Here is a 144,179-nt window from a genome sequence, read left to right as displayed (position 1 = left end):
GTAGATAGTCAATTAGTAAAGGCCTTACAAGGTTTGTTTACAAACCTTTTTGACTCTGGATTTAATAATTCATATATATAAAGCCTAAGCAACCAGCTGACCAGTCAACCATTCGACTGCCTGACCAGTAGCTATGATGTATCCTGACCACCAGTGGACAGACACTCAATTCAGGAACAGAAACACAAGCATGGAAACATGGAAACAGACTGATGAATCTCAGAGGGAAGTGGGGAGGAGTGAGGGTAGGGAGAGATTAATCAAATACATATATTTTTAAAATATATTTTATTGATTTTTACAGAGAGGAAGGGAGAAGGATAGAGAGTTAGAAACATCAATCAAAGGGAAATACCAATCAGCTGTTTCCTGTACACCCCCTACTGGGGATGTGCCTGCAACCAAGGTACATGCCCTTGACTGGAATTGAACCTGGGACCTTTCAATCTGCAGGCTGATGGTCTATCCACTGAGCCAAACCGGTTTCGGTGACCAAAGATCTTATATAGTACATACTAGAGGCCTGCTGCATAGATTCATGCACCAGTGGGGTCTCTTGGCCTGGCCTGAACCCTTTTGAAATCTGGGACACCTAGGGGGATATCTGGGAAATAGTAATTAATAAGTAACTATAGATAGTTAATTTATTCTATGAAGAGAATTAGATTGGCAATAATGAATAAATAATGCTGCATCATGTTACATATAGATACTAAATTTTATATATATATATATATATATATATATATGCTAAAAATAATCCTATGTAATAAAGAGCTAATATGCTAATTAGACTGAACAGCAGATCTTCTGGACAACTTTCCAGATGAAGCCAGGGCTCTGAGGGCCGAGCCCCTTTGCACAAATTTCATGCATTGGGCCTCTAGTGTCCATATAAAGGGCATGAAACTTTAATTACGATAAATGTAGATTAAAGTAGGTCGAGAATGTATTTAATCTTCAAAAAAATTATAAATGGATTTTAAAAAAAATCTTTATTGTTGAAAATATTACATATGTCCACATTTTTCTTCCATTGATTCTTTATTGCCTGCCCCTGTCCCTGCCCATTCCCCAGGCCTCCACCACCCTATTGCCTGTGTTTATCAGTTATGCATATATGCCTACAAGTTCTGTGGTTGATCTCTTCCCACTCAGAGCACAGGACCTCATATAGTACATTCTTGGTGTTCATGTCTCAGGGCCTCCTGTATATAATCTGTGGGACTCTTCATAGCAATGAAAACCCTGATGTGCTACCTTATGACACCATATTCTAGATTTTCAACTATCGAAACTGCTGCTATCTAACGGACAAGTCCAAGGTCATCATCCTCCAGGAAGGCCTACAAAGATGGTGAGTTCTGATGGGATTGGGAGGTCAGGGAGGTGTGTATCATGCAAGATTTTACTGGGTGTTTTATATTTAGTGAAAATAACCCTGAACCTGCCTTACTTTTGCAATTATACCTACTATTTATTTTTGTGAAGAATACTTAGCGATCACAACAAGGAAATTGATATACAAATAAATATAAACTCTATTCACTCTCAGTGGACCATAACAAGTGATGTTGATATTAAGCTAACTCTAAATTATTTTTATATGGAACTATTAAAACTGTAACATATAAATAGCTTTAATTTCAACATTTCTGAATCAAAATTTTATTATCTCTGGCTGGATGACAGAAGGTGAAGTGATTATTTTAAAAGTATTATATAATACATAGATACCAACAGAAGTGTGGTGATAGGGGGAAAGTGGGTGGGGAGAATGGAGGTGGGCAAAGAGACTTTGCTTGGGGTGATGGGAGCACAATGCAATGTGCTGATAATGTTTTGTTGAGTTGTCCACTGAAACCTGCATGATTTTGTGAACCAATGTCACCCTAATAAACTCAATTAAAAGTGAATTTTACTGTATGTAAATCATCATACCTCAACGAACAAAAAATAAATAAATAAATAAATAAATAGTTATGAGATTCCCTTTTCATATTTTAATTCAAACTTCAAGATACTTATATCATTTGGGGGATAGATAAGTAGCAATGGGAAAGGGGAAAATTTTTGTTTTAGAATCCTATGTCTGTTATTGAATTAAGCAGATATTTCCTTCCTTGGCATTGCAATGTTACTTTACTGTCATTAAACCAAAAACTGGTTACTCAGGAATAGTCAATAGTATTTTATAGCACCATTACTCTCCCTGATCAATAGGTACATTTCAGGTCTAGGTGGTAGTTGCTATTTATTGACATCCTGTTAAATTGGAGTATAGATAATGTTGTGTTAGCTCTGTACTGCGTGTGTGTGTGTGTGTGTGTGTGTGTGTGTGTGTGTGTGTGTTTAATTAGAACACCTTAATCAAGGGCACCCTATTTATTTGGTTGCCAAAGGATTGCTAGCATGGGCTTAGCAGTGAAGAATATAATAGGTGGTGTCCCCTCAGCAAACCTCGGAGAGGTGTGGGTCAGTGACTCTCCAATGGCCTCAGCAGACAGCTCTGCAGAGTCTCCAGTGGGCCTGAAGGAAGATGGTGTCCACAAGACCCATGGGGAGAAGAATTTTGTTGTTTTCTGCTCCTTAACACCACGTATGTGTCTTTCATTTGTAGGTAAGGCTTTGTAGGGATGAGGAATGCCTGCCATCATAATTTGGCTCAATATTTCAGGAAAGAACACAGACTAAACGTGTTTGGGAGGAATTTATAAAGGAAAGAAGAACCTTTCAACGTTTCTGAAGTCTCCTTTTGTAGTTTCCTCTGGTCATCCAGTCTCCCTCAGGTTCTACATCCACCCAGATGCTAGTGTCGCATATCCTATAAGCCACATATGTCAAACACAAGGCCCGCGGGCCAAATCCAGCCCGCCAGGCCTTGCAATGTGGCCCGCACCGCGCTGTCATCACTGCACTCCACTGTCAGTTTATGACATTGTCAGTTTATGACTGTTCAGTAAACCATTCGGCCCACGATTTAGGCTGGATTTTAGATTTTGGCCCCTTCTCTGATTGAGTTCGACACCCCTACGAAGCGATCAGTAGGTACACAGCAATATTGATGTAGTGAGTCTAATGTGCAAAATAGCATTGTTTTCACTGCTGAAGAAAGTATTAAAAGAAAAAGAGGGTGTAAGCTCCTTTGCAGAAAGCATATATTATAGTTTGGAAAACAAGAAATTGAGGTATAAAATGCTGTTAAAAGATAATTAAATAATTAGCAGCACATGGTAAAGTGATATTGCAACCTGAGGTAGTAATGAGGTTTAAAGAATTAATTCCCCAAATCAGCATATTTAAGGTGGTATCATTTAAAAAAGAACATAGTATAGTAGAAAGAAGAGAATTCTCAGGCCTGTACAAAGGCAGATAGAATTTTAAAAATGTTGAAGCAGAAGCTTAGTCTTACTTACTATATTTAATTTAATTTATCAAAACATGTATATCTATATATCTATATCTATAGATTAGATGATTTTTAGATACAGATGATATAGGTGATAGAAATAGAGATTGAGATAGAGATTGAGATATTCTAGCACATCTAAATATTGTCATCTCATTCACCCCAAAAAAGGAAACTAAAGCTCACAAAAATCATATCAATTGCCTGAATAAACACTAGTAGTATTCAGTTATGAACCCAAGTTAATCTGAATGAAAAGTTTAGGCTATTTTAGCAAACTCAACAAAGACAATAGAAAAGTTATATTATTTAAACATGGAGACCCTTCCAGAGGGAGAAACATGAAGACTTTTGTGCCCAGGCCTACTGAACTATCAGAATATGGCAGTATCTTCTGAGACAGACAGACAAATGTGGGTTCAATAATTGTGTCATCTATTTGTAGCTCTTAGGCCTTAAATTTTTTTAAGATTAAGTGAGAAAATATTTGTAGGAAATAAGATCTAAATATATTGGTTTTAGATTTTGAAGCATGGAACTGTGGTTCTAGAACTTTACTTCTCATCTGAAATGCTATAACCCTTACATGATGTTGTTTATAGTTCAAACTAAGTGCACCATGTCATTTTGTATGTAAAGGCACGCCCAAAAATCTGAGTCCTTATTTTTTCTACATGCATAGGTCTGTCTGGAGGTATTTGCAATTTATGACCTTTTTGTAAGGATGAAGGCAGCAACTCAAAATTTAGCATTTCCTTTATTCACAGATAATGTTTCCTGGAGAAGAGCAAATGGTTCTCTCTTTATCATACAACTTATAAATTATATTCAAAAATATTCTAGGCATTTTCGCCTGACAAAAATATTTGTGATGGTAAGTAGCATATTATCTGCTATAGTATTCATTTATTCATAGAAGTAAAAAAATATTATAGAATAAATAACCCAGCTGCATATTTTACACAAACGATGGAGTATTATTCACACTGTAGCACACCTTACTTTTTAATTATTTCCAAAGAACTAAGCTCTATTAGGCAAAGAAAGTTAATGTATGTTAATATTCAAAATATTAAAAACATGGAAGATAAGGAAGAGATAAAAAAAGAATATTAAATATAGAACATTATAGAAAATGAATATGACCATTGGGGATAACATGTGGTAGGGAATAATATTTACTTACACATGCCAACTTACTATCTTGAGTGAATTTCCAGGCTACTGCACATGGAGGCAGAAATAAGGCAGAGCCTAGTGGACTCCCACAATTGAAGAGACCAAGCTGTCAATCCAAGGAGAACAAGGTGACTATAGTTCACAGAACAGAATATCAAAGAAGAGAGACCTACACAAAGAGAGAACTCGGGAGATCTTCAGAGGGTCCCCATGATGTATTTAGCAGAGTATGCTCAGTGTGTGTGTGTGTGTGTGTGTGTGTGTGTGTGTGTGTGTGTTTGTGTGTGTGTGTATACTGCTGAATCAGGTTAAATAGCAACCCTAAGGGACTACAGGGAAAAATATGTACCCATACCAAGCCTGGAATAGTGCCTATTGCCACTAGCCAGACTGGAAAAATACCATAATTTGCCTGCAAACTACTCAGAAGGGTCTAAATTAGATTATTAGCTGATTAGATATTGTAAAAATAAAAAATAATAAACTTGAAGAAACTATACAAGATGAAGCACAGCAAACAACAAAAATACCATTGAAAAATAAACAAAGCATCAGTGAACTGTGAGATCAATTGAAAAAGACCTACGATACATTTAAGTTCTAAAGGGAAGGAAGAAAATAATATTTGAAGAAATAGGAACCAAATTTTCTCCAAATGTAATAAAATCTACAAATCTATATATTTAAGAAGAGTAACAAACCTCAAGTATTAAAAATGTAGAATAAATACAACAGACTTATGTTAGTCTAAATTCTCAAAATTATTGGTAAAAAAAAATTGAAGAGTAAAAAAAAAAAATAGAATGAAGAGTGCAGCAGATTAATTATCAGAAATAATTCATGCTAGAAAACAGTAGTTAAAGACAAAAGAAAGTCTTCTGTGGAGAAAAGAGAGCCCTGGGAATGCAGACTGGTACAGCCACTGTTGAAAACAGTATGAAGTTTTCTCAAAAATTAAAAATGAAATTGTGATTTGATCCAATGATCCCAGTTCTAGAAATATATCCTAAGAATCTGGAAACAACAATCAGAAAGAATATATATGCACCCCTATGTTCATGGCAGCACAATTTACAATAGCTAAGATCTGGAAGTCCATCAGCAGATGAGTGGATAAGAAATATGTGATACATTTACACCATGGAATACTGTGTAACAGTGAAAAATAATGATCTCTTTTCATTTGAGACAGCATAGAGGGACCTGGAGAGCATTATGCTAACTGAAATAAGCCAGTCAGAGAAAAACAAGTATTACATGATCTCACTCATATGTGGAATCTAATGAACAATACAAACAGATGAGCAAAATAGATTCAGAAACATAAAAGCATGGAAAGACTGTCAAATCTCAGAGGAAAGGTAGGGGAAGGGAAGAGGGGGAAGATATCAATCAAAGAACTTATATGCATATATGCATAACCCATGGACACAGACAATAATGTGGTGAATGCCTGGGGCAGAGGGCAGTGAGGGTTAGAAGAGGTTAATGAGGGAGAAAGGGGGACATCTGTAATACTTTCAACAATAAATTTTAAAAAGTTATATATTATGAATCCTGAATTAACTACTAAAAGAACAAAATTCGAAATTATAGCTAATAACCTAAAAAGGACACAAAACAAATTATAAAAATACTCAAGTGACAGCAGAAAAACTGAAAAGAGGGGGAAAAAACAAATAACACAAATTTTTAAAGTAGCCAAATTTAAACCTAACCTTATCAATAATCATATTTAATGCAAATTATCTAAATACAACAATCAAATGTTAAGTATTATGAGACTACATTAAAAAAAAAGAGAAAAAAGATAAATATAATCACCCTACATCAAATACACTTATAAATAATGAGAAATAATGAGACAAGTAAGTAAAAAATGCAATAATGGGAAAGTGTATTGTGTTAACATTAATCAACAATAAATTGTAATAGTTTATTAGATTCAAATAAAATAAATTTCATATCAGAGAATATTAACAGAAAAAAATGTGTATAACTATTATGAGATTAATTCAGGGGGAAGGCATAATAATTCTAAACATTTATTCATTTGAAAACAATTACCCTATTTAATAAAAGGGCAATATGCAAATTGACACTAATGGCAGAATAATGGGTAGCTATGATGTGCAATGACCACCAGGGGAAAGACACTCAATGCAGTGCTCAGCCACAAGCCTAGCTGAAGGCTGTGAGTGCAACATCAGTTGAAGGAGCCTCTCTTGCCTTCTCCACAGTGCTAAGGATGTCCAACTTGCAGCTTAGGGTCTAAGGCAGGGGTCTTCAAACTACGGCCTGCGGGCCACATGCGGCCCGCAGAGGAGTCTGATCCTGCCCGCCAGGTTTTTTGGGCAGTGAGCGCAGCCGAGGTGTTACAGTAGGAATTAGTAGTTCATATAGTTCGGCCCTCCAGCTCTCTGAGGGACCGTGATCTGGCCCCCACTTTAAAAAGTTTGAGGACCCCTGGCTAAGGTGTCAGTCTGACATCCCCCAAGGGCTCCTGCACTGCCAGAAGGATACCGTGGGTAATGGGCCTAAGCTGTCAGGTGGACATCCTCAAGGACTCCCAGTCTACCAGAGGGATGTCTGACTGCCAGCTCAGGCTCAATACCCTGGGGAGTGGGCCTACGCCAGCAGGTGGACATCCCCTAAGAGCTCCCAGACTGTGAGATAGCACAGACTGAGCTGAGGGACTTCCCTACCCAAGTGCACACATTTTCATACACTTGGCCTGCAGTAAAATGTAAGAAGCAATAATGGAATGACAAATTCATTTTGGAAAATATCAATAAGCTCTCAAATAACAAATCCTACACCTACCATCTAAGATAAATGAAAGTATAGGATCACATTGCTGTACTTGAATGTGAATATTCATTAACAGCTATATTTTTAATAACTGAAAACTGGAAACAAATTAAATATCCATCAACAGTGGGAAGGACAAATAATTAATGGTGTGTTCATATAGTAGAATAGTACTCAGGTATAAAAAGGAATAAACTATTAATTCATATATCTTCATAGGTGAATTAAAAGAATAAGTATGCTGGAGTAAAAGAGTAAAATAAAAACTATTTTATGATTTTAATTTATATGAAATTCTAAATATAAACTAACCTATAATGACATATAATAGAGGCCCAGTGCACAAAATTAGTGCACGAAGGGTGAGGGGGGGGATGGTGTCCCTCAACCCAGCCTGCACCCTCTTACAATCCAGCACTGCTGGCTCACAACTGCTCACCTGCCTGCCTTCCTGATTGCCCCCAACTGCTTCTGCCTGCTAGCCTGATCACTCCCTAACCACTCCCCTCCCAGCCTGATTGATGCCTAACTGCTCCCTTGCCAGCCCTCTCCTGCAGGCTTGATCACCTCCAATTGGTCTCCCTTGCAAGCCTGGTCCCTCCCAACTGCCCATCCCTGCTGGCCATCTTGTGGAGGCCATCTTGTGACCACTTGGGGACAGTCATCTTTGACCACATGGGGGCAGCCATCTTGTGTTTTGGAGTGATGGTCAGTTTGCATATTTTTCTTTTATTAGATAGGTTTAGAGAGGATAGAGGCCTGTTGACCAGCTGGTTTGCCCTGAAGGATCTCACAGATCAGGGTGGGGGTTCCTTTGGGGCATGCAGTGGCTTGGATGAGAAGCCTGTGGTGGTTTGCATGCCAGCCTCCTCCACCCCCCAGTGACCCAAGTGGAGGCCCTGGTATTTTGGATTTATTTATCTTCTATAATTAAAACTTTGTAGCCTTGAGTGGAGCCAAACCTCCTGCTAACTCTGTGGCCACAGCCATTTTTGTTGGGATTTATTTACCTTCTATAATTAAAACTTTGTAGCCTTGAGTGTAGGCCTATGCTGTCCAGGGTGTGTGAAAAGCTTGGATTCCTCCATACCTGGAGGCAACTCAAGCCTCCTGCTCTTTCCAGTTCTGTGTGTGCCATCTTTTCTGTTGGGATTTATTTATATTCTATCATTGAAACTTTGTAGCATTGAGTGGATGCCTGGGTTGGCAAGGGCAGATGGAAAGCTTGGCTTCCTTCATTGCCGAGGAAACCCAAGCCTCCCTTCTGCTCTCTATGGCCACGGTCATCTTGGTTGGGTTTATTTGCATATTCACTCCTGATTGGCTGGTGGGTGTGGCTTGTAGGTATAGTGGGGGTATGGCCAATTTGCATATTACTCTTTTATTAGATAGGGTATGAAAGCCTAATATGCAAATTGTCCCCTCAGGAGTTTGAATGGGAGACCAGGAGTTCGATTGATCTCTATGACATGCACTGACCACCAGGAGGTAGCATCAAATAAAGGAAGGCCCAAGCTGGCCTTGATCTCTTCCAGGCCTAGGGATCCTATCCATGCATGATATCATTCACCAGGCTTCTAATAGTGTATAAAGCATTCATTACTTGTTTGAAAATGAGGGGCCCTTGGAGAGAAATGTATTATAAAAGGACATGAGAAAACTTTTGAGGGTGATAGACATGTTAATTATGTTAATTGTAGCAATGATTTACCAGTACACCTATATGTCAAAATTTATCAGGTTGTTCATTTTTAAAATGTGCAGGTTACTATATGTCATATAATGATCTTTTTTTTTTTTTTTTTTTTTTTTTTTTTTTTCAAGCGTGGAGATCAGAAATAAAGTTAATGGATATTCCAGGTTAATGGGTGTGTTAATTCACCAGGCTGTCATATCCAAACAAACAAACAAACAAACAAACAAACAAACTTATTTCTCAGAGTTCCAGAGGCTGGAAGACCCAGATCAAGGTTTTGAGAGGATTGGTTTCTTCTGAGGGGACTCTGCTTGGTTTGCAGATTGCCTCCATTTTAATGTATCCTCACATGCCCTTTTATTTGTGCATCCACATTCTTTCTGTCTCTGCCATATCTATCCTCCTCTTATAAAGACAATAGTCATATTGGAATATAAATACCTTCATGGCCTCATTTCAACTTAATTACCACTTGAAAGGTCCTTAAACCAAATGCACTCACATTCTGCAGTCCTGGGGGTTATGGCTTCAACATGTGGAATTGGTGAAAACACTATTTACCCTATAACACTGGGGTCATGGATTTAGTGGAAATTTATTTGATGGTAAATTTGAGGCTGTTACCTAGAGTATTAGGTTATGAGTGTGAATGGGGAGTTGACAGCATAATTAAAGGTTTGATTTATTTTTAGGACAGTTATGATCTTTGACCTCTCTATAAATAACCTGGATTCCCACCGTCCTCATCGGCAAATGCTGTAATTGGTTCTCTCATTCTGCCCAAGGTGAAGAAGGACCCAAAACTTTCTTTTTATTTTTAGGTGCAAAGGTCTTTTGAAGAATCAGGTGTTAAAGCTCAGATGCCTACACTTGAAAGAAAAACTATGACCAGATATTTTTACCTCTTTCCAGACATTTAATATTAGTAAATACCCATAGCTGATGTTAAGAAACCTGAAAATTGACTAAAGTAGATAGATAACAGAATGGTGACAAATTATGCACAAATAAACTATTAGTTCTATATAGCAACCAGTCATTCTTGGTCATTCTGCCATTAGGATCAATTTGCATATTACTCATATGATAATTGTTTTTAAGTGTATAAATGTTCAGAATTGTTATGCCTTTCTCCTGAATTAATCTCATCATAGTTATATACATTTTATTTTGTTAATATTCTCTGAAATGAAATTTATTTTATCTGAATCTAATAAATTATTCCAATTTATTGTTGATTGATTTTAATACAACACACTTTCCCATTATTGCCTTTTTAATCTATTTGTCTCATTATTTATAAAGTGTATTTTATGTAGGGTGATTATATTTATCTTTATTTATGTAGTTTCATAATACTTAACATTTATTTGGTGAATTTAGACCATTTGGATTTAATATGATTACTGATAAAGTTAGGTTTAAATTTTGCTATTTTTAAAATTTGTATTATCTGTTTTTTCCCCCCCTCTTTTCAGTTTTTCTGCTATCACTTGAGTTGAGTATTTTTATAATTTTGTTTTATATCCTTTTTAGATTATTAGCCATAATTTCCAATTTTCTTGTAGTACCGTATTTTCCGGCATATAAGACGACCCCTAATTTTACAGTTAAAACATAGGTGTAGGCCTATATTCGCTGTATAAGACTACCCCCACTTTTGAGGCAATACCAGTTCTTTTTTTAATAGACCACCTCTCTGACTCTGGCCAATCTGAGCAGGCTTTTTACTAGAACACAGTGTACATGTTCTATACCCGAAGCTACACTGTGTTCTAGTAAAAAGCCTGCTCAGATAGGCCAGAGTCAAACCTATGTTTTAACTGTAAAATTAGGGGGTCATCTTATATGCCGGAAAATATGGTAGTTAATTCAGGGTTTATAATATATAACTTTTTAAAATTTATTGATGAAAGTATTACAAATGTCCCCCTTCCTTCCATATTTACCCCTTCTAACTCACGCTGCATCCTGCCCCAGGCATTTACCACATTATTTTCTGCATCAATGGGTTATGCATATCCCATATATTAGTAGACTAATATGCAAATTGACCATCACTCCAACATACAAGATGGATGCCCCCATGTGGTCAAAGATGGCTATCCCCAGGACACAAGATGGCTGCCACAAGATGGCTGGTAGGGGAGGGCAGTTTGTTGGGACCAGACCTACAGGGGAGGATAGTTAGGGACAACATAAGATTCTTTAAAACACAGGAAAATGACATTACATATAGGGGAACAAAAATAAAAATGACCATAAACTTATTTTCAAAAATATTGCAACACAAATACAGTTGAAATAAACTTACAAAGCCAAGAAAAATAAGAGAGCCAGTAAGCCACACTATGGCAAGTAAGTAAATGAAAAGAGAATGCAAAGATAATTTTTCAGGTGCAATAAAAATGGCACCAGAGGAGATTAAAATAAGCAGAATGAGAAGTCCCATACTTTCCAAAGGCTCTTTATTTTCATCAGTTTTTATTTAAAACATAATTATTTAAACAAAAAATATGATCCATTGCATGATTTAGAGCCTATTAAGAATTATTTATTTATTTATTTATTTATTTACTCTATATTGTTAAGGGTATTGCAGATGTCTCTTTTTTTCCTCCCATTGCCCCTGTCCAGCCAGTTCCCACCCTGCCCCAGGCCTTTGCCCCCCTATTGTCTGTATCCATAGTCAATGTATATGTACTGTAATATCTTTGTTTAATCTCTTCCCGCCTCCCCCCTTCCTCTGAGAATCATTAGTCTGTTTCATTTCCATGCCTCTGATTCTATTTTATTTACCAGTTTATTCTGTTCATTGAATCTCCTATGTGTACAAACATTCACATTAAGTAGGTACCAGAAGAAGAGAGAGCAAGATATTAGAAACCTATTTAAAGTAATAATGACAGAAAACTTTCCCCACATAGTGAAAGAAATAGCCTTACAACTCCAGGAAGCACTGAGTCCCAAACAAGAGGAAACCAAAGAGGACCAAATCAAGACAAATCATAATTAATATGCCAAGGGCTAAAGACAGAGAATCTTAAAAACAGCAAGAGAAAAGCAGTTAGTTACCTACAAAGGAGTGCCCATATGACTGTCAGTTGATTTCTCATCAGAAACTATGCAGGCCAGAAGGGAGTGGCAAGAAATATTCAAAGTAATGGATAGCAAGGACCTATAACCAAGATTACCTTCTACTCAGCAAAGTTATCATTTAGAATTGAAGATCCAATAAAGAGCTTCACAGACAAGAAAAAGCTAAAGGTGTTCATCATCACCAAACCCGTATTACATGAAATGTTGAAAGGTATTCTTTAAGAAGAGGAAGAAGAAGATAAAGATAAAAAATATGAATGATGAAAAAACAATAAATGCATATCTATCAACAATTGAATCTAAAAACATATTAAGAATTTAAATTCATGATAGCAATAACACAAGGGATGGGGGAAATGGAAGTATGTTTTTAAAAGCCATTTACCAGTATGTCAAATGTAAGTAAGAACAGTTTTAAGATAGAATGTTATAAATTAAAGATTCCTATTATAAACTCTATATCAATGTCTAAAAATAGTGGTATTACTATTAACAAATTAAATACTAATGAGAAATAATCATCTAATTGAAAAAAAGAAGAAAAAGGAACTGATGAGAAATAGAAAACTACTAGCAAGATGTCAGGTTCAAACTGAACTATATTAAATATAATTTAAATTTGTAATTTAATACAGATAATTATAATTTTTCTATGCACTTTAAGTAAACAACATAGACTTTTAGACTAAATAAAAAAGTAAAACACAGTTCCATCCTATCTAAAATAAACACACTTTACCTATGGCTAGGGGGTGGGATGAAAGTAACTAAAGAACTTAAATGAATACTAGAGGCCCAGTGCAGAAAATTTATTCATGGGGGGCGTGTCCCTCAGTCTGCACCCTCTCCAATCTGGGATCCCTAGAGGAATGTCTGACTGCCTTTTTAGGCCTAATCCTGGTAGTATCAGGCCTAAATGAGCAGTTGGACATCCCTCTCACAATCCAGATCTGCTGGCTCCCAACTCCTCACCTGCCTGCCTTTCTGATTGCCCCCTAACTGCTTCTGCCTGCCAGCCTGATCACCCCCTAACCACTCCCCTGCCAGCCTGATTGATGCTTAACTGTACCCTGGCCAGCCTGTTTGGCCCTAACTGCCCTCTCCTGCAGGCCTGGTCACCCCCCCAACTGTTCTCACCTGCAGGCCTGGGTCCCTCCCAATTGCCCATACAATAATAATAACATACCAACAAAGCAGATAAAGAAGATTAATTTTTAACAAGGGATAAAGAGAAAGAAAAAAACAAAACACTAAAACAGAGACAGGAGAAAGGAAAACAGGATGAAAGAGAGAGATGTGATAAAGAAGAGGGTGGGGGAAAAAAAAAAAAAAAAAACCCTACCTTTGCCAGTTTGGCTCAGTCTATAGAGCATCAGACTATGAACTGAAAGATCCCAGGTTTGATTCTGGTCAAGGGCACATGCCTGGGTTGTGGGCTCAATCCCACAGGGGGAGTGCTGCTCAGCCAGAAGCTGGGATCACGGCTGGCAAGCACAGTGGTTGGAGCCTCTCCCACCTTCGTGGCAGTGCTAAGGATGTCCAACTGATGGCTTAGGCCCCAAGGCCTCCTGGAATGCAAGAGGGTGCAGGCAGGTCTAAGGGAACCCCCCCCCCCCCCCGAATGAACAAATTTTGTGCATAGAGCCTCTAGTATGTAAAATAAAATGACAATAAAAAATAAAAATAGAATGAATAAAAAATGATACAAAAATTAAGATAAAGAAAACAAATTTTAAAATAAAAGATAAAAAACTGAAGTATCATTCGCTTCAGCAAAGTTTTGGCAGGAACCAAGGATAGACTGGACTCTTCAGTCAAGCTCTATACATTAGCAGAACTGCTTGCAGCCAGTCTAAGTTATTATAATAAAAGCCTGCCTTCCCCTTCAGACGGAGCTGACTCCTTTTTATCGGATTCAGCCTGAAATAAAAGTTCTTTTTTTTTTTTTAAATATATTTTATTGATTTTTCACAGAGAGGAAGAGAGAGGGATAGAGAGTTAGAAACAAACATCGATGAGAGAGAATCATCGATCAGCTGCCTCTTGCACACCCCCTACTGGGGATGTGCCCGCAACCAAGGTACATGCCCTTGCCCGGAATCGAACCCGGGACCTTTCAGTCCACAGGCCAACGTTCTATCCACTGAGTCAAACTGGTCCTGGCAAAAGTTCTTTTGATACATTATGGCATCATGTCATAGGTGCATCATCCCAGCCCACTCCGAATCTTTCAGGACTCCTATGCTCCAGCCATTCAGACCCAGCTACTGAATGTAATTGCTCAGAGATAGTGAATTATTACATCTGGATTTTGGGGGGAACATAAAAAAGTTCTAAAGGATCCTTTCATTCCCAATTACAGAAGTAGGTGACTTTCAACCGCGGTATATATCAAATCTGCCTAAAGCCATGTTCACTGGTGCTATTTAATCTTGGGCAAGAGGTCTATTTTCTGAAAGACTCAGTTTCCTCATTTGCAAAGGTGGTGTACACATGCCATGTTCTGTGTTATTGGGTGGGTTAAACAATCTGTTACAGTACCTAAAACAAAAATTAAGCTCTAATAAATTATTAACCTTCTCTTTCCTCCCAGTACTTACACAGAAATTTTCACCCACAGATTCTAGGAGCAAGCATGTCCTACTACCTAAGTGAAATCTTTTCTGTCTGCGCCAGAACCTCGGATTCCCCGTTTTTTCATATAGTACTTTTAGTCTATACCATCATGCAATATTTTCCTGTGCTTGTGCTTTATCACCACCAAATTATTTTAAACTTCTTACAAATAGAGTTTGAGTTCTATCTTACCTATCCTCTGTATCTCCCACCATAGTACAGGATGGAGAGCAAGCAGCCTATCACACTGAGCCTAGAGGTGAATGAACAGCCCTAGAGCTGGGCAAGTCTCTGAACCGCCAATACTTAGTACCCTTCTTTATAAAATATAGGTATATTTTTTCTTAATATATATTCTTAAAAGAAGTGAGGAATAGAAAAAAAACTAATAAGCACTTTATGAAAAAAAATGTAAGGTATGAGGATACTTTCCTTCAAGACTATTGCTAATCATCACTTTCATTATGATTAGGCAACAGTTTTATGAATACTATGATAAATCGTCAAAACAAGTCCAGGCAATAAAAATGATTGAAGTGAGATGCTTCTATAAAGAAAAGGAAATAAGCTTATGTTAACTAATTCAGAAGAGGGAAGTTTACTACAAAATAAAAAAATATATGTGGAATTAGTGTTCTATTAGTGATATATTTACTAAATTTAGTCTAGAATGTCTTTAAGAATAGGTAGATGAAAGATAGATGAAAATTGGGTCTCTCAGAGGTACACATCTAAGAATATCCTGCCTCCTAAGCACATCTGCCTTCTGCACCCACACTACTATCATAATCACAAATCTGAATTGTCGGCAGCAAATCAAATTCCAGTAATCTGACATGGACCTGATCTAACTTTTCCTGTCATTACCTGTCATTTTAAACATTGCATACCATTTAGTCTATCGTTCACTTATTTTATATTTATTATATCTGAATCCAAATTATATTCTGAATCTTTAACCAAACAGAGTGGTAATTCCAATTTTATCTATTATAGGAGCCTCATCCTCTTTATACAGGCTTGAGTGGTCTCCAGAAAGATGAAAAAAGAAAATTATATCTTTTCTATTGAAATATTATAAACATTGACATTTTCATTTCTAAAGCCAGTAATGGACTTGCCTATTTATAAACCCTCTATTTGGCTTCCAGAAAACTGATACTCAGGGATCCAGATACCTACAGTCTTGCTTTCAAGAAATTCAATTTGGCCATTGATTGTGGTCAAGACACCACTTCAGGGTATTGGTTTGTTGTCCTGGCCAGCTGGAAAACTCAAACTCCTTGCCTCTTCACCCAGTCCATGAGAAGGAAACTCTATTATTTGAGGTTAATGTTCTCAGCATATTTTACAGTAATATTCCCATTTTTGTGTGTGTGTGTCCCTTTTGCTTTCTCCAGATCTCAGTGCCTTTCTGGCCATTTCTAATTTCTGTCTTGCCATGACTATTCCCTATGACAGCAAGACACAGAGCCTGCTATAAGCTTGGTTAAGAAGCTAGGTAGGGAAAGTAAACATGCTTTAATAATCAATAGATTAAAATGAACACAATTTTATACTACACATTACTTAAACAGAGGGTCCTTTTCCCAATAATATAGATGCAATAATTTGCCCAAAGCACACAAGGCAAATGTGTGGCCTGCAGGTTAAATGTGATCCACTGGCAGGCTTTGTTTGATCTGCCCAGAGTTTCAAAACAACAGTAACCCAGTTGAAAAAAAGATTAAATGAGAGATCTTTATTGCACACAAATATAAAATAGAATAAACTGAATCATCTTTCTCTTGGGCAAAATCTGTTTGTCTGAGGCACCCTTGCCCTTCAGAGAAGATTAGCCTCCCCAGGTGGGCACACACCTCCCCACTCCAACCTGCCTCAGGGCAGTTGGTAAATTCCTGGGCTTTCATCAGATAAACATGTGGTAACTGGCCCAGAACCCAGGTACATATCAAGTTATTTTCAACATACAAACTATTAGTGAAAAATGTGATTCTCTGGTCATGGTGAAACCAAGGCATAGTTAAGTTCCTTGCCTGAGATCAGCAATTAAAATGTTAATTCAACTAATCTGCCCTCAGAATCTGCATTCTCAGTCTCTTCCGTATAGTATACCCCTAAAATTGAAGAGAAAGAGCCTTATATAAAAATGTCACTTTCATCCCTAAAAGCAAAAATGCTTCGCAGGGACACAGAACATTCATATGGCTGGAAGTGGCCCAGAGCTTGGGCAAATCACATGGAAAGGAGTCAAGAAATTTTAGTTCACCTCATACATATCAGCATGGGCACATTGAAACAAACAAAAAAACAAACAAACAAACAAATAAACCATCTAACAAAAACCCAGAATATGCACAGTTGGTGGTAATGTAAAATGGTGTAGTAGCTATAAAAGTTATAATTCTTCAAAATTAATAAAAATAGAATTACATTATGATCTGGCAATTCCACTTCTGGGTATATGCATCCACAAAATTAAAGCAGAGACTTAAAAAGCGATATTTGTTCACCTATGTTTGCAGCTGTATTACTCATAAGAACCAAAAGATAGAAGCAACTCAAGTGCCCACTAATGAATAAAATATTAACAATATGTGTGTATATGTACACACACACACACACACACACACACACACACCCCACACACACACACACGGCAATATTTTTCATCTTTAAAAAGGGATGGGATTCTGAAACATTCAACAATATGGATAAAACTTTAGGACATCATGTTGAGTAAAATAAGTCAGTAACAAAAAATGCTGCCTGATTTTACTTATATGAGATAGCTAAAGTAGTCAAATTCATAGACAGAAAGTAAAATGGTGGTTGCCAAATGGTAGAGAGGGACATGGGGAGTTATGGTTTAATGGGTATAGTTTCAGTTGCAGATGAAAAGAGTATAGAGGTCATGGTTGCAAAACAATGTATATGTATTTAATGCCACTGGAATGAACACTTAAAATTGGCAAAATTAATTCATTTTACCACAGTTTAAAAAATCTCTTAGTATGTACTTGATTTAGTGGCAAAGCATCCCATACTCTGTTTTGACTTTCCATTTAAACTTCAGTGAGTTGATTATTTTAATTGCATAGATTTAACCCTATATGTGATTTCTCTCTTCTTTTATATCCTCACTAGACACCTGGTGCACACATTCATGCTCAGGCGGGGTCCCTCAGCCTGATCAGTGATCAGGGCTGATTGGGACTGGTTAGGGTGAGGGGGAGGGTGCAGGAGCTCGGCCTCCAGGGGAAGGGGCCACCGGAGGTTCCAATCTGGGTGATCTGGCCAGGGCAAGGGACCATGGAGAGTTGGCCAGCTAGGATGAGGCTGCAGGAGGTTCTGATTGGGGCAATCAGGGCCCACCGGCTAGGGTAAGGGGCTGAGGGAGGTTGGCTGGCTGCAGGAGGTTGGTTGTGGGAGTGTACTGAGCACCAGAGGGTGCTCCTGCATTGAGTGTCTGCTCCCAGGTGGTCAGAGCCCGTCCTAGTGACTAGTCAACTGTTTGTTCTGGTTGTTCTGGTCGTTCAGTCATAATGGTTGCTTAGGCTTTTATGTATATAGATTTATCAGTTCCCAAGGAAGGGTGAAGCAAGGGTCTTATTAGCACAATTCTGCTATAAGCTAAAGTTCAGTGACCTACAAACATCTTGGGAAATGATTGTTATTTATTATTTCCTTCAAATAATTATTCCCTAAACATGAAAAACTTATTAGGAAATAATCTTTATTAACAAATATAGGTAGGTTTAATTAGTATTACTTAATCTCTGCACACACCCTACATATCCACATAAAATGATAGCACCAACTTGCCTGCTGTTTCAACTGCACACCCCAGGCAAGTGTGGGGAGCCGTGGCTGGTGAGCCTTTTCTAATATGAGAGTTCATGGGGAAGACTTAGTTTGGGAAAAGGCTGACTTCCTCATTAGGTTTGGTGAAGGTTTATGTGAGCAACGTAAACCTCAAAGGCTTGTGTGGCCAGAGGGTAGAAGGAGGAAGGGAAGGAGCTCGGACTGCCTTTCACAGTATGTTTGAAATAAACAGTAAAGGCCAGGAAGAATCTGGAATTCTGTTGGCATTTTGCTAGTCTTATCTGAATTTGAAACTGACTCACCTGGGCATGTGATACATATCAGCAGCTATTGTTTCCAAAGGAAACAACCCGCCAGACCTCTTCGGAATTTAAGAAATGGAAGTGCGTCAGAGCAGCATGACCTCTGATTTTCTGGAAGCTAACAGAAGTTCATGGAATCAACTCTCTCATGTTACTCAGTGACCGTATGCAGGTAACGCTAGAATCAGAAAGAATTACATTGAGTAGATGCTGCAAGATTCAAAGATCCTTTCTCAACACTAATGAACTCCATGGAGAGAAAAGTTTGGTTGAATTAGACTGAAATGATTGCTTCCTTGTTGATGAGGGGAGAGGAAAATTGGGCTGTGTTCATTACTTATGGAATCTTTGTTTCAAATAGATCAAATCTTGATTCAGAAGAGGAGGCTGTTTATTCATTCAGTGGGCCACGGTACAAAGTGATCAGCCAGGGGGAGATGAACAAGGTGAGAGATGGAAATGGCATAGTCATGGATAAGGCTCCAGTGTTGACTGACCTTATTTTGGGGAAAGGATGCTGGGCCTGCCAGCAATATATTACAGTACGTCTTAGTGAAGACCATCAACCTGCATTAAAGATCGGGCTACACTAAGATAAGGGCCAATGATTCAACCTAAAGTCCTATTAGTCCCTGTATCTTGAGTCAGGTAGCTGTTATTTTCATTTGTCTTTTCAGTTTAGAATAAACTTCCTATCATCTTAGCCTCAGACCCTATTTCTATGCGGCCTTACTGCATGATCTCTCCTCTCTAGAGAAACAATAACTCTTGTTCTGCCTACAACTTGGCTCTTATCTCATCTTTTTATTGATGTGCTTTTCAAAACATAAAGTGATAGTAGGATTGTCAGGGAGCAAATTGAGTATAAAATTAAGTGTGCATTAAATAATTACATTTGCATTAAATTACACATGAGTTCTGATTTCTAGTCAACTTCTTTGCTTGTTGTTTGGACAGTATTGTCTATTTGCATATACCAGTCTGTGGGTAGTCCCCTGAGGGCTACCTAAGTCTTCCTAAGACCCCAGTTCCAGGTATTGATATCTGAGCTGGCCCATTCTTATAACCCTTTGCTCCCTCCTCAGAGTGAAGATGGCTTCTCTGGTGAATGACCAGCACTAGAAATACCAGCACTTTTCCAAGCCACTTCAGAGGGAGAAGCTGTTAGTTACGGTGGGAAAAACAAAAGTCTGTTTCTATCACAGATGATTAATGTCCCCAGTGGGCATCTATTTTTAATAAATCTCTCACTCCTTTCAAGTTGCGTGTTTCTTATTCGCCTCTTCCCCAACCCAACCAATGATAACCCATTTAACAATGAAGACCATGGATTATTGTAATTTAACTAAGATTGTCCCTCGTCCTCTATTTGGCTTTTGTTCCATTCCCTTACAATGTTATAGACACACCTATAGCTCACTTTAGTTTCTGCTGTGATGAGAAACAAATGAAACCCTCAGTCAGAATCTTCAATAGCATTGACTCTATATTGCACTCATCTTCTTGCTAATTTTTCAGCAACTAGCCAATGTAATAAAAATAAAAAAAAACTTTTTTGCTGGAACAACACTAGAGAAAAATCCATGGGTAGTGTTAGGTCAAGGCAGGGGGGAAGCCCAGAGCCCATGCAAGCATCTGCAAGGTGGATGGTGACAAAGATGGCTGGCTAGCTGGCACCTTCCTAGGGCCTTCCTAGACCCCTGGCCTGAGGCAGGAATTCCACATCTCTCATGCCCTCCACCCTCCCCTCACTGAACAGCTGTATAAAAGAAGCACCTATGCCACTTTTTGGCGCGAACTTCCCTGGCCCACCCCAGACCAGCGAGCTTCGCCCGGTAGCACAGATTAAAACCTCCCCCCTTTTTATCACCTGGACTCCATGTCTTGCTTCTGCGTTGCAAACCTCTCAGCTGGAACCTTACAGATAGCTATTCCATTGCTAGAAACCAAGCTTCCTTAAGAAATGTTCATGAAAGTACTGCTAGTAAATACAGCCTTTCAGACCCAAATGAGCAGGGTGGAACAAGATGTGGCTTGCTACCTGAGGAATGAAGACTTGTGGAATCACCATTGCACCATAGCATGCCATGGCTCTGCACCCTTCAGAGCAGGTAAATGCCATTCATTTTGCCTAACCTGTATTTTCCTTGTGCGTATAGTAATGAATAACGAAGTATTACTGATACTATTGTAATGTAAGCCTGTTATTATGTAACTGGAAAGGAGCAAAGGGAAGGCCACATATTATAGACATGTCATTTGGGCAGCTTTGCCAGGAAGCTACAGTTTAACACTCCCCAGAGACTGGATGAGGGGAAATTGACACATGCCAATTAAAATCTGGGTGACATAGGGGAGCTACTTTCCTGTCAGTTGCACCTGGGAACAGGTCATTGGCCAGAGTAGGCATGGCTACTGTAAGCCTGGGAAGATTTGAGATACTTAAACTCCTAAACAAAGGAGCTTGCTCTCTCCCTCTCTTGGTTCTCTTTGGATTCTTGCTGCAGGGGGTGTACTATTCTGGCTCCCTGCATCTACCCACAAGGCCCACAGCCATGTTGATCATACACAATGGAATAATGGACTGCAACTAGATTAATACTAAGCTGAACCCAATTTCACCATAGAAAGGAAAGTTTGGGACTGGCTTTGCTCCTAGCCTTGCTGAATTAAGCAAATCTGGGCATGTATTCAGATCCACCTTAGCCTCATCCATGTTATTAGATGTGTGGTTATATGTGTAATTAATCTTAGCTACAAATTTTTATCTGTGAGGTGAGTTAATGCTACCAAGTTCACAGTGTAGTAATGATTACATGAGGTGATATACATAGTAAATTAATAGTGCTTTCCACACAGAGAGTACTCAGAAAAGAAGATGGTGATTGATGATAATGGTGGGGATTATCTTAAGGGTCTCAATTTAGATGCTCTTGAAAGCAGAGGCAGAGTTGGGGACTTGCATGGAGGTAGCTTATTTAAAAGCGGTCCTCCAGGAAACAGTGATGAGTGAAGGAGAAAAATTACTCTGCAAAATTGTATTAATTAATTCATTACTCTTTCTAGCAAATAGATTTTAATCTTCCTGGGGATCCTCTAAAATCATGTACAATCTACTTTTCTAGAAGATGGAGAATTGGGGGTACTGGCATTTATCAAATGACTACTGGCCTCCTTTGGTTGAAGCTTGCCCCAGAGCTGGGCCCTTACCCAAGCCTAATTTTCTGGGTGTCCATCCTCACAGCTGAGCAGCCCTCATTACTTTGGTGAACATCCCTGGGAAGAAAAATGAAAAAAGCCTGAGGCACAGTAGCTTGATGTGGGACACTGCCCACATATAGGGACTACTCTCAGGTGGGCTAATGGGCTGTGGAATGTGATGATGATGGTTTTTAAATGTATAGTACACATTAACAGCATACACTGCATTGCTTATTAACTTATTTATGTATTCAATTTCTTTCTTTCTTTTTTAAATCAAGATAATCTTCATGTCACTCCAGTCTCCCTCTACCCTTGAATGAATGTAATTGTTCACTCTTTTTTTTAAAACTGATTGTGGAAATAAGCTTTTTTTTTTTCTTATGAAAATTTTTCTCTTAAGACACTTCTCATATTCTACAAGCATTAAAGATATTTGAAAATTATACTAAAGTAATAATTAACATTCCTGAATGCCTGCTGTTCAAAAGGTGAAACTGATTTTCAAACATTAACTGTAATTCAACAGCTTCTCCAAGGCAGGTAGTTTACAGTAGGGAAATTGACACTTGAGTCGGATACCTATCAGGTGGATAATTATATCAGTGTAAAGTGTTGATAGTATTAAACGGTCGAGACCAAAGTCTGGCCTTTAATCTCCCCAGCAGAGGCCACAAATGTAAACACCCTACAGGTTTGCCAAGAAACATACATAAGTTAATCAGGTTATGTGGGGACTGGAAAAATGGGAGAGTATATAAATGCACGAATGTAGCATTATGGTTTCAGATTCAGATTAATTGTTGTCATATGAAAATTCAGGCAAGAGAGGATTCTCATCCAATATTTTATTTGAAATCTTACAATTTTTAACTTCTGCTAAAGAATGCCAAAAGAAGTTATAGCTGTGAGGCTCAAAGAAAACACATCTTCGTTTATGAGGGAGTCTGTGGGTCACCAATGTTTTACTTCTGTTCTAACCCATATGGTCTCTGCCCTACTACTGTTACATGATAGACCCATGAGTCTGAGATTTCTCCCCAGTCACTTCGATAAGTAGTTCATCTCTCTGCAACTAATCTGCAAAATGAAACCAATAATGCCTATATTTCTTTCCTAGAGCTGCTGGAACAAAATATCACAAACTGGGAGGCTTAAAACAGAAACATATATATTTTTTATAGTTCTAGACTTTGGGAGTCTGAAACAAGCTGTGAGCAGGGCCATGCTCTCTCTGCCAGCTTCTGGTTGTTGCTATCAATCCATGACATTTCTTGATTTATTCTTTGAATAACTCCAATCTCTGCTTTCATGATCATATTGCTGTCTTCCCTATGTATGTCTATGCTTTTATATGTTATTCTTTCTGTCTGTCTCTGTTCTGTCTGTCTCTGTTCATAAGTATATTAGTCATGATGGTTAAGGGGTTCTCTCTATTCCAATGTAGCATAATCTTAACTAATTACATTTGCAAGAACTCTTTTTTCCAAATAAGGGCATATTCTGAGTTACTATGAGTTAGGACTTCAACTTATATACAGGTGTGGGCAAAAGTAGGTTTATATTTGTATGTGAAATACAGTTCTCATAATATTAATGAGTATTATTATAATGTCCTTTTTCCCCATAGAAACAACTATATACCTACTTTTGCCTGTCCCTGTATTTTGTAGAACACAATTTAACTCATAACAATGGCTCACTCCCAGGGGCTGTTATAAAGCTTTTATTCTTTGGATTTACTTTTCTGGGGTGCATTGTTTTTCCTCATTAAGTAGGTTCATATTTTTCTCAGTTCTGAAAAATTTTTCTTCAATATTGTTCTCTCTTTCGTTTTCTCGATTATGACTTTCTGCAATTTTAATCAGATACATATTAGAACTTCTCATTATGTTCTTCATATCTCTAAACCCCTCTTTCAAATCCCCCTGCTCCTCATCTCTGTTTATTGCATTCTAGATAAATTGTTTAAAATATATCTGAGATTGCTTATGTTACCACAAACTTTATATGTCTGACTTTTTAACCTAACCACTATCAATTACAACTGATATACTTCCAACATTAAATTTTTCTGATTACTCCTTACTATAAAGTAATTGTTTATTATGTTCCTTATTTGAACTCCTCGCCCACTGCCATTCTATACCCTTATTTGATTAGTCCTACATTTGCTTATTCTTAGAGACATCAATTTGCAATTTCTTGTTTCTTCTGTATATTCTCATAGTGGCTTGCTTTTTAGTATGTTTATAAACTTCATTCCTTTTGCTTCTCCTGGGAGGTGACAGTCCAAATTCAAGATTTTATCAATCCCTCCTCAAAGATTTGGCAGCAATGTGATGCTAATATCAGCGTTTCTACCTTCAGAGGTCCCATAGGCTGGTATTTTTTATCATAGTGTTGATATAGAAATCTGATGTACAAAGACTATAGCTCTCCTGACTGCCAGTTGGTCTAGACAGGCTCTTTGCTGCTCCCCTCCAGCTCACAACTTCTGAAGTTTCTTCTCTAGTCACCCTAACTCCCAGGAGCTCCTATCACATCTCTTGATCTCAGTATCCTGGCCACCTGGGGCCCAGGTTCCGGTTCATGAAGAATCAGCAGTGCCCCAAAGTGCATGTCTTCATAAATTCACAATGTTATGGTGCACGGATGGTCTCAGACAGCTCCTGGTTATTCCTTACAATAGATTGACACATTCAACAGTGATATTCAATAGAGTATATACATCAAAGATACCTAAGATTAGTATTATGTATTCATAATCCTAAGCCTCACTCTTGGATATTCTGGTTTAATATTTTGGAGTAAGCTCGAATATTAGTACTTTCAAAAGGTTTCACTTGCAGAACCAATGTAGTTTAGATACTTATTCTAGAGTCTAGTTCTCATGACGCATTCAATACAAAATAGCTACTTTAGAGGCACATTCACATGAGTCATCTACTCAAGAAGCTTCCTATCTTACCTGCTAAATTTCTCACTGAGGCTGACTGTTGTAAATCATCATAGTCTGACCCAATCTGTCTCTCAGAACTCACTTCCCACTAATTCCCAACAAACAACCTTTGCCATAAGCATTTAGAAGATCATCCTGGCCTCAGCATTTTGTTTATATTATTTAGTCATTGATTCCAGCCTTGGTGTTTTGTTTACATTATTCTACTTATTGGATTGTTTTCACCTCAAAAGTAACAACTAAAACCACTGACTTAAAAGTATAGAAATCCAATTACACTCTGTATTTATGTCTCTGCTAATGAAAAAGGGACTTATACACTCCAAAGCTTCAATTTTTGATCTTTAAAATCAGGCTTCATTTTTCAGTACTGTTGAGTGGATGAAAAGACCTATCTTAGTACCTACAATACAGGAATATCTCAATAAATTGGTTACCTTCTCTTTCCTCCATCACCAATCCAAACACCAAGCCTCCTGCAGTTAGAGTATGCTATGCCAGCCTGTGTGCCTTCCCTGGCTGGTCAAGGTTATATTTAATTGACTGACTTCTGATATCTCACAGCACTTTCAACTATGCCCTCACTCATTGCCACAATTCTTTTAAATGCTGATATTTTATCTTCATTAATTATCTTCAGTTCAATAAAAAAATATAAATGCATAGTTATATTTTCTGCTTTTATACTCACATTTCTTAAAGTAGTGCCTGGCTGTGGAGTAGCACATGCAGCCAAGTACAGTCATGCATCACTTAACAATGAGATGGTTCTGAGATATGTGTTGTTAGATGATTTTGTCATTTTCTGAAGTTCATAGAGTGTACTCACACATACCATGTAGCTATAGACTCTTGCTACTGATCTATAAACCTGTACAACGTATTACTGTACTAAATACTATAGACAATTGTAACATAATATTAAGTATTTTTGTATCTTAACATAGAATAAGTACAGTAATGGAATAAAAGATATATTAAAATGGTATACTTGTATAAGGCACTTACCATGAATAAAATTTATTGGACTAGAAGTTGCTCTTATGAGTCAGTGAGTGAGTGTTGCAGGGATGTGAGTGTTGCATAGGATGTTGCATAGGACATTACCCTGCACTACTGTGGACTTTATGCACATCGCCTCACAACAGCGTCCAAAATAGAACTTCTAAGCTGTCAGCACTGCTCTATAACAAAAATGTGGACTGGATTGATTGATTGGAAATATCAAGGAGAGAATGGATGGATAAGACATAGATCAGCACGATAGTGACTTCTGGGTTGGGATAAAAGGTGGTCTGAGGATCACTGAGAATAATAGCTCAAGATGAAGAGATAAAAGAACATAGGGATTGTCATGCAATGTGGTTTTGGTTATTGCATCTTAAAGCAGTGGTTAAATTAAGAAACTGTGGTATTCGTTAAAAAAAAAAAGGGATATTTAACATGCAGAGGGTATAGAACAGTGAGGGTTCAATGTTTTGACTTTGGACATTTGTTTTTGGTTCCATTGACCCTATCTTACACAGAGGGCTCACTCTGGCATTGAATTCATCAGGGGGTTGGGGGGTGTGAAGAGCAGAATTTACCTATGGTTTACACCATTGAAACCTGAAATACTTTCAAAATTCAGGGATAGAAAGCTTTTACTAAAGTGGCAGTGGCATTTACTACCTGTTAAGGTAGCTCCTGTGGACCTGTTTCTTTGTATAGGACCTCATGTCCTTAACAAAGAATTTTCACAATGAACTCTGAGGACCATCAGACTAAATCTGGGAGAAATGCAGTACCTTGAATATTTTGCACTAAGGAGTTAGGTCCACCCACAATTCAGGTGCTATCAGTGAGAAGAAGCCAATTGCAAAGCTCCACAGATATGGCTCCTGTCGGAGAAAGAAAAAAAATATATTTTTTCTGGTTAAGGTGGCAGCAGAGCAAATAGAGTACTCAGAACCTCCCACAACCACATCAAAATTATTACTCAACTAAAGTACAACCATCATTCAGAACCACATGAAATCTAACTGAACAGAAGTCTTATAACTAAGGATATACAGAAAAGGCCATGTTGAAACTGGTAGGAGAGACAAACACAGAACAGGCTGGTCTCAAATCCATGTGTGGCTGTTAAAAATTGGGAAGGATAACTCAGCTGCAGACTCCCCACTGAGGAGCCAGAGGTCTGAGTCCCACACCATAATCTAGTGAAGGGAAGATAAGTTCCCATAACTTCTGCCTTAGAAAACCAGGAGGGATTGTGGCTAAATGAGAGAAAGGGCTGCTGGAGCCCACAGCAGTTCCTCTTAAAGAGTCCTCACACTGACTGACTTGATCTCTCACTGCTCAAAGTTCTAGGGCAGGAGATTGAAAGGCACTAAGAACACATGGTTTAAGGATGAGGGCTCAATTATCTGGCTTCAGGATGAGGACTGGAGGGACAACTTTCTACCAGATGGAAGTGCTGGCAGAGACCACTGAACCTTCTCCCCAGAGAGCTGTCAGTCAGTCTCCATATTTGAACCTGCATCAGCCTGGCTAACACTATTCACCGGCCCTGGTAATTTCTTGAGACTCCAGTCCACCCAACTGTGTCCAATGTCTTTTCCATACAAAGGGATTTTCTTGGCTCAGGCTTTGAACTTTCCTAAAATCTCTCAAACCAGAAGCATCTGGTCTCTATGACCCATACATCTTGCCAAATGGCCCCATGCCTGGCACTAGTGGCAGCCAGCCTCAGTTCATGGCTTGGCTTCTCCTGGGCATCTCCTTGTCCAACACAAGTAGCAGTCATTTGCTCATGCCAGGTGGCCCCAAGGCAGGGCATCTGACAGACTTCAGACCACATCAGATTACAACCTAGCCACCTCCACAAGCAATGCACTCAATGGCAGACTTGGGGGGCACAAAAACCTGACTGAAATATGCTCTATGGAGTTGGCACTGTAGCTCCTCCTCTGTATCCCCAGTCAGTTCTCACAGCCAATCAGCCTGGGGTTCAGTCCCCCCAATAATATAACAAAAGCAGTCAAGGCTCAACTACAACTGAACAGTGTACAAAGCCCATGTATGGTGCTTCTGGAATGTTGAGTCTAAGTGTGAAAGGAGATTGTGTCACTGGTCCCTAAAGAACACTTCTACATAAGGCCATTCTAACAAGACAGGGGTAATCAGAGCTCTAGCTAATACATAGAAACGAACACAAGAAAGCAGCCAAGTGAGAAGAGAAAGGAATAGGACCTATGTGACAGAACAGGAGAAATCTTCAGGGGGAAAAAAAAAAGCCAGCCCTAAACGGTTTGGCTCAGTTACGTGGCACATGACTATAACAAACAAGGAGGGGAGCACATTTCTCACCCTCGTTCTTCAATTTTTGATTTCCAAGATTCTGAACCAATTTTTTTTTTAAATCTGGTCTTCTTATTCATAAAATGGAATCAGCATTTATTTAACCAGTTTAACTTGCACAGTTGTCATGACAGGCTATGAAATAAAGCATATGAACAATTGATAAGCACTTTACAAAGCATATTTTGACATTCCTAGCTTCTGAATTATGGCTCATGACTTGAATAGATAGGAAGCACTGTGACATGGTACATAGAAAGGGAGTGGACTGACAATTCTCAGGGGGGAAAGGGTGTGGGGGTGGGAAGAGACTGGACAAAAATTGTACACCTATGGGTGAGGACAGTGGGAGGTAAGGCAAAGGATGTGCTAGGTGTCCTATTCGACCCAGTAGCTCAACCTCCCCAGTTACCTGAGGTGGACACTCTTGGTGCAACCTTTTGTGGGCTGTGTGAACAGTCTGTTGTAGCTAAGCCTTGATTGTTGTTAGTATTACTGGAAGTAATTGACCTCCAGGCCAATTGGCTGTGAGGATCAGCTGTGTCTATACTGGGAGAACTTCTGTGCTAGAGACACCTTTATGAGACAAAACTTGCAAAAGCTTCTGTGCTCAGCTTGGATGGGGCAGTCTCAGGGCAGAATTGTCAGCATTGGTTTCCTGTCAACCCTGCCCTGATAGGCTTCTGTGTCTCAATGTCCCAGGGTAATCGCTGCAAGCACCTCTGAAAGAAAGTCGCCCTCGAATACCACCCTCTGCCAGAATGTCCAGTTTTTTCCCAAATAATCTGGGTCCCAGAGTTTCATCCTGAACTGGAGTTCAGTGAAATTGGGAGCTTTTGTCTCCCTTCCACATAAGAAAGCCAGCAGCATATTCAGTTGCTCGTTCTCTCCGCAAGCACCTCTTACCTCTGCCTTCTGCAGTTCCTCTGTATCTCAGTGTGCTTTTCTCTTTCCTGACAGTCCAGGTTCACTCCTATGACTTTGGGTCCCCAGAGTCTCGCCCTGAACTGGAGTTCACCACAGTCAGGAGCTTTCATCTCCCTCCTGCTTGAGAAAACCAGCTGCACACTCAGTTGCCAGTCTTCTCCATGGTCTCAGTACCTCTGCCTCTTGCAGCTCCTCAGAGTCTCAGTGTGCTTTTCTCTTTCCTTCTAGTTGTAGAATTTCCACTCAGCCAGTCTTCCTGTGGTTCTCAATAATGTCGCTTTTATCTTTTAGTTGTAGTTTTAAAATATTTTTAAAAATATTTTTTATTGATTTTTTACAGAGAGGAAGAGAGAGAGATAGAGAGCCAGAAACACCGATGAGAGAGAATCATCGATCAGCTGCCTCTTGCACACCCCCCACTGGGGATGGGCCCACAACCAAGGTACATGCCCCTGACCGGAATTGAACCCAGGACCTTTCAGTTCACAGACCGATGCTCTATCCACTGAGCCAAACTGGTTTTGGCTGTAGTTTTAAAATTGTTGTGTGAGGCAGCAGTTTAGGTGTTTACCTATGCCACCATCATGGTTTCACCTGACATGAGGATTTTTAAATAAGTAACCTTTCTTTCAAAAATGACTTACACTTGGACTGTTCCATTAATTTATTTTATGATGATTTTATCTATGTAACAGTCTGTGTAACACTTTTCTACATGCATAGCTGAGTTCACCTGTTTATTATTTCTAAAATTTATTTCCATGCTGTCCATCTCACTGTAGGAAATTCCATTTTAGTCACGAAGTTTCAACTGTTTTGTTGAGGATAGTGTATATTCATAAACAAGACAGATAATACTTTCCTATCAGTGTATTATTACAAACATTGATTTCAGGTTTTTTTTTTCAATTTAACATTATGTGGTATAATTTACATAATATAAAATGTACTCCTTTTAAGGACTGCATCTGATTATTCTTTATAAAGGTCCGATATAGAATAACAAAGTGCAGACCAATTACACCACACCAAAATGTTTCTTTATACCCTTTGCACTCATTTTTTCCACACCTCCTCCTCCTCAGGAAACCAGTGACTTGGTTTGTATGTAAACACATTAGATTTTTGCATTCTAGAACTGTATATAATTGGAATCATAAGGTATGTATTCTATTGTATATGGCTTATTTCACTCATAATACAAGCATAGTATTTTCATCAAGACTGTTACATGTATCAATAATTTGCTCCTTTATTTAGTTGCCAAGTGGTATCCAAGTGTATGGATTTAGCACAATTTGTTTAGTCATTCATGCACCTAAAAATAGATATTTGGAATGTTTCCCTTTTTAGCATCTTTGTTTATGAGGAAACAGTGGCCCCTTGCTATGTAGTGACTCTCTACTTAGCTTCCCAGGATCAATACTTATGGTTCTCCATCCCAGCACACTGCCTGGCCATCCTTTCTGTGGCCTAAATGCTACCTCAACATGTTTCAACTTATTTGTGTATGGCCCTGGCTTGTAGAGAAACCCTCATGTGAAATCCTTAAGGCATTTCAGAAATAAATGAATAAATATAAATGTATACGGGAAACAATACACATGCAATTTCTGCTTTCTTCCCTACAACAAGCCTACCTGCGCTAAGGGTCACAAGATTGTGCTGCATACTAGACTGGGTAAGTAGCAAAGTAAAAATAAAAACACACTGAGAAAAGTCTTAGATTAAAATCCACACAGTGGTTTTATTTTAATGAAAAAATAAATTTAACAAGTAGCCTACATCACAGAAAGAAACTGGTGGTCCATGTGTTAAAATGTAAGTTTCCTTCTAATAGTAAAACAGTAGCATTACAGCTAATAATTTAGATATTTCCTGCATTTGCCTGCTCACACTCACACACAAACACACACACACACACACACACACACACACACACACATGCACACACACACACTGAATGTTTAGTAACTCTGGGTTATTATTCTCTTAAGAAACTAAGGTAATATTCCCCTCAGTATTTTTAGTAAATAAATTGATAACTTTGAAAGACTAATAGGCAGTTTGTTATTAGTCTATCTTCCATCAACCATATTTATTTTTAAAAATCTGTTATGTTGAATTTATTTTGGGACAAGCAATTAAACATGTGCTTACAAAAAGCAGTGACTTCTTTAGGCCTTCCTGTGCTCCTCTGTCTTTAGTTTTAACATTTTCCATGTTTCATCAATTGCTTTCATAATTAACTTCTCCTTAGCTCTTACCACACTCTCACACTATCCCAGTTACATGTTGGTTTACGTTTGTCTTCTCGCCTTGAATGCAAAGCCATGAGGCAAAGGACCATTGGGTATATAGACTGAACCCCTGAAAACTAGAGCAGTGTCTAACATGGAGTAGGTCATGCAGATATATATGTTAAGTGAATGAATGAATGAGATGCAGGAGAATTCTCCCAAGAGAGAAATTTAACTAGATAACCTGCAAATAATTAACATTGGCTATTTAATTTAGAAATATTTAAATTAAAAGCAATATCAATAACAAATAATAACACTGTGTGCTGATGATGTGCTATGCAATTTTCACAGTTTCATTCAGTTAATGTTCAAAGACATGTAGGTATATATTATTAGTTATTTTACCAATAGAGGAACCAAAAGCATGGGAAAACCCAATACCTTGCCCAAGAAAGGATGGTTAAAATGATATCAGGCATTCTGAGTCCAGAGTCTGAGCCATTAGTCTCTACAGTATCCCACAAAACAGAATCATCTGAAAAGAAAAGGTGGTAGATAAGAAAATATTTTATTCTGGTGAAAAATGTTTCCACTCCTAAGAGCAGAGCTGCTTCTTAGAAACACATAGCTCTGAGCACACAGCAGATCTGCAGAAAGGGGACCCGGATCACAATGGTTCTACTCCAAATTCTATAGATTGAATGTATGTGTCCCTGCAATACTCAGATGATGCAAACCTTAAGTCAACGGTAACAGCATAAGAAGTTGAGATGTTTAACAATTGAATTGATCTTGAGGGCAAAAGCCTCATGAATGGGATTCACACCTTTAAAACTGAGATTCCAAAGAGCTGTCTCACCCTTTCTGCCATGTGAGGTCAAGGTGAAAAGTCAGCAGTCTGCAACCCAGAAAAGGGCCTTTGTGCCACAATCTATATATGCTGGCACCTCGACTTGTGCTTCCAGATGCAGAACTGTGAGAAATAAAGTCCTCTTGTTGATAAGTCACCCAGTCTGTGGCATTTTGTTACAGTATTGTGCATGGACTAAGACACCAAAGGAGAAGTTACTTTCCAGATCACACTTCCTCATGAATGAGAGATTCATTATTGAGTGAGTTCAAGTGAATGCTTACTTTCTCTTTACTTTCTTATTCTCTAGGCTCCACTCCCTTCCTAGCCCGGCCTCATCCAGTGCTGGTGAAAGAAATTTTCCCAGGATAAACACCCTGAGCTCTCTAAAGTTAAGCAATAGGATTATTACTTCGGAGAATAAATAAAGACATGCATATGATTGAGCAGTTGGTATTTCCTAATATGTATACGCCCTGCTTAAAAGGAAGGTGGAACATGCTTTCGGTTTCAAATTGCACGCCAAGGCTAAGAGAGAAAAGCCATGGAGGCCGGTGAGTTTGGGGTTTTGTTGTGGTTCTTATTGTTCTGTTCTGTTTATTTTTTTTTTACTTTATAAAAGGATATGTCTTAGGGAAAATTTTTTTGAAAGGGACTGGCTTTTGGGAAATCCATAATTAGGTTCTGTGAAAGTTTAGGTGAACAGAACTGAGGGAGAGGGAAGAAAGAGGAGAGGAGAAAGGGAAGTAGAGAAGGGGCCTCAAATGCTCACAGCTTTCAGAAAGGCCAGGCGGGGGCCGGAAAGGAACTGAGCTTTAGTGGTATTTCCTGTCATTTTGCAATCTTAACTGAGTTCTCTGACAAAGGGTGCGGGATGCCCCTGAGATGGGTACCAGCAGCTGCTGTCCACAAGGGAAATAGGTGAAAAATCAGGAGTCAGCCACAGTAAATCTCAGACTTCAGACACTCAGTGAGCACATGGGTAACACAGAGGGAAGAGTGAGAGAGGAGGGTAGTTCAGGATGACTGAACTGCATGGGGAGGGACATTGTATGGACTAAGTCTAAAGGAGGCTCTTCCCTGTTGCTGACTTAAGAGGAAAACGAGGCTGTTTAGTGACTTGAGAAATCCTTGTGTTTTAAACAGACAAAGTCCTGAAGGAGAAGAGGACTGTTTTTATCCAATCCGTGACCCCGGGCATAATAAATGGCTTGTTGGATAACCTGTTAGAAAAAAGAGTGCTGAACCAGGAGGAGATGGAGAAAATAAGAAATGAAAATGCCACATCTATGGATAAGGCCCGAGCTTTGATTGACTCAGTCTATCGGAAAGGGCCCCGGGCTAGCAAAGAGTGTATCACTCTCATTTGTGAAAACGACTCCCACCTTGCAGAGAAGATGGGGCTCCCAGGTAAGGTCTGCAATTGGGAGTAATGTCCACCGAGGCCCCCTGACTTTGAACCACATACAGGGGTCCTCAAACTTTTTAAAGTGGGGGCCAGATCACGGTCCCTCAGAGAGCTGGAGGGCCGGACTATATGAACTACTAATTCCTACTGTAACACCTCGGCTGCGCTCACTGCCCAAAAAACCTGGTGGGCTGGATCAGACTCCTCTGCGGGCCGCATGTGGCCCGAGGGCCGTAGTTTGAAGACCCCTGAATAGGATGTCTTCACTGGTCATGTTTGTTTGCAGACAGCTTCTTTACGTCTGGCAGTATTATATATGCCCTGTCTCCTTACTCTTTATTCCTATTCCTTTAGTCTCAGAGTCCTTCTTTGAATTAAAACTCACCTCCCATCTTGAATATGTGGTAGCTTAGTTGTTGAAATTTATGAGAACAGTCTGATAAATTTCATACCACATTATCTAGTCCTCCTGGCAAGACACTTTATTTATTTACTTACTTACTTATTTATAATTTATTATTTATATAGTTAGTCAGTCAGTCTATGCCTGTCTTACTAACATAGCAAAGTTCATCTCTGGGTAAGTTCTTGTTTTTCTTTTAATACCTTTTTCCCCCACATTACACTCCCCCAAATTAAAGACAATAACTAACAATAAGGGTTCAGCTAGTTACTTAAATCTAGGAATCCCTAGATACTTATATACCATATTTTTCGGACCATAAGACGCACCGGACCATAAGACGCACCAGTTTTTAGAGAAGGGAAATGAAGAAAAAAAGATTCTGAAACAAATAGTGTCCTAAAATATTTTATGTGCATTAAAACCCAACATCACAGTCATAAACACATGTAATCAACCCTGTAAAGTAAACAGCAGCATTTAGAACCATTTTGGAGCCGGGCAAGCACACAGAGACCACACAGAGCCGGGCAAGTAAAAAAACTTTTTTTTTACAGTATATGTGTAGGCTATATTTGGACCATAAGACGCAGGGACTTTTTCCCCTCACTTCTGGGGGAAAAAAGTGCGTCTTATGGTCTGAAAAATACGGTAGTTATCTGACATGAAGACTTCAGATCTGTCATGGAGTAGCTTTTTTTAAAATATATATTTTATTGATATTTTACAGAGAGGAAGGGAGAGAGATAGAGAGCTAGAAATGTCGATGAGAGAGAAACATCGACCAGCTGCCTCTAGCACACCCCCTACCGGAGGTGTGCCCACAACCAATGTACGTGCCCTTGAACGGAATCGAACCTGGGACCATTCAGTCCGCAGACCGATGCTCTACCATTGAACCAAACCAGTTTCGGCCATGGAGTATCTTTTTGATTTCTCTCCAAAAGTTTGCTCTCTAGGAAGAATAAAATATTTCAATGATGGTGAATCACTCAGAGAATAAATTTAATGCTTACAGAAAAGCTAGGATTTTAAATGTGGACTCTTTCACTTAATTGCCCTCTTGCGTTTTCTTTTATGTGATGTTGTCCACTAGCATGGAACTAGGCTGCAGACCATTGTGTAAGGCCCAACCTTGACCTCACATCCTCCTGAGGCCCTGATACAAGACAGACAGGCATCTGACCTGCCCCTTCTCTCCATAGTCCCTAAGTCCCCCCACAACCTAGATGGGAGCTCTGGCAACTCGCAACCGCCGGTCTCTTTTATGCTTCCCAATCCAATCAGAGGGAAAAGTGGTTCTTTGAAAGCAAGACATCTTTTTCTCAGGGACTGAAGGAAGCCTATGCCTGGCTTACTGACATACAAAGTTCATCTCTGGGTAATTTCTTGTTTTCCATTTATTTATTTATTTATTTATTTTCTTTTTTTTTTTCTTTCTTTATTGATTAAGGTTTTACAAATGTGTGGTTATTTCCCCATTGCTCACACCAACTGCCCCAATCCTACCCTCACTCTCACCCTCCATTGTCTGTTTCCATTGGTTATGTTTATAAGCATGCATAAGTCTCTGTTTTCATTTGAATACCTTTTTTCCCCCCGTTTAACACTCCCCCAAAATAAAGATAATCAATAACTACCAATAAGGGTTGGGAGTAATTGTATAGTAGCCAACATTTCTTCTTTCTTGCCCCACTCCTTCCAGGTCATAGTCCTTGAGTTCTAGAGGCATTTGAACAAACCACTAGAATGAAGTTTACAAGTGGAGTCTCCTGGCTGCTGGTCAGCTGATGGATCCTCAGGCACGCTGTCATGCCTTTGTGTCACTCTCATCTACTTGGCAATTGTTTTCTGGGCCACATGATGTGATAATTAGATGACTTATTTGAATGACTCTAATAGGTAGATCTTTCTGAAAAAAAGTTCTTGACATGTACACGCCTGCCACCACAAAGCCCTCTCCAGAGAACGTTTTTGAACTTATTGATGGTTAGTCAGTCCAGCAGTCTAGATGGGAAGGGTGGGACAAGCTACAGTCTGTCCCCTTGGGCTGAGCATTTTGAGGGACAGCCTATGGCTCTCCCTCATTCAGAGCAAGTAAAAGGACCATGTTTTCTATGGGAATATCGTCTTCAATAGTAACTATGGGATGAAAACTTGGGGTATTTCATATATGTTAGCTCACACCAACTCTTAAAAGTTTTTGGGTTAAGCTTCTAAGCTGTGTATTGTTATATTAAGATCCTTATAAAGACTTAAAAAAAAAAAAACCACCTAAGTTGAATTTCTGTCCTTGAAATTGACAAGCATAATGAATGGTGACCTCAGAGGATGCCTTGATAGGCTTGAGTTGTTTTATGCACCCAAACAGTGCAACAGGCTTTTCGGTGTTTGTTTGTTTGTGTTTTTGTCCCTAGGGGTGTGCCACTGAGTAGGGCACGTGCAGAATACAGAGCCTGCAGCCAGAGCCCCTGTCACATACATGAACCCACAATGCCCTTCGTGGGCTGGCAGAGGTTCAGTACACCAGAGCCTAGATTTGTGTTTATACGCTAGCTCTACAGCTTTCCTGCTATGTGGCACTGAGATTAACTTCACCCTGATTGATGGTAGAGAAATGAGTCACCTCATCATCATTTTCTGCTGTGACAGAACTTGGCAGTGTACTTGTCCCAGCCTTTTCTTGGTTTTCTCTAAAATCTAGGTCAGCTCTAAGTTACACAGCCTCACTTTGCATGTACCTGCCAAGCAGTAGTGGGCACCTCAGGAGCCACCTTGAAACACACATATTAAGAGCACTCTTACTTCTGTAGCTGATGGAATCTCATCATATCAATAGAAAGCAGAAATCAAGGGGCAGGTGCAGGCACGCTTCTCTTCTGCCTCCAATGTTAATGCCCAGTAATACATGTGTGGACAGGCTTTTGTTTCTCAATGACGAGTGTGGATGAACAGAGCAAAGCTTGTGGACATTGTTTTCACCAGGGAGTTTCCAACAGAGATAAATGACTCATTTATGGCCTTCATCTTTCCTCAGGTGGGAAATCAGACATTGATCAAAATGCACACGACTCTCAAGCAAGGCTTCTTCCCTTCACAGGTAATGGCATGTTCAAAGCAAGAACATTTTTGAACCCCAACTTTCTTGACATTAACTACAGATTCATGGGATAAAGGTGGGGTGAGGAGGCAATGGGCAGTTCTCCTGGATTGATCCTGTGTCTTTTGCTATTTTCAATCCATTCTGCTTTAGCAGAGGGCATTCCTGCAGTTTCACTTCCATATTTATAGCAACAAATTCTGAATATGTGTCTCAAATTCTGACTACCCACCTGAATGCCACACTTCATTATCCCATAGCCTTCTGAACATAGGCACTGGCATCTCCCACAGCCCCCTTTCCTCTGCTTACCCAGAGTTAAAATTGCCATCTGCCTTCCTTCACACCTTGGTTCTCATTCTCTCTCTTGGTTATGGTGCCTCCATTACCAAGTTATTCAAACCGGAAACCTGAAATTCAATTTTAGCTCTTTCTTCTCCCTCAGTTCCCCCATTCAAACAGTATCTGAGATTTATTGATTCCTCTTTCAAGTCCAGATCTGTCTAGCCACTTCTCTCTGTATTACTATAGTTCAGAGCTCCAATTCCCATAGTTCCCTCTGATTCTCCTGCCATAATCTCATTATATTTTTCTTGTATTTTTAAAAATAAATCCATTATTATTTCCCACTGGGCTTTAAGCTTTATGAGTCCAGCCTCTTATTTGCTAAACTAGAGGTCTGGTGCACAAAATTTGTGCAAGGGGAGAGGGGTTGTCCCTCAGCCCAGCTTTCACCCTCTCCAATCAGGGACCCCTCAAAGGATGACTGACTGCCCTCTCACAATCCAGGACTGCTGGCTCCCAAAGGCTTGTCTGCCTGCCTGCCTGATTGTGCCTAACAAATTCTTCCTGCCAGCCTGATCAGCCCCTGCCCTCCCCTGACAGCCTGATCAATACCTAACTGCTCCCCTGCTGGCCCTATTGCCTCTAACTGCCCTCCCCTACCATCCTGATCTCCCCCCAGCTGCCCTCCCTTGCAGGCCTGGTCCCCACCACAACTTCCCTCCCCTGCAGGCCTGGACTCCCCTTAACTGTCCTTCCCTGAAGGCCTGATCATCCCTAACTGTCTTCCCCTACAGGCCTGATTGCCTGCAAGTGTCCTCCCTTGCATGCTTTGTCCCTCCCAATGCCCTCCCCTGCTTCCTGATCACCCACTATTGCTCTCCCATGCTGGCCATCTTATGGTGGCCATCTTGTGTCCACATGGGGACAGCCATCTTTTACCACATGGAGGTGGCCATCTTGTGTGTTTGAGTAATGGTCAATTTGCATATTACCTCTTTATTATATAAAATAATCAATGTTTTATTTGTCCTGGGACAGTGTTTTGTTCTCAGTTCTTGAAGTATTTCATCTGAAAGTGATTCTTTTCTCTAAATTTTGGGAGATAGTTAGAGGCCACAAATGGAAATAGTTCAACAAATTTATAAATTGCTGTAGTGAATCTATTAAAGGTGGTTATCTAGGAATTTTTCTTAGATATTTCATGGGATGGAGACACTCACTATATAATCAAATGCCTATCCCTTTACTAGAAATTAGTAGCTCTACTGTAATCAAATATTCCTCTTTAATATTTGCCTTGTTCTACAGATACAATGTATGGAGAAATAGAATATTTTTTTCACCTAGTAATGATTTCTATAGTTTTCTTTAATAAATTAATTCTAATTAACTTTTACTTTACCCACAGTAAACACATTTCAGCCTGCCTTGTTTTGCCTAAATAAATGCACAATAATGTCTTCAAATTTTCCTTCAAAATTGAATATAACTCTCTTGTTTGAATAATTCAGCTTTTGATAGATCTTCCAAATATTGAGAAAACAATTATTTTGAAAAAGACATTATGTTATTTCTTTAGCAAGTACATCACACTGCTGGATGGTAAAGGCTTTATTCACATAAATGATTGTTAAAACCCTTCCTCATATATTGATGTAATCAATGTTTAGTGCTATGAATCTAGCTAATATGCATCTTGATTTTAGCATTTATCACTCTATTTCATAGTCATTCTAGTAAATATATTCAGTACTCCTCCTCCTCCTCCCCATACATACACACATTAGAGATATCCTGGAGGACAGAACAAAAGCCCGCCCTCCCTTCCTCCCTCCCTCCCTTCCTTCCTCCCTCCCTTCCTCCCTTTCTTTCTCCCTCCCTCCCTTTCTTCTTTCCTTCCTTCCTTCCTTCCTTCCTTCCTTCCTTCCTTCCTTCCTTCCTTCCTTCCTTTCTTTCTCCTTCCCTTCCCTCTTTCCTTCCTCCCTCCCTTCCTCCCTCCCTCCCTCCCTTCCTTCCTTCCTTCCTTCCTTCCTTCCTTCCTTCCTTCCTTCCTTCCTTCCTTCTTTCCTTCTTTCCTTCCTTCCTCTCTCCCTTCCTTCCTTTCTTTTCTTCCTTTCTCTCTCCCTTCCTTCCTTTCCTCCCTCCCTTCCTCTCTCCCTTTCTCCCTCCTTTCCTTCCTTCTTTCCTTCCTTGTTTCCTTTCTCCCTTCCTTCCTTATTTCTTTCCTTCCTCCCTCCCTTCCTTCCTCCTTTTTATCTCTAATGCATCTTAAGTAAATAAAAAATAAACACATATATTTTAAAAACATTGAAATAGAGTGATTAAACTCTGCCTCAATTAAATTTTATTATCCATTTTAAATCATTTGAAATAAATTCATATTCTAAACATTTTATCTAACATATTGTTTTTGAGAGCTATATCATGCATGGCCTTGAATAAATTCCCTTTTTATTCTTCTAATCTAAAGTGTTTTGTAAAAATGCTGGTCCTCAGAGATAAAGGCTGATTCTTGTATTGCACCCCTAGAAGCCTCCTCTGGTGTGGAATGTGTTCCCACAGCAGTGACTCACTCAGTGGTGCTGGCATCTATCCCAGGGTTTTTCCTCTAAGGACTCACTCCCTCCTCTGTGGCTTCACATGCAGCCCCTGCTGTGAGGAGCACCAGGCAGGACACCCAGGGATGCCATTATTCATGATGCCTCTTGTCTGTTGCAGCTCCCCAGGCAGTGAAAGACAACTCAGCTCAGCTGGTGGTTTCAGGACCAGCAGGGAGCCTCAAGCTCTGCCCACCAGACAAAGTCCAAAGGATATGGAATGAAAAGTCAGCAGAGGTGCTGTGCTCAGAAAACAGGATCCGGGTGAAAGAAACACTGGACTCTTTGAAAGGGCAGTGGGGCTTTCTTAGAGCCACTTTCCTAGAGAAGTTCTAGAAACTCATCGTGGTGCTTCCCTTACATAAAACATTCCTATCTCCTAGAACCCCAGGTTTATGTATTGAGTTCTAAGTTTGATACCTCTCCCCGAGTAAATACTTAAAATAACAACAAAAACATCCCTGGGATGCTTAATATGAATCAGATACTATTCTAAGCAAGTTGCAGAGTTGAGAAAACATATTTGAATAATACCTTGAACTCTAATAATAGCCATGGTATAGATTAGGAAATTGTGCATTGGATGATAAAATATTTTGGCAAAAACAATAAGCATCAAAACATGTTCTCTCAATCCTAACTCAAAAAAAAAAAAAAAAATTAAATCCTAACCAGTTGTCATCTGGGAATTTGTGAGCTCTATTTTAACTCCTCTAGTAAAATTCATTTGACTTTCCTATAACTGTGGTTTATGAAATTTGGTTTCTGGATCAAACTAGAAGGGGAGAAATAGTCATATATCCCCAAGATGAATATTTAAAGGGAACAGGGCCATTTATGCAATTTGCATTTCCAACAGATTTACCCAGTAATGGGAAAGTCCACTCGGACACGTATTGCTCTCATTATCTGCAACACAGAGTTTGATAAGCTTCCCAGGAGAACTGGAGCTGATGCTGATATCAGAGGTATGAAGATGCTGCTGGAAGGTCTAGGATATACTGTGGATGTTAAAGAAAACCTCACTGCTTTGGTAAGGTCTTCCAGAACGTAGGGACAATGATCACACCTTTCATTTGCCTAAATAACTTTTGGTTGGAGCACCAGAAACTTAACTTCTTGATAATCTAAAATTTAAATTTGCCCTTGGAGGTGCTTCTCACCCCTCCTAACTAGAAAAAACTCTAGTGAAACTTTTATTTGAGAATTTCTCTGTAAACAAAAATACCCTTTCCTCTCTACTAGAAATTCCCAAATGACATTCTATAACCCTAGGTCATCTATGTTTGAATTGAAACTTAAATTATCTTTTATACCCCATTGATGTTTATATTATCCAGGAAGTTCTTAAGTGTCTTTTTATTGAATTTCCCAGGTGCCATAGTAATGGATCTCATAGTCCAAAAGTAATGGCATGGTCTCTTCCAGGACATGATTGCAGAGCTGAGGGCCTTCGCTGCCCGCCAGGAGCACAAGAACTCTGACAGCACTTTCCTGGTGTTTATGTCTCACGGTATTCGACAAGGCATTTGTGGGAAGAAACACTCTGAGGAAGTCTCAGATTTATTAGATATCAACACCATCTTTCAAAGTTTGAACACTTATAACTGTCCAAGTTTGAAGGACAAACCCAAAGTGATCATTATCCAGGCCTGCCGTGGTGGTGAGTGCTGTTGCGTTAGAACACAAGATATGCAAGCGTTGACCTCATCATTTCTATACATGTTTTGTGCCTGCTCCTTAAAATCAAAGAATACCTACTGTCACCAAACAAAGCTATAGCTTCTGTGAGTCATATGAATGGTTAGTAGATATTTATTCTACTTTCAACTAAAGAGATATTCCTTTTAGTCTCAAGACTTGGATGTTTCAGTGTCAATATAATTCATTTAGGGTTAGTAGAAATAAAGGTTGTTAAGAAGATAGTTCCTGGGATGTATGTGTGTACACAAATGTGAATGCAAGATAGCCACAAATGAATTAGTAAATATGGTTGAACAGAGGCTTATGGGAGAAAATAAATCTTTTGGCTTTTGAAGTAACAAGATATAAAATCTTGTCTTTCTAGAGAATGAAGGGGTGGTGTGGTTAAAAGACTCAGCAAAAGATTCTGGAAACAGCTTCTCATTGGCTCCAGAAGATTTTGAATATGATGCCATTAAGAAAGCCCATATAGAGAAGGATTTTATTGCTTTCTGCTCGTCAACGCCAGGTAATGGGTGCCTGTGTAGGACACCTTTTTGGGCATTGCCAATACAGAAATTCACACACACACACACACACACACACACACACACACACACACTCTGTAGAGAATGGGTATCTGTTGCACTTTCTATGAGACTTCTGAAGAACAACTAAAGCAGTCCTCCTAGTTTAAATCATCAATTATCCATACCCACAGAGATCACATATACTTTCACTAAATTAGTAATTAGTAAAATCCCATGGTGCAAAAATAGTTTCCTGGAACTGCTTGGGATCAATTGAGAAATATCTATGATGAAGTAAATTAGAAGCTGACTCCACATAGGGAAGGTTTACAATGTTGGGATCAATCAGCAGATCAATTTGCCTGGACATCAGCATGTATTTACAGAAAAGAAGTATTATAAATATAGGGGCAGGGAGAGATAAAAAAGCATAAGAGGCATATTAAACCTCTAAGTTAAATTGTTTTCAACTAGAAATATAGAGTGAATGAGAAAGAAAAAAACAACATAATGACTTCTAAACCTAGGCTATGGATTAAGAATACTGCCAATTATATTCTGACCCTGACATCCATTTAATATTTTGTAAAGTAGTCCTAGTTATTCAGCCTCTCTGGGCTTTCTTTGAATTCCTCATTGATGTAATATATATTATATATATTAGAGGCACAGTGCACGAAATTCCTGTACTGGGTGGTGGGGGGAGTGTCCCTCAGCCCAGCCTGCATCCTCTCCAATCTGGGACCCCTCGAGGGATATTCAATTGCCCATTTATACCCAAACCCACCTGGATTGGGTCTAAATGGACAGTTGGACATCCCTTTCACAATACAGGACTGCTGGCTCTCAATTGCTTGCCTGCCTGCCTTCCTTGCCCATAACCACTTCTGCCTGCCAGCCTTATCATCCCCTAACCACTCCCATGCCATCCTGATTGATGTCTAACTGCTCCCCTGCCAGCTTGTTTGCCCCCAACTTCCCTCTTCTGCTGGCCTGGTGACCCCTAACTGCCCTCCCCTACAGAGTTGATCCCCTCCAACTGCACTCCCTTGCAGACCTGGTCCCTCTCAACTTCCCTCCCTTGCAGGCCTGGTCCCTCCTAACTACCCCCCCTCCCCAGGTGGCCTTCTTGTGGTTGCTATCTTGTGTCCACATAGGGGAAGGATCTTTGACCACATGGGGGCAGACATCTTGTGTGTTGGAATGATGGTCAGTCTGCATATTATTCTTTTATTAGATAGGATAGAGGCCTGGTTCATGGGTGAGGACCAGCTGGTTTGCCCTGAAGGGTGTCCTGTATCAGGGTGAGGTATCTCCTTGGGGTGTGCAGTGGCCTGAGCAAGGGGCCTGTGGTGGTTTGCAGAACGGTCATGCACACTGGCAACCCAAGTAGAGGCCATGGTATCTGGAATTTATTTACCTCTATAATTGAAACTTTGTACCCTAGATCAGAGCCAAGCCTCCTGCTTGCTCCATGGCTGCAGCAATTTCTATTTGGATTTGTTTATCTTCTATAATTAAAATTTTGTATCCTTGAGTGTTGGGAGGCCTAGGCCAACCAGGGTGTGTGGAAAGCTTGGCTTCCTCTATTGCCAGGAAAACCCAAGCCTCTCAACTGCTCTCTGTGGCTGCAGCCATCTTGGTTCGGGTTAATTTGCATACTCTCTCGGATTGGCTGGTGGGTGTGGCTGGTGGGTGTGGCATAGTGACAGTTAATTTACATATTACTCTTTTATTAGGTAGGATACTATATTTTGAAATTTCTTGAAATTCACATTTTTTTTGTGTGTGTCAGTTGACCATGTCATAATGTAGAAATCTATAATATTATCCCAAAAAAATCAAAAACAGTGATGTGAGGCAAAAAGTCTCATACATTTACAAAAGATTTAGCAGATTTTGATATTATTACATATTTTTTCTTTAAAACCCTTTAATCCCAGCATTCCAAAAAGATCTACCTCTGGCTATGTAGTCTTTTGTAGACAGACCCCCCCTGGCTTCTCAACATTCATCTTGCTGAGTTCTTTCTTGTTTTCTTTTACTTTCCTCACCCCTCCATTGCAGTTGACACTTAAAAACTTCAACTCTGGTATTTTCAGTTAGTTATTTGCCAATAGTAAAGTTAGCATCCCTTTCTCTGGTGCTAATTGCAAGCACATTGTAGTTCTCTTCTGAACAAACAGCGCCATTTGCTCCCTTAATTTCACAAAGGACGTGTGGAGATTTTTGCCTCCATCCTCTTTCCATCCTCTTTGTTTAATAGGAACCAGCTCCATAAAACACCTGTGGCTTTAAATATAACTTTAACCTATAACTATTATATGTTTTATTGTCAATATTATTGGCTAAAAAGTTTTGTTCAAGCTTGTGTCCATGATTATATACAGAGCTTTATCACTTTTCTCTTATACATTGTTTTGTAAAATTTTAAAATGGTGCAATGATTTTTATGTGTCTACTATTCATATAATTAATATAATTCTTCAAAATTTCTCTTTCATAAGGCTGTTTTGTCCTCCAGTAGAATATGATATTTCTCTCTTACACCTTATTTAGGTTTGCTCTTCTTTTATATTGGTAGCATTCTCATGTTCAGTTAACATTTCTTTGTACAAATACTTTATGATCAATAGTATTTTATTTTAATTAAATTATTTACATGGTCAATATTTGAAATGTTATTAATATAATTATTCTATATGGACTGGGTATAACACATCCTATATTTCCTAGACACTTATAATCTTTCAATATATTTTTGTGGCAGAAAATTTTACCCTCCCTACACTTTATAATCAAGGCCATTGCATTTCAGAATTTATAGATAACTTAAATTAGAGTCTGTAAACAAATAATCTTGTGATTAACACTCAGGTATTTCTTCCCTAAGGCCCAATCACTTCCATCTACCTCATTCTGCCCTCACTTCCATATTTACCAGATTTATAGATTCGTGTATCCTAAGATGATACCAACTTAATATCTGCCCCATATATGGCAATAACAATCGTCAAGTATCAGTAAAAATATACTCATTACACATTGGATATATCACTGCATGATGGCCAACAGTGTATAGAAAACAGCATGAACTCAACAGGCTTCCTCAGTTGGAGTGAAAATCCTAGCATTCTATCTTTTGGGCCAGACAAGAGTTTTGCATGAGATTTGGAATGTGCTTTATTCACAGATAATGTTTCTTGGAGACATCCCAAACGGGGCTCTCTTTTTATTATTAAACTTATCGAAATTTTGCAAGAACATGCCTGGTCCTGTGACGTGGAGGAAATTTTCCGAAAGGTAAGGCTCTCAATGTTTCCCATACTCTTATTTCCCTGGATACTTGACTATTCCAGATGGAAACCTAGGGAGCACCTCTGGACAGGTTTATCTTTCAGAAACGTTCTTCTTTCCAAATTAGCTTTGAGTTTCTTTGCTGAGTCAGCAAGCCTGAAAGGCAGATCCCATTTGCTATCATCTAGAAATCAACACCTAGAAAATAATAATTGATTTTTAACTCCCATCAAACCCTACGTAGACAAACAACTGGACTTTGATTTCCTCGTGTCCATAGCTTTCAGATCCAGAAACAGAGTTCAACAGTCTGGTCATTCCATGCTTAGATATGTATATTATGATTCTTACAGATGCACAATCTTTTTGCTTTCGTGATTTATTTCACTCTACTTTCTGTAATTTTTCAAGCTTAAGTGAAGGTTCTTCTTGTCAAGAAAAGAAAAATATAGGTTCTCTTTCCCCTTTAGGTTCGATTTTCATTTGAGTCCCCGGATGGCAGGGCACAGATGCCCACTACTGAAAGAGTGACTTTGACAAGATGCTTCTACCTCTTCCCAGGATATTAATATAAGTACGTTGTATCAGTGTCAATGCCCAGATGTGTGTGTGTGTGTGTGTGTGTGTGTGTGTGTGTATGTGTGTGTGTGAGCATGTGTGCGCGCATGCCAACATGGGCCCGCACAGGTGGGAAGGGTGGGTGAGGTTGGGGAAGAAAGCCTCAACTTTATCCTTATCAAGGTCTCAAGGCCTCAGGTAGTAAATGGGAGCTACTAAAGGATGCTTTCTGCTGGTTCGTTGCAGAGCATGCTGCTCTTCTCTCAAAATTCAGCAGTCAGAAGTCCCTTTCTCAGGGTCAGCTGATATAGACTGAGATGTGGCCATGAAATGATGAAAGTTTGGTTTTAGGTGTCTCTCCCTTTCACTCAGTAGGGCAATATTTAGACATAGCATGGTCTCTTCCTTCTGTCCCCATGAGTAGAGTGATCTTTTAACTTGCATTTCTTTTAGCAGAACACTTTTTAAAAATATTTCTGTGTGTGTGTGTGTGTGTGTGTGTGTGTGTGTGTGTGTGTTTTCTTGTAGGAGACCAGGATCCTGTCATTTTTGGAATTATGACTGCAGGAAACACACATTTCTTTCAACATTCTAATAAATCTGAAATTTAAAAAATAAAAAAGTTGTTATGCTGTTTTTCTACTCTGAGAAGATATGGAATGGGATTTGGAGCTTATAATGGATCTGGAGACCTTATACTTGACCCATGATCAATGAACAATCTAATAGCACCATTCTTTTTTTTTCTTTTTTTTTTTCTATAAACCATTCTCTGGGCTTTCAGGTATAGGGATACAGATGCCGATCACAGTAGCTACCTGACTTCAAAGAATCTGCTGCTCAGCAGGAGGGATGCAGAGTATGATAAGTGATGTATCCAAAACCCCAGAGTTTACCACTACCAGAAACTCCATATTTTGATCCTTTCTTAAGGCATTTTAGGCCTGCAAAGTAATTTTGACTCAACTCCAGGCAACTCACAGTTTATAGTGCTATTGGGAACAGAACCCAACAAACACAAAACAATTGGCTGACCATACATAACACCCCATATATTGTATACAAAATAATATTCTTGTGAGGTGCATTGGTAATGAGTTTGAGGTAAAATCCTCCAGTCTACAATGCTAGACTTGGGAAGCACTGAAACGACTACCTTTCACATGCAATTTGAGCCCTTCCTAATCCTAATCCATTAGGAGTTGAGGTGAATTTCTGAACTTTTGAAAACCTTACAAGTTGAATGTCAGATTTTTTTTTCTCCCACTATCTAATCTTTTGTACATTTGTTCTACTGCAGCCTGAGACAGCTTCTCTGATGACTCATTGTTCAGAGAATATGAAAAAAATGGTAGTGAGAAGTCACCTGTTGGAGACAGTGTATAAACTGAACGGTCCTTGCAATCAAAGGGACTAGCAAGGCTAGCCCCCTACCCACACAGTTTTCCCAGGCTTGTTTGGATAGCGGTTATCAGTACAATGAGAGCAACCTTTCAGTGGCTACCTGTAGTCCTCCTGATCCTGCTTTCCTGCCTTTCTTTCTTTTCTCAATTCCCACCTCCCTACCTTAGCCAGGTTCAACCTGTCAGGCTGGCCCTGGCAGTCACCCTCCATGAAGATTAACTATGCAGGCAGGTTTAGGCAGTTACAGAAAAGCATGAAGAGAGTGGAGACACAGATTCCTTCAGACCTTATCCACAAAATCTCAAAATCACAGGGAGACTGGGAGGGGATGATACCAGCACAGTGGAAACAGAAAACAGAAGCTATTTTGCATAATTCTTATCTGAAAATACAAGAAGATCTGTTAGTTTTAACTCCTTCATGAGTTTATGAGTTTTAGGTGAGCAGAGGAGAAATACTGAGGGGTCAGAAAAAGGACAGAGAGAAGGAAGTGTGTGGGAAACAAAGTGAAGGAAGGAAGGGGGGGGGGGGGGAAACAGAGGTGCCAGCCAATAGGAAAATGTTACATCATTTACATTTCTTTTCCCCGAAAGGAAGAAAATTTTCTTCCCAAGGGATTTTCCCGAACAGTCCCGTGAACTCAAAGTTCTAAGCTGCAGTTGCCCAATGTCTGATAAGTTGCCCCACCCCTTGCAATGAGGAAATGCCAGAAGGTTTCATTTTCGAGCTTGTGACTTGCTTCCCAGCAGCAGGAAGGGGCTGAGGCTGGTGGCACCCATGGCTGGTGAGTAGGGGTCTTTTCTGGCTAAGGGTCAGGGGCTTGGGTCTTAGGAAGCTTTCTATTGCTCCTGACAAACAGAAATAACAAAAAGGGAAACGGGAGTCTGTGGTTTGCTTCCCCTTATTAGCTCTGTGTAGCTTGAATCACCCAGGGACATTACCTTAGAAAGATGGAAAGCAAGGTTTCCAGGTATTTTAGAACCAGGAAAAGTTAATTCCTTTCTTTCAGCTCATGGTAATAAAAGGGAGGGAGAAGATAAACCGAGGAAGTTCTTTTTGTGTGAGGCAACTCTTGAACAGTCTTAATGCCTTCTGAAATCTTCTTGCTTCTGGCTGTTTGCAAATGAGTTATCTGGGTGAGAAACTGCTCCCAGGATCCCATAGGCCAACTTTGAACTCCTGCCCCTTTGCCATCTCCTGTCTTGAATTACACACTTGGTCCTTTGAGGTGACTGTTTCCCCCTTTTCTCTCTAGTCCTTGTGCTAAGGACTCCAATGCAGTTTTTCCTAGATCGCTATCACAGGTTTTTAGGGATCGGATCTTCCTCTCTCCAGGTTTTAACCCTCCAATCCATCGTGTTGATAATATACAGAAGCTGAAAAAGCAGGAGATTAGCTATGTATGCAGCTAATAGTCAAACACGTCATAGCACTTTTTTGTTTGTTTGTTTCATTCTCTTAATTTGAAAGAAAGGGGTTCAACTAGGTCATCAGTTTCTAAACTTTATAACAAATCTGAATAATCTATAGTCATGTTTAAAAGTTCATGTGATCCTGCCCCTGAATTTCTCCACCTTAAATAGACAGTAGGCATTTCTAGCCTTATAAAGATTTGCCGATAATTCTTATATAACTGGTCTGACACGTGTTTGTTTGCAGATTAGAATCAATAGGAAAAGTAATTAGTTATCTTTCAGTTCTCACATTCTAGGTATCTCTACATGCAATTTCCTTACTCAGAAACTACATTGAGGCTCCCTGTTGCCTTCTTAAAAATGTCTGAACATTTCAGAAAGGTTTTTCTGCCTTTCAAAATATGTTTATCCATTTTTCCATTACTCTCTCTAAATTATGAAAATATGAATTCAACTTCACAGCAAATATATTTAATGTATGTATCTTCTCTACTATATAATAAGAGAGAAATATACTAAATATCAGTTACACCCTGAGGCATAATGACCGACCTTGTAATGACCAGATCACAGATCTGCAGAAGGGTGGGGTAGCGAATTATAAGTGGGCAGTGGAGACCTACAGGACGGAGCAGGGCAGCAAGCTGTGAGGGGAGGAAAAAAGGGAGTGGGGGAAACTACAGGAGGGTGGCAGTGACCTAGTGGTCCATGGATTCATGTGCAGGGCTACTAATATATATATATTGCTCTTCATGATATAATCTCCCCAGGGTTTATGACTTTATGACTCATCTCATGGCATTTATCTTAAGTTCCTATAATACAAAATTGATTGTATTCTTGTCTTCTTCATGAAGCCTTTGGCTGGAGAGTAGTGGGTAAAACTCACACTCAGGGCTGCGTCTTTGCCTGGGCAGGATGGTCTCACTGATTAATACAGTGGAATCAGGGCATCATTAGACAATAGATGTGAGAAACTGAAAGGCAAGAGACAAAAAAAATAAATGCCCCAGTAAATATAAACAACCAAATTTGGTTAGCCACTATTATACAATTAACAAGGACAAGGAAAAAAATTGCTAGCTTAGTGAGAAACAGGCATCTGGAGCATATACTCTGTCTAGTTTGGGAGCATCATTTCCCGAAGGAAGTGACATCTCATCTGAGATATAAAGAATAAGGGAGCAGTGGGGAAACAGGAAAGAATGTGGGCGTGGGAGACTGTGCACATAGAGCTTCCTAAGTAAGAGCCTTCTAGAAGCAATGTAAGAAGCAAGGTGGTCAACTGACAGAGGATGAGGATGAATGAATGAGAAGACCTACATTAGATTAAGCTCAGAGGTTTCATGATCAAATCTAGATTTTAACACCCTAACACTACTTCATTGTGGAGAACAGATTAGAAGGATCCAAAAGTAAATTTATAAAGCTCCTGAAGTAATGAAGAAAGGAAGGATGTTGGCCTGAAATGTAATAATGTACAATTAAATATGAGAGAAGTGGGCAGATTCTGTAAAATTTAGCAGAGAAAACCAACACAATTTGACATGAGATGGAAAATGAGCATCTCAGAAAACAGGAGAGATTCACTATTACCATGTGATGCCCTTGGTGTTTAGATATAATTCACTACTAAAGGGAACAATGCCCTTGGTGTTTAGATATAATTTACTAGTAAAGGGAATAAAACATATAGGTTTAATTTAGTGATTTTTAAATCATAGAGACTGAAGTATTTAATCACAAGTCCTGGAAAGTCCTCTCTCAGTCCATGTTGAACCATTCACTGATCTACGTATATAAAGATCAACTTTCTGAAGATGATTTTAATAACTTTTGGTATATTGAGAGGAGGTAGATATGTGAGTCTCCATTTTAGTATCCACATCTGGCCTGAATCCATAAATTTAGGAATAATTTCTAATGAAGCCATGAGGATGTAGAGATGATGAGGAGAGTACCTAAGGCCAAACTCCTTGGTTGTATTGTTTACCACATTTCTCCCCATGCCATTCATTCAGGCAACACTATACAACCTTGTTGAGTGCACAGATAAATGAATTGAAGCCCAGAACTCAGGCAGACTAAATCTTCCATACATTAACTGTATGCTGTTTGCAATTCTTCAAACTCTCTGTTCTACCATCTGTATACTATATTGCACCTCCATGTTTTCATTACCTTTTCTAAGAAGCCTTTGTGGTCACACCTGAAGAAATTTACCCAGTCTTCTTTGAATCCCTGAAATACTTTGCATTATTTTAAATAATTCTCCACAAATATCATGTAAGGTAGTTTGCTGATTTAAGAGTGTGTGTATGTGTGTGTGTGTGTGTGTGTGTGTGTGTGTATACAGGTGTGCACGTGTGACGGGGGGACTTTGAACCCCTGAGTTTGATTCCCTTCTCTCCACTTACTATACACACTGTGCACTAAACATAAAATTTGTGTCAATTACTTAACCAATTTCTCTGGATCTCCTTATTTTATATAATAGAATTATTAATATTCTGGTTAGATGGAGTTTTGGTAGAATATAAGAGAGAAGATTCATGCATAACACTTGGCACCAGTGGGGACTTGATAAATATGAATTATTATTACTGAAGCCGTGCTGTAAAAAAAGAATGTGAATCCCAAATTGTATGATTTGGGGCAAATGATTTTTAAATAGAGAAAATAATGGTTATCTCATTAAGTTTTTGAGAGGATATAGCATATTAATGTTTGTATTTAGTACAGAGACATGTAAATAATAATAATAATAATAATAATAATAATAAAGATGCTTTATATTGCTTTATATGTATTTCCTTTTCAATAAATTTAAGTATGCCAAAACCGGTTTGGCTCAGTGGATAGAGTGTCGGACTGCGGACTGAAGGGTCCCAGGTTCAATTCCAGCCAAGGGCATGTACCTTGGTTGTGGGCACATCCCCGGTAGGGAGTGTGCAGAAGGCAGCTGATCAATGTTTCTCTCTCATTGATGTTTCTAACTCTCTATCCCTCTCACTTCCTCTCTGTAAAACCCAATAAAATAAAATATATTTTAAAATAAATAAATAAATAAATAAATAAATAAATTTAAGTGGACAAGAGATGTTAGCTGCGATTGATATAAGGTAACAATTAATTTATGTTTTGTTTCTTTCTCATAATCCCTAATAAATAAACATTTATTGAAATAATTCAAGATGACATGGAAAATGAGGCTAGTGTTTCTGGGCTCACGTTTTTGTTCAATGATCCAGCACATTTTCTTTAGAAAGTGTCATTTTTGTGTCCAGGCTATCCTTATATCTAGATGGACTGAATAATTATCTTAGAATTAATTGAGAATTGATGAGATATCCTGCCTTCCCATATATGTCAAAGTCATATTTGTGCTCTTAAAAAGTCACTTATCACTTTGACTTTTATATTCCTCTATAAAAATTCCAACCATCCCAGGTGGTAATAAATTAACCAATTCTCACATTAATCCACCATATTGAAAAATTAGTCATCAGATTATTTTCAACTCTAAGTTTTGATTGAGATAAGATTTTATAGTATTAGGAACCTAGAGGTATTTATTCACTTATTCATTACTTCATGTTTTCAGCAAGCCTATAAGTACTTTTAAGATTTTAAGCACAAAGATGTAACTAAGAGATGTGGATGCAAATTGTGGATTCAAAAACATAGTGCTTTCACCAAGAAAACTAATTACAGAGAGAATAAATTCTGTGGTATAATGAGACAAGAGCATGGATATTTCTTGGAGTATACATCATTACTATGGGATTAAAAAAATAGAAAGAGAAATATAAGATGAGTGGATAACATTAAGCTCAATGTCAGAAAAAGAAGATAACAAGCTATCCAAAAATCTTAAGTGGCAATGATTCATTAAACAATGCTTAGTATATAATGAAAGAGGTTTGTATTTTATTGGGGAAATGTTGAAATAGTCAGAAGGTACTTCAAGAGTATTTCACATTTTTAGGGAGCTCTCTAGATATAGTGTGAAACTCTTTAGGCTTTGCCCACAGTTGAAGGAGTCTTTGTATTTCTGACAGAAGAACACAACAAAAAACCACTAAAGGCTTTGGAATCTATTGGGAAAGAACTCTTGGATGGAGCTTTGGATGTATTGGTGAAAAAAGATATTCTGAAATTGAAGGAAACTGACAAGAAAAAATTCAATGATGCCAAACATGGAGACAAGGCCCGGGTTTTGGTGAAGGCTGTGCAGCAGAAAAGCCAGGAAGCAGGTCAAGTTCTTGTCCAAACCTTTCTTAACACAAACAAAAATGCCATCAGCAATGAAGGTAAGAATAGAGCTGATATTACAACAAATTTCTCAAACTATCTGGAATCTGTTTATACAAGGTAATATTGTTTTTTTCTTTTAAATGAAAAAAAAAAATCAGGGAGTGCCTTGATTGGTTCATGTAAATAAACATCAAGGTTTGTTCCTGTGCAAAAATCTTGTTAATTAGATCTGTCAACCCTCTCCACTATTGTTTATGAATTCTTACTCCTTCCTCAGAAAGGAGGGGTGCTGGACTTTCCCAGTCTTTTACAAAATTTGTCAAGTATGCCAAGCTGTGATAGATATACTTAAGTTTCTGTAAGGATTGGGTCAGGATGAGTCAGAAACAAACTTCAAAAGGGAGGAGTTCTTCCCTCACATTTTAAAAGTTGAGTTGAAAATTTAGTCTGGTTGATCAGAACTTTGGAGGCAAGGACAGCTAGTGCATGTTAGAATCTCTGAGCAAAATCCTGTCCCTCTAACCCTGGAATCAGTACTCTGGTGGCAAGTTAGCATTTCTCCTTGACATGGCTGGCTCCACAGCTTTGCAAGGAATCTTAGCAGTCCATCTGCTCTGGACAAGTTGAGAATTCAGGCTGAGGTCCCTGAAAAAAAGAATGCCTGGATGGTACTGGATTCAGGATTCTTTTAGTTGCTCGCTGTGGGTCTCTGTCTGTGTCTGTGATGTGTATAAATTAGGAGCAGACTTGTGATGTTATACCATCCTATATAATAAAAGGCTAATATGCAAATTGTCTGTTCCACTGAGAGTTCCACAAGTGGGTGGAGCCCATGGTCCCTCCCCCTCAGCTGGCCAGACCAATTGGCCTTGATCAGGGTGGGCCAGCCAGACCCCACCTGTTCGGGAATTTGTATACCAGGCCTCTAGCCCAAAATGATAACTACCAGCCACATTGTGATTATAGAGTACTGGAATTGTGGCTACTAACACATGTTAAAATGGTAATAGTTTGAATATATTATGTTAAATAAAATATTATTAAAAGTAATTTCATCTGTTTGCTTTTCCTTTTTAATGCAAAATAGTATAAAAATTTTAATTGCACATGTGACTTAATTATGTTTCTAATGAATAGCCCTGTATTAAATATTCATTCAACATACTCTTGCTCAGTGACAAGAAACCATCCACCTAGATGAGTGAGTACTCTAGAGTAAAATATTTCAAGGCTCAAGCTGTTTTAGCTGAATATAAAAATGCTAAGTTTGACCCAAGTCACCATGGAAGATATTTTCCTCATTATAATCATAATCTAGTATTATATTTATGGATGGATCTGCTACTAAGAATATCCCCCTTCTTTCTCAATCACAATACACCTCTTCATATTAGAGGTTACATACAAGGAAAATTCCTACATTTAAAGGTGTTTAAAATTTTTCTCAAGATTTTCCTTCTCTGTCATATGTCTTAGGTTATCATGGGTAACAGATGCAGATATTAAAATTTACATCAGGTGATGCCATGTGATATATCCTGCAGGTCCTCCAGAAACGACTGGGCCAGCTGAGTCAGCAGAAACTACAGATACCCTCAAGCTTTGTCCTCGTGAAGATTTCCTGAAAGTGTGTAAAGAAAAGGCTAAAGAGGTACTGTGTTCTATCCATAAAATGGAGAATGAGAGAGAAACACTTGCTTTCACTAAGTATAGGATTTCCTAAAGCACTGATTGCAGAATGGTAGGGTGGGGACAGCAAAAATCTTTATCATAGCTGCTTTGAGCAAGGAGGAACTCACATAGCCTCACAAAGATTGCAATTTTCTTTCAATCCCATGATAAAACACAGATCTCTCTGTTCATTTATTTGTTCTATCTATTTGACACTTCTTCGAATTAAGCTATAGCTATAGATCAAAATATTTAGTAATTATTTTCAAACTAGTTGAAAAGTCTAGACACAAAACATGACTTAAATATAATTAAAGCTTGAAATCTATTTTATCTTAATGTGTTAAAAATAACACTGAAATAATGAATTTACCAAATGAACTTCATCTATGATGTATTTATTTTTAGTTGGAGTCATTGGAAAATGTCTCCTGCTTTTTATGAAATTTGATCTGAATCTTGAACACCGAGAATGATTTGTCTAGGTGGAGAAGAGAGAGAAAAAGTTATGGTTGGAATGGTTTTAGTCCCTTCAAGATTCTTGCATAAATATCCCAAATATGTTCTAGGTCCACTTTTGGGCTCTTGGAAAATAAATTACATTCTTTTATTTCTTGGTCTATTTTTATTTTTATATAATGCGGAAATGCAAAATCACTTTCAATTCTCACTTCCTCCTTTTGTCAGTTCAATCCATTACAAAGAAAAAACAGGGTCTCTGGTACAAGCGAGGAGACACTGCAGATCTATGAGCCTCTAGAGATTAGTATGTGAAGGTTTAAAAGAGATAAGTAAAACAAACTCACTGCATATCTATTTCCTGCAGATCTATCCAATAAAGGAGAAAACAAGCCGCACTCGCCTGGCTCTCATCATATGCAACAGAGAGTTTGGTCATCTTAAGCCCAGGCAGGGGGCTGAACTTGACATCACAGGGATGGAAGAGTTGCTTGTGGGCCTCGGCTACAGTGTGACTGTGGAAGAGAACCTCACAGCCAAGGTAGGGGCTCCTCACCCACCCCAAACAAGCACATATTCTACACACCCTCCTGCTAACAAATTAACTTTATAAGGATAGCCAGATACTTTACCAACCTTAGGCCACATATCTCTCTGTGTGTGCACATGCATGTGAGTATGTGTGTTTATAAAATGAAATTATTAGAAAGAGGAACTCTCTGTCTCCTTTGAGCTCCAAATATCCCCAATTCCATAAAACTAGACACAAAGTGACTGGCATTCATACCCACATAATTCTTACATCCAAAGTGGGGTGATTAGGATTCAGACCCAATATTCCCAGGAAATTCTAAAGTAATGAATGTTCAAAAGGAATGTACTCACCATGTAAATATTGAGTCCTAACTTGGTCCCAGGGTCTATTTTTGGTGCTGAGGGTAGGTCAGTGAATGAGACCAGATATTCCAAGTTCAAATTGATTTAGGTTACTGGTCAGGGGTCAATCATAGAAAAAGAAAAACAGAAAATTTCAGAGATTTGATGTGTCCTGTGTCTCTCTGTAAGAGTGAAAATAAAGTTAAAAGTGGAAAAAGAAAAGACAACATAAAAGTGCATTGGTGAGTGGGGAGTAATTGCTTTGATGGAACTGTCAGGAAAAACCTTGTCAGGAGACAGTATGGGACCTCACAGATGACTAACAGGAGAGGTCTGGGAACATGTGAATGCAGTACATTCCAATGGGGATGACTATCATGAGAAGTCTGAACTACAAATGGAACTGGCATGTGAAATATACAAAAAGACCAGTGTAAGGAGAGCTTTGAGAGGGTGGCAAGAGGGAGTACACATATGTCAGAAGGTTGATGTTATTCTAAGTACAGTAGCAATGGCTGTTGAAGGGAAATGGTATGATACATTTATGATGCATGCTTCCTATTAAGTAATTAACAGAAGACAGAGATAGAAAGGAACAGTATGTAAGTAAAAATAAACAAATGTAAATGACATCAAGAGGGCAGCTCATATAATGTTAGAAGGAGCAGTTCCTTGAACCCCCAGCTCCACTGTCGGAAGACAAACAAAACTATCATTGAGCACCACTATCTGAAACACAGTGACTGGAACATTGCAGATTCTTATACGCTCAGGACAAATGGGGGATCAGATTGGTGGTAATGCTGGTCCTTTCAGAGTAAGTTTCCGTGGCCTTTTTCAGGAGATGGAGTCAGTGCTGGTGACATTTGCTGCCCGTTCAGAGCACAGCACCTCAGATAGCACATTCCTGGTGTTCATGTCTCATGGCCTCCTGGATAGACTCTGTGGGACTGGGCATAGCGATGAACACCCAGACGTGCTGCCTTATGACACCATCTTTCGGATATTCAACAATCGCAACTGCCCCAGTCTCAAGGACAAGCCTAAGGTCATCATTGTCCAGGCCTGCAGAGGTGGTGAGTTCTGACAGGGAAAATCCAAAGGGCATGAGGGGTTTGCAATGGTTTGTGATGTATGATTTGCTTTTGGGGAAAACAACGCTAGACCACATTCAGTGCAAATGAAGTGAATCGAATTCTTGGGAAACTCCGCAGGGTGTTGGTATCATGAGAAATTGTTTTTTCAGCTAAGAAATATCTAATCAATTTAACCCAAAGTAATGGTGAAGGAGATCTTCAGAATCCCTAAATCAAAGTTGAACACAAATATTTAAACCTTGGAATAAGGTCATGTTAATGACAGCCTTACTGGCCAATGTCTTACAGGCATGTTGACATTCTCTGGCTTGAGAAGAATTCCCTTTGAGAGTGGGGCTGTTCTATAGGAGCAGCACCCTTTCCGCTCGGGTGTTACTGAAAGGGAAGTGAGTAGGGAGATGTGGGCACTTGGCATTGCTGTCAACATTCCCTTTGTTTTTGCTGACTTCCAATGGCCTCAGTATTATGGAGCACTGATAGGAGAAAAAAGAAGAAATAGCCTAGCTAGAAAAAAAAAATGGTAACCAGGCTCTTAAATTATGTAGATACAATTTTAAGTCTTTTGCTCTTCTTAGGAAAGGGGTTTTTCCAGTTGACTGATACTATTACTATTTGCTTAAAAGATGCTGCCACTATTAATTGGCACATTGGGCAAAGACACTAGAGAGAGGCCATGGTATGTATTTGGAGCAAGGGTTTAGTGTGTGAGTGTGTGTGTGTGTGTGTGTGTGTGTGTGTGTGTGTGTGTGAAATTGGTGAGAATAAACATTTCAAAAGATTAAGGTAGACCATGTGACAGCCATACTGAGGGAGGCACACAGTTTGCACAAAGTTAATGTCTCTACAGAAAACCGTGGGGAAACGTGGGTCAGTGACTCTCCAGCAGCCATGATGGACAGCTCTTCACAGTCAACTGAGAGCCTGGAGGGCGATGCCGTTTACAAAACTCACGTGGAGAAGGACTTCATTGCTTTCTGCTCCTCAACCCCACGTAGGTCTTCCAGTTACAGACAAGGGTTTGTGGACTTATGGCCCCCTGGGAATGAGTCTAGAATAATGCAATAGCATCCCTGCAGCAGGGCATAAGACCTATTGTGAGGGCTTTCAAAACCATTTACATTTATCTGATCTATTCTATGGAAACAGAGGGTCTATATTTTCCACTTTTTAAAACTGTACTTTTATTATAAATGGTTCACTTTACAGACAAAGGTATGCCAGATATTAAAACAACCCAATACAAGAATCTGATCCCCATACATCATTTAAAAAACAAATTACATTCCATTTTCTACCAAATCTGTTTAACATTTTGAGTGGCGTTTTAATGGATCCTGAGACTGGCTGCCCTCTGTAAATTACCAACACCAGCTCCTTTTCTCCTTGGTTCTCATTAGATGCTCTTTATGTGAATCATTGGAGGGCTCTGCAGGAGGAAATCCTTGAAAGGAGGTATAAAATTATACCCTAGCAGGCCTAATAATAGGGATCAGTGTTTAGTCATTGACCTCTAGGTAGTTAGTTGTCTTAAGAAGCCCCGTACATTTGAATGTTTTTCTACTTTGCAAATTTTTGTTGTAAGTCTTTTCTTTTTATAACCACTTCATGGGTAGTTTTTATTTTCCCTTACCCAAGGAGTTAGGATATTTTTTCCATTAATTTTGGAGACAGCGGAAAGGACTGGGAGGGGAGGGAAGCGAAGGGAGAGAGAGAGAAACATCCATGTGACTGAGACACATCAATTGGTTGCCTCCCACATGCCCCCTGACCAGGGGCCAGGGATCAGACCTGCAACCCAGGTAGGTGCCCTAGACCAGGAATGGATCCTGAGACTCTCCAGTGTGCAGACCATGCTGTAACTCAGCAACAGGTAGGGCTCATGTAGGTTTCATTGACATACAAACTGCTGTATATATACTCAATGTACATAACCCAGCGAGTTTGCATATAATATAAGCCAGTGAAACCATCACCACAATATATGCCATAATTATATGCCCCTCTCAAGGCTTTCTTTGGATTTGGTCACCTAACTTGTTTATGCTATTGTAAAAGACAGTCTGCTGTATACCCTGTAAACAACCTGGAAGCCAGGGAGCCATTTTTTGTTGCTTACTGTATAAATGTGGGGAAATTCTTTAATCTGCTGAGTGTCTATTATGTCCTCTGTAAAACGGGATACTTTCAGTTATCTCTCAAGCTGCTCTTCAAATCCAAGCGAATGAACATGAAGCACATAGTAAGAGTCAGTTCCAATAAGATAGTGTAATCATTGTGATATCCTGGTGAGTTATTCTTTTAGTTAAACCCCTGCCAGTTTTTTGTTTTCTCCTCTTTTTGGAAAATTAACTAATGCATAGATATGTTTCCCATAGTCCTGCCAAGTTGATTCCAAAACTATGCTTAAAAAAAAAACACAAAAATTGCATAAAACAAATGTGTGATAAAAAAAAAAAATTCAAGGGCACAGCTCAAGGCTGACCACCCCTTATCTTCCTAGATAACATGTCCTGGAGAGACCCTAGTACAGGTTCTCTCTTCATCACAAAGCTAATCAGATGCTTCCAACAGTATTCTTGGCGCCTTCACCTCGAGGAAGTATTTCGGAAGGTAAGCTTTTTTTTTCCTGCCTTTTCTAATCGTGTGTGTGTGTGTGTGTGTGTGTGTGTGTGTGTGCAGAAAGCCTTACTCTTATTCTTATTTCAAGTGACAATGACAGGCTTTGTCAGGCAAACAAAAGTAGAATAGTGCCTGGTTTCCAAGGGTTGACATCTGATTTAGGAAAAGAAGATGTCAATGCAAAATTGCATTAGATCAAAATAGAACAAAATAATGTAACATGTAAGCTTATTTGTTATGGGCTATACATTTTCTTTAAAGTCGAAGAATGGAAAGTATTTTGAGGTGATTTGTATGGCTTACTTTATTGAAAAAATATATTAATATATTGGGTGTTATTGTACTTGGTAATTATTGCTAACTTGTGACATTGATGTAAATGGCATATTGTGTCATAAATTGACTCAAGACCTTTTTGTGAGAGAGAGATGGATACTAAACAAGTAAGCCAGCAAATGCATGAGTCATTACAGATTGTGAGAGCCTCCATAACACAAAAGACCTAGGGCATGTGAAAGAAAAAAAGGGAGAAGATATTCCTTGAATGAAGTGGATCAGAATGGAAGACCAAATTCCTTTCTCAACTCAGGAAATTCCTTATTCCCCCCTTCTCCTAATTTGTTTTCCTCCATGGTTCCAACCACCACTCATTCTTCAAAATATTCTGTTTGCTTTTACCTGTACTTACTCTCTTGAATGCAAGCTTCATAAAGGCAGAAATTTGCTCAACACCTCAACATGCTGGCACATAGGAATTAATATTAGTTCAATAAATCAATGCATGAATATCAATACCTCTCTCCCTTTAGGGTATTAAGAGGATGGGGCAGCCAAAACAGGTTTGACTCAGTGGATAGAGCATCTGCCTGCAGACTAAAAAGTCCCAGGTTCGATTCCAGTCAAGGGCATGTACCTTGGTTGCAGGTAGCTCACCAGTAGGGGGTGTGCAAGAGGCAGCTGATCAATGTTTCTCTCTCATGGTTGTTTCTAGCTTTCTATCCCTCTTTCTTCCTTTCTGTAAAAACTCAATAAAATATATTAAAGAAGAAGAAGAAGAAGATGGGGCAGTAGGTCTGTTTTTTATTTTTATAAAATAAATTTTTATTGATTTTGAACAGGAAGGGAGATGGAGAGAGAAATAGAAATATCAATGATGAGAGAGAATCATTGATTGGCTGCTTCCTGCATGAGCCCCCCCCCCCTCCCCGCCAACTGGGTATTGAGCGTTGCCTGAAATCTAACCCAGTATCCTTAAGGCTACAAAGATTTAATTATACAAGAAAAATAAATCCCAACAAAAATGTCAGCCACCATGGTGCTGGAGAGAGCAGGAGGCATAGGTTACCCCAGTGATGGAGGAAGCCAAGCTTCCTGGCCTGCCTAGGCCTTTGCTCAAGGATACAAGTTCCAATTATAGAAGATAAATAAATCCCATATACCAGGGCTTCTGCTTAGGTCACTGGGGGGCATGGCTGGCCTGAAAACCACCACAGATCCCTGGCCTAGGCCACCCCATGCACAAAGGACCCCCACCCTGATCTGGGACACCCTTCAGGGAAAACCATAGGGCTCCCACCCATGCACCAGGCCTCTAGCCTATCTAATAAAAGAGTAATATGCAAATTGGCCATCACTCCAACACACAAGATGGCTGCCCTCATATGGACACAAAATGACCACCACAAGATAGCCAACAGTGGAGGGACCATATCTGGAAAGAAGGGCAGTGGTGGGCAATCAGGCCAGCAAGGTACGGCAGTTAGGAGTGACCAGGCTGGCAGAGGAAGAAAGTTGAGGGCAACTGGGCCTGCAGGGAAAGGCCTGCAGGGATCCAGGGATCCAGGGATCCCCACAGGGATCCAGGCCTGTCGGGGAGAACAGTTGGGTGGGGTAACCAGGTCTGCAGGTGAAAGGTGAAAACAGTTAGGGTGACCAGGCCTTCAGGGGAGTACACTTAGGGGCAATTAGGCTGGAAGGAGAGTAATTAGGCATCCATCAGGCTGGCAGAGGAGTGGTTAGGGGGTGATAAGGCTGGCAGAGAAAGTGATTGGAGGCAATTAGGAAGGCAGGCAGGCAAGCAGTTGGGAGCCAGCAGTCCTGAATTTTGAGAGGGATGTCCAACTACTCATTTAGGCCTGATTCCTTGAGGAGTGCCATATTGGAAAGGTTGCAGGCTGGGCTGAGGGATACCCTCCATGCACCAATTTTATATACCAGGCCTCTAGTATTATAGAAAGCTTCATTTCTGTGCAGTTGTACCCCTGAGTTTCCAAGGTCCCATTTCCTTTTGTCCTGTCAAGAAAGAAGTACCATTTTGTTTTCAGCAGATCTGAAATCAGAGCCAGTGTCCAGAGTTTCTGTTCAATGTCTCCACAGTCAAATAGAGCCTCAACATAGAGTAATTCTTGTTTCCAGTTGTAGTCCATTACATTTCAGGTCCACATGGCTGTGGGACCTGAGCTATGGAGACAACAGAGGCATGAATGAATCCAGAGGAGCATGACAGCAAAGAAAGCCACACAAGAGAGCTTCTTTATCTGCTGGTTTATGCATTCCCAAAATGTGTGCAGACTTGCAATGGCCGTGTCTAATCTAGCCAAATCCATTGCTCCCCAGGCTTCAATGACAAGCTCTTTCCCTTGTCACACCAACTGTGCATATGTACCTTCATCTTCCATTTGATAGCTCCCTTCCTCCAGTGGTCCATAGGGAATGGGCCTGTGAAATTGCAGTTTCCTGGTGAAGCTGCCTAAATAGCATGCCTAAAGTATCTTGTCTCTCCCCTCTGCTCCTTTTTTATTGTTAATACCTAGCGAATTGCAAAGATATTAATAGAATCTCATTTATATCTCCACGACAAAAACTTCAGAGGTAAGCTTGTTGGATAGGATGTGAAAATTGTTGTGTTCAGGTTTTAGAAACAATATTTAAGTTTGTGCCTTATTGAATTCAAGATTAAACTTGGATGTTGAAGGTAGAGCATTTTTGAAATCCAGTTTTCATGAATTTACTCCAGGACATCAGTTAAGATTTGTAGACCTGAAACCCAAAATAAAAAAGTGAAGTTTGAAAGGCCTTGGGTTAGCATGAGGTGCTTATTTGGAGATAAAGAGTAATTCTGACATGGGGAGCTACTTCTAAATAGTAGGGTTAACAGTGACAGAGAGTTAGAATATCAATTAGCTTGGTCCCATCATTCACAGAATTGTTTTGGCTCATGGTGCAAAATGTTTCCCAAGAGTGGAAGAGTTAAATTTCATCTAGAACCTCTTTTTTTTCCTTTCTTTTAAAGGTACAACAATCATTTGAAAAGCCAGATGTTAGAGCCCAGATGCCCACCATTGAACGAGTATCCATGTCAAGACATTTCTACCTCTTTCCTGGCAATTGAAAATAGTAAGGATTAAAGCTGTTGACATGTATAATAAATAGGAAAGTTATATTGGTGGTGAGGTTCAATGCCTAATGACAGCCAATTGCTTGAGTAGTCAAATTAATGTTGCTTATTGATGTACTTTAGTGACTAGATGTTATTTTTTTGTCTACTTATATGAATATGGATCATCCTCATCTAGATAATCAGTTAATCAGTCTGCCAATCAAGGAAATAAATCATACTAGGACAGGAACTAATAAACAATCAGGTTAGTAGTTAATAAAACAGAAATATACTCATACTTCCATTGTTACTTGATATTTTTCTCTCTCCCACCACACACACACACACACACACACACACACACACACACACACATACACACTGAGTTATCAAATATTGCCTCAGATCCTGAAAAACAAAAATAAATAAATAAATAAATAAACAAAAACAAAATAGATAACGGAAAAGGTAACTGTAAAGGAAGTAGGATATTGGTCCTATAAGTGCAGACATCACATTACTGAGTTTGAGCTCCTATTTTCAAGACAGTATAAAATATACTCTGGAGTGTAATTCTTGTGTTGATGCAGATTCTGACTCCTTGACTATTCTCACAATGTAGATTGCAGAGTGTGCTCTCAGATCCTTAATTTCTGCTCTGAAACCCTTTCAAGCACCCATAGTAACACACATTTATTGTTTTTTGATAAATATATCTTACAGTGGGTCCAAGGAATTTAAATCCAGCTATTATTTCACTCACGCATAAGGGTTTAATATTACACTATAATGTAAGTATATTGTTAATCTCTTTTTCAACAGCATGATTAAAATTATATTTTATAATAAAGTTTATCTCATTACTTTAAATCTTTACCCACAATCTTCCACTACTGGTTTGTGATTCCCAGGTAGAATAATTGCATTGATAGTTCATCAGAATAGCATTTATTGCTTAATTAGTATTAGAGAACCACATTAGGGATTGAGCTAGTTGACTAATATTTATCAAGCACTTACTATATTCCAAGTTTTGTTCTACAATATTGAAATATACAAGTATACAAAATAAATGGAAAGCTTTGCTTCAGAAAGCTCATACAGTGGAGACAGACTCTAAATACACAAACAAGTAAATATATGTGAGAATGATAAAAGCTAAGAAGAAAAATAAATTGATAAAATGATAAAAGAGATGGGTGTTGTACTTGCTATAATAGATGGATTATTTGAGAAAGGCTCCTTTGAAGAGATAAAATAAATCAGAACAGAGAGCAGGGCAGTGAACCTTGTGATTCTCTGCAGAACAGTGTTCTAGCACCCCTGGGACTAGCAAGTACAAATGCCCTGAGGCAGAAATGTGCTTCACATCTTTAAAGACCTGCCAAAAGGCAGTACACTGTGGGGAATGGCAGAGACACATTCAGAAAATGGTGAAAAGTTTGGTCACATGGGCTTGGTGATCACGTGGTAACTGCTCTAAAATTGTCATCCTAAGTGAGATAGGAAAGCCTTTGAGTTCTTGTGAACAGATAAATAAGAATTAATTAGATTTACAAACAACACCCTGTGAACTGTTGGTGAATATACTGTAAGTATATTGTCACAGAAGTAAAGGAAGTGGCAAAAGCACATGGAAGAGGATGAAAGGGGACTGATGGTCAGGGACGACGGATTGAAGGCTTCTGGGAATTACTATCCTCACCTTCTGTATTTTGTGCTTTGTTTTTTGATTTTTTTCCCCCTTCTTTTACAGGGAATTACAGGCAGTCCTGCCCTTCTTTACCAAATTCTCGAAGCACCTTTACCAGTATGGAATACATATTTAAACTTTTGTATTTAAATAAAAAATAAAAACACATAAACTGTGTCTTTGGGTCCTTTAATAGACTAGAATTTCAGTGAAGAATGTGGGTGTGTGGAAATGAAGTGGAGTGAGCTATCTGCATTTTCCAGCTTAGGACTCACGCACTCCCTGCATTTCCCTGAGTGCAGAGAGCTGGCCGTGTCTGTCCCTCAGCAGCTGGGCCTAGGTGGAAGACAAGAACATAAACTGGTCAGCACCTCATCTGTATCCTCATCCAGCCCATGTCCAGTGTGGTTCAGAGAAGTTTTCTGATTTATCATTAAACCAACATCATAGATCCAGAGAATGTTTTTCATCACTAATCCATGAGTTTATAAAATTAGTCCTATGTATCTTTCTATCAGTATATTAACTTTCTTATTTTCTTTCCAGATGCTTGCATATTTCGAAACTTCCAGAAAACTTTATTCTTTAACAAGCTCTTGGATATTGTCTAAAATGATGTCTTATTTGGTTCAATATGGGATGACCTTACTGTATTTGTATAGAAATACAAATATCATCATATAAAAAAAATGGAAAGAGAATGGGGAGTGTCAGCAAAGGGAGAGAGAATATAAAAATTTCTGGAAAGGTGAACATTGGTAGAGGAATTTTCCCACCATGGCTATCAGAGCTACTAAGTAAGGGTATGTACTACTTCTGTTATATACACATAGAATATTGAGTAAATAGTTGAGTACATAGCTGAAATGAATTAAAATAAGATATTCTCAGTTTCAAATATAACAATAATCATTAATATTTATTTAAAATTTTAACAATAATATTTAATATTAATTCTATACTAATTTTAATTTTAATAATTTTGATTACTGTAAAGGATTTTATATTTAAGAAACCCATTTGACCATCACAGCAACCCTGTAATGTAATCACTATCAATATCTCCATTCTACTGATAATAAAACAAAGTAATACAGAGTTTAAATGATTTGCCAAAAGTCACTCAGTTAGTAGATGGATACACCATGATTTGAACTCAATTTGACTTTCTCTAGAATCTGAGTTATTGACCATTGTTGTGTATTATGTCTGCAAAACTATGAAAAACAGAAACTATACGAGTTCTGAATTGTAAGGTTTAATTGACTTTATGAAATGTAATGTTAATTTATACTACAAAGATTCATAATATTTATATTCCTGGACTTGGCTGTCTGTATAGAAACATGAAACACAACACAAAGATCTAAAAACACATATTATGGAGCATTCATTCTTCTATTGTGTGGTAATATTAAAAATCTAATAACATAAAGATTTTCACACATCACTATACAGTTGGAAGAAACACACACACATGCACATATATATTAATATTGCATATATATATTAGCTGCATACACGTGTAAGCATATAAAAACAAGATAAGCATTAGACATGATGACTTAGAAAAATACTGAATGAACCAATAGGAAAATACTAAAATGAAAAGTGATCTTAAAACAAAAATCATTGAGATGTCCTGAAACAAACAAAAAAATTGAACAGATCAAGAAAAGCAAAAGTTGATCTAAAAAAATTCTAATAGCAGACATTCAGTAAATTTGAGTATGAAAAATAAGAATTAGTAGAAACACAATATTTGAGATAAAAATGAACTATAAATACAAATTAACATAATATAGTAAAATTATAAAATTGTCGGCCATACATAATATAGATGAATGTCTAGAAAAGGTAAAGTAACAAAATTAACCCATGAAGAAATAAAAAGACAAATGTATCAATAAACATTAAACAACTTATTTTTTGTATATATCTTTGCAGGCAGAAGCAGTTAGGGGCAATCAGGCAAGTAGGCTGGTGAGCAGTTGGCAGCCAGCAGTTCAGGATAGTGAGAGGGATATCTGACTGCCCATTTAGGCCCAATCCGGATGGGACATCCCTCAAGGAACCCAAGATTGAAGAAGGTACAGGCAGGGTTGAGGGACACACACATAATAATAAATGGCCAAGAGGAGTTACTACCAACACAACCAAAAAACTGGTAATCATGAGAGGTCCTCCATCATAACTGGTGATATGGCTGGTCCATACACTGACAGCCCAGCACCCCAGAGGGAACCCCCACTATAAATAGGAGCGTGATCTGTCTGCAAAACACTGGTGGCCCCTCGCCCAGGCTGGGGTGGGTCTGAGGGCTGGATGTGTGGTGCAATCATTTAAAAATAAAGACAGATCCGCTGGTGCTTGGAGGTGCCTCCCTGCACTGTGCCTGGCCTCCACCCCCAACCCAGGCAGAGCCCCAGCCTTAGCAGCTTGGTGGGTGAGGGCCTTGTGGCCCCAGACCCAGGCACTGTAGGGGTGGAGTGGTTCCCCCTGCAGCCACTGTAGTGATGCCAGTTAACTTTGCTGGGGAGGCCGGCGGGCTCTGGTGTGTTAGAGAAGCCTGGTTATGCCCTGACCAGGGTGTGCGGGCACTCACACGTGGGGGACATGTGCTGGGAGCACGGAACAGGCATCATATGGACATTTGTGCATGAAAAGGTTTGCACACATTTTGGTGTGCATAATAAATACAAATACTTCTTTGAAGCTTACCTGGAAAGGTGCTTTATCTGTATTAGGCAGTTTTCAAAATGGAATCCAGAGCAAGGGATCTGTAGTGAAAACACACACACACACACACAAGAAAAGGTTCTTGATACTAAACACAAAGCTGTAATTGAAGTGTTCATGCCCAAATGTAGTGTTTATCAAACATGGTGATATTTACTGTCCGGTGGGTCTGTACGAAGAGTTTGGTCAATCACTGCTCATTACACAAAAATAAAATGATTTAATTATTTGATTACTAAATATATACTTTTAAGGCAAAGTAGTTTACCTTTTTGTGTATTTTTTGCATGTGTGTAGCACATCAAGACTGTTTACGAAGTATAACTTGGATGATGTGACAATATGGTTGAGGAAGGGGGAGTGACCGGTTGTTTATAAAAAATAGGCACCTCACAATTTTAAGACAAATGTGTTAACCTAAAATCTTCAGAAGGCTGGGTCAGGGGTCTTTTAAGACCTTTGCAGAGGCCCAAGACATAAAAAAGCAGCTACCCTTTTAGGATGTGGCCTAAAGGAAACGTGTTATTTTCAGTTATCACTGTCTTCAAAGTAAAATATCATTTTTGCAGCATTTTTATGTGAGGGTTGTTTTTGTCCATACTTTCGTTACAATATTTGAACTAGGTGCCATCATCTTAAAACAATAGCTTTTTTTTTTTCTCAATATGAGACACTTAAATTTTCACAAACACCCCAAAAATGTTTATTTGAAGTAACTTATGCATCTGGACTCTGGGTGGCCTAATAAGCTCAGTGATTAATTAGACAGGTGTTTTTATAGCCAAGGTCAAAGGCTCTTTCCCCTGATTAGCCCTTGAGGGGGGAGCAGCCAGAGGCTTTCCTGACCAGCATAGGGAAAGGGGGGAGGGGCAGGAAAACCATTAGAGGAAAAGAAGTGGGATTGAAAACTCCCTCCCAATCACTCTTAAGAGAGTTCAAACAATGCCAGTAGTGGAGGGCAGGTAGGCGGGATGGTGGACTACCTTGTTGTTGGCCAAAGAACCAGAATGACTTGTCCAGCAGTAGCTATGATGAGAACTGACCACCAGGGGCAGATGACCAATGCAGAAGCCACCCCCTGTGGTCAGTGTACTCCCACAGCCAACTGCGTGTGGCTTGCCAACCTCCCCCAGTCCCTCTCCATGGTTAGCCAACCTCCCTCAGTCCCTCCACCCCAGCCAGCCAGCTAACCTCGCAGAGTCTTCACCCAGCAAGTCCTTCCCCACAGCCCACCACAGAGATCACCCCAAATGGGGCTGGCCAGCCACCCTCTCACACTTTGTCCTACTGGCCAGTCCCTCTGCCTGGTTGTACCATCCCCCTGGCCAGCCAGCCTCTATCCATGGAGATCAGGACTGGCCAACCTCTTGCAGTCCCTCCCTCCAGTTGGTTCCTCCCCCCAGTTGGCCAGGCAACTTCCCATAGTCTTTCCCCTCAAGCCAGCCCAGCCCCAATCTGATCTGGGCTAGAGGGCCATATCGACCCTTTTCACCTGACAAGCATAAGGACCCCACCCATGCGTGAATTCATGCACCAGGCCTTAAGTCATTAAATAAAATGTAAAAAATAGCTGTATTAAATGTTGCACTAGATTTCCAAGAAAATAAAATTAAAAGTAAAATAAAAATGTTTACAGCACAAGAAAGTATTTACTCTACTGTTGATTCCCAATATTTTTATATGTCCTTCCATTATTCCTGGAAAACATGTATGGATTCACTGAAATATCTCACTTAAAAATTTTTTAAATCATTTTTTTCATTACAGTTGGCATACAGTATTATGTTGGTTTCAGGAGTACACTCCAGTGATTAGACATTCTATAACTTACTAAGTGATAATCCCAATAAATATCACTCCCTTATGATACGATGAATATTATTGAGCCCTGCTGGTGTTCCTCAGTGGATAAAACATTGGCCTGAGCACCAAACAGTCTCAGGGTCAGTTCTGGTCAAGATCACATACATAGCTTGCGTGTTCATCCCTGGCCCTAGTCAGGGAGTATATGGGAAACAACCAATCAATGTGTCTCTCTCACACTGATCTCTCTCTCTCTTTTTCTCTCTCTCTCTCTGTCTTGTCCTCTCCTTCCCACTCTTCTACTCTTTCTAAAAGCAATAGAATAAAACAAAATCTATAGATGAGGACTTAAAATATTTTTAATATAACATTATTAACTATATCCCCTGTGCTGTACTTTACATCCCATGTCCCATGACTTTTCTGTAACAATCAGTTTGTACTTCCTGATCAATTCACCTTTTTCACCCATTCCCAAAACCTCCTCCCATCTACAATAGAAACCATCAAAATGTTCTCTATATCTATAAGTCTGTTTCTAATTCTGCCTTGTTATTTATTCTGTTATTTTAGATTCAATTGTTGATAATTATGTATTTATTGTCATTTTATTGTTCAGATATTTTTATCTTGTTTTCTTCTTCTTTTTTAAAAAACAGCCTTCAGTATTTTGCTTAATACTTACTGGTTTGGTGGTGCTGAACTCCTTTAGCTTTTTCTTATGTGAGAAGCACTGTGTATGTCCTTCTATTCTAAATGATAGTTTTTCTGTATAGAGTAATCTTGGTTATAGTCTTTGGTTTTCATCACTTTGAATATTTTTTGCCCATCCACTCTGGCCTGCAAAGTTTCTATTGAGAAATCATTTGATAATCTTATGGGAGCTCCCTGGTAGGCAATGGATTGCTTTTCTCTTGCAGTTTATAAGATTCTGTCTTTATCTTTAACCTTTGTCGTTTTAATTATGATGTGTCTTGGTGGGCCTTTTGGGTTCATCTTGTTTATGACTCTTTGTACTTCCTGGACTTGTATGTCTATTTCTTTCATCTGGATAGAAAATATTTCTGTCATTCTTTTTCGAAAAGATTTTCAATTTCTTTCTCTCTTCTTTTTCCTTTCTGAAACCCCATGATGTGAATGTTGGTACACTTGAAGTTGTCTGAGATGCTACCTATATTTTATTATATTAATTAATTAATTGATTTTCCTTTTACTGTTCTGATTGGGTGTTTATTTTTCTGTTTTCACATTCCAAATTGACAATTTGATACTCTGCTTCATCTATTTTACAGCTGATTTCCTGTAAATCACGTAATTTCAGTTGGTGTAACATTAATTTCTGCCTGATTTTTTTCATGTTTCCATGTTTTTGGGGTTTTTTGTTTGTTTGTGTGTTTTTTTGTTTGTTTGTTGTTTTTTTTTTTGTGTGTGTGTGTGTGTGTGTGTGTGTGTGTGTTTCATGCTGCTTAAGTTCCTTTTACTCACTAAGTTTCTAGAGCATTGTATTAAATTCTGTATCTGGTAGTTTGCTTGCTTGCATTTATTTAGTTCTTTTCTTGGATATTTCTCCTGTAATTTTACTTGTGATCTGTTCCTTTGTATCCCCATTTTGGCTGCTTCTCTTTATGTTTTAGGCAGAGCTGAAATTAGTAGAGTGGTGTTGTATAGTAGTTGTCATGTAAGGCCCAGTGGCACTGCCTCCACAGTAACCCAAGATAGGTGCTCCAGGTACACACCTCTTCAGTTGAAGTTGAGTCTTAATTACTTTTCGTTGCCCCTTAGAGGACCAGCTGCCACTATAACAGAGGTGTGGATCCTACAGAATAGGAGTTCATTCAGTGAGGCTTTGGTGCCCACTAAGTCTGCTGGTGATTGTGTCCCTTATGGAGTAGAGTGTGTTGTAATCCAGTGTAGTTTGAAGCTGTTCGCAGGGGAAACTGGCTCTAGGGTCTTCCAAGAGATGCAAAATTAGTGATTGGCTCTGCCTTACCTTGGGCCACCCAACACATGCTACAGAATAATCTGCAAATAGTTGTTACTTGTGCTGGGCTTGAAGGTGCTTAAGAGAGGGCACATGTGAACCAGGGCCAGCTATTGCTAGTGCTGGGCCTGGGGCCACATATAAAGTGGTACAGTGTATGCAGAGGCATGATGCTGCTTATTAGAGAGTTGTTAGAAATGTCTGAAGCATGAGACAAGAGTGGACACATTTATGAAAAAGCCACTGGAAACAAATCAACAAATGACAAGTGTTGGTGAGGTTGCGGAGAAAAAGGAACCCTCGTGCACTGCTGGTGGGAATGCAGACTGGTGCAACCACTGTGGAGAACAGTGTGGAGTTTCCTCAAAAAACTGAAAATGGAACTCCCATTTGATCCAATAATCCCACTCCTAGGAATATATCTCAAGCAACTAGAAACACCAATCAGAAAGTATATATGCACCCCTATGTTCATAGCAGCACAATCTGCAATAGCTAGAATTTGGAAACAGCCTCGGTGCCCGACAGCAGAGGATTGGATAAAAAAAAACTATGGTACATCTACACAATGAAATACTATGCTGCCATAAAAAAGAAGGAATTCTCATCATTTGCAGCAACCTGAATAGAATTAGAGAACATCAATGCTGAGTGAAATAAGCCAGTCAATGAAAGAGAAATACCACATGACCTCACTCATTTATGGATATTAAAGAACATTATAAACTGATGATCCAAAAGACAGATAAAAAGACAGTAAAGCAACAAGCAGACTGTCAAATTACAGCTGGGAGGGTAGGGATATCTGGGGGAGATAAGAGATCAACCGAAGGACTTGTATACATGCATATAAGTACAACCAATGGACACAAAACTCTGGGGAGGGAGGGTATGTATGGGAGGGGGGGGCAATGTTAAGATATGTACACAGATAATAATTTAATAAAAATATTTAAAAAAAGAAAAAAAGAAAAGAAAAAGCCTCTGGAAATGACATGGGGGTGGGACGCTGGCAGAAGTTGGGTATGGTGAGATAAAGGGAATAACCAGGGCAGGGCAGACAGTGTGAGGCAGGTTAATGAAGATTCATGTATGGTGCCTGCAGGCTCTGTGGAGGGGGTCTCAGAAAAGAAACAATGTCCTCTGCCAGTGCTTCGTCTGGCAGAAAGCTGCCCACACCTCTCACTCTGATGCCAGACGATTCAGTTCCTTCCTGTATGTCCCTGATGACTTTCAAGCTGTTGTCCCAGTGCTGAAATTCAGAACCAGTGAATCCTGATAGGGTTACTCACAGTCCATTTAAAAGGAACTGCTTAGGACTCCAGAAGCCCTCCATGTCATTCAGCCACAATCTCTACTGGACTTCATAGCCTGAAGTAAGGGGAACGTCTCTTCTTGCCAATGGAATCCTGGGCTGCAGGCCTTGGTATGTCCGCGGGACCCCTTGATTCTCAGAGTGGACCTCTGCAGACAGATATCCTTCCTCATCTGCTCTATGTGGGAATGCGACCAGCCTGTTCTGTGCGGGAATGCAACCAGGCCCGCTCCTACCAATCTTGATGTGGTTTCTTCTTTAAACCCCTAATTTAGGATTTTCCTTCAACTAGATTTCAGGTTGCTCTGAATGATGGTTGTTCTGTAGTTTAGTTGTAATTTTATGTGATTGTGGGAGGATTTGAGAACCACATTTACCTATGTGGCCACCTTGATCAGAATTCCTTATTGAAATCTCTTAGAATTAATAATAAAGTCCCCACATTTGTAAGAATTTTGATAAATATATAACATTAATACCATTTTCTATTCAAAAGACTTACAAGTAGAAATTATTTTTGCTTTTGCAGCCTCTATTTGCAATAGCAATAAACATTACAAAGTACTTAAAGAAATTGTAAACAAATAGTTATAAAGTATATATGGAAAACTACTTTAAGAAATTAGAGTGACATAGGTAAAGATTTAGCTAGCATGAGGGATATGCCACATAATTAAGAAGAAAAGTGTAATGTTTTTAATTTTTTACGCAAACTAATCTATAAACACAACAGAGTGCCAAAGAAAATTTAACCCTTTGTTTTTTTTTTAACTCGACAAATTATCTGTACTCTTTGTTTAGAAGGTTAAGTAGTAACAATATCTAAGAAAAAAAATAATTAAAAAGTGGTTGGGAGAGTGCCCGAAAACAAATCATAAGATCTGCTTGGCACATGGGTAGACATATAGATATATACAAAAGGTTGGAAATGAATAATATAAAACATGTCATGTTGCAGAGATAAAATAATGAGGGACTGAAGATATTATTTTATAGACACCCACACATACAAACACACACACACACACACACACACACACACACACACACTTTGTATCTGAAGCCATACACAAAAGAATATACTAGATGGAGTAAAGACCTAAATATAAATAGCAAATCCTTTAAGTTATCAGAAGAAAAGATATAGAAAAATATCTATACTAATAAAAGCCTACATGGCAAAGTGTTTAGGGACAATCAGGCAGGCAGGCAGGAGAGCTGTTAGGAGTGAGTGGTCCTGGATTGTGAGAGGGATTTCCAAGTTCTGGTTTAGGTCTGATCCCTAAATCCCATAAGGGGTCCCAGATGGAGAGGGTGCAGATAGGGCTAAGGGACATTCCCCCATGTAAGAATTTCAAGCACTTGGCCTCTAGTATTTATGATATTTAGCTAGGGAAATTTTTCAACAAGATTCAGAAAGCACATTACATTAAGAAACAGATGAATTAATTGAATATAAAATTTACAGAACTCTGTACAATGTTAGACTTTGTATTAATGGTACCATGAGTGTAGCTATATTTCTAAACGCATCAAAAATTTTACATTAAATAAATGCAATGTTTTATATATAAAGTAGAGGCTCAGCACATGAAATTCTTAAGCTGGTATGGTCCCAAGGCCTAGCCTTGGACCACTGCCATCCTCCCTGGTACCCGCAGCCAGCCCCGACCCCCACTGTGACCAACCTGCAGTTCCCCATTTGCCATCAGGTAATCAGAGCCTGCTGGCCAGGGGGAGGAACTGAGAGGTGGGCCATTCCACCCCCTCGCCAGCCCCGCCCCAGTCATAGGTTTCCCTCTGTGTGTGAGTTGACTGGTGGGTTCGGGACCTTGGCCTGGTGCCACCCATGTCCCCCACCACAAACCCTGGTTCCCTGTTTGCCATTGGGTGATTGAGGCCTGCTGGCCTAGGTAAGAAACCAAAAGAGTCAGTGTACCTCATAGTGACTGGAGGAGCAGTCATTCTGGTTGTTCCGCCATTAGGATCAACTTGCATATTAGCCTTTTATTATATAGGATAGAGTCCCAGTGCACTGTTGGGGGCCAGCTGGTCCATCCATATGGGTTCCTGGATAGAGGTGGGGGTCCCTGCTGTGCTGAGAGCTGGCCCAGTGAGGGTTTTGAAGGAGGACCATTCTCCCAATCAGGATGGAGGTCCCCCTGGAAAGCTGGGACAGCTGTGGCAAGGGGCCATGGTGGGTTTTCAGGCTGGTCATGCCCCCAATCAAGGTGGGGGTTCCTACGGGGGGGTGAGGGAGGCTCACTGGGGCTGAAATGCTACCTCAGCATATTTCAACTCATCAGTGTATAGCTCTGGCTTGTAGAGAAACCCTCATGTGAAATCCTTAAGGCATTTCAGAAATAAATGAATAAATATAAATGTATACAGGAAGTGAAACACATGCAATTGCTGCTTCCCTACAACAAGCTTCCCTGTGTCCCTGTGCCAAGGGTCACAAGATTGTGCTGCATACTGGATTGGGTAAGTAGCAAAGTAAAAATGAAAACACAGTGATGCAAATCTTAGATTAAAATCTACACAGTGGGTGTTTTTAATGAAAAAAAAAAAAATTTAACAAGTAGCCTAGATCACAGCAAGAAACTGGTGGCCCATGTGTCAAAATGTAAGTTTGCTTCTAATAGTAAAACGGCACTATTGCAGCTAATAACATTTAATTTAGATATGTCCTGCATTTTGCTTTCTCTCTCTCTCTCTCTCTCTCTTTCTCTCTCTCTCTCTCTCACACACACACACACACACACACACACAATGCTGAATGTTTTAGGAACTCTGGGTTATTATTCTCCTAAGAAACTAAAGTAATATTCCCATCGATATTTTTGGTAAATAAATTGATAACTTTGAAAGACTAATAGCCATTTTATTAGTCTATCTTCCATCAACCAGATTTCTAAAATAAATTGGTTATGTTGTGTTAATTTTGAGTCAAGCAATTAAATATGTGCTTACAAAAAGCAGTGACTTCTTTAGGCCTTCCTATGTTCTTCTGTCTTCATCTTTAACATCCTCCATATTTCATCAATTGCTTTCTTAATTAACTTCTCCTTAGCACTTCCTATACTCTCACATTATCCCAGGTATACATCGGTTTCATGTTTGTCTTCTCACCTTGAATGCAAAGTCATGAGGCAAGTTACCATTGGCTGTGTGGACTGAGCCCCTGGAACCTAGAGGAGTGTCTAACATGGAGTAGGTCATCCAGATATATAAGCTAAGTGAATGAATGAATGAGATGCAGGAGGATTCTCCCAAGAGAGAAATTTAACTAGATGCAAATAACTAACCTTGGCTATTTAATTCTATGTAATAAAATAGAAATATGCAAATTAGGCCAGGATATCAGGACCAGCTCAAGAGGCTGCCTCACGACCAGCTCAGAGCTACAGTGAACACACACCACACTCCAGGGCTGGGAGTAGCTCTGAGCAGTCTTGGATCCAGCCCTGGTGCAACCCAGCTCAAAGGCCACTCCTGCTGGAGGTTTTCAGGCAAACACACCACATAGCCTGCGCTGGGAGCCTTCTTGCCCTGGGAACAAGGCCCCTAGCAGAGTGTGGTGCTGCTAAGTCTGAGGCCAGTCTTGCCAGAGAGTGTCGCTCCTAGCCACCTTGGCCAGACTGTGGCTTTGGCCTGCTCCCAGTAGGTTGGAGGCTTAAGCCATCAGTAGGACATCTCCTGAGGGCTCCCAAACTGTGAGAGGGGGCAGGCTGGGCTGAGGGACATCCACCCAGTGCACAATTTGTGTACCAGGCCTCTAGTTTAGAAATATTTCAATTAAAAATAATATTAATAACAAATAATAACATAATATGCTAATTAGGTGCTTTGCAATTTCCACATTTTCATTCACTTAATGTTCAAAGGTGTGTCGGTATGTACTATTAGTCATTTTACCAATGGAGGAACCAAAAGCATGGGAAAATTCAATACCTTGCCCAAGAAAGGATGGTTAAAGTGCTACCAGACTTTCTGAGTCCAGAGTCTGAGCCATTAGTCTCTGCAGTATCCCACAAAACAGAAACATCTGAAAAGAAAAGGTGGTAGATAAGAAAATATTTGATTCTGGTGAAAAATGTTTCCAGTCCTAAGAGCAGAGCTGCTTCTCAGAAACACATAGCTCTGAGGACACAGCAGATCTGCAGAAAGGGGACACGGATCACAATGGTTCTACTTCTCCAAATGCTATAGATTGAATGTATATGTCCCTGCAATACTCAGATGATGCTAAACTAAGGCCCATGGTGACAGTTTTAGGAGTTGAGGTCTTTAGAAGTTGAATTGATCTTGGGGGCAAAAGCCTCATGAATGGGATTGACATCCTTAAAACAGAGATTCCAAAGAGCTGTCTCACCCTTTCTGCCATGTGAGGTCATGGTGAGAAGTCAGAAGTTTGCAAGCCAGAAAAGGGCCTTCACCACAATCCACCAATGCTGGCACCTGGTCTTATGCTTCCAAATGCAGAACTGTGAGAAATAAAGTCTTCTTGTTGATGAGCCACCCAGTCTGTGGCATTTTGTTGCAGTATTGTACATGGACTAAGACACCAAAGGAGAAGTTACTTTCCAGATCACACTTCCTCATGAATGAGAGATTCATCATTGAGTGAGTTCAAGTGAATGCATACTTTTCCCTTACTTTCTTATTCTCTAGGCTCCACTCCCTTCCTAGCCCAGCCTCATCCAGTGCTGGTGAAAGAAATTTTCCCAGGATATAAACACTGATGCAATCCAAAGTTAAGCAATAAGATTATTACTTCAGAGAATAAATAAATGAGCAGTTGGTATTTCCTGATATGTGTACTAGCCTGTTTAAAAGGAGGTGGAACATGCTTTCGGTTTCAAATTGCATTTCAAGGCTAAGAGAGAAAAGCCATGGCCGGTGAGTTGTGAGGGTTTTGTTGTGTTTTTTGTTGTTTTGTTGTTGTTGTTGTTGTTATTTACTAGAAGGATACATCTTGGGGGAAATTTTTGAAAGTGGCTGGCTTTTGGGAAGCCATAATTAGATTCTGTGAACGTTTAGGTTAACTAGGAGAACAAAACAGAGGGAGAAGAAAGAGGAGGGAGGAGAAAGGGAAGTAGAGAAAGGCCCCAAAGACTTAACTGAGTTCTCTGACAAAGGGTGCAGGATGCCCCTGAGATGGGTACCAGCAGCTGTTGTCCCCAAGGGAAATAGCCCCCTACTGTTTCCTTCTTTTATTAATCAGAGGTGAATAAATAGGAGTCACCCACAGTAAATCTCAGACTTCAGACGCTCAGTGAGCACATGGGTAACACAGAGGGAAGAGTGAGAGATGAGGGTAGCTCAGGATGACTGAACTGCATGGGGAGAGGCATTGTATGGACTAAGTCTAAAGGAGGCTCTTCCCTGTTGCTGACTTAAGAAAAAAAATGAGGCTGTTTAGTGACTTGAGGAATTCTTGTGCTTCAAACAGACATAGACCTGAAGAAGAAGAGGAAGGTTTTTGTCGAATCAGTGTCTGAGGCCACGATAAATGTCTTGTTGGATAACTTATTTCATGAAAGAGTGCTGAACCTGGAGGAGATGGAGAAAATAAAAAAGGAAAATGCCACAGTTATGGATAAGGCCCGAGCTTTGATTGATTCAGTCAGTCGGAAAGGGCCCCAGGCAAGCCAAGTGTGTATCACTCTCATTTGTAGAAATGACTCCCACCTTGCAGAGAAGATGGAGCTCCCAGGTAAGGCCTACAACTCGACTAAAGTCCACACAGGCCACGTGTCTTTGACCCACATAGGATGTCTTCATTGGTCATTTTAGTTTGCAGACAGCTTCTTTACCTCTGGCTTCAGGGCCCCATTTCTAAGTCAGTGACATTATTGTATATGCCCTGTCTCCTCACTCTTTATTCCTATTCCTTTAGCCTCAGAGTCTTTCTTTGAATTAAAACTCACATCCCATCCTGAGTATATGGTAACTCAGTTGTTGAAGTTTATAGAATAGTCTGATAAATTTCATACCAGTTCTCTAGTTTTCCTGGCAAGGCACTTTATCTATTTATTTAGTTAGTTAGCTAGTTAGTTAATTGGTCAGCTAATTACTTAAGTCTAGGAATCCCTAGAAAAATATATAATTATCTGAGATGAAGACTTAAGTTCTGTCATTGAGTAGTTTTATAATTTCTCTCCAAATGTTTGCTCTCCAGGAAGAATGAAATATTTCAATGATGGTGAAGCACTCAGAGAATAAATTCAATGTTGAACAGAAAAGCAAGAATTTTAAATGTGGACTCTTTCATTTGATTGCCCTCTTGCATTTTTTTTTTTTTTTTGCATGTGTTGTCCACTAGCAAGGAACTAGGCTGAAAACCATTGTGTAAGGCCCGACCTTGACCTCACATCCTCCTGATACAAGACAGACAGGCATCTCACCTGCCCTTTCTCTCCAAAGTCCCTAAGTCCCCCCACAGCCTAGATGGGAGCTCTGGAAACCCTCAACCACTGGTCTCTTTTATGCTTCCCATATCCAATCAGAGGAAAAGTGGTTCTTTGAAAGCAAGACATCTTTTTCTCTGGGACTAGGGAAAGCCTATGCCTGGCTTATTGACATACAAAAAGTTCATCTCTGGGTAACTCCTTGTTTTCTTTTTTATGTTTTATTTTATTATTATTATTATTAATTAATGTATTACAAATGTGTGGTTATTTCCCCACTTCCCCCTCCCCCCAACACCCTAATCCTACCCTCACTCTCACACTCTGTTGCCTGTGTCCATTGGTTATGCTTATAGGCATGCATGCAAATTTCTGTTTTCCTTTTAATACCTTTTATCCCATATAACACTCCCCCAAATTAAAGATAATCAATAACTAACAATAAGAGTTGGGAGTAATTGTATAGTAGCCAAAGTTTATTCTTCCTTGCCTCACTCCTCTCAGGTCATAGTCCTTGAGTTCTAGAGGCACTTGGACAAACCACTAGAATGAAGCTAACAGGAGGCATCGCCTAGCTGCTGGCCAGCTGATGGCTCCTCAGGCAGACTGTCATGCCTTTGTCTCTCTCTCATCTACTTGGCAATTGTTTTCCAGGCCACATAATGTGGTAATTAGATGACTTATTTGAATGGCTCTAATGGGAGAGATCTTTCTGAAAAAAAGTTCTTGACATGTACACCACAAGGCCCTCTCCAGAAAACGTTTTTGAAATTATTGCTGGTTAGTCAGTCCAGCAGTCTGGATGGGAAGGGCGGGACAAGCTGCTATCTGTCCCCTTGGACTGAGCATTTTGAGGGACAGCCTATGGCTCTCCCTCATTCAGAGCAGGTAAAAGGACCATGTTTTTCTATGGAAATATTGTCTTCAATAGTTACTATGGGATGAAAACTCAGGGTATTTCACATTTGTTAGGTCATGCCAATTTTTAGAATTTCTGGATTAAACTACTAAGGTGTGTATTGTTATACTAAGATCTTTATAAAAACTTTAAGAACCTTTAATTTTTTTTCTCTTGAAATTGACAAGCATAATGAATTGTGACCTCAGAGGATGCATTGATGCAGATATTAAAATTTACATCATATGATGTCATGTGATATGTCCAGCAGGTCATCCAGAAAGAATTGGGCCAGCTGAGTCAGCAGAAACTACAGATACCCTCAAGCTTTGTACTCATGAATATTTCCTGAAAGTGTGTAAAGAAAGGGCTGGAGAGGTACTGTGTTCTATCCATAAAATAGAGAAAAGGGGAGAAAGACTTGCTTTGACTAAGTATATGATTTCCTAAAGCACTAATTACAAAGTGGTACGGTGGGGACAATGCCAACCTTTTTCATAGCTGCTTTGAGCAAGAAGGAACTCAGATAGCCTCACACAGATTGCAATTTTCTTTCAATCCCCTGACAAAATATAGTTTCTCTCTTTCAGACTTTTACAATTAGGCTATAGCTGTAGATCAAAATATTTAGTAATTATTTTCATACTAGTTGAAAAGCCTACACACAAAACATGACTTAAACTAAAATTAAAGCTTTAAACCTATTTTAGTATTATTTTATCTTGATGTGTTAAAAATAATACTAAAATAATGATGTTACAAAGGCAGAGCATCTTTGAGGTGTTTATTTTTAGCTGGAGTCAGTTGAAAATGTCTCCTGATTTTTATGAAATTTGATCTGAACCTTGAATATTGAGAATGATTTGTCAAGGTGGAGAAGAGAGAGGAGAAGGTTATGGTTATAATTGCTCCAGTCTCTTCAAGATTCTTGCATAAAAATCCCAAATATGTTCTAGGTCCACTTCTGGGCTCTTGGAAAATAAATTATATTCTTTTATTTATCGGTCTATTTTTATGTAATCTGAAAGTGCAAAATCACTTTTAATTCTCGCTTCTTATGTCAGTTCAATCAATTACAAAGAAAAAATCAGGTCTCTGGAATAAGAGAGGGGATACTGCAGATCTATGAGCCTATAAAAAAGCAACAGAGATAAGCATATGGAAGTTTAATAGAGATTAAGGTAAATTAAACTCACTGTATATCAATTTCCTGCAGATCTATCCAATAAAGGAGAAAATGAGCCGCACTCGCCTGGCTCTTATCATATGCAATGGAGAGTTTGATCATCTTCAGCCCAGGAAGGGAGCTGAACTTGACATCACAGGGATGGAAGAGTTGCTTGTGGGCCTCGGCTACAGTGTGACTGTGGAAGAGAACCTCACAGCCATGGTACGGGTACCTCAGCCACCCCAAACAAGCACATATTCTACACACCCTCCTGCTAACAAATTAACTTTATAATGATAGCCAGATACTTTACCAACCTTAGGCCACATATCTCTCTGTGTGTGCACATGCATGTGAGTATGTGTGTTTATAAAATGAAATTATTAGAAAGGGGAACTCTCTGTCTCCTTTGAGCTCCAAATATCCTTCATTCCATAAAACTACACAAAGTGACTGGCATTCATACCCACATAATTCTTATATCCAAAGTGGGGTGATTAGGATTAATACCCAATATTCCCAGGAAATTCTACAGTAATGAATGTTCAAAAGGAATGTACTCACTATGTAAATATTGAGTCCTAACTTGGGCCCAGAGCCTATTTTTGATGCTGAGGGTAGGTCTGTGAATGAGACAGGATATTCCAAGTTCAAACTGATTTAGGTTACTGGTCAGGGGTCAATCATATAAAAAGAAAAACAGAAAATTTCAGAGATTTGATGTGTCTTGTGTCTCTCTATAAGAGTGAAATTAAAAGTAAATAGAAAAAGAAAAGACAACATGAAAGTGCATTGGTGAGTGGGGAGTAATTGCTTTGATGGAGCTGTTAGGAAAAGCCTTGTCAGGAGATAGTATGGGACCTCACAGATGACTACCAGTAACAAGAGAGGTCTGGGAACATGTGAATACAGTACATTCCAATAAGGATGACTATCATGAGAAGTCTGAACTACATAAGAAACTGGCACATGAAATCTACAAAAATATCAGGGTAAGGAGAGCCTAGAGAGGGTGGCAGAAGGGAGTACACATATGTCAAAAAGTTGATGTTATCCTAAGTACAGTGGCAAGGGATGTTGAAGGGAAGTGGTATGATACATTTATGATGTATGCCTCCTATTAAGTAATTAGACAGAAGACAGAGATAGAAAGAAAAAAGTATGTGAGTGAAAATAAACAAATGTAAAAGACATCAAGACATCAAATGTATGTGTGTGAGGCAAGGGTTTATTTAGTATCTGTGTGTTTGTGTGTGTGAGCGTGTGTGTGTGTGTGTGTGTGTGTGTGTGTGTGTGTGTGAAATTGGTGAGAAGAAAGAGGGTAGCTCATATAATGTTAGCAGGAGCAGGTCCTTCAGCTCCACTGTCAGAAGACAAACCAAACTATCATTGAGCACCACTATCTGAAGCACAGTGACTGGAACATTTTAGATGACTCTTATACTGCTCAGGACAAATGGGTGATCAGTTTGATGGTAATGCTGGTCCTTTTAGAGCAGTGATTCCCAAAGTGGTCTATATCGACCCCCAGGGGTCTATGACAACCTGCAAGGGGTCTATGTCAGCGAAAAAAAAATTTGGGGGTCCATGAAATGAAAATGGGGGTCCACGATAGTGGATCTCAACATACACTGATAGTACCTATTTACTTACATCATATTATCTTATAATATAAAAACATATAAATTATTTATAAAAGTACCTATGAAGTAAAAAATTTATTATATATGTTTATAACATTGTGTAAGTTGTAGGATAAAAACCTGCACATAACGATATACCAGTATCATCTTGTTACAAGCATACGCGCAGTAAACATTCTTGCCAATTTTTGTCTCAAAGCTTCGCGAACTTGCACCGACTTGTTCAATTCATCACTTTATAAATATGAATGTGAGAAAAATACGTTCATTCGTTTCCTGAATCTTGAATAGGAAAGTGCTGAGAAAATATTTAAAAAAATATAAACTGGTAGTTTATCATACAAATTATAGTGAATCAGTGTTATTTTGTTTGAGAATGCCGGAGAAAAGTAGGTACATTATTTTTTATTAAATTTTAACACTAAACTTCACTACAGTTAGAAATTTACAAAAAAATCAATATCAGGTAAGTAGGGGGTCTACCCAAAACCGAAAAACATTGCAAGGGGTCTATGGCGCAAACAAGTTTGGGAACCTCTGTTTTAGAGTAACATTCTGTGGCCTTTTTCAGGAGATGGAGTCAGTGCTGGTGACATTCGCTTCCCAAAAAGAGCACAGCACCTCAGATAGCACATTCCTGGTGTTCATGTCTCATGGCCTCCTGGATAAACTCTGTGGGACTGGGCATAGCGATGAACACCCAGACGTGCTGCCTTATGACACCATCTTTCGGATATTCAACAATCGCAACTGCCCCAGTCTCAAGGACAAGCCTAAGGTCATCATTGTCCAGGCCTGCAGAGGTGGTGAGTTCTGACAGGGAAAATCTAAAGGGCATGAGGGCTTTGCAGTGCTTTGTGATGTATGATTTGCTTGTGGGGGAAACAAGCCTAGACCACATTCAGGGAAAATGAAGTCAGTCAAATTCTTGGGAAACTCCACAGGGTATTGGTACCATAAGAGATTTTTTTTTTTTCTGCTAAGAAATATCTAATCAATTTAACCCAAAGTAATGGTGAAGGAGATTTTCAAAATCCATAATTCAAAGTTGAACACAAATATTTAAACCTTGGAATAAGGTCATGTTAATGACAGCCCTACTGGCCAATATCTTACAGGCATGTTGACATTCTCTGGCTTGAGAAGAATTCCCTTGGAAAGTGGGGCTGTTCTATAGGAGCATCATTCTATCCCCTCGGGTGTTATTGAAAAGGAAGTGAGTAGGGAAATGTGGGCACTTGGCATTGCTGTCAACATTTCCTTTGTTTTTGCCGACTTCCAGTGGCCTCCTAGCATTTAGGAGTAGTGTTAGGAGGAAAAAGCAGATTTAGCTACCTGAAAAGTGGTAACCAGGCTCTGAAATTATGCAGATACGGTTTTAAGTCCTTTGCTCTTCTTTAGGAAAGGAGTTCTTCCAGTTTTCTGGTACTATCACTATTTGCTGGTAAGATGCTGCCACTATTAATTGGCACATTGTTCAAAGACAGTAGAGAAAGGTCATGGTATATGTATGGGGCAAGGGTTTATTTAGTGTGTTTGTGTTTGTGTGTGTGTGTGAGTGTGTGTGTGTGTGTGTGTGTGTGTGTGTGTGTGAAATTGGTGAGAATAAACATTTCAAAAGAATGAGGTAGACCATGTGACAGCCATACTGAGGGAGGCACACAGTTTGCACAAAGTTAATGTCTCTACAGAAAACCGTGGGGAAACGTGGGTCAGTGACTCTCCAGCAGCCGTGATGGACAGCTCTTCACAGTCAGCTGAGAGCCTGGAGGACGATGCTGTTTACAAAGCTCACGTGGAGAAGGACTTCATTGCTTTCTGCTCCTCAACCCCACGTAGGTCTTCCAGTTATAGACAAGGGTTTGTGGGCCTTATGGCCCCCTGGGAATGAGTCTAGAATAATGCAATAGCATCCCTGCAGCAGGGCATAAGACCTATTGTGAGGGCTTTCGAAACCATTTACATTTATTTGATCTATGGAAACAGAGGGTCTATATTTCCACTTTTTAAAACTGTACTTTTATTATAAGTTGTGCACTTTATGGTCAAAGATATACCAGATATTAGAACATCCCGATACAAGAAATCAGATCCCCATATACCATTTAAAAAACAAATTTGATTCTATTTTATATCAAATCTATTTAACATTTTGAATAGGGATTTAATGGATCCTGGGACTGGCTGCCCTCCTTAAATTACCAACAGCAGCTCCTTTTCTCTTTGGTTCTCATTAGATGCTCTTTAGAGGGAGCCATTGCTTGGCTCTGCAGGAGGAGATCCTTAAAAAGAGGAGGAAAATTATGCTCTGGGCTTAGCAGGCCTAATAATAGGGATCAGTGCTTAGTCCTTGACCTCTAGGTAGTCATCTTAAGAAGCCTCTCACATTTGAATGTTCCTACTTTGCAAATTTTGTTTTAAATCTTTTCTTTTTGAAACCATTTCATGCAGGTTTTTATTTTTTATTTTCTTCCCTCACTCAAGGAGTTAAGATATTTTTTCCATTACTTTTAGAGACAGTGGAAAATAAGGTTAGGGAAGGGAAGGGAGAGAGAGAGAGAGAAACATCCATGTGACAGACACATCAATTGGTTGCCTTCCACAAGCCCCCTGACCAGGGGGCAGGGATCTGACCTGCAACCCAGGTTTGTGTCCTTGCCCAGAAATTGGACTTGAGACTCTTCAGTGTGCAGATCATGCTCTAACTTAGCAATACCAGTCAGGGCTCATGGAGTTTTCACAGACATACAAAATGCTATATATACTCAATGTATATAACACAGTGAGTTTGCATATAATTTATACCACGTCACCACAATTTATGCTATAAAGATATCCCCCTCTTAAAGCTTCCTTTGGATTTGTTCACCTATCTTGCTTATACTATTGTGAAAGAGTCTTCTACGTACTCTGTAAACAACTTGGAAGCCAGGGAGCCATTTTTTTGTTGCTTACTGTATAAGCATGGGGAAATTCTTTTATCCTCTGAGCATCCATTATTTCCTCTGTAAAATAGGATACGTTTAGCTATCTCTCAAGCCTCTTTTTAAAACCTAGTGAATGAGCATGAAGCACCTAGTAAGAGTCAGTTCCAAGAATATAATGCAATCATTATGAAATCCTTGTGAGTTATTCCTTCAGTAAAATCTCTGCCAGTATATATATATATATATATATATATATATATATATATATATATATATATATATATATATATATATATATTTCTTTTTGGAAAATTAGTTGATGTAGACATGTGTTTCCCTTAAATTGTCAAGTTGATTCCAAAACTATGCTTAAAAAGCACAAAAACTACATAAAACAAATGTGTGATAAAAGAAAACATTCAAGGGCACAGCCCAAAGCTAACCACCCCTTATCTTCCTAGATAACGTGTCCTGGAGAGACCCTAGTACAGGTTCTCTCTTCATCTCACAGTTAATCAGATGCTTCCAACAGTATTCTTGGTGCCTTCATCTCGAGGAAGTATTTCGGAAAGTAAGCTTTTTTCTTCTGCCTTTTCGAATTGTGTGTGTGTGTGTGTGTGTGTGTGTGTGTGTGTGTGTGTGTGTGTTCAGAAAGCTTTACTATTATTCTTATTTCAAATAATAATGACAGGCTTTGTCAGGCAAACAAAAGTAGAACAGTGCCTGCCTTCTACTATGCAAGGGTTGACATCCGAATTAGGAAAAGTAAATTTCACCCCATAATTGCATGAGATAGAAATAGAATAAAATATTTGAACATGAAGCTCATTTATTATGGGGTATACATATTTTTAAAGTCCAGGAATGGAAAGTATTTTGAGGTGGTTTCTATGTCTTACTTTATTGGGGGAAAAAACATACTGGGTGTTTTTGTATTTGTTAATTATTTATAACCTGTAACTCTGGCGTAAATGACATATTGTGTCATAAGACTACTCAGGACCATTTTATGAGACAGATGGATACTAAACAAGTAGGCCAGCAAACACATGTGTCTTCACAGATTGTGAGAAGCTCCATAACAAAAGACTGAGAGCATGTGAAAGAGAGAAAAGGAGAAGGGATTCTTTGAATAGTTTGGTCCAGAGAGGAAGACCAAATTCCTTTATCACCTCAGGCAATTCCTTATTCCCCCCTCCCTCCTAATCTGTTTTCTTCCATCTTTCTGACCACCACTCTTTAGGCATATATTATGTTTGCTTTTACCTGTACTTATTCACTTGAATGCAAGTTTCATGAAGACAGGAATTTGCTCAACACCTCAACATGCTAGTACATAGGAATTAATATTCATTCAATAAATCAATGCATGAGTATAATACATTTTTCCCTTTAGTGTTTTAAGAAGATGGGACACTAGGGCTGTTTTTTTATTTTTTTAAATATATTTTTATTGATTTTGAAGAGGAAGGGAGAGGGGAGAGAGATAGAAGAAAAAATGATGAGAGAGGATGCTTTAGTCCACAGGCCCACACTCTATCTGTTGAGCTAAACCAGCTAGAGCTGTATGGTTGTTTTTAAATAGAAAACTGTAGAGTACAGTATCACTCTGGGCAAAGAGGAACCCGCCTTTAGTAAACAGGACAAGATTGCATTGTAACACTAGTTAGGGTCTCCATGAATGAGAACTTTGGAAATTAAGTCCTGTTGGATGAGAAGGAATTAGACATTGTACTTCCAAAGGCATTGCTAGGAGAAGTCTAGAAATAGTGTGATCAGCAGGGAGACTTCCTCATCCTTACCATTTGCTTGTGGGAATGGGTTTGTTGAAATATCCTCTGTAAAGGAAATTTCTGAGACATACATGGGAAGGTGATATATTATAGGAAGCTTCATTTCTGTGCAGTTATACCCCTGATTTCCCAAGGTCCCATTTCCATTTGTCCTGCCAAGAAAGAAAGTACCATTTTGTTTCCAGCAGTTCTGAAATCAAAGCCAGTGTCCAGAGTTCTGATCCATGTCTCCACAATCAAATATAATAGATCAACAAGATACCTTAATTTGTGTTACCAGTTATAGCCCAATATGTGTGACGTCCACATGGCCGTGGGCCATGCAGCTATGGAGACAACAGGGACAGGAATAAAGCCAAAGGAGCATGAGAACCAAGAGAGCCACACAGTGAAGGAACTTCTTTATCAACTAGTTTATGCATTTCCAAATTTGAGCCAGGTTCAATTGGCCTGCCTAGTCTAGCCAAATCCATTGCTCCCCAGGCTTCACTGAGAGGCTCTTTCCCCTGTAACCCAAACTCCTTGTGTGTGCCTTCATCTCCCATTTGTTAGATCCCTTCCCCCAGGGGTCCACAGGGAATGGGCCCATGAAATTGCAGCTTCCTGGTGAAGCTGCCCAAATAACATGCTTAAAGCGTCTTGTCTCTCCCCTCTGCTCCTGTTCTATTGTTAATAACTAGCCAATTTCAATGGTATTAATAGAATCTCATTTATCTGTCCATGAGAATAAACTTCAGAGGTCAACTTGTTGGTTACGATGTGAAAGTTGTTGTATTCCTGTTTTAGGAACAATATTTGAGTTAGTGCCTTATTGAATTCAGGATTAACCTTGCATGTTGAAGGTAGAACATTTTTGAGATCCAGTTCTCATGAATTGACTCCAGGAGATCAGCTAAGATTTGTGGACCTGAAACCCAAAATAGAAAAGTGAAGTTTGAAAGTCCTGGGGTTAGGCATGAGGTGCTTATTTGGAGATAAAGAGTAATTCCGACATGGGAGCTACTTCTAAACAGTAGGGTAACAGTGACAGAGAGTTAGAATATCCATTGGCTTGGTCCCATTCATTCCCAGAATTGTTTTGGCTCATGGTGCAAAATGTTTTCTGAGTGTGGATAAGATTTAAGTTTCATCTAGAACCTTTTTTTTTTTTTAAGGTACAACTATCATTCGAAAAGCCAGGTATTAGAACCCAGATGCCCACCATTGAAAGACTATCCATGTCAAGATATTTCTATCTTTTTCCTGGAAAATGAAAATAGTAAGGATCAAAGCTGTTGATGTGTATAATAAATGGGAACGTAATACTGGTGATGAGGTTCAACAGCTAATGACAGCCAATTGCTTGGGTAGAAAAATTAATGTTGCTTATTGATGTAGTTCAGAGACTCGTTGTTACTCATAGGTATTTTTTTCCTCTACTTATATGAACCTGAATCCTTCTCATTTGATTAACAGTTAATCAGTCAGCCAATCAAGGAGATAAGCTATACCAAGACAGGGAGTTATAAACAATCAAGGACACATGGTAGTAATTAATAAAACAAAAATGTACTTATGCTTCCACTGTTATTTTATATTTCTCTCTCTCTTAGCTTACACACACACACACACACACACACACACACACACACACACACAATGAGTTACTAAACATTGCCTCAGATCCTGAAAAAGCAAAAACAAAAACATAAAATAGAGATTACTGTGACTGAAGCAGGATATTGTTCCTTTAAGTGCAAATATCACATTACTGACTTTGAGTTCCTAATACCAAAACAATATAAAATACACCCTGGACTGTAATTCTTGTGTTGATGTAGATTCTAATTCTCTGATATTTCTCAAAATGTAGATTGCAGAGTGTGCTCTCTGACCCTTAATTACTGCTCTGAAACCCTTTCTAGCACCCATGGCAATACTAACACACAATTATTGTTTTTGGTAAATATATTTTAGAATGGGTCTGAGGAATTTAGACCCAACTATTACTTTACTCACTTATAACAGCTTAATATCACACGATATTATAAGTATATTGTTAATCTCTCTTTCAACAGCATGATTAAAATTATATTTTATAGTAAAGTTTATCTCACTACTCTAAATGTTGCTTTTGCTTCTGAAAGCTCATTCTCTAGTAAGTGGAAAGAGACTATAAATACACAAACAAGTATATATATATATATATATATATATATATATATATATATATACACCACTCTCTCTCATATATATATATATATATATATATATATATATATATATATATATATGAGAGAGAGAGAGTGGTAAGAGCTAAGTAGAAGAAAAAATGAGGTTAAAATGATGAAAAAAGATGAATCTTGTACTACTAATAATGGATATGTCATTCAAGAAAGACTCCTTAGAAGTGATAAAATAAATCAGAACAGGGCATGAGCAGAGTGGGCTAGTGAACCTTGTGATTCTCTGCAGAACAGTGTTCTAGCACCCCTGGGACTAGCAAGTACAAATGCCCTGAGGCAAAAATGTGCTTCACATCTTTAAAGATCTGCCAAAAGGCAGTGCACTGGGGGCAATGGCAGAGACACATTCAGAAAATGGTGAAAAGTCTGGTCACATGAGCTTGATGATCACCTGTAATCCTGAGTGAGATAGGAAACCCTTTGAGTTCTTGTGAACAGATAAATTAGAACGAATTAGATTTTACAAACATCACCCTGTGAACTTTTCTGAATATACTGTAAGGGTCACTGATGTGCGGTCGAACCCTGGGTTCAAAATAAGACCACCGGAGGCTGATGATTGATTAAAAAAAAAAAAAAGGCAAGGATTTATTGAATTGGCCAGGAGGGCCTCGAGAGCAGCACACACAGGTGGAGTCCACATGACTGGGCTGTTGCAGGTGTAGGCAGTCCTTTTAAAGGTCCAAACCACAAAAATTTTCCTTTGTTCTAAATTCTAAACTCTAAAGGCTGGGAACAGCCCACAGGGTTATTCCCAGCCATGTCCTGCTGGACGTTGGAGTGTGGCCCTATCTTGCGATAGCAGATAGTACAGAAGCAGAGCTCAGCGGTTAATCTGTAAAGGTTATCTACAGTTTCTACTCCTGAAGCTACTGAGTCAGTGGGAATCAATCTCCTGTGGTCCTGGTCCATAGGCACAGGAAAATTGCCTTAGCCTCCAGGTTTCAATCTGGAAGCTGAGGCAACTACCCCACCTTTAAGCAAGTGCAGAAGCCAGAATAGCAGGGTTAAAATTCAAACAACAGTTTATACCCAAGTATGGTTGCTACCATATTTCAGTCACTGGAGTAAAGGAAGTGGCAAAAGCACATGGAAGATGATGAAAGGGGACTGATGGTCAGGGACGGATTGAAGGCTTCTGGGAATTACTATCCTCACCTTCTGTATTTTGTGTTTTGTTTTTTTGATTTTTTCCCTTCTTTTACAGAGAATTACAGGCAGTCCTGCCCTTCTTTACCAAATTCTCAAAGCACCTTTACCAGTATGGAATACATATTTAAACTTTTGTATTTAAATAAAAAATGAAAACACATAAACTGTGTCTTTGGGTCCTTTAATAGACTAGAATTTCAGTGAAGAATGTGGATGTATGGAAATGAAGTGGAGTAAGCTATCTGCATTTTCCAGCTTAGGACTCATACACTCCTTGCATTTCCTGAGTGCAGAGAGCTGGCTGGGACTGTCCCTCAGCAGCTGTGCCTAGGTGGAAGACAAGAACATAAACTGGTCAGCTCCTCAGCTGTATCCTCATCCAGCCCACGTGTAGTGTGGTTCAGAGAAGTTTTCTGATTTATTATTAAACCAACATCATAGATCCAGATAACATTTTCATCAGTAAACTATTATTTTAGCAAATTATTCCCATGTATCTTTTTATCAATTAATTAAATTTCTTGTTATTTTCTTTCCAGATGATTGCATATTTCCAAACTTTATTCTTTAACAAGCTCTTGGATATTGTCTAAAATGATGTGGTATTTGGTCCAATATGGGATGACCTTACTGTATTTGAAATACAAATATCATCTGATAAAATATGGAAAGAGAATGGGGAGTGTCAACAATGGGACAGAGAATATAAAAATTTCTGGAAAGGTGAACATTGGTAGAGGAATTTTCCCACCATGGCTATCAGAGCTACTAAGTCAGTACTACTTCTGTTATATACACATAGAATGTTGAGTAAATATTTTAGTACATAGCTGAAATGAATTAAAAATAAGTTGCTCTCAGTTTCAAATATAAAAATAATCATTAATATTTATTAAAAATAATTTAACAATAATATTTAATATTAATTCTGTATAATTTAAGTCTATATTAACATTATTTTTAATAGTTTTGATTACTGTAAAGGATTTTATATTTAAGAAATCAATTTGACCATCACAGCAACCCTGCAATGTAATTACTATCAATATCTCCATTCTACCTCTACTAAAACAAACTAATACAGAGTTTAAATGACTTGCCAAAAGTCACTCAGTTAGTAGATTGTTACAGAATGATTTCAACTCAATTTGACTTTCTCTAAAATCTGAGTTATTGACCACTGTTGTGCATTGTCTCTGCAGAGCCATGAAAAACATAAACTATAAGAGTTCTGAATTGTAAGGGTTAATTGAATTTTGAATTGTCATGTTAACTTACACTACAAAGATTCACAATGTATTCATATATTCCTGGACTTGGCTGTCTGTGTAAAAACATGAGACACCTCACAAAGATCTAAAAACACATATTATAGAGCATTCATTCTTCTACTGTGTGGTAATATTAAAAATCCAATAACATAAAGATTTTCACACATCACAATACAGTTGGAAAAAATGCACACATATACAAATATATATTAATATCTCATATGCATATACTAGCTGCATACACGTGTTACCATATAAAAACAAGAAATAAAAAAAAAATAAACTAAGCATTAGACTTGATAAGTCATAAAAATAGTGAACTGATGAGGAAATAGAAAAATGGAAATAGAACTTAAACACAAAAAATTACTGAGATGTCCTGAAACAAACAAACAAAAAATATTGAGCATATCAAGAAAAGCAAAATCTGATCTTTAAAAAATACTAATAGCCGACATTCAGTAAGTTTGAGTATGAAAAATAAGAATTAGTAGAAACACAATATTTGAGATAAAAATGAACCATAAATACAAATAAAATAAATATAGTAAAATTATAAAATTGTCGTCATACATAATATAGATGAATTTCTAGAAAAGGTAAAGTAACAAAATTAATCCATGAAGAAATAAAAAGACAAATGTATCAATAAACATTAAACAGCTTATTTTTTTGTGTATATACTTGCAAAAACAGTTAACAGATATAAATAAATAAATAATAATTAAATATATTGTAAAACCTCTAAGAAAGTGCTGAGCATAACTTTATATAAATACTTCCATATAATAAAAATAGAAATAACATCTTTAAATTGTTTTAAGGGGCTAGTACAAAACTGATACAAAACTAGAGAATGGAGGCAAAGTTAGAAAAACATAGGCTGATTCTCAGGAACATTGATGTAAATACTCTAAATAAAGTGTTGACAAAACAAATACAGCCACATGTTTCTAAAAATAATAATTTTTAGACAGTATTTGCTCTGGGAATATAGTTATAGTTGAATAACAGAAATATTTATGGTTGCAATACTCAAATTAAGAGATTAAAGAAAAAATATATTTTAAAATGTTTAAGAAAGCATTTAATAATATTCAAAATTCTTTAGTGATTTAAAATTAAACTTTAGATATGTAGGAAGAAAAGCAATACCTAAAATTAACAGGATGAACATAATAAAAGCTTAATAGTAAAATAAGAATAGAGAAAAAAACAATATGAGAAAATAGGGGTCCCTCAAAAATGTATATTAACATCTGGTAGCTCAATTTTGAAAATGAAATATATTTTAATAAGCATCACCTGTATAATTATTCAAAGTATGTGTACACATTTTGGGAAACCCTATATATATATCCTTCTTGTGCAGAAATATTACAGAATTATCCTATCTAATAAAATAGTAATATATAAATTGACAGTCATTCCAACACGCAAGATGGCCACCCCCATGTGGTCAAAGATGGCTGCTCCTCCTGTGGACACAAGATGGCCACCACAACAAGATGGCCTGCAAAGGGAGGGCAGTTGTGGATGGTCAGGCGAGCAAGGGAAGGCAGTTAGGGGCCACTGGGGTGGCAGAGAAAGGCAGTTGTGGGAAATGAAGCCTACAAGGGAGGACAGTTCGGCGGTACACAGGCCAGCAGGGGAGGGAAGTTGTGGGCAATCAGGCCAGTAGGGGAGGGCAGTTGGGAGGGATCCGGCCTAAAAGGGAGAGCAGTTAGGGGTGACAAGGCCAGCAGAAGATGGCAGTTGGGAGAGATCAGGCCTGCAGGGCAGGACATTTGGAAGGGACCCAGGCCTGCAGGGGAGGGCAGTTGAGGGTAACCAGGTCTATAGGGGAGGGCAGTTAGGGGTTACTAGGCTGGCAGAGGAGGGCAGTTGGGGAAAACCATGCCTGCAGGGGAGAACAGTTGTGGGAGACCTATGGGAGGGCAGATAGGGATGACTGGGCCAGCATGGGAGGGCTGTTGGGGGGGACCAGGCCTACAGGGGAGAACAGTTAAAAGTGACCAGGCCAGCAGGGAAGGGTAGTTAGGGGTGACCAGGCCAGAAGGGGAGGGCAGTTGTGGGGGACCAAGCCGGCAGGGGAAAGCGATTGGGGGAGACCAGATCAACAGGGGAGGAAAGTTAGGAGTGTCCAGACCTGCAGGACGCAGGACAGGGCAGTTAGGGGCAACTAGGCCAGAAGTGAAGGGTAGTTGAGAGTGACCAGGCCTGCACGCGAGGACTGTTAGAAGCAACCAAGCTGGAAGGGGAGGACAGTTAGGGGTGACCAAGTCAGCAGGGGAGGGCAGTTAGGGCCAATCAGGCAGGCAGCAGGTGAGCAGTTGGGAGCCAGCAGTCCAGGATTGTGAGAGGAATGTCCTACTGCCTGTTTAGGCCCGAACCCAGTGGGACACCCCTCAAGGGGTCCCAGTCTGAAGAGAGTACAGGCTGGGCTGAGGGACACACACACATAATAATAAAAGGCCAAGAGGCATCCCTACTGAAACAACCAAACAACCAGCAACCATTGGGGACCTCTGTCACAATCAGGGCTATGGCCTGTTGGTAAACCGAGAGCAGCCCCTCACCTGGGCCAGCCCAGCACCCCAGAGGGGAACCAGCCATAAACAAGAGCGTGACCTGTCTGCAAAGCACTGGCGGCCCCTCACCAAGGCAGAGTTGGCGCTGAGGGCTGGGCGTGTAGTGCAGTCTTTTAATAATAAAGACAGACCCATTGGTGCTAGAAGGTGCCTCCCTGCACTGGCTGCCCGGCCTTCACCCCAACCCTATGAGGAGCCCTAGGCAGAGCCCCAGCCTGAACAGCTTGGTGGGGGAGGCCCTGGAGGGGTGGAGAGGTTCCTGCTACAGTCAGTGTAGTGATGCCCGTTACCTTTGCTGGGGAGGCCACCGGGGCTCTGGAGTGTTCAGAGCAGCCTGTTCATGCCGGGCACAGCGTGTGCGGACACACATACGTGGGCGGTGCAGGCATCAGATGGACATTTGTGCATGAAAAGGTGTGCACACATCTTTGTGTGCATAAGTACATATGTTTCTTAAAAGCATACCTGGAAAGGTGCGTTATCTGTAATAGGCAGTTTTCAAAATGTAATCCAGAGCAAGGGATCTGTAGTGAAAACACACACACATGAGAAAACGTTTTGGTATTAAAATCACAGAGCTGTAATTCAAGTGTTCATGCCCAAATGTACATATGTTTGATTCACAGTACAAATGAATTAGTAAATATGGTTGAACAGAGGCTTAAGGGAGAAAATAAATCTTTTGACTTTTGGTAGTAACAAGATATAAAAGCTTGTCTTTCTAGAGGATGAAGGGGTGGTGTGGTTAAAAGATTCAGCCAAAGATTCTGGAAACAGCTTCTCATTGGCTCCAGAAGATTTTGAATATGATGCCATTAAGAAAGCCCATAGAGAAAAGGATTTTATTGCTTTCTGTTCTTCAGCACCAGGTAATGGGTGCCTGTGTAGGACACCTTTCTGGGCATTGCCAATAAAGAAATTCACACACACACACACACACACACACACACACACACATTGCAGAGAATGGGTGTCTGTTGAACTTTCTATGACACTTCTGAAGAACAACTAAAGCAGTCCTCCTAGTTTAAATCATCAATTATCTGTACCCACAGAGATCGCATATACTTTCATTAAATTAATAATTAGTAAATTCCCATGGTGCAAAAATAGTTTCCTGGAACTGCTTGGGATCAAATGAGAAATATCTGTGCTGAAGTAAATTAGAAGCTGACTCCACATAGGGAAGGTTTACAATGTTGAGATCAATCAGCAATTCAATTTGCCTAGACATCAGCATGTATTGATAGAATAGTAAATATAGGGACAGGGAGAGATCCCAGTGTCAATGGACAGTTGTGTGTGTGTGTGTGTGTGTGTGTGTGTGTGCATGTGCAAAGGGTGGGCAAGGTTGGGGAAGAAAGCCTCAACTTCATCCTTATCAAGGTCTCAAGGCCTCAGGTAGTAAATGGGAGCTACTAAAGGATGCTTTCTGCTGGTTCGTTGCAGAGCATGCTGCTCTTCTCTCAAAGTTCAGCAGTCAGATGTCCCTTTCTCAGGGTCAGCTGATATAGACTGAGATGTGGCCATGAAATGATGAAAGTTTGGTTTTAGATGTCTCTCCCTTTCACACAGTAGGGCAATATTTAGACATAGCATGGTCTCTTCCTTCTGTCCCCATGAGTAGAGTGATCTTTTAACTTGCATTTCTTTTAGCAGAACACTTTTTTTTAAAATGTGTGTGTGTGTGTGTCTGTGTGTGTGTGTGTGTGTGTGTGTTTTCTTGTAGGAAACCAGGATCCTGTCATTTTTGAAATTATGTCTGCAGGAAACACACATTTCTTTCAACTTTTTAATAAATCTGAAATTTAAAAAAAGTTGTTATCCTGTTTTTCTACTCTGAGAAGATATGGAGTAGGATTTGGAGCTTATAATGGATCTGGAGACCTTATATTTGATCCACAATCAATGAAAAACCTAATAGCACCATTCATTTTTTCTAGAAACCATTCTCTGGGCTTTCAGGTATAGGGATACAGATGCCAAAATCAGTAGCTACCTGACTTCAAAGAATCTGCTGCTCACCAGGAGGGATGCAGAGTATAATAAGCGATGTATCCAAAATGCTAGAGTTTACCACTGCCAGAAACTCCATATTTTGATCCTTTCTTAAGATATTTAAGGCCTGCAAAGTAATTTTGACTCAACTCACAGTGTACAGAGCTATTGGGAACAGAATCCAACAAACACAAAACAACTGGCTTACCATACATGACACAACATGTATTGTATACAAAATAATATTCTTGTGAGGAGCATTGGTAATGAGTTTAAGTTAAAATCCTCCAGTCTACAATGCTAGACTTGGGAAGGACTGAAAATACTACCTTTCACATGCAATTTGAGCCCTTCCTAATCCTAATCCATTAGGAGTTGAGGTGGCTTTCTGAACTTTTGAAAACCTGACAAGTTGAATGTCAGGTTTTTTTCTCCCACTAACTAATCTTCTGTACATACCTTTTCTGTACTACCATGCATTTGTTCTTCTGCAGCCTGAGACAGCTTCTCTGATGACTCATTATTCAGAGAATATTAAAGAAAATGGTAGTGAGAAATCCTCCTCAGTGAAAATTAATCATGCAGGCAGGTTTAGGCAGTTACAGAAAAGCATGAGGCCAGTGGAGATGCAGATTCCTTCAGACCTTATCCACAAAATCTCAAAATCACGTGGAGACTGGGAGGGGATGATACCAGCACAGTGGAAACAGAAAACAGAAGCTATTTTGGATAATTCTTATCTGGAAATACAAGAAGATCTGTTAGTTTTAACTCCTTCATGAGTTTATGAGTTTTAGGTGAGCAGAGGAGAAATACTGAGGGGTCAGAAAAAGGACAGAGAGAAGGAGGTGCGGGGGCAATGAAGTGAGAGAAGGAAAAGGGAAAACAACAGTCAGGAGTGCCAGCCAATAGGAAAATGTTTCATCATTTACATTTATTTTCCCAAAAAAAGGAAGAAAATTTTCTTCCCAAGGGATTTTTCTGAACTGACTTGTAAACTCAAAGTTTTAAGCACTGTTTCCAGGTATTTTAGACCCAGGAAAAGTTTATTCCTTTCTTTCAGCTCATGGTAATAAAGGGGAGGGAGAAGACAATCAGAGTAAGTTTATTTTTGTGTGAGGGAACTCTTGAACAGTCTACATGCCCTCTGAAATCTTCTGGCTACTAGCTGTTTCCAAAGTAGTCATCTAGGTAACAAACTATTCCCGTGATCCCATAGGCCAACAGTTATCCAATGTCTGATAAGTTGCCCCACCCCCTGCAATGAGGAGATGCCAGAAAGTTTCATTTTCGAGCTTGTGACTTGCTTCCCAGCAGCAGGAAGGGGCTGAGGCTGGTGGCAACCATGGCTGGTGGGTAGGGGTCTTTTCTGGCTAAAGGTCAGGGGCTTGGGTCTTAGGAATCTTTCTATTGCTCCTGACAAACAGAAATAACAAAAAGGGAAACGGGAGTCTGTGGTTTGCTTCCCCTTATTAGCTCTGTGTGACTTGAATCACCCAGGGACATTACCTTAGAAAGATGGAGAGCAAGGTTTCCAGGTATTTTAGAACCAGGAAAAATTAATTCCTTTCAGCTCATGGTAATAAAGGGGAGGCAGAAGACAAAGAGAGTAAGTTATTTTTGTGTGAGGCAACTCTTAAACAGTCTAAATGCCCTCTGAAATATTTAGCTTCTAGCTCTTTCCAAATTAGTCATCTGGATGACAAACTGCTCCCAGGATTCCATAGGCCAACTTTGAACTCCTGCTCCTTTGCCATCTCCTGTCTTGAATTACACACTTGGTCTTTTGAGGTGACTGCTTTGCCCCCTTTCTTTCTAGTCCTGGTGCAGTTTTTCCTAGATTTCTACCACAGTTCTTTAAGGGATCGGATCTTCTTCTCTCCAGGTCTTAACCCTCCAATGCATCATGTTGCTGATACACAGAAGCTGAAAAACCATGAGATGAACTATGTTTGCAGCTAGTAGTCAAACACATCATAGCCTTTTTCATTTTCCTCATCGGAAAGGAAGGGGTTCAACTCGGTCATCAGTTTCTAAACTTCATAACAAATCTGAATTATCTATAGCATTTTTAAATGTTCATGTGATCCTGCCCTTGAATTTCTGGAACTTAAATAGACAGTTAGGAAGAGTAATTAGTTGTCTCTCAGTTCTCATATCTCTACATGCAATTTCCTTACTCAAAACTACATTGAGGCTCCCTATTGCCTTTTTAAAAATGTCTGAACATTTCAGAAAAGTTTTTCCACCTTTTAACATATGTTTATCCATTTTTCCACTACTCTCTCTAAAATACAAAACTATGAATTCAACTTCACAAGCAAATTTTATATTTACTGTATTTAACCTCTCTCCTATATAAGAAGAGAGGAATATACTAATTATCTGTTACACAGTGAGGTGTAATGACTGAATTGTATTATAGATCTGCAGGAGGGTGGGGCAATGAACTACAAGCTGGATGAGGAGAGGACAGGAGGGGGCAGGGTAGCGAGCTATGAGGGTGGATAGGAGAAGAGGTGGGGACTAGGGAGGTACAGAAGGGTGGCAGGGACTACTAGAGCATGGATTTGTGTGCAGGGCTACTAGTATAAATATCGTGCTCTTCATGGTATAATCTCTCCAGAGTTTATGACTCATCTCTTGGCATTTAACTTAAGTTCCTATAATACAAAATTGATGGATTTCATTTCTTGTCTTCTTCATGAAGCCTTTGGCTGGAGAGTAGTGAGCAAAGCTCACACTCATTGCTAAGACTTTGGCCACGCAGGATGGCCTCAGTGATTATTACATTGGAATCAGAGCAAGCAGTAGGGAGGCTTGAGTTTCCCCCATGATGGAGCAAGCCAAGCTTTCCACACACCCTGGCGGGCCCAGGCCTCCACTCAAGGCTACAAAGTTTCATTATAGAAGATTAAAAAATCCCAACAGAAATAGTGGCAGCCATGGCGCTGGAGAGAGCAGAAGGCTAGGGATAGCCTTGGCGATGGAGAAAGCCAAGCTTCTGTAGCCCTGCCTGTCTTGGCTCCACTTCAGGCTACAAAGTTTAAATTGTACAAGATAAATAAATCCCAGATACCAGGCCTCCGCTTTGGCCTGAAAACCACCACATGCCCCTTGCCCAGGCCTCCGCATAACCCAATGCAACCTCCACCCTGATCCAGGACACCATTCAGGGCAAACCAGAAGGCCCCCACCCATGCACTCGGACTCTATCTTGTCTAATAAAAGAGTAATATGCAGATTGACTATGACTCCAACACACAAGATGGCTGCCCCCAGGTGGTCAAAGATCCTGCCCCCATGTGGACACAAGATGGCCACCACAAGATGGACCAGGCCTGCAAGGGAGGGCAGTTTGGTGTGATCAAGCCTGCAAGGGAGGGAAGTTAGGGGTGACCAGGCCACCAGAGGAGGAAAGTTGGGGATGACTGGGCCTGCAGAGAAGGGCAGTTGGGGGGGGGGGGGGGGAGAGAGAACTTAGACCTTCAGGGGTGAGCATTTGGGGGACTAGCCTATAGGGGATGGTAGTTAGGGGTAACCAGGCCTGCAGGGAAGGGCAGTTCGGGCAAACAGGTTGGCAGGGGAGCAGTTAGGCATCAATCAGGTTGGCAGGGAAGTGATTAGGGTGTAATCAGGCTGGCAGGCAGAAGCAGTTAGAGGCAATCAGGAAGGAAAGCAGGCTAGCAGTTTTGAGCCAGCAGTCCTGGATTGTGAGAGGGATCCCAGATTGGAGAGGGTGCAGGCTGGGCTGAGGGACACCCCTCACCCCCTGCATATATTCCATGCACTGGGCCTCTAATATATATATTAGAAGCCCAGAGCACGGAATTTATGTGAGGGGGGCCTGAGCTTCAGCCCAGCCTGCATCCTTTTTAATCTGGGATCCCTCTCACAATCGGGCCTAAAAGGGCAGTAGGACATCCCTTGAGGGGTCCCAGATAATCAGGATCGGGCCTAAACGGGCAGTCTGACATCCCTCTCACAATCCTGAACTGCTGGCTCCCAACTGCTTACCTGCCTGCATTCCTGATTGCTCCTAACTGCTTCTGCCTGTCAGCCTGATCACCCCCTAACCACTCCCCTGCCAGCCTCATGCCTAACTGCTACTCTGCCAGCCTCATTGCCCCTCACTGCCATCCCCTGAAGGCCTGGTCACCGCTGACTGCCCTCCCCTGCAGGCTTTGTCTCCCCACAACTTCCCGCCTCTACAGGCCTGGTCTCCCATAACTGCTCTCTCTTGTAGGCCTGGGTCCCCCCAAACTGCCCTTCCCTGCAGGCCCCAGTTGTCCCTAACTTCCCTCTGTCCACCTGGTCATCCCTAAGTGCCCTTCCCTGCAGGCTTCATCGCCCACAATTGCCCTCCCTTGCAGGCCTGGTCACTCCCAACAGCCCTCCCCTGCTGGCCATCTTGTGGCAACCATATTGTGTCCACATGGGGGCAGCCATCTTTGACCACATGGGGGCAGCCATCTTGTATGTTGGAGTTATGGTCAATTTGCATATTATTCTAATATTAGATAGGAGATATATATATATATATATATATATATATATATATATATAATCAATTTTCTGAAGATGAGTTTAATATCTTTTGGTATATTGAGAGGAAGTACGGTAGATATATGGGCTGAATATCCACATCTTAATATCCACATCTAGGCTGAATCTATAAATTTGGAAGTAATGTCTAATGAAGCCATGAGGATGTAGAGATGATGAAAAGAGTACCTAAGACAAAACTTTGGTTGTATTATTTACCACATTTCTCCCCATGCTATTCATTCAGTGAACACTATACAACCTTCTTGAGTGCACACATAAATGAAACTGAAGCCCAGAACTCAGGTAGACTAAATCTTCCATACACTAACTGTATGCTGTTTGCAATTATTCAAACTCTCTGTTCTATCATCTGTATACTATGTTTTATCTCCATGTTTTCATTACCTTTTACAACAAGTCTTTGTGGTCTCACCTGCAGAAATTTACCCAGTGTTCCTTGAGTCCCTGAAACACTTTGCGTTATTTTAAGTAATTCTTCACCAAATAACATGTAATGTATTTTGATGATTTAAGTGTGTGTGTGTGTGTGTGTGTGTGTGTGTGTGTGAAGGCTTTGAACCACTGAGTTTGAACCCCTGAGTTTGATTCCCTTCCCTCCACTTACTATACATACTGTGCACTAAACATACAATTTGTGTCAATTACTTATCCAATATCACCATGTCTCATTTCTTTGTTTAACCAATATCACTGTGTCTCATTTCTTTGTTATATAATATAATTATTAACACTCTGGTTAGATGGAGTTTTGGTAGAGTTTAAGAGAGGAGATTCAGGCATAGCACTAGGCACCTGTGGGGGCTTGATAAATATGAATTATTATTACTGGTGCTGTGCTGTAAAAATAGAATGTGAATCCCAATCTGTATAATTTGGGGCAAATGATTTTAAAAGAGAGAAAAATAATGGCTATCTCATTAGATTATTGTAAGGATATGGCATATTAATGTTTGTATTTACTACAGTGTCATGTAAATAATAATAATAGTAATAATAATAATAATAATAGTGATGATGATGTTTTACATTGCTTTATATGTATTTCTTTTTCAATAAATTTAAGTGGACAAGAGATGTTAGCTGCAATTAAGCTAATTGATATAAGGTAACATTTAATTTATGTTTTGTAATTTCCATGTTTCTTTCTTATAATTGCTACTAAATAAACATTTATTGAAATAATTCAAGATGACATGGAGAATGAGGCTAGTGTTTCTAGGCTCAAGTTCTTGTTCAATGTCCTGGCACATTTTCTTTAGAAAGTGTCATTTTTGTGTCCAGGCTATCCTTATAGCTAGATGGACTGAATAATTATCTTAGAATTAATTGATAATTGATGAGATATCCTGCCTTCCTATCTATGTCAAAGTCATAGCTGTAGTCTTAAAAAATCACTTATCACTTTGACTTTTATATTCCTCTATAAAAATTCTAACCATCCCAGGTGGTAATGAAAAAGGTTTGTATTTTAATGAAGAAACATTGAAATAGTCAGAAGATATTTCAATAGTACTTCACATTTTAGGGAGCTCTCTAGATATAGTACAAAATTCTTTAGATTTTGCCCATAGTTGAAGGAGTCTTTGTATTTCTGACAGATGGACACAACAAAAACCCATTTCAGGATTTGGAATCTATTGGGAAAGAGATCTTAGCTGGAGTTTTGGATATGTTGGTGACAAAAGAAGTTCTGAAATTGAAGGAAACTGACAAGAAAAAATTCAATGATGCCAAGCCTGGAGACAAGATCCAGGTTGTACTGGATGCTGTGGGACAGAAACTCATTGAAGCAGGTCAAATCCTTGTCAAAACCTTTGTTAACACAAACAAAAATGCCATCTGCAATGAAGGTAAGAATAGAGACATTTACAACAAATATTTCAAATTATCTGGAATCTGTTTATTTTCAATGCCCTTCCTGTGTCCTCTGCAATTCCCCCATCCTTAATTCCTACAATATTGTTTCCACTTGCCTTCTTTTTGGGGCTTCCTTGTCCTTTGTGAGAGGAGATTTGGTTTCTGATTAGCTAAGACGCTGCATGTTTGTGTTTAGGTTGCTCATGGAAATAGCTCACTTAGAGAATTTGTGGTTAGGGATACCTGATCTGGGGCGCTGGTTCTGTCTCTTTGGACACTACATATATATGACTTCCTTCAAGTTTCTTTACCTCCTTAGACATCAGTCTCAGAATCTGTGAAATGGGGGCAATTTTAGGAATTTTGCAAGGTTCATAAGGCTAAGAACAGAGTGGTATGCATATGCTGACAGCTCCTAAGATTTTATTTCTCATCCAGCACTCTTCCCTGAGCTCCAAATACATTGACCTATAGCAGCATGGTCTTCATTTCCACTCAAATATTCCCCTGGCTTCACACACCTAGGATAACGGAAATTATACACTCATGCCCCCCAATCAAATCTATTCTCTTTGTATCTCATTGGAACTATAATCCACCAATTTTCTTAATCCAGGGTGCAGCTGTTCTCTTCACCAATGAGTAAGAGCTCTTTGTGCCAGGCACAAAGCAGGCACATAATAAATATAAGATGAATAGACACACAAAGACCATGCTTGCAATAAATATTAATAATCATTATTATCATAGTAATATTTGGAATTTTCCAGTAATGCTTAAAAAGTTTCAAATATTTTGAAATCTTTCAAACATTTTGACCTAGATTGAACTAAGAATGCTACTAGAGACTACATGTCCTCAGGCCCAAGTTCAACAGTGACCGACTCTGCCTGCTGCAGTTTAACCCAGAATCCCAACCCTGAATACTAGAGTTCATAAATAGTAACAAAAAAGAATGCACAAAAGGCTACATATCTTATAGAGCCCTCACAATTACACATAAGCCTTTGTTTCCTTTTCCTTTTCTCTTTTCCTTTTCCTTTTCTCTTTATTATTGAAAGCATTACATATGCCCCATTTTCCCCCTTCATCCCCCAGGCCTTCACCACACTATTGTCTGTGTCCATGGGTCATGTGCATATGTGTATAAGCTTTTGAAAGAAGCCCTTCTCCAGGTGGAAGGAACATCCTGCCCCATAGGAAGGACACACTTGTCTGGGAGATGTCCAACATTGTGGCCTGAGCTGTGTTCTCATTAATATTCACACTGCTCCTTGTGCAGGTTTCTTACTTTTTCTTTAATCTGGGATCAGGTAGGAATAATTGGATGTTTGTTTTTTTTTCCAAAATAAAACATTTGCAAGCAGAAGTCACATTTGAATAATAGAAATTATAAAATAATTTTAGCAACTACAGGAATCACAATAAGCATCAAACCAAGCTGAGATAAACTACTGCATCGTCAGAGATAGTGAGTGGCAGGCGAGAGGCAGGCACACACCCTGTGATGATGTGTTCTGTGGTTCCCTGGGCTCTATCTGCACCTGGATCCTTCATGGTGACCCTAGGACAACAAAGGGCCGCTGACCTAGCAGACCAGGAGCTGGGTGAGGTGGGCTGTTAGAACAAGTAAGGTCCTGGCCAGGCAGTTTGGACATAGTATAATTCTGAGACCCCTAGTATAATATTGAGGGTAAGGTATGGGAGAGGGGAAAAATACAAGGTATTTGATTGCTTATTTTATTTTAACAAACTCATATATAGACACATACTATGTACCAAGAATTGCTATTTAATCAGAGAGATAAGCACTCAAATTGCTACCCACCAAGGGATATGGGTTTGTCTCATCCCATACCAGTCCCTTTCTTTTTTATATCCTTTGAAGGGGTTTCCTGAATATGTGCTTAGGTCACAGGTAAACTGAGCTTTTTAAAGTTTATCTAAACTCCTAATTCTCCCATTACTTTCTGCTCCATTCCCAGGCTGCTAGAAACTCATATGGGGCAACAGGCCCTACTATAATATCTATTATATTGTAATGAGAGTATTTGTTTTCATGCTAATTTGTATTATTAGATGTAACATAGAAATCTTAATTGCCAAACTTAACTGCAAACACTATATTTATATAGAGACACAACGCTCATTGGGAGATGATGTTTCTTAAGTTAGAGCATTCACCAAACTTGCAGATAACCAGGAAACAAAAGAGGATTTTGCTAAGAAACATCCCCTCTTAGGAGGGACTATCCCAGGACTTGGGGTTTCTTTACACTATCAGAACTTCTGGAATGAGAAGGGAGAGTGTGCCTCTGTTTATTCTATAAAGATATTCTGAAAGCTTGGTTTCCCTAGAGACTAAAAATTTGCTGCATCTCCAGAGGTTCGGTGTCTTAGAAAGACGTTTATAAAAAATATTATGGAAAAAAACTAATGGAATAAATAGAAAAGGTTATATAATATAGAAACTAAAACATTCATGTAGGGTAATATCTTTTTTTTCTTTTAAGTAAAAATATAAATAAATCAGGGAGGTCCTTGGTTGGTTCATGTAAATAAACCTCAAGGTTTGTTCCTAGACAAATACCTCGTTAATTGGATCTGTCAAACCTCTCCACTATTGTTTATGAATTCTTACTCCTTCCTCAGAAGGAGTAGTGCTAGACTTTCCCAGTCTCTTGCAAAATTTGTCAAGTGATGCCAAGCTGTGACAGATATACTTAAATTTTTGTAAGGATTGAGTCAGGATGAGTCAGAAACAAAGTTCTTCAAAAGGGAGGAGTTCTTCCCTCACATTTTAAAAGTTGGGTTGAAAATTTAGTGCTGGTTGATCAGAACTTTGAAGGCAAGGGCATCTAGTGCATGTTAGAATCTTTGAGCAAAATGTTCTCCCTCTGACCCTGGAATCAGTATTCTGGTGGCTGGTTATCATTTCTTTCAACCCCAGCTTTTCAAGGAATCTTAGAAGTCCATCTCCTCTGGACAAGTTAAGAATTCAGGCTGAGGTCCCTGAAAAAAAAGAATGCCTGGATGGTACAGGATTCAGGATTCTTTTAGGTGCTTAGTGTGGGTCTGTGTCTATATCTGTGTTCTGTATAAATTAGGAGCAGGCTTGGGATGTTATACCATCCTATATAATAAAATGCTAATATCCAAATTGTCTGTTCCACTGGGAGTTCCACAAGTGAGTGGGGCCCATGGCCCCTTCCCCCTCCCCCAGCTGGGCAAACCAATTGCCCTAGATCAGGGTGGGCCAGCCAGACCCCACCTGTTCAGGAATCTGTGTACCAGGCCTCTAGTCCAATATAATAGCTACCAGCCACATTGTGATTATAGAGTGCTTGAATTGTGGCTACTAACACATTAAAATGGTAGTTTGAATATATTATGTCAAATAAAATATTATTTAAAGTAATTTCATCTATTTGTTTTTCCTTTTTAATTCAAAGAGTAGAAAAAATTTAATTGCACATGTGACTTAATTATGTTTCTAATGAATAGCCCTCTATTAAATATTTATTCAATATACTCTTGCTCAGTGACAAGAAACCATCCACCTAGATGAGTGAGTGCTCTAGAGTAAAATATTTCAAGACTCAAGGTGTTTTGGCTGAATATAAAATGGCTAAATTTGGCCCAAATCACCAGGGAAGATGTTTTCCTCATTATAATCATAATCTATTATTACATTTATGGATGGATCTGCTACCAAGAATATCCCCCTTCTTTCTCAATCACAATACACCTCTTCATATTAGAAGTTATATACAAGAAAAATTCTTACATTTAAAAGTGTTTTAAAAACTTCTCATGATTTACCTTTTCTGTCAGTATGTCTTAGGTTATCATGGGTAACAGATGCAGATATTAAAATTTACATCATGTGATGCCATGTGATATATCTTACAGTTCCTCCAGAAATGACTGGGCCAGCTGAGCCAGCAGAAACTACAGATACTCTCAAGCTTTGTCCTCATGAAGATTTCCTGAAAGTGTGTAAAGAAAGGGCTAAAGAGGTACTGTGTTCTACCCATAAAATAGAGAAACACTTTCACTAAGGACAGGATTTCCTAAAGCACTAATTGCAGAGTGGTAGGGTGGAGACAGGGACAATCTTTTTCATTAGCTGCTTTGAGCAAGGAGGAACTCAGGTAACCTCACACCGATTCTAATTTTCTTTCAACCCCATGACAAAATACAGATCTCTCTTCATTTATTTTTTCTATTTGAGATTTATTACAATTAAGCTATAGCTGTATCAAAATATTTAGTAATTATATAAAAATATTTAGTAATTATTTCCATACTAGTTGAAAAGCCTAGACACAAAATATGTCTTAAATATGATTAAAACTTGAAACCTATTTTATCTTGATGTGTTAAAAATAATACTGAAATAATGATGTTACCAAAAGCAGAGCATCTTTGATGTATTTATTTTTAGCTGTAGTCAATAGAAAATGTCTCCTGATTTTTGTGAAATTTGATCTGAACCTTGAACACTGAAAATTATTTGTCCAGGTGGAGAAGAGTGAGGAGAAAACTATGGCTGGAATTGTGCTAGTCTCTTCAAGATTCTTGCAAAAGTATCCCAAATATGTTCTAGGTCCCCTTTTGGGCTCTTGGAAAATAAATAACGTGGTTTTTTTTTTGTTTCTCAGTCTTTTTTATTTTTATATAATATGAAAGTGCTAAATCGCTTTCAATTCTCACTTCTCTCTTATTTCAGTTCAATGCATTACAAAGAAAAAAATCAGATCTCGGGTATAGTACAGGGGACACTGCAGATCCATGAGCCTGTAACAAAGCAACATAGATTAGTATATGAAGGTTTAAAAGAGATTAAGGTAAATCAAACTCACTGCATATTTATATCCTGCAGATCTATCCAATAAAGGAGAAAACAAGCTGCACTCGCCTGGCTCTCATCATATGCAACAGAGAGTTTGGTCATCTTCAGCCCAGGCAGGGGGCTGAACTTGACATCACAGGGATGGAAGAGTTGCTTGTGGGCCTCGGCTAAAGTGTGACTGTGGAAAAGAACCTCACAGCCAAGGTAGGGGCTCCTCAGCCACCCCAAACAAGCACATATTCTACACATCCTCCTGCTAAAAAATTAACTTTATAAGGATAGCCAGATACTTTACCAACCTTAGGCCACATATCTCTCTGTGTGTGCACATGCATGTGAGTATGTGTGTTTATAAAATGAAATTATTAGAAAGGGGAACTCTCTGTCTCCTTTGAGCTCCAAATATCCTTAATTCCATAAAACTAAACACAAAGTGAATGGCATGCAATTATATACACATAATTCTTATTTAAAAAGTGAGGTGATTGGGATTCAGACCCAATATTCCCAGGAAATTCTACAGTAATGAATGTTCAAAAGGAATCTACTCATCATGTAAATACTGAGTCCTGACTTGGACCCAGATCTGTGAATGAGACAGCCAATCCCAAGTTCAAATTGATTTAGATTTAGTGGTGAGGGCAAGCATATGAAAAGAAAAACAGAAAATTTCATAGATTTGATTAAGGTGAACAGACAATCCCAATTTTTAACTATTTGTCCCCACTTCCTGCAGTGTTTCAAAGAAGTCACAAATCTGGACAAATTGTTAAAAATCAGGACTGTCCCGCCAAAAGTGGGACATCTGGTCACCTTAGATTTGATGTGTCTTGTGTCTCTCTGTAATAGTGAAGAAATTAAAAGTAAATAGAAAAAGAAAAGACAATAGAAAATCGCATTGGTGAATGGGGAGTAATTGCTTTGATGGAACTGTCAGGAAAAGCCTTGTCAGGAGACAGTATGGGACCTCACAGATGACTACCGGAAACAGGACAGGTCTGGGAACATGTGAATGAAGTACATTCCAATAGGGATGACTACCATGAGAAGTCTGAACTACATATGAAATATACACATGAAATATACAAAAAGATTAGAATAAGGAGAGCCTAGAGAGGGTGGCAGGAGGGAGTACACATATGTCAGAAGGTTGATGTTATTCTAAGTACGGTGGCAATGGCTATTGAAGGGAAGTGGTATGATACATTTATGATGCATGCCTCCTATTAATTAATTAGACAAAATACAGAGACAGAAAGAAAAAAGTATGTAAGTGAAAATAAACAAATGTAAAATACATCAAAAGGGCAGCTCATACAATATTAGCAGGAGCAGGTCCTTGAACCCCCAGCTCTACTGTGGGAAGACAAAGAAAACTATCATTGAGTACCACTATCTGAAGCACAGTGACTGGAACATTTTAGATGACTCTTATACTGCTCAGGACAAATGGGGGATCAGATTGGTGGTAATGCTGGTCCTTTTAGAGTAAGTTTCCGTGGCCTTTTTCAGGAGATGGAGTCAGTGCTGGTGACATTTGCTGCCCGTTCAGAGCACAGCACCTCAGATAGCACATTCCTGGTGTTCATGTCTCATGGCCTCCTGGATTATCTCTGTGGGACTGGGCATAGCAATGAACACCCAGACGTGCTGCCTTATGACACCATCTTTCGGATATTCAACAATCGCAACTGCCCCAGTCTCAAGGACAAGCCTAAGGTCATCATTGTCCAGGCCTGCAGAGGTGGTGAGTTCTGACAGGGAAAATCCAAAGGCCATGAGGGGTTTGCAGTGCTTTGTGATGTATGATTTGCTTGTGGGGGAAACAAGCCTAGACTCCATTCAGGGCAAATGAAGTGAGTCAAATTCTTGGGAAACTCCACAGGGTGTTGGTATCATGAGAGATTTTTTTTTTCTGCTAAGAAATATCTAATCAATTTAACACAAGGTAATGGTGAAGGAGATCTTTAGAATCCCTAAATCAAAGTTGAACACAAATATTTAAACCATGAATAAGGTCATATTAATGACAGCCTTACTAGCCAATGTCTTACAGGCATGTTGACATTCTCTGGCTTGAGAAGAATTCCCTTGGAAAGTGGGGCTGTTCTATAGGAGCAGCACCCTTTCCGCTCGGGTGTTACTGAAAGGGAAGTGAGTAGGGAGATGTGGGCACTTGGCATTGCTGTCAACATTTCCTTTGTTTTTGCTGACTTCCAATGGCCTCAGTATTATGGAGCACGTTAGGAGAAAAAAGAAGAAATAGCCTAGCTAGAAAAAATGGTAAGGAGGCTCTGAAATTATGCAGATATGGTTTTAAAGTCCTTTGCTCTTCTTAGGAAAGGGGTTTTTCCAGTTTGCTGGTACTATCACTATTTGCTTAAAAGATGCTGCTGCTATTAATTGGCACATTGGGCAAAGACACTAGAGAGAGGCCAAGATATGTGTTTGGGGCAAGGTTTTAGTGTGTGTGTGTGTGTGTGTGTGTGTGTGTGTGTGTGTGAAATTGGTGAGAAAAAACATTTCAAAAGATTGAGGTAGACCATGTGACAGCCATACTGAGGGAGGCACACAGTTTGCACAAAGTTAATGTCTCTACAGAAAACCGCGGGGAAACTTGGGTCAGTGACTCTCCAGTAACCGTGATGGACAGCTCTTCACAGTCAGCTGATAGCATGGAAGAAGAGGCCATTTCCAAAGCTCATGTGGAGAAGGACTTCATTGCTTTCTGCTCCTCAACCCCACGTAGGTCTTCCAGTTACAGACAAGGGTTTGTGGGTTTACGGCCGCCTGGGAATGAGTTTAGAATATTGAGATAAACTCCATGCAGCAAAGACATAAGACACTTTGTGAGGGCTTTAAAAACCACTTACATTTAACTGACCTATTCTATGGAAACAGAGGGTCTGTATTTTCCACTTGTTAAAACTGTACTTTTATTATACGTGCTGCACTTTATGGTAAAAGCTAAACCAAATATTAGAACAACCCAATACAAGGAACTGGATCCCCATACACCGTTTAAAAAACAAATTTGATTCTTTTTTATATCAAATCTATTTAACATTTTGAGTGGGGTTTTAATGGATCCTGGGACTGGCTGCCCTCCTTAAATTACCAACAGCAGCTCCTTTTCTCCTTGGTTCTCATTAGATGCTCTTTAGAGGGAGCCATTGCATGGCTCTGCAGGAGGAGATCCTTTAAAGGAGGTGGAAAATTATACTCTGGGCTTAGCAGGCCTAATAATAGGGATCAGTGCTTAGACCTTGACCTCTAGGTAGTCATCTTAAGAAGCCTCTCACATTTGAATGTTTCTACTTTGCAAATTTTTGTGTTAAATATTTTCTTTTTGTAACAACTTCATGGAGGTTTTTGTTTTATTTTTGTTTTCTTTTATTTTGTTTTCATCCTCACCCAAGGAGTGAGAGTATTTTTTTCCCATTAATTTTTGAAACAGTAGAAAGGAGGCGTAGGGGGGGGAAGTGAAGGGAGAGAGAGAGAGAGAGAAACATTCATGTGACTGAGACATCAGTTGGTTGCCTCCCACACTCCCCCTGATCAAGGTGAAGGGATCTGACCTGCAACCCAGGTATGTGCCCTTGACCAGGAATGAAACCTGAGACTCTCCAATGTGCAGACTATGCCTAAATGAGCAACACCAGTCACTGCTCATGGAGGTTTCATTGACATACAAAATGCTGTATATACTGAATGTATAACACAGTGAGTTTGCATATAATATACACCAGTGAAGCCATCACCACAATCTATGCCATACTTATATGCCCTTCTCAAAGCTTCCTTTGGATTTATTCACCTACCTTGCTTATACTCTTGTGAAAGACAGTCTGCTGTATACACTGTAAACAACCTGGAAGACAGGGATCCATTTTTTTGCCACTTACTGTATAAGCGTGGGAAAGTTATTTAATCCTCTTAGCATCTATTATTTCCTCTGTAAAATGGGATCATTTCAGTTATCTCTCAAGCCTCTTTTCAAAACCAAGGGGATGAACATGAAGCACATAATAAGAGTCAGTTCTAAGAATATAATGCAATCATTAGTGAAATCCTGGTGAGTTATCCCTTTATTTAAATCTTTGCCAGTGTTTTGATATTTTTCTCTTCTTTTTGGAAAATTAGTTAATGTAGAGATATAAGTGTTTCCTTATAACATGTCAAGTTAATTCCTAAGCTATGCTTAAAAAGCACAAAAACTACATAAAACAAATGTGTGATAAAAGAAAACATTCAAAGGCACAGCCCAAGGCTGACCACCCCTTATCTTCCTAGATAACATATCCTGGAGAGACCCTAGTAGAGGTTCTGCCTTCATCACGCAGTTAATCAGATGCTTCAAAGAGTATTCTTGGCGCCTTCACCTCAAGGAAGTATTTCGGAAGGTAAGCTTTTTTCCTCTACCTTTTCTAATCGTGTGTGTGTGTGTGTGTGTGTGTGTGTGTGTGTGTGTGTATGTGTGTGCGTGTGTGTGTGCAGAAAGCCTTGCTCTTATTCTTATTTCAAATGACAATAACAGGCTTTGTCAGGCAAACAAAAGTAGAACAGTGCCTGGTTTCCATTATCCAGGGGTTGTCATCTGATTTAGGAAAAAAAGATGTTACCCCAAAATTGCATGAAATCCAAATAGAACAAAATAATATAACATGTAAGCTTATTTGTTATGGGCTATACATATATTTAAAGTCAAAGAATGGAAAGTATTTTGTACAATAACATTGATAATTATTGCTATTCTGTGACACCAGTGTAAATCATGTATGTGTCATAAGGCTACTCAGGACCATTTTGTGAGAGAGATGGATACTAAACAAGTAGGCCAGCAAACACATTTGTCTTCACAGATTCTGAGAGGCTCCAAACAAAAGACCTAGGGCAGGTGAAAGAGAGAAAGGCAGAAGGGATTCTTTGAATGGTTTGGTCCAGAAAGGAAGACCAAATTCCTTTGCCACCTCAGGCAATTCCTTATTCCCCCTTCCATCCTAATTTGTTTCCTCCATTTTTCTGACCACCACTCATTAGGCATACATTCTGTTTGCTTTTACCTGTACTTACTCATTTGAATGCAAGCTTCATGAAGGCATGGATTTGCTCAACACCTCAACATGCTGGCACATAGGAATTAATATTCATTCAATAAATCAATGCATGAATACCAATACCTATCTCCCTTTAGGATATTAAGACGATGGGGCAGTAGGGCTGCTTTTTATGTATTTTTTATTAATTTTATAGAGTAGGGAGAAGGGAGAGAGAGAGATTGAAGCATCAATGATGAGAGAGGATGCTTTAGTCCACAGAGCCACACTCTATCCACTGAGTCATACCAGCTAAGGCTGTATGCTTGCTTTTAAATAGAAAGCTGTAGAGAATAGTAGCAATCTTGGCAAAGAGGAACCCGCCTTTAGTAAACAGGAGAAAATTGCATTGTAACATGAGTAAGGATCTCCGTGAATGAGAGCTTTGGAAATTAAGTCCTGTTGGATGAGTAGGAATTAGACATTATACTTCCAAAGGCATTGCTAGGAGAAGTCTAGGAATAGTGTGATCAGTGGGGAGATGTCCTCATCGTCACCACTTGTTGGTGGGAGTGGGTTTGTTGCAATATCCTCAGAGAAGGAACTTTCTGAGACTCACATGGTAAGGTGATACATTATAGGAAGCTTCATTTCAGTGCAGTTATACCCCTGAGTTCCCAAAGTCCCATTTCCCTTTGTCCTGCCAAGAAAGAAGTACTATTTTGTTTTCTGCAGTTCTAAAATCAAGGTCAGTGTCCAAAGTTCTGGTCCAAGTCTCCACAATCAAATAGAGCAACAAACTACCTTAATTTTTGTTTCCATCAATAGCCCATTATATGTGAGGTCCACATGGCTGAGGGACATGCAGCTATGGAGACAACAGGGACAGGAATAAAGCCAAAGGAGCATGAGAACCACACAAGTGAGGGAGCTTCTTTATCAGCTGGTTTGTGTATTCCCAAATTTGTGAAGGCTAGCAATGGCCCTGGCTAGTCTATACAAACCCATTGCTCCCCAGGCTTGACTGACAGGCTCTTTCCCTTGTAATGTCAATTGCTTGTGTGTGCCTTCGTCTCCCATTTGGTAGCTCCCTTTCCCCCAGGGGTCCACAGGGAAAGGGCCTGTGAAATTGCAGCTTCCTGGTGAAGCTGCCCAAATAACATGCCTAAAGTGTCTTGTCTCTCCCCTCTGCTCCTGTTCTATTGTTAATAACTAGCCAATTTCAATAGTATTAATAGAATCTCATTTATCTGTCCATCACAAAAAACTTCAGAGGTCAACTTGTTGGTTAGTATGTGAAAGTTGTTATGTTTTAGTTTTAGAAACAATATTTGAGTTTGTGCCTTATTGAATTCAGGATTAACCTTTCATGTTGAAGGTAGAGCATTTTTGAGATCCAGTTCTCATGAATTGACTCCAGGAGGAGATCAGTTAAGATCTGTAGACCTGAAACCCAAAATAGAAAAGTGAAGTTTGAAAGGCCTTGGGTTAGGCATGAAGTGCTTATTCGGAGTTAAAGAGTAATTTTGACATGGGAGCTACTTCTAAACAGTAGGGTAACAGTGACAGAGAGTTAGAATATCCATTGGCTTGGTCCCATCATTCCCAGAATTGTTTTGGCTCATGGTGCAAATTGTTTTCTGAGAGTGGATAAGATTTAAGTTTCATCTAGAACCTCTTTCCCCCCCCCCCTTTTTTTTTTTTAAAGGTACAACTATCATTTGAAAAGCCAGATGTTAGAGCCCAGATGCCCACCATTGAACGAGTATCCATGTCAAGACATTTCTACCTCTTTCCTGGCAATTGAAAATACTAAGGATCAAAGCTGTTGTCACGTATAATAAAGGGGAAACTCATACTGGTTGTGAAGTTCAACAGCTACTCACAGTCAATTGCATGGGTAGTCAAATTAATGTTGCTTCTTGATATAGTTTAGTGACTAGATGTTATTTTTTTCTCTACTTATATGAATCTGGATCCTCCTCATCTCCATAATCAATTAATCAGTCAGCCAATCAAGGAGATAAGCCATACTAAGACAGGGAGTAATAAACAATTAAGGACACAATGTAGTAATTAATGAAACAGAAATGTACTCATGCTTCCACTATTACTTTATATTTCTTTCTCACCACACATGCACACACTCACACACACACACACAAACAAGTTACCAAACATTGCCTTAGATCCTGAAAAGCAAAAATAAAATAAAAACAAAAACACACAGAAAATAGAGAAGATGAATGTGAAGGAAGCAAGACCTTGGTCCTTTAAATGCAGATGTCACATTACTGAACTTAAGCTACAACTACCAAGACGGTATAAAATATACTGTAATTCTTGTATTGATGCAGATTCTGTCTTCCTGACAGTTCACACAAAGTAGATTTTAGAGTGTGCTCTCAGATTCTTAATTACTGCTCTGAACCCTTTCAAGCACCCATGTTAACACACATTTATTGTGTTTTGGTAAATATATTTTAGAATGGGTTCAACGAATTTAGACTTAGTTATTATTTACTCACTCATAAGAGCTGAATATCACACTGTATTGTAAGTCCATTGTTAATCTCTCTTTCAACAGCATGATTAAAATTATATTTTATAGTAAAGGTTATTTCTCACTACTTTGTCTTTACCCACCATCTTCTACTCCTCGTTTGTGATTTTCAGGTGGAATAATTGCATAAATAGTTCATCAGAATAGTGTTTATTGCCTAATTAGTATTAGAGAACCACATTAGGGATTGGCCTATTTGACTAATATTTATCAAGCACTTACTATATTCCAAGTTTTGTTCTAGAATATTGAAATATACAAGTATACAAAATAAATGGAAAGCTTTGCTTCAGAAAGCTCATACTCTAGTAAGTGGAGACAGACTATAAATACACAAACAAGTAAATATATGTGAGACTGATAAGAACTAAGAAGAAAAATAAATGAGGTTAAAATGATGAAAAAAATGGTTGTTGTACTTACTATAATAGATATATTATTCAAGAAAGGTTCCTTTGAAGAGATAAAATAAATCAGAACAGAGAGTGGGGTAGTGAACCTTGTGTTTCTCTGCAGAACAGTGTACTAGCACCCCTGGGTCTAGCAAGTACAAATGCCCTGAGGCAGAAATGTGCTTCACATCTTTAAAGACCTGCCAAAAGGCAGTGCACTGGGGGGAATGGCAGAGACACATTCAGAAAATGGTGAAAAGTCTGGTCACATGGGCTTGGTGATCACATGGTAACTGCTCTAAAATTGTCATCCAGAGTGAGATAGGAAACCATTTGAGTTTTTATGAACAGAGAAATGAGAATGAATTAGATTTTACAAACATTACCCTGTGAACTTTTGGTGAATATACTGCAAGGGTCACAGAGGTCAAAACTAGTGTCAAAAGCACATGGAAGAGGATGAAAGAGGAATGATGGTCAGGGACGGATTGAAGGCTTCTGGGAATTACTATCCTCACCTCCTATTTTTTGTCTCTTTTTTTGTTTTTTGTTTTCCTTCTTTATGGAATTACAGGCAGTCCTTTTCTTCTTTACCAACTTCTAGAAGCACCTTTCTCAGTATGGCAGGAATATTTAACCATTTGTATTTAAATAAAAAATGAAGACACATAAACTGTGTCTTTGGGTCCTTTAATAGACTAGAATTTCAGTGAAGAATGTGGATGTATGGAAATGAAGTGGAGTGAGCTATCTGCATTTTCCAGCTTAGGACTCACACACTACCTGCATTTCCCTGAGTGCAGAGAGCTGGCCATGTCTGTCCCTCAGCAGCTGTGCCTAGGTGGAAGACAGGAACTGTAACCTGGTCAGCACCTCAGCTGTATCCTCATCCAATCCACGTCCAGCATGGTTCAGAGAAGTTTTCTAATTTATTATTAAACCAACATCATAGATTCAGAGAATATTTTTCATCACTAAACCATGAATTTATAAAATTAGTCCTATGTATCTATCAGTATATTAACTTTCTTATTTTCTTTCCATATGATTGGGTATTTCCAAACTTCCGGAAAACTTTATTCTTTAACAAGCTCTTGGATATTGTCTAAAATAACTTGGAATTTGGTTCAAAATGGGACAAACTTACTGCATTTGTATAGAAATAAAAATATCATCAGATAAAAATGGAAAGAGAATGGGGAGTGTCAGCAATGGGAGAGGGAATATTAAAATTTCTGAAAAGGTGAATATTGGTAGAGGAATTTTGGCACCATGCTGATCAGATAGTTACTAAGTAAAGATATGTGCTACTTCTGTTATATATACATAGGATATTGAGTAAATATTTGAGTACATTGCTGAAATTAATTTAAATAAGATGATCTAGATTTCATATATAACCATAATCATAAATATTTATTAACATAATTGTTAATAATAATATTTAATATTATTAAAACAATATTAATTGTATATTTTGATTACTATAAAGAATTTTATGTATATAAGAAATCAATTTAACCATCACAGCAACACTATAATGTAATTACTATCTATATCTCCTCTCTACCTATAATAAAACAAAAGAATACAGAGTTTAAATGACTTGCCAAGTTTACTCAGTTAAAACATGGATACACCATGATTTGAACTCAATTTGACTTTCTCTGAAATCTGAGTTATTGACCACTGTGGAGCATTGTCTTTGCAAAGCCATGAAATACAGAAACTATAAGAGTTCTGAATTGTAATGTTTAACTAAATTTTGAATTGTAATGTTTAACTTATACTACAAAGATTCATAATGTTTATATTTCTGTACTTAACTGTTTGTATATAAACATGAGACACAACACAAAGATCCAAAAACACATATTATAGAGAATTAATTCTACTACTGAGAGATAATATTAAAAATCCAATAACATAAAGTTTTTCACACATCACCACACAGTGGGGAAAAACATTCACATATGCAGGGGCAATGTCAGCCAGGGGGAATGGCTGCGCAGAGGCTTGGCTGAATGCCCTTCCTAGATCAGGGTGAGAGAAGCTGATCAGGGGTTGGGCCTTCTGGGAGAAGGGGCCACAAGAGGTTGGCTGGTTGGCCCAACCTCCCAATTGGGCTGGTTCACTGGCTACAGTGGGCATCATAACGTCCAGTCATTCTGCTCGTTAAAATGTTCCTGGTTCCTGGCATGTTGTAAACACTAGAGGCCTGATGCATGAAATTTGTGCATGGGAGGTGGGTCTCCCTTAGTCCAGCCTGCACTCTCTCCAATCTGGAATCCTTCAAGGGTAGTCAGACATCCCTTTCACAGTCCAGGACTGCTGGCTCCCAGCCATTCACCTGCCTGCCTGCCAGCCTGATCACCCCCTAACCACTCCCCTGCCAGCCTAATCTTTGCCAAACTACTCCCCTGCCAGCCCAATTGCCCCTAACTGCCCTCCCCTGCTGGCCTGGCTACCCCTAACTTCTCTCTCCTGCTGGCCTGGTCACCCCTAACTGTCCTCACTTGTCAACCTAGTCACCCCTTATTCCCCTCTCTTGCTGGCCTGGTTGCTCCTAGCTGCCCTCTTCTGTAGGCTTGTTTATCCGTAACTGCATTCCCCTGCCAGCCTAGAAACTCCTAACTGCCTTCCCCTGCAGGCCTGGTCACCTCTAACTTCACTCCCCTTCTGGCCTGGTTCCCCCCAATTTTCCTCCCCTGAAAGCCTGGTCCTCCCAACTGCCCTCCCCTGCAGGCTTTGTTCCTCCAAATTCTCCTCCTCTGCTGGCTCGGTCGCCCCTAACTGCCCTCCCTTGCTGGCCCTGTCACCCCTAACTGCCCTCCCTTGTCAGCCAAGTCACCCCTAACTGCCATCCCCTGCTGGACTGATTGTCCACAACTGCCCTCCCCTGCTGGCAAATTTGTGGAGGCCATCTTGTGTCCACAGAGGGCAGCCATATTTGATCATATGAGGGCAGCCATCTTGTGTGTTGGAGTGATGGTCAAATACCATAATACCTCTTTATTATATAGGATAGATTATCATTTTTCAGATATTTTTATCTTTTTTTCCTACCCAAATTAATCTATAAACACAATAGAATACCAAAGAAAATCTAACCAGGTATTTTTTTGAACTTGACACATTATTTATACTCTTTGTTTAAAAGGTCAAGTAGTAAGAATATCTAAGGAAAAATAATTAAAAAGTGGTTGGGAGACTGCCTGAACACAGATCATGAAATCCAGTTGGTACGTGGGTAGACAAATAGACACACAGAAAATCATACAAAGGCTCAAAATGAACAACATAAAATATGTCAAGTTGCAGAGGTAAAATAATGAGTGATTCAAGAAATTATTTTATAGAAACACACATACACACACACACACACACACACAAACACACACATATTTTGTACCTGAAGTCATATACAAATGAATATACCGGATGAAGTAAAGTCCTAAATGTAAAAAGTATCTTTCAAGTTATTAAGAGAAAAAATATAGAACAATATATTTATGATATTTATGTAGGGAAATTTTTCAACAAGATTTAGAAAGCACACTGCCTTAGAAACATGAATAAATTGAATATAAAATTTTAGATCACTGTGTACAATGTTAGACTTTGTGTGATGGTACCATGCGTGTAGGTATATTTCTAAACTCATCAAAGAACTACATTAAATAAATACAATAGAAGCCTGGTGCACAAAGTTTGTGTGTGAGTATGGTCCCTAGGCTTGTCTTGTGATCACAGCCATCTTCCCCAGCTGCCCGCATTCAGCCCCATCCCCTGCCACCATTCACCCCCAGGACCCTATTTGCCAATGGGTGATCGGAGCCTGCTGGCTGGGGGGAAGAACCAAGAGGTGAGCCTTTCTGCCCACTCAACGGCCCCACCCCCCGCCCTGGTTGCCCTATCTGTGTGGGATAACTGGTGTGGCAGGGGCCTTGGCTTGGTGCCACCTGCATCCCTGCACACACACTCCCGGTTCCCTGTTTGCCATTGGGCTATCAGAGCATGCAGGCCAGGGAAGGAGACCAATAGGTGGTAAGTGCACTTCACAGTGACTAGTCAAGCAGTCATTCTGATCATTCTGCTGTTAGGGTCAATTTGCAAATTAACCTTTTATTATATAGGATAGAGACTCAGTGCATGGGTGGGGGCCAACTGGCCTGCCCTGTGGGGGCCCCAGATCAGGGTGGAAGTTCCTGTTGGCCAGCGGGGATGGCTGGGTTGTGGGGCATCAGGCATTTTGCAGGCTGGCTATGCCTTCGATTGGGGTGGGGGTCCCTACTAGGGGAAGAGGCCAGCCCTGGTGAGGGTTTTGCAGTATCCCCACTTGGGGGTTGGGCAGCCAGGGCAAGAGGTGGCAGTTGTTCTGGTCTCTGGTCATTCTGGTCTCATTGTTCTGTTTGTTCTGCCGCCATTTGGATTGCCGGGCTTTTATTATATAGGATTATACCTCAATAAAACTTAAATGATAAATAAAAGTGAATTCGTAGATGATAGAAAGAAAAAATAGACAAGCTACAGAAATGAGGGGAAGAACCTTTTACAATGCACATGATCAGCAAAAGATACATTCATTCAATCAGCCTTAAATTAAAACACAAAACAACAAAAGCTGACTCTAGCCTAGCTCTGGAGGCTCAGTTGGTTGAAATGTCATCCTATGAACTAAAATGTCACAGGTTTGATTCCCAGTCAGGCACATTCTTGGGTGTAGTTCAATCCCTGGTTGGGATACATAAGGGAAACAACTGATCAATGTTTCTCACTTTTCTCTCTGTCTCTCTCTCTCTCTTCTCTCTCTCTCTCTCTCTCTCTCTCTCTCTCTCTCTCTCTCTCTCTCTCCCTCTCTGCAAAAAAAGCCCAGTGAAAGTGAGATTAAACAGAAACAACAACAAAAAAGCACCTGACTCTGCATCAGACATTGACTATCTAAAAGAAAATAAAACAGTTTCTGTCCTCATGAAAACATGTAGTCTAATAGGAAAGAAAAAGATAATAATCATAAATAAAATAAACACATAATTTATCATCAGGGGGAAAAAAACTGAATAAAGAGAGAGAGCCAGCTATGTTAAGATAGAACATTCCAGAAAGAGTGAAAGTAAGTAGGAATGCCCTGATATAAGAATGTGCTTGAGCTCTAGATGGTTTTGCTCAGTGGTTAGACCATTGGCCCTTGGACTGAAGGGTCATGGGTTCAATTCCAGTCAAGGGCATGTTCCTCAGTATTGTGCTCAATCCCCTGCTCCAGTCAGGGTGTGTGCAGGAGGCAACCAATCAATGCAATGTGTCTCTCTCACATGGATGTTTCTCTCTGTCTCTTCCTTTCCTTTCCATTCTCTCTTAAAAAAAAAATCAATGAAAAATATATGCTCAGGTGAGGATTAATAATAAAAAAAAAAAAGAAGAAAATGTGTTTGGTATGTTTGAGGATTAACAAGGAAATTAATATGGCTAGGATCCCAGGGCAAACATAGGGAAATTTTAGGACATGAAATTGCAGAGGTGACCAAGAATCCAATTATACAAGGTGGCATTACTATAAAATAGCTCTCATTTTTACTCTAAGATAGAAAGCTATTAGAAAATTATGAGAAAAGAATAAATTTAATTTTCAGAGTTATATTTATGAAGGTCACTTTGGCCATAGGGAAAGATGAGAATGAGGATGATTGGGCCAAAGTTGAAGCAAAAGAGCACTTAGAGGGTATTGCAAAAATTCAAAGTTGATGGTAGTCCAGATCTGGATGATAGAAGAGAGGGTAGTGAGCAGCCTTCAAGTTTTGTAGGGATAGCCAATGGAACTAAATGAAGTTTTGGGAAAGAAAGAACTGTGTTCTACTCTGAATAACTGGAAACATGAAATTGGCTTTAATAACTCAAATAATAAAATAGGATACACTTCCAGAGGTGGTAGGTTTGGAGAGATTGAAATGTCAAAATAAGATGTCTGCCAGACATTCAAAAGATACCCAGTTGACATTGGTTATATGAGAATGGTATTAAGGGAACAGACATAAGCTGGAAGCTAAAAATTTTAGTGTCTTTACACACACACACACACACACACACACACACACAGTATTGAAAACCAAGATACTGGAAACACTGCTAGATAAGTGAGAAAAAATAAAGCAAAGATCAAATATGTGAATAGCAAGCAATGAAGTAACAGAAGAATCAAGATAAAGATGTGATTTTAAAAACAAATGAATGAGGGTTTTCAGATGAAGGTGCAAATTATTCTAATATGTCAAATCACCGTGAAATTATTCTAATAGGTCAAATATAATTGATCACTAAATACTTAATTTTAGCAACATTGAAGTCACTGATTACAATCAGGGGTCTTCAAACTACGGCCCGAGGGCCACATGCGGCCCGCAGAGGAGTCCGATCCGGCCCGCCAGGTTTTTTGGGCAGTGAGCGCAGCCGAGGTGTTACAGTAGGAATTAGTAGTTCATATAGTCCAGCCCTCCAGCTCTCTGAGGGACCGTGATCTGGCCCCCACTTTAAAAAGTTTGAGGACCCCTGGATTACATTAACAAGAATTGTTTTGATGGAGGGGTAGAAACAAAAGAGTAATTGGAACTGGTTGAAGAAAGTAAAAAAAAAAAATTGGGAAAAGTAAGGATGAATAATGCTTTTGATGATTTGTGGGTAAGTAGAATCAAGAGAGTTCTTTTTAATAAAGCGGAATTATTGTGTTTTTAATGGTTATCATAATGACATGATTAAAAGGGAAAATGAATCATGTAGAAGAGAAATTGGATTACTGTTAAACAATGTCTTTGACTAGATGAGAATGAATGACTAGAAAAAAAAATCGATGGCTTAGCCTTTGACAAAATTGTAGGAGCTTAAACCAACTATATGAGACCTGATAATGGTGAGCTGGTAGATCTTGAGGTTAGAAAGAATCTTCTCTGAATTGAAAATTATTTGTTGTGGGATTAGGCCTAAAGAGATGGAAATGTAGCCCCAACATATAATTTTGCTAGGTAGGTATATACATAGCAAGTTTATCTATATAAAACTCTCATATGCAAATTGATGGAACAGCAAATGACCAGTGGAACAACGAGTCACTGTGATACACACTGACTACCAGGGAGCAGATGCTCAATGCAGAAGCTGTCTCCAGCCCACAGGCCCGACAGGTGGCAGTGGTGGGATGGGGTCATCAAGTGGGTGGCAACAGTCCAAGTTGAGTGTGAGCAGGGGCCTTGATCAAGCTGCCAGTCGACCCACAGATCAGCCCTAATCACTGGTCATGCCTAAGTATCCTACCCGTGCACGAATTTCATGCAGCAGGCCTCTAGTACTAATATAAATGCTTTTATTATATCTTCTTAATATTTAGTTATTTCATGGACAAAGCACAAAAGACTTGGTTGTGGATACAAAAGTGAATGAAAATTTTAATAACTTAGACAATGTAAAAGAAAAATATAGGTTAAAATGGTGGTATGATTGGACATGAGGAAAAATGAAAGGAACTGTATGAAGGCAGCTATCATCAATTTATTTATTTTTTCATTTTTTAAAATTTATTTTATTTTTTATTTTTAATATTTATTTATTTTTATTTTTATTTTTTTAAATTTTTTATTATTTTTTATTTATTAATAAGTATCATCAATTCACATAGAGAACTATTATTGAACAACACTGATGACAGAAGAAATAAGGGTTAAATAGTATTTAATATTGAACAATTAATTAAAAGAATAATTGAAAATCATATAGTAAAATATTAGGCAGAATTGGTAGAATTGAGGTAATATAATATAAGTAAACTATATCTCACTTTTTATATGAAGTAACCAAAGGCATTGCTTGAATTTAATATTAAGGAATAGAGGGATAAAATAGGAATGTTATTGAGAGTTCTGAAAATTACCACTAGAAAAAAAAACCAAAATGTTTAAAAGAAATGATAAGTAGCATGTGCATGTGGGTTTGAAAATAGAAAGGGTTGTAGTGAAGAATGTACTTTTCATTATATACTATTCAGTACTACTGGATAAACTGCCTTACATATCTATTACTTTGACCAAACATTTTAAAATTATAATGTATCAACACGTTTAATACTATACAATCATCAAAAATTGAGATAGTTCTTAAAGTGTTGACTTTTATAAATATTTGTCATCTGTTACCAAATTTAAAAAATATTAATAATATGGGGAAAATGTATAGGTAAACACATATTTGTAAGTTATCTATTGCTAAGTAACAAAGTACCTGAAAACTTAGTAGCTTACAGCAATAAGTACTTACCATTGTTCACAAGTCAACCAGTCAACTGGGTGGTTCTTCTTGTGTCTGGGACTATTCATCTACCTAAGACTCATCTACTCATGTAGAGTAGTCATCTCTACTGACATTGCTGGGATGGATCTCTCATGAATTGGAATAATATCTGAATTGAAGCTGGTCTAGGATAACCTTGGCTGAGATGACTAGGCTTTTCTCCATGTGATCTTTTATCCATTAGCTATCTAGCCCAGGCTTGTTCACATGATGGCTCAGGGGTCCATGAGGGAGAGGTTCATCATGCTTCCAAAGACCTGGGCTCAGATTGTACAAAGTCCCTCCACTGCATCATGCTCGCCAAAACCAAGTTATAATGCAAGTCCATAGTCAGAAGTATAGATCCAAGAAAGTTAAGGACTGGGCTATCTAAAATCAGTACTAAGAGTCTTTTAAAAGCAGAGGAAAAAATAACAAATATGCAAACAAAACATATAATTGTGGTACCTTTGTAGTGTGAAATTAAAGGTGGATGATCTTATTCCATTTTATAAATTTTCCTATTGTTTAAATTTAATGGGAAGCTATTATTTTTAATGAAATAGAAGTCCTTTGTACATTCAACAAATAAAATAAAAATTAAAAAACAGACACATGAATACATAGATAAACAATGCCCACAACTGATAACTAAGAAGATCAAGAAAAAGAGGGAAAAGGTTGGCTTAAGTTTACTTAGTAGGGGAAAATTAACTATCTTGTTTCATCAAATACTATAAATTAAGCACTATTCTATGTATGTTTATAAGTAACTAGACACCCAGTACATGAATTTCTGCATGGGTGGGTTCTGGCCAAACAGCCCCAATTGGGGCAAATTATAGTAACCAGTCATTTGGCCCGGTGCACAAAATTTTTGCATGGGGAAGGGGTGTCCTCAGCCTAGCCTGCACCCTCTCTAATTGGGACTCTTTGGATGATGTCAGACTGTTGGTTTAAGCCCGATCCCACAGGGCAGTCAGACATCCCTCACACAATACAGAATTTCTGGCTCCTAACTGCTCCCCTGCTGGCCTAATTGATGCCTAACTGCTCCCCTACTGGCCAGATCACTCCCAATTGCCCTCCCCTGCAGGCCCAATTGCCCCAACTGCCAGCCTGATTGCCCGCAACTACCCTCATCTTGTGGTTACCATCTTGTGGTGGCCATCTTGTGATGGTGTTGAGATGGCCATTTTGTGACTATGTCATAGCGGCCATCTTGTAAAAATGTAGTGATAGCCATCTTGTCATGCATGGCGCCATCTAGGCTTTTATTATATAGGATTGTTTAATAAATCTTAACTGAATTTCTTAAATCTAACCATTTATTTTCAAACTGAGTACTGGGATTTTCTCGCAGATGCTTGAAGTCTCCATTATTCTTGTTCAGCAGATACCATTGAATCTGAATACAGCATAACAGTTCTAAGGTTCCCTTTACTTATTACTATTGCTGTACTTAAATTGAAAAAATAATCCACATTTCACTAAAATGGAACTTATCTAATATATAAAATAAAGTTATTTTTTGTTTTCTTTAAAATAAAAGAGAGGAAAAGAGGTGACTTATTTGGGCCGTTAAAGTGATACTGCTGTCAAGGTGTGCAGTTGTCAGTTTCTTGCTCCCTGAGCCTTCCACATGAATACTTCACTTCCCAGGATGAACAAGCATCAGTCAAGTTGGTCCTCCCTCCAATTAGTGGTTAAGGTGTAGCACAAAGACAAGGGTCAATCTGATTTATTAACGATGCTAAAAATAGAATGGAAAATAGAGCAGAAGTATTTTGTGTGTGTGTGTGTGTGTGTGTCTGTGTATGTGTGTCTCTGTGTGTGTGTCTGTGTGTGTGTGTGTGTGTGTACTTCCACTGACTTTGTTATATCAAACTGAAAAGATAGATGTTGCTCTGTTTTCCAAAGGAAAGAAGCTGTGGATCACAGGATTTCCAATTCTATGCTGGCAAAGAACAAGAGAATTTGAGAAGCAGAAGTTTCCATTTCAGCAATACCAGTAAACACGCACGTGTCCAATGAGAGACGAAAGGAAGTTGCTTTCACTTTAAGAGTTTTCCTGACCAGGAAGAACTGAGCAGCAATGGCTGGTGAGTAACTCCAACTTTTCCGTGGTTTATGGCTGTTTTTTAGGGGAGTTACAGCTCAGGAGGAAGGCTGGGAGAGAGGAGCAGAGCCATGAAAGGGGCACTCATCAGACAAAACTATTTTACTCCTGGATGGTGGGTGATGGGAGCGTGGGTCACAGAAGTGACTATGCTAGAGCACAAGATACTTTAGTTAATATGTTACAGCTTCTTGGAGGGAAAATAGGAAAATGCAAAAATATCTGGATCTGTGTTCTTAAACCTTTCCTGTGATTTTAGGTTTTCTTTGGGCTCCTATCACCTTTGAATTCTTGCCATTTTAAGACTCTTCTCTTGTTTGAGTGAGAGGCCCTGATGTGGGAACCAGGAACTTGGGTTTCCTCTATGTTTCGTTTTCAGCAAGCAAACCAGCTGTGGCTTGTGCTCTCAATCTCTACAAACTAAGTTGCTTTCAGCCCTGCTCTTGGAAACAAAATGCATTCTACTACAAGTATAATATGCTTATGTTTTACTGCTATATCAATTGAACATCATGTATTCTTAATTAAGTATTGATAAATGTGATAGGAAGTGAAAAGATAGATACAAAAATTGACCCATGTCAGCTATCATGGGCCTCTGTAGTGAAGTTGCTTCAAGTCTCTGAACGTCAGTTTCTTTATCTATAAAAAGGCACAGGCTTAAGTAAGATATGAGCAATTATATGTGTGGTCTGTGAAATCACCTTGGGAACTGTTAGAAATGAAAATTTACAGAAATGAAATAAAATGAATGAAAATTTGATAGACCCACCCTGATCTATCAAATCAGAATTTTTAGACAGAGAGGTAGGAAGAGGGAGAAACATTAATTTGTTGTTTCACTTATTTATATATTCATTGGTTGTTGTTTTTATTTTTTATTTTATTTTTTAATATATTTTCTTGATTTTTTACAGAGGAGGGGAGAGGGATAGAGAGCTAGAAACATCAATGAGAGAGAATCTGATCAGCTGCCTTCTGTACACCCCCTCCTGGAGATGTGCCCGCAACCAAGGTACATACCCTTGACCGGAATCAAACCTGGGACCTTTCAGTCCACAGACCGACGCTCTACACTGAGCCAAACAGGTTTTGGCTTGTTTTTTAAATATATGTTTATTGATTTCATGGAGAGAGATACAAACGCAAATGATGAGAGAGAATCGTTGATTGGCTGCCTTCTGCATGCCCCACTGGGGATTGAGCCAGCAACTTGGGCATGTACTCTTGACTGGAATGGAACCTGGGACCCTTCAGTCCGCAGGTGGCTGCTCTATTCACTGAGCCAAACCAGCAAGGGCTATTTGTTGATTCTTGTATATGACCTGACCTTGTATGTGTCCTGACTAGGGATAAAATCTGCAGCCTTGGCTTATAAGGATGAGGCTCTAACCAACTAAGCCACCCAGGACCAGAGCCTATCAAATTAGAATTTTTGTGAATGGGGTGCAGACAGCTCTTGCTTATCAGGATTTTCAGATGCTTTGACATATTTAAATTAGAGAACCACTGCCTGGAACCTTTGGAAAGTCTTGTCTATATCTAAAATTCTATTGTTTTCACAGACAAGAGACAGAAAGAAGATCCAATCAATCAGGTGAAGTCAATTGCCAAGAACATGATCGATGGCTTCTTTGATGATCTGATTGCTAAAAAGGTTATAGATAAGGATGAGTTACAAAGATTGGGAGAAGGAGTGGACATCATTGTGAACAGGACTGAAAGTCTAGTTGAGGATATCACTAAGAAAACTCAAAAAACAGGCGAAATACTTATGGACCGTCTCCTCAACCCCAAGAAACTACTGCTTTTGCGTGAGTATCTCAGACCAAAAAGCCAGTAACTTGTTCTTATCTCCTATCATTATACCCTTTCTGTTTTCTTACTTCTATTCACATATGGAGCATGAATTGTTCACATCTCTGGTACCTTCTTTGCCCGACTTTCTTATTTAATACCAGAGGCCTGGTTCATGAAAATCTATTCACTGGGGGGAGGGAGGGAGAGGTCCCTCAGCCCAACCTGCCCCCTCTCACAGTCTGGAATCCCTCAGAGGCAGGAGGCAACCCAGTGATCAGGGGAAGGAGATGCCCTCTCATACCTCTGCTGTTGCCACTGCTGTCAGTGCAAGCCTCAGCCAACCCTGGTTACCTGAGCCTTGGGCGGCCCTGGGAGGCTGGGAAGCTGCCATCTGAGGTTTGCCTGCACCTTGGGTTGGCTCTGGGTGGCTGGGGGCGCTGAGGGGACTTGAGGGACTCTGGAGACAGGCACAGGGAGTGGCCATGCTCAGCAGGGCTGAGGGGACTGGGCGCCTCCATCTTGTGGCTGTGGGTACCTCCATCTTTGAGGGTGTGGCAGTCAATTAGCATATCCCCTCCTTAGTGGCTGTGGGCATCGCCATCCTTTGAGATGGCATGAGGGTCAATTAACATATTCCCTCTTTATTTGATAGAATTTTAAAATGCCCCGATCTACTCCTGTCCCTGTTCCAACATCCCTAATCACTTTACACTGATACACATTTTCTTTAGCAATTGTGACCTTCATCATTGCATAACATGTATTTATTTATGATAGCATATCTCTCCCTGCTGAAATGTAAATTCCATGAGGCATGTATGTCTGCTTTGTTTAAGAATATATCTGAACTTACAGAAATGGCGCCTGATAGGTGCTAAGTAAATATTTGCTAAATGAATCAGTCAATGGTGCTAGCTAGGGTTATACTAAATTTAATGAGAACTTTTAGCTAATCTGTGCTACTCTCGCCATACACTGTAATCATTAGAGTCATTCCTAGATATAGAATATCCAAATGGAAAAAAAAAAAAAACACAAGGCACAAAAAAACACTGTCTTCTGCTTAGCAGTGGCCTATCCCAAAAGACATATCTCCAAGAACCTGTATTTATTCTTATTTAAAAAGGACATAAACAATTTGACATATCCATGTGTCTTTCTCTCTAGAGCATGAGTTGGCCACACCTTTCCTTTGAAAGGACAGATAGTATTTTAAGCTTTCTGAACCATGAGGTTTCTGCCAGAACACAACTCAAATCTGCTGTTGTGGCAATATATAATAAGTACAAAATGAGTGTGGATGTGTTCCAATAAAATTTCACTTATAAAAACAAGTGTTGGGCTGAGTAGGGCTCACAGAGCAGTTTGCTGATTCCTACTAGAGAATAAAACTTATGCATGGGTATATTCCAAATCCTTGCAACATCCCTGGGGGATTATTTTGTTGTTGCTGTTGAAAGCTGAATTTTTGTAGAGATGCATTTTTCCTCTTCCAAATGAAAAATGCTTTTGCAGAAAAGCCTTGATTAAATAACTTAATGATTCCTTGTATTAAACAAACAGGGAGACCTACTCCTTATTTTGTGGAAACTCAGCCTCTTCCTTCACTTTATAGAAGTAGCAGTCCTCTAAACCAAATTTGGAATTTAAAGAATGAGCCAAATCTCCATGATTTATATACCATATGGGGGAACATAGTAATTTCCTTAGTGCTAGGAGAAGAATCTGAAGTATGTAGGTTCTAGAAACGTACTTCTGCTAATGCATATTTATTTTATTTTAGCATCTCCATGTGAAAATGAGGATAATGAATCTGAGAACAGTGAATCTTCTTCCTCTTCAGGTAACTGCCTCCAAATCTCACATCATAGGTGAAAACCTCTAGTATTGTCAGAATATATTCTGGTAAAGACCAAGGAAACCCGTGTTCTCAGTCAATGTTTGTCTTTGGGAATAATAACCTTCAGAGCAGAGCACTGACGCTTAACATTTTGTTCATTCCACCTCAGAATCTGGAAGTGAAAGTGAAGAAAGTGAAGGTAAGAAAAAGCTGAATCAGTCCACCCATTGATTCTCCCTCCAATAGGTAACTGCCATCAAAACCCACTGACTCATGGGAGTCCTCATATATTACTTGACATAAGGCAGCTATACAGCGGCCCTATGTTATAGTGAAAAGACCAGTGAATTTAGATTTGGGAAATCAGGTATGTTTCCCTTTTGCCCCCAATAAAGCCCCTCAAAAGTTAAGATTAACACATGCATCTCTGCTCTTTAATTCTAAGAATCTGGAAGTGAAAATGAAGATGATGAAACTGAGGGGCATGCTGGTTTGTCCCAGGCATCAGTTCTACCTTTGACAGGTAACCTCCTGGACATATAAGGGCACTCTTTGAGCTAGAGCACATAAAAAGGTCTTGTGACAGAGTGGAAATAAAAATGGAGTTACCCCCCAATCTATGCATTAATTCCATCTGCCATCAACTAAATATATTCTCTAGTATCTACTTCTCAGCTTTTCTGAGGTTTAAATTTTTAAACAGGATTAATAACATATTTAAAGGGATTCATAAAACATCTAAGATATAAGAAACTAGCAACTGTACAAAACAAAATAAGGATGTGCTTAAGAAAAGTACATTAAAAAAACAAAACAGTATGAGTCACACATATTATGTGGTCAACAATATGTGGTCAACAAAGAACCTGATGAAATATGGAGCCACATTAAAGAATGATAGTGTCTAGAAAGGCAGTAGTGACAGTGTTGTCTTCTGAGTATCAGATCTTCAGAAGTTCTGAACAAACAAAGGAATAAAAACTTTGTAATCTGTACTCATTGTTATATCTATTCTTATATTACATATGATAATTGGAAGGCAGCTATGCTCACCACTATACCACAAACGCGGACTAATAATTGAAAACATACTATATGCTATTCTAATGAATGTGTTTATAGCAATAAGCAATATAAAGATCCTGCTTACATGGAAATTACAATGTAGTGAAGGAAGGTATATAATAAACATGCAGAAATGAAATAGCATAATTTCAGGGAACATACAAAAGAAAAGAGGATTAGCCCATAGAGAAAGATGTTGGGGTGGGTGGCAGGTACATGAGCCAGAGTGGATAGTTATGATAATTCTTTTGATCTGGTATTTCAGAATATACCTGAGCAATAGTTTTGCCAAACTCTAAAGCAAAAGCATTCCATGGAAAGAAAAAACAATATAGTATTTTGAGCCTTAAATGGTCTTGTCATAGAAAAGGCCAACCTGGCTGAAGAAATTAGCTAGAATGTGGTAAGAGAAGCAGCTAAGGAGTCAGACTATTGCTGCAATGCCATTTTGGAGCATTTTAGAGAGTGGAAAGAATTGGATTTTGTTTGCAATAGAAACCATTTAAGGAGTTTTTAAGAAAAGGGATAGACAAACATAGAGTCAGCAAGACTACTTGAAACGTATTTGCATATGTAATAGCTTTTAGTTTAGAAATAGAGATTATGACAGAATTAAATTTGGAATCTATTTTGGAAGCAAAATCAACAGAAATATAGATAAATTTGGTGTGGGATAATAAAAGAAATGAATCAAGGGTGGTGTTAGGTTTTTTGGCTTGACAAGTAGATACCACTTACTGAGACAGCGAAACTTGTGGTTCAGAGTAAACTCAGGAGAAACACATTTGCAAGAGTGGATAAATTTCAGGAGCCCTTAATACATGTTTAGTTTGAAATGTGCAATATCCAAGGCAGATGTTGAGTAAACAGGATTTTGCAAAAGAATCAGGGATGGGAAAACACTTTGGGATTCATCTGCATGTAGATAGAATTCCAGTGATGGGACTGAAAAAGGCCATCTGGGATAAATGCTGAAAGAACAACAGAAGCTCCAACTTAGAACAAGCCAACTTTTGGACTAATGGCAAAAGAGTCACCAGTGGGGACAGATTTAGAGAGAATGCTAGAAAAATGCAGCATCCCAGAAGCCTAGAAAACATCTTCCAAAAATAAGATGTTAAATGATGAGAAAGGAAAAAGGTGGTCTTTGGTAACCTTGATAACAAGTACTTTACATGGTAAGGATGATAGTTTATATTGCATCCAGGAGGAAAAAAATGAGTTGGGAAAAAAATTAAAATAGTGAACATAAACAAAGCCTTAAAAGGAGTTGTATTGAGAAGTGAAGAGAAATGGGACAATTAATAGCTGGAGAGGAAGTGAGGTCAAGGGCAGGTGTTTTAACAGATAACTTGATATGAAGGCATGCTACTATGCCAATGGGGATAACACAATGGGAAGATTGAGAGAAACTAATGGTGGAGAAAGCACAGCTAAAAAAATGCCTGAGTCAAGTCCTGTGGGTGAGAGGTGATGGAAATCAGAGCATAAGTAGAGGTATCATTCTTATTGGAGGAATATTTGTAATAGGAGGAAAAATAGAGTAGGTGAGTAGATATATGTAGGTGAACTGATGGATTTGTTGGTTACAAAATGAAATAATTTTTATGCAAAAAATATTAAAAGGAACAGAGGTTTGTTGTACTAAGGAGAAACAAGGAACCAGGAAATACTTGGTAGCTATTTTAAAGGTGAAGATAACTACTGTATTCATTAATAAGCAGTTATAAACTATGCCAGATATCATTATTGTGTGCCAGATTATCTTGCTAGATACTGAAAGTACAAAGATTCAACACACTTTCCTAGTCCTAATTTAGCTTACAGTACAATAAACACAAGGTAAAATACAATAGTTTTTTATATGGGGCAATTATATAAAATAATGTGGAGATAAATTAAAGTCATAGAAGAATTCATGGGCTTTCACAGGGAAAGGAATTTGACTTTTTTGTGATCACAGTGTGGGAAATACATAACCATACTTAGAAGGTTCTCACTTTATGATATTCATAACTATTAAAAACTGATTTATAGAGTGTGTTAAGTTACCTGTTAGTAGAGATATTTCAGAGAATGGTAGTAATAAGTAGGGGTATTGTATGTGGCATTCAAATATCTGAATGGTAACTTGACTAGGCCAAATGAACAGTAAACTTCCTTCTAAATCTTAGATACTGGTTTATACAAATTTAATGAGTTGGTTTTTAAAGATTAGTCAATGCTATGAACCCTAACAAAAACAGAAATATATAGTGGGGGGTCACTAAGAGGCAGAAAAAAAAGAAGGGGACCACTCAAGTTTTTGTTTTAGTAATTTTAAATAGAAATCATTTTTATGCTGTTGGGTGAGATGGCAGTAAGCAGTCCCTAAGAATAAGAGCCCACTCAACAGGCTGCATGACTGCAAAGCAGTGGATGTTATTGCTTAATGAGGGTTTGTTTTTGTTGTGCTTTTCTCTTTTAGCTCCTCAGGAAAACCAGGCTTCCCAACCCATTCATGAGTTGAAGCTTTGTCCTCCTGAACATTTCAAGAGACTGATTACAACAAAGGCAGATGAGGTATTTTGCTTTGGAATAGGGAGAAACACAATTTGCCCACTTAAATAAGATACTGGAGATAACACTGGGAATTTTAGTTCTTGTAAAAAATCATAGGATGTTATCTAATCAAGCTATCTAATTAAGTAATCCTTGTTAGATTTCCTGTCTCTTCCATCCCATCCTGGAACACACTCTAAACCCCTACCCACCACCTAACCAATGTCAAATTCCTACTGCATGTGTTCAGTTTTTGATCCTCTTTCCTCATAAGGATATAGAGTAGTTCCACTCCTAAGCTCCTTGGCCATCCATTCTGTAATGGGAAAGGTCTGTTTTCTATGCACTTTGGAAGCAAAAATGATAAGGCCTCTGGAACAACTAGTTCTGTGTTTGTTAATTGCAGATTTATCCAGTGATGAAGAAAGAGGGCAGAACACGCTTGGCCCTCATCATCCACAACAAAGAATTTGATTATCTTTGTAATCGATTTGGTTCTGAAGATGACCTTTTGGGGATGCAAGACCTGCTAGAAAGCCTTGGATACTCAGTGGTTGTAAAAATGAATCTCACAGCCCTGGTAAGAACTTAAGAAAGTGGGACAAGCTTCCTACCATCCTAAACTCTTGAACATTTTCTTAGCAGCTATACAAATAAAATATGCATATGTTATAGGAATTATATTTGCTCAAGAATAGGATCTCCTGGATTTTTGCCTCCTCCAGTGCAATCTCATAGCAAAGGTTTAGAGTCCCTTTTAGTAGTAGTATCTCACTAAAAATTCTGGATCTCTCTAAAGGTCTCAATCTGAAACAAAATTTATTACTTGATAGTATTGGTGAAACAAAAGACCTGGGCTCAAAAATTGCCTGATAACTATAGAATAAGCTCATGAGACTTTTATACTTTCAGTATCATGTGTCTAAATGTAGAAAGCACATATGTAGTTAAAAAAAAAAAAGAAAAGAAAAAACCCACAAGTTTACACACACAAACACGCTCACACAAAGTTATGATTCTGGTTCTGCTTAAAATATCCTGGGTGACTTTAGACAAACCATGTAAACCTAACTTTCTGTTGTTCCATAATGAATGAATTTGTTAAGTGTTTATGATTTTTTTCAATAGAAAACTCCTTTTTTTAAAAAAAAAATTAAAACTTACAGAAAGTCCAACATATACCGATGAAAACTAAGTGTTCCTACTGGAGACTAGTCATGTCACTTGCCCCTCATTCTATTTCATCTCCCAGCATCGTCCTAAAGTCCAAATCACCTGATCCCTTATTGCCTGCACCTTTTTGTTAACTCCATCTACTATTCAGTTACAAACTATATATGGAGAATTCCTTCATAGTGATTCTGGAGTCTCTTTCAGGAAATGGAAGCAGCGCTACTTGAGTTTGCTGACCGCGAAGAGCACCGATCCTCAGACAGTACAATCTTGGTGTTTATGTCACATGGTGTCCTGGAAGGAATCTGTGGGACAAAACACAAAGAAGGAGAACCAGATATACTTCATGATGATACAGTCTTCCAAATTTTCAACAACCGTAACTGCCAGAGTCTAAGAGACAAACCCAAGATCATCATCATGCAGGCTTGCAGAGGAAGTAAGTCTGAGTTGGGGGAAATCAGGGAATGGCTTTACATTTTTTTCTGTTCTTCTGATGTCTAGCCTTCTTTTTCCCATAGATGAGCGAGAAAAAACATTTCATTACTACTCTTAGGTCCAGTCCAGAATTGTGTTCATTTGTATTATTCCTAAAGAAATTGTAAGTAGCCTAATTAGGAATGCCCCAATCATTTGTAAACTTAACAAATTTACTATAAAGTTAAGTGGGCTTTGTATGGTTGAGAGTCAGTGAGGTAGTCTTTCTAGCAGTAAAATAATTTTATTTTTATATATTATATATATTTGGTATAAATGCTATACCAAAATGTATTGAAGTAAAGGTATAATGGTAAATGTGTGTGTGTGTGTGTGTGTGTGTGTGTGTGTGTGTGTGTGTGTTTGAATATAACATCTTTCATATGACACAGATGTCTCTCTCAGATGGTGATGGGAGTGTTTGGGTGCCAGCCAAGGGAGAAGCCACTGCATGTAGATATAGCCGTACTTTTCAGTGTTATGTCTGGAGTGATGCTGTTATAAAGACCCACGTGGAAAAAGACTTCATTGCGTTCAAATCATCAACTCCACGTAAGTGACTTCAGAGAGAACAATTTCTCAGCCTATTAGTTCCTAGATTACAAGCTAGGCCATGATAATATTTTATCACTATTTTAAGAACGTTTCCTATATAATGAGATATTTTGGGTGGAAGATATATTTAAAATATTAAAATTTGCATCACTTTCTAGTTACAAGTCTTGATTTTGGAGGAAACTTTCAAACTACACAGAAGGTCAATGAAGATCCAGACTTAGAATAGTCTAACTATAAATAAAGTTAAGAGTTTATTTTTATTTTTTTGTTTTGTTTTGTTTTTTTAATATACCCATGGCACAGAAATGTATCATCTTCTCATGGTTTGGTCAACCTGATCATGTACTACCAATTAAATAAGAGAAACAGTAAAACTACAATAATTGCACTACATAATCTTGAATCTCTTGGCCTATTATTTGAATGTAGTCTTGGGAAATCTGTTAAAATTCAAGTGCCTGCCTTTAGGATAATTCAGCCAATGACTGAAATATCTTTCTTTGGTAGGGAGTTATAGTAGAAGAGTAGAAGGCAGAAACAAAAGACATACCTGATATAATAGTCATCTGCAACATTGTTTAACAACATTTAGATAACAAGGGCCATTTTTAGAACCTAGATTACATAATTCATAGTTTTAAGTGCTTTAGTAATTGAGAACTTTAATGTGCAAAGAAATTACTTGGTTATCTTATTAAAATGTAGATTTCTGATTTAGTAGATCTGCCTTTCAGAAAATCTCCACGGTAGTACCAATGCTATTGAACCATGATCATAAGTGAGAAGTAGCAAGGAACTAGAGGATCCTCTGAGTCTAGCCTGGAGAAATAGGAAAAAGCTCAGGCAGGCCAACTGCATATCTGGAATAGTTCTGCTTCACTTTATTTTATACTAGAAGCCCAGTGCATAAAATTCATGCAATGGGGGTTAAGGTGGTTCCCTCAGCTCAGTCTGAGAGCTCCATAATAGCTCGCTCACACAGAGGTAGGCCCTGCCCACCTGCTGCAGCCCACCAGTCAGTGGTCTGGGCCTCCCTCTGCAGGGTGATCATGGAGTGATGGCCAGGCCCTCAACCAATCACAGCACATCTGCCTTGGCTGGCCTGGAGCCAGTGGGTGTCATAGCTTGGTTGTCTGCTGTTCAGCAGTTTGGTCTATTTGCATATTATGCTTTTATTATTATAGATATTGGAGAATATATATTTTAAAGAAGAAACCTACACTTCTTATTTTTAAATGTAGTTAAAAGTCATGTATGGCCTGATACATTCTCTAAGACATTGTTTAATTTAGTTGAGAAAATAAAGTATAATATGTAAAATTCTTGCATTCACTTTTTATACACATAATCATGTGTATAAAAAAAATGGGCTGGGTGCAGGCATATGATAAACAACTACAACAGACATGACTACTGGAGCTTACAGAGTATATGGACAGGCTGGAGAGGGGACAGGAATATATACATCACATAACATAAATTAGAAATGATTGTCAACTGTGATAAATGCTTTAAAGAAAAACTTTTGCTCACATGTGAAAGATGAAGGGATTAACCACATCAAAGGTAAGAGAGGAATATACCAGACAGATAAAGCAAGGTACACAGAGGACCTGAGAAAGAAAGGAACTTGTAAAACAGGGCCAGTGAAGCTGGAGCGTGGGTCCAGGGGAGTTTCCAAGAAGAAGGTTGGAGAGGTACACAGGAGCCATGCAATTTGAGGTCTTGTATGTTAGGAAAAATTTTGGTCTTTTATACTAATACTAGAGGTCCAGCACGTGAAATTGTATGAGGTGCCCTGCCTTTCATCCGCACCCTATCTCCCATCAGTGCCATGAGAGCCACTGCTCAGGGGCTGAGGGAGGGCCTGAGAGGTGCTCCAGCACCTCCTGCTGATTGGTTGTTATGGCATGAGGGTGTGATGACCATTTGCATATTAGCCTTTTATTATTATAGATACTTTATTAATATTACTTTATACTGATAGTAATAGGAAATTTTGGTGAAATTTAAGCAAGGAAATGATGATATTTTTAAATGATCACCTTGGGGATACTGTGGGGAATGGATTACAGTCTAATAAGAGTTGATATATGGGGGACAGGTTAATATGTTATTGCAGTATTATAAGCCACAGGTGTTAATGATAGTCTTGGAATGAGGTAAGGTGTTGGATCCAAGAAAAAATTAGTAGATAAAAATTAATATGAGTTGGTGGTTCAGTGTATATAGCAGGTAAAGAAGGGATGATATAGGTGACTCAAGTTTGCAAGTAGATGACTTTGGTGCATTCATTAAAATGGGAATTCTGAAAGAAAGTTTGAAATGCCTCTGCATACTTCAAGATGAAATGAAGAGTAAAAAGTTACATAGCTGTATTTTCCAGAGGAGAGTTAGAATTTTGGGAGATGCTCATTAAAGGTTGATATTTAATATTCTCAAAATAGATAAAATTATCTAGAAATAGAGAACAGAATGAGATGAAATCCTACATCTGAGACCTGAAGAACTCTAGAGTTCAAGATCAGAGCTAGAATTATTAGTCATCAAATTAGACTCAGGCCTAACCAGCCTGGCTCAGTGGGTGAGCGTCAACCTGGGAACTGGGAGGTGGCCATTTGATTCCTATTCAGGGTACATACCTGGGTTGCAGGCTCGATCCCTAGAGTGGGGCAAACAAGGGGCAGCCAAATGATCAATATCTCTCATTATTGATGTTTCTATCTCTCTCTTACTCTCTGAAATCAATAAGAATATATTTATTTTATAAATCGACTCAGAAGGTATGGTCAGAGAATAAAAAAGAAAACTAGGAGTATGCATTGTCAGAGTTACTAAGAAAGAATCTGGTGGAGTGACCAATAATTTCTGATATGATTAAGAGCTCAGATGAAGAAGAGGCCCAATGGGTTACCCTTAAATTAATGTCTTGGATTATAAAGGTGACCTTGCAGAAAGTCATTTGGTAAATATAGTGTGTGAGGGAGAAGCTAGACAGCAGTGAGGAGACTAGGAGAAAATGAAGATGGTGAGTAGAAATATGTATGAGAAACTTAATTATAAAAAGAAAGGATAAATAGGAAGGTAGCTGCAGATAAACTGACAATTAGGTTATTTGCTTTTTTTATGATAGAAGATAATTGATCACACTTCAGTTGAAAAGAATAGTAATTCAAAAGATATTCATACAATGAAACTTTAACTGTAAAAAAATTATACTAGGAAATAGTATGGATGAAGAGAAGAACCAGAGTCAAAGAATATCAAGGGTTGTATTCTTTTTTGTACAGTGTAGTAGATGCTGAAAGGATTTATATTCTTTTCCACTACTTGCAGTCCTAAGGTCCATAACTTTGGCCCTGCTACTAATAAAGTCAAGGGTACTTATGGTTGAGGGTCCATGTTGGTTTTCTTTGAACTGCTATAAAAACCTGTGGACCTATCTTTATCCAGATTTGGCCTCCCTCTCTCCTCCAAAGCATTAAAATCAAACCTTGTCTAAAAGCTATGGCTTTAGGAGTCTTTCATACTTAAACAAAGTCTGCATCGCTCAATATTTTTATACTTTTTATTTGCAGATAATAGCTCTTGGAGAAGGGAAAAGAATGGCTCTTTATTCATTTCCCAAGTTATCTACCACATCAAAGAATATTCTTGGTGTCATCATTTGGAGGAGATTTTTCGAAAGGTAGGGTCTTCTTTTCCTTTTATTCCATGTCCTAGAAAACTTTGTAGAACTATTTACAAAATGTCTTCAGGAATCCTGAAGCCTGAAGTCCTTTTGATGCTCTTTTCTATACTCCAAGTTTACTTTAATGGGAACTTTTTTGAAGTAATATATAGAGCCAGTGTGAGTTTCTCCAATTCTAATAGCCTTGCTCATTCAGGGAATGTTTTTGAAGGTATTAATCCCATTGTGTAAGCACTATATCCAAGGATGCTAAAATTTCTTCTGTTTATACCATGTAAAAATAACCTTAACACATACTATAAATTTCTGATCCCTAAGTGAGAAACTCAAGTTTCCTTTTTCGAAAATTTCTAAAGGCTTTCCTTGCTACTTTAGGTTCAACGTTCATTTGAGACACCAAATGAACTGCCCCAGATGCCAACGATTGAAAGAGTATCCTTGACACGGTATTTCTACCTCTTCCCTGGGAACTAAAACACATGAAGTATCTCAGGTAAATGTAACCAAGAAGTGGATTTGGGTGCTTCCTGCTCAGAGTCTTGGCATAAAGTCTAAATTGAATGGTGAACAAGGATAGAATGCTGCTTCCCAGTCATCACAATGAGAAGGAAAACCCCTATTTTGTAAAAAAACAAACAAACAAACAAAAAAACCAAAAAACAAAAAAAACCCTGCTGTTTGGAATTTACTGCTGTTTTTCTTAGATAAAATGGTGCTTTCTAGTCTGCTTTAGCCTGTTTGAATAAGGATGAAGATAAATTTAGCTGTATGACCTTGTAGGCCAGAGACTAGATATGCCCATAAACTCAATGCCATGCCAAGTGCATTTTTTTAATTGGATAGAACTGTATTGTTTTCAAGGCCAGCATCAAGATAACCACTAAGTGCACATAAAAAGGGAAGTTCTGCTTGTATCCTTGCTTAGAATTTAAATTCATTTTCTCTAATCCCATCACACGATGAATAAAGTAAGTCTCTCCAAACTCTCATGCATTGTTCGATTGTTAGGGAACTCTGTGACAATAAAGGCTGACCTCATCTACCCTTTGTTAATGGCCCTTGGAGGAACCCTGGTTTACTTGCATAAGAAATGCATTGCATAAGAAATAATTCATTCCAGATAGGAAATTATTCAGTCCTTACTTCTCTCAAAAATCCACTCAGTAAGTAGGAAATATTTAATTCTGACACATGCACTAAACAAAACAATTGGGCATGTTATATACAGCTGGTGTTTGGGCTTCCTTCCCAAAACGCCTATTTTGCTGAGTCATATCCCTTCTCTGGCAAGAGGCTTGCTAGTACCACAGTGTCCACTGACTGCTGATGAATCTGCACTGAGGCAGGGAGGCCCTCGTAAAGATCGCCTTGTTCGAGCATGATGGATACATAGCTCTTTTATGAAGATATATCTCATAGTAGAAATTAGTTCTATTTATATCTTCCTTCTATTGTAGTTACTAATAGCAACATTCTCTTTCTACTTTTTTCCAGGACAAATGGAGACATTATGATCTCTATGATTCTACTACTTTAAAAGGTCAATTCTTTATGAAGAATATTTTTGTACCACACATCCAATTGCCTACCCTTTACAAATGCCAGTCTAAAATCACTATCTAACAGTTATTGGATTAATTCTCAATAAAGTTTCTTTAATAGTATGCTTGTTTTCTCATTTTTATCATAAAAGTAATTCATGTTCACTGTAAAACAAATTTTAAGTTCAGAGAAACATAAAAATGTTTTTAATGAAGAAATAAAACATTGTGTGGCTCAGATGGGCATCATCCAGGCACTGAGGGATTGCCAATTAGATTCCTGGTCAGGGCACCTACGCCTGTTGTAGCTCCATCCTCTGTTGGGACAGCCAATCAATGCCTCACTCTCACATTGATGTTTCTCTCTCTCCCCTTTCCTCCTCTCTCTAAAAAAGTAAGAAAATATCTTTTAAAAAAATGAATAATCTTTCTTAACCTTCTTTTATCTGTGTAATAAACTACTAATTTTTATAAAGTTTCTTGATTTTGTATAATTAATTCTGTTTTTCTTTTTTTATTTTGTGATAACCCTTGCTAATAGCAATAAAAATACCCTAAATACTATTTTTGATTTTTTAATATTCCATCAGGCATTTTATTATATATTATTTAAACTTTTACTTACTTTTAATATCCTTTTTAATATGGATTTCCTGCACAATGTGTGATGACAAATATTTTTAGTATTTTAATTTGTCTAAGTATAGCTTTACTTTCTTATAATATTGGGATTATTTTCTTATAATATATTCCAAAAAGTGGAATTTGTACATGCAAGTATAAATATTTTTACACGTTTATTGGCAAAATTTCATGCCCACTTCTCTGAATATAAAAAGTTTAAGATAACTACTGACAAATAAATTCAATGTCCTTTTTTAATAAATTTACTAATATAATAGATGAAAAATAGTCAGTTTCATGGGTATATGTTTCATTATCATTTGATTGGACTTTTAACACCTTTACTAGCTAGTTTTTAATGTGAATTATTAATTCATATTACCTCTTTATTTTGTTACAAGTTTTGTGTATTTTTCTCAATAACTGTGGAAATACTTCTGTACAAGAACTTTTTAGTTTATGGTTATATGTTAGCAAGCATTTCTTAGTTGTTTGATAACAAATGTTGTGTATGATATTATGTAAAACACACATTTTTGTAATGTTTACATTTCTTTCAGTTTGCTTCTATTTTTCAAACAAATAGTGTACTACTCCATCTATATTTTCTTTTCTTTTTTTTTCTATTTTTATTTATTTTTATTATCTTTCTTTCTTTATTGATTAAGGTATTACAAATGTGTTCTTATTCCCCCAGTGCCCCCCTCCCCAGTGATGCCCTCATCTCCAGGTGTCTTTGTCCATTGGTTATACTTATATGCATGCATACAAGTCCTTTAGTTCTTTTCATTGTATTTAGATTTTTAAAATCTTTCTCTAAAATACATGTAAGTTATTTGCTGTGAACTATGGGTTTCCATACTGTGGATGTTATTGATTTTTTCCCCAATGGATATAAAAGATATACAACATGAATGATTTTTTTCATATTTTTATATATTGTAATATGTCTTTAACATTAGTTTAGGACAGGGGTGAGGAGTATCAGGCCCACCTGCCCTGTAAAGCCTGTGATATTGTTTGTTCTGGCCCTGCCAAGGCAAATGCAGGCAGGACTTGAAATTCAATAAATCTAGGAGTTTTTGTTTTGTTTTGTTTTTTTCATAGCAAGATAAATTTATGTTAAGTGAATTATCTTAATCAAATGATGTTATAAATATCCAAATGGCCCTTGGCAGAAAAAAAAAAAAAGGTTCCCCACCTCTACTTTAGGATGTTCTCTTGGCTATTTGTTTTTGAAGGATGTAAAATGAAGATACTAGACTTTGGTACATATGTTAGAAAATCTTTGACTGTAACAGATTAAAGTCCACTCAAACTAGCTTCAAAAACACACCAGACAAAACAACAACCTCAATGTGAACAAGCAATAGGTAATCTGATTTACCCTAGAAAGAAAAAGAAAAAATAGAAAGAAAATCATTCTCTCTCAATAGCATCTCCAATGTAGAATAAGTTCTTCTTTTATAGCCTTCATCCTATCTGATAAAGAGGGGATATGCTAATTGACCCTAACACTGTCACAAAGAATGTGGCTCCCACAGCCAATAAGGAGGGAATATGCTAGTTGACTGCTGTGCCCTCAAAGACGATGGCATCCAGTGCCCTCACCCACTCTGGGGAGACAGTGTGCAGCAAGCCTCAGATGCCATGTGCCTGCCTACAGAGTCTCCCAGTCCCCTCAGCCCCCAGCCACCCAGGGCTAGCCTGAGGCGCAAACAAGCCTTGGAGGGTGGCTGCCCAGAAACCCAGGGCTTCGCAAGGCTCAGGTAACCAGGGCTGGCTGAGGCTTGCGTTGCCAGCAGTAGTAGCAGCAGAGGTGTGATAGAGCATCGCCTTCCCCTGATCGCTGGGTCGCCTCCCACCCCTGAGGGCTCCCAGACTGTGAGAGGGGGCAGGCTGGGCTAAGGGAATCCCCTCCTGTGCATGAATTTTCATGCACCGGGCCTCTAGTTTATTTATAAAATAGGAATTGTGGCATTCTTAAACTAAATTAGTTAACTTCTCTGATACCAGTTTTAGGTACAAAGTAGGTACACTAACACTTGACTCTATAGA

At 38.9% G+C, this 144,179-nt stretch overlaps 4 protein-coding genes across 5 annotated transcripts; all 4 read left to right on the top strand.

Moving 5' to 3' along the window:
• Positions 1-1,112: 1,112 nt before the first annotated feature.
• LOC311627610 (caspase-13-like) lies at positions 1,113-10,015 on the top strand (the record flags this gene model as incomplete). Its single annotated transcript, XM_084894107.1, is given in 5 exon segments — positions 1,113-1,277; positions 1,281-1,357; positions 2,403-2,599; positions 4,177-4,283; positions 9,917-10,015. Coding segments are annotated over 5 exon segments (645 nt in total).
• A 22,951-nt stretch (positions 10,016-32,966) lies between these two features.
• Positions 32,967-96,857, top strand: CASP1 (caspase 1). 2 transcript variants are annotated; one of them, XM_084893359.1, is made up of 10 exons: positions 32,967-33,016; positions 33,609-33,872; positions 37,311-37,373; positions 40,377-40,492; positions 41,115-41,288; positions 41,684-41,918; positions 42,324-42,467; positions 45,662-45,771; positions 46,236-46,339; positions 96,842-96,857. In XM_084893359.1, the coding sequence occupies exons 1-9, from the start codon at positions 33,007-33,009 to the stop codon at positions 46,332-46,334; spliced, it is 1,215 nt and encodes a 404-aa protein (XP_084749485.1). In that variant the 5' UTR covers positions 32,967-33,006; the 3' UTR covers positions 46,335-46,339; positions 96,842-96,857. The 2 variants fall into 2 exon arrangements, with proteins under 2 accessions (XP_084749485.1, XP_084749484.1); XM_084893358.1 differs by lacking the exon at positions 96,842-96,857 and adding an exon at positions 46,852-46,945.
• LOC311627608 (uncharacterized protein) lies at positions 48,379-91,405 on the top strand. The gene is made up of 18 exons (XM_084894104.1): positions 48,379-48,511; positions 53,204-53,455; positions 54,944-55,050; positions 55,897-56,070; positions 57,247-57,481; positions 58,350-58,493; positions 60,003-60,112; positions 63,414-63,510; positions 65,257-65,310; positions 77,913-77,933; positions 78,487-78,750; positions 80,611-80,720; positions 81,559-81,732; positions 83,725-83,959; positions 84,845-84,988; positions 86,542-86,651; positions 89,028-89,131; positions 91,306-91,405. The coding sequence occupies exons 1-17, from the start codon at positions 48,505-48,507 to the stop codon at positions 89,124-89,126; spliced, it is 2,337 nt and encodes a 778-aa protein (XP_084750230.1). The 5' UTR covers positions 48,379-48,504; the 3' UTR covers positions 89,127-89,131; positions 91,306-91,405.
• A 1,498-nt stretch (positions 96,858-98,355) lies between the features above and the next one.
• LOC311627607 (caspase-12-like) lies at positions 98,356-141,620 on the top strand. Its single transcript, XM_084894103.1, is given in 20 exon segments — positions 98,356-98,462; positions 103,278-103,529; positions 107,449-107,555; positions 108,422-108,559; positions 108,563-108,595; positions 109,904-110,138; positions 110,993-111,136; positions 112,685-112,794; positions 115,136-115,229; positions 128,377-128,625; positions 130,395-130,454; positions 130,621-130,650; positions 130,897-130,974; positions 133,984-134,078; positions 134,464-134,637; positions 135,435-135,669; positions 136,113-136,259; positions 139,844-139,953; positions 140,332-140,449; positions 141,451-141,620. Coding segments are annotated over 19 exon segments (2,397 nt in total). The 5' UTR covers positions 98,356-98,455; the 3' UTR covers positions 140,431-140,449; positions 141,451-141,620.
• Positions 141,621-144,179: the final 2,559 nt, after the last annotated feature.

Source organism: Pipistrellus hanaki (genome assembly GCF_964339955.1).
Source record: "Pipistrellus hanaki genome assembly, chromosome: 9".
In the NCBI taxonomy this organism is placed as follows: Eukaryota; Metazoa; Chordata; class Mammalia; order Chiroptera; family Vespertilionidae; genus Pipistrellus; species Pipistrellus hanaki.
The sequence above is the reverse complement of the archived record's forward strand: the minus strand, read 5'-3'. Positions and strand labels throughout refer to the sequence as shown.

Excerpts from the sequence above, each read along its gene's own strand:
- LOC311627608 (XM_084894104.1), top strand. Across the intron at positions 58,494-60,002 it reads TTTCTGCTCCTCAACCCCAC|ATAACATGTCCTGGAGAGAC; the intron begins GTAGGTCTTCCA and ends TTATCTTCCTAG. Across the intron at positions 86,652-89,027 it reads TCGAGGAAGTATTTCGGAAA|GTACAACTATCATTCGAAAA; the intron begins GTAAGCTTTTTT and ends TTTTTTTTTAAG.
- CASP1 (XM_084893359.1), top strand. Across the intron at positions 33,873-37,310 it reads AGAGAAGATGGGGCTCCCAG|GTGGGAAATCAGACATTGAT; the intron begins GTAAGGTCTGCA and ends ATCTTTCCTCAG. Across the intron at positions 45,772-46,235 it reads TGGAGGAAATTTTCCGAAAG|GTTCGATTTTCATTTGAGTC; the intron begins GTAAGGCTCTCA and ends TTTCCCCTTTAG.